Below are 121896 nucleotides of genomic sequence, written 5' to 3'. Positions count from 1 at the left end.
GGCCCTTCTCTGCAGCTCCAAGACCAAAGCTGGTCTCTCAGGACCCGCTGTCCCTCTGCCAGAAGCATGCACCCTCAGGTCTTTATCCTGCCTCTTCCAGACACTGGTGTTTCAGAGCAGGTGCCACCTCCTGGGAAAGGCCCACCTTCGTCCCCACTAAAGTCACCTTTCCATGTCTCTGGCCAGATTACTCTGTCTTGTCTGCTTCCTGTGCTGCTCACTTTTTAGCAGGATCTTGCATACTGCCTGAATTATCGCTTGTCCCCTCCCAGTAAGAAGTGAGCACTGGTAGCCATCTTGTCAACATTATAGCCCTGGCCCCCAGGACTGGGCCCAGCACCAAGGTGCCTTACAGGTGTTGAGGATTAGGTTACCGAGGTCTTTGCCAAAGCTGGACTGCTTGAACCCTCCAAAGGGAGCAGCCACGTTGGTCTTGTTGTATGTGCCTGCCTCCAGTTTGCTGCTAACATACAGGGCCTTGTTGATGTCCCTGGTGAAGATGCCAGAGGCCAGACCAAATTCTGCCACATTGGCCCCAGACAGCACGGTGTCCATATCACTGCAGGGAAAACCCATGAAGAACTCTGTGAGGAGGGTCATGGGGCCACCTGACACATGGAATGCAGGGAGACCTTCCCTCTCCTCTGAGGGGAGGCCAGGCCCACTCCAAGCTTCCCACATGCAGAACCCTCTGAGGAAATGTGCTGGGCCTACAGCAAGTAGGGCACCTGAGAGAAGAGGAAAGAATGACAGGGAGGAGGCAGAACAGGGTCAGACCATTCTGGTCATCTTGGGTGAGCCCCTCACTTTATAGACAGGGGGATGGGAGTCCAGAGAGGGGGGCAGGCTAGAGTCACACTACACATGGAAAAGTGCATCTGTCAGGCCTTCTCAAGGGGCTACCCTGGGGGCCTTCCCACAAAGACTTCATAGGCTTGAAGACTCACCACAATATTTGCTTGGTAGACAGTAGAAAAGTGTCTCATTCTAACACAGCATGTGAAGATAATTTTGATAATTTTTTGACAGTTGGAAGTACAGTGTATTGAGGATGAGGTGCCATTCTAGAATTTGCTCAGAGGTTCACTCTGAAAAATAATAGTCAGGAAAAGAGTCTGTGGTAGAGCAATTATGGCCGGTTCCTATTCCTCTCCTGGCCTCGATGACTTGCTGGACCAATAGGAGAGGGGAAAGTGAGGTTCCAGTGTTTCTGAGGCTGACTGATGGTTCTTGAGGAGGGTTACATCTTTCACTGGCCCTCTTTGGGTGAGTGAGGTGCCAAGCAGCAACTGCCATGCCACAGAAAGCCTAAGGAGAGGCCCTGACATGGAGGCAGAGATGGCCAGTCCCATCAAATGCTGACCAAATTGAAGATTCACAAGTGAAATAAGTAACTTGTTATTTCAAGCCACTGGAGTTTGGGATGGTTTCTTACACAGCAGTGGATAATGGGAACAGGACCAGCAGGCTGTGAGAGGCATCAGAGAGATGAAGTGGATGCTCTCAGTTGGAACCAGCCCTCCTGGACCTCCGGGGACTCTGCTAACTTCAGTGGTTGACAAGGACTGGGAAGTCTAGGTTAGGCTTCATCCTTAGCCCCCACCCCACCTGAATTCTCCTTCTGGCCACACCTGCCATCCACAAAGCTCAAGGGAAGAACCCAGTAAAGCAAGGAAGAGGATCCAGTTCTCAAGAGACATAAGCAGGGCTCCCTATCCATTAGCAAACTGAGAGATGATCATGATGGGCCCAAGGACTCCTCCTTGGCTATGAACATGTGGTTCTCCACATCCATGAAAATGGTTGGCTCGAAGAAGAAACCTAAGGGGCAGACAGGATTCCATGGTGTGTAGGTGGGTGGTGCTCTCCCAGGCCAGGCCTGGGTCCCACCGGCCACCATGCACACATTTCTACTCTGGCACTGCAATTTGTGACACCTTTGTGGTGGAGGCCACACACTGTGGGTGCCTTTCCTTCCCCAGGTGTATGAGTCCATGGGATCCTCACAACCCTTTCAACTAAACACTGATGAGGAAAACGAGGCTAATGCTCCGTGTTGGTCTGTGATAGAACAGCAATTCGGTATCTAGTATAGCCCCTCAGGTGGCTCTCCATCAGTCCCTGTGGAGTAGGTTGAGTAGGGGGAGGTTGGACACGAGTTCTGATGGACAGGATCTCCCAGGACTGCTTCTCATCTCCTTCTAGGCACCTCAGTGTGGGTGCTCATGTCCCAAGCACCGGGGTGAGTGCCTCCTGCTCTCCTGTCAACATACGCCCACCACCTACTCCCATCCGGACTGCTGCCCCTACAGGCCCTGGTTCTAGATGGAACCACCTCTGACAGAATAAATGCTTCTTCTATTTCTCCTCTAGGCACAGAGCACAGGGGCCCTGAGACCCTACTGGACTGAGATTTCATTTAGCCTAAGGGAAAATTGAGAGACATGAAATTTTCTCTTTCTGATTTTTAGAAAAACAAAAAGAAATTAACTTTAAAAGTAACTTAAATAAAATATTCCATACTTTTCATACATTTGTAAATTATATTTTAACATTAATTACAAATTTTAAAACCAAAGTTAGGTATGAGGGGTGCCTGGGTGGCTCCGTCGGTTAAACGTCTGACTGGCTCAGGTCATGATCTCACGGTTTGTGAGTTCGAGGCCCGAGTCAGGCTCTGTGCTGACAGCTCAGAGCCTGGAGCCTACTTCAGATTCTGTCTCCCTCTCTGTCTCTGCCCCTCCCCCACTTGCACTGTCTCTCTCCCTCCCTCTCTCTCTCTTTCAAAAATAAATAAACATTAAAAAAAAGTTAGGTATGAACACATTTTGGCTCATGTGGTGTGGCCTGTATTCACTCCATCTGCAAACGAACTGTTGCCCATCAGGTGCTGGAGGCTCTGGGCTGGCCAGGCTCTGTCCCTTTCCTGTTCCTTCATACTCTTCTCTGCCCTTCTGGGCCCCATGAGGGGGACTGTATGCCCATGCTCCCTCATCTTCTGGCTTCCAGTACAGTTTTTACCTCATAGTTCTGCCCCTCACCAGATTCCAGAAATTCTATGCCCTCCTCTTGGCCCTCAGGCCAGGGGATGGTGATGATGGCTCCCCATTGTTCCTGATTTCGAGGTAATGCGCTCCGTCCCCTCACTGCTCTGCAAACCATGCCTTCAGTTCACTCTTTCCCATCAGCCTCTGAACTCTGGCATCATGGAGCCCCTAGTCCACAGGGGGGCAGGGAAGGGAGTGAGTAAGCAGAGTGGCAGTCAGTGTCTATAAAATTGCCACTGTAGGAGATTCCAGGGAGCAGCTGTGACACAGGAGCACATATGGTCTGGGTCTGGTTGTTATTTGAGCTGGTTGATGAATTCACCAGTTGGGGAAACAGGAGCTGGTTGCTCCTCAGAGGAGCAGAAAATGCACAGGGAGCAAGAAGAGGTGAGATGTATTCAGAGAGAATAAAAAATGGCTAGAGCATGTGTCATGGGCGAGCAAGTTAGAAATAGATCATGGAAGACCCTGGGTGGAAGTGAGGAATTTGAGCTCATCACCACAGGGGGATGGTGTAGAAATTGCCCCAATGTTGGGGAAGATATAAGCAGACTTCCGACAGCTACATGAGTAAAGGGTTAGCATGGTATAAGAGGTCCCTCAGGAAGCAGATGTGATGGTCCAGTTAGGAAAAGCTGTGGAGAGTCAGCAGGATGGTAGCAGGGATGCAGGGCAGGCAAGAAAGATTTTTAATTTAAGAGAATCAGGCAGTTAATTTAGAGTAGTGGGTCAAGAAAAGAGAGGAGTCTGAAATTCATTGTTTCCTTCCCTCCTTCATTCCATCAAATTAACTCAGGTTTCATGTGAGTCCCAGCGCTGGCATGAAGGACCTAATGGTGTACATAGAAACAGACACAGTGTCTTTCCCCATGTAGTGGGCAATCTAACAAGGAAGCAGTTCAAATAGTCCATGCCACAGCTCCTGCTCCTCTGGCTCCAGTGACTTGATCGAATGGAAGATTCTAGACAGGCAGGTGTATCCCTGGGTCAGGTTGGGGCTGGGGGAACTCAGATGATGTGATGGATTCGGTACCCATTCAGTGTAAAGGGGCTGTGGACATGCAGGTGAAGGTGTCCAGGTGGGAAGGATTTCTGGATGAGGAGGAGACAGGCAGGTGGAGGTATCCAGGTAGGCAGGATTTCTGAATGAGGAGCAGCCTAGAGACAGATATTTGGGGAGGTGCAAGCCACTTCAGGGGGTGAGATCCTCCAGGGTAAGTGTCTGCCATAAGCAACACTCCAAGCTCAGGAGAGACTTGAGCATACCTCCATTTAAGGGACAGGTGGTGAGGGAGGTTCAGTGAAGAGTGGCCACTGAGAAGTAATGCCAAAGATAGAAAGCCATGAAAGCCAGTGCCATGGAATCCATAGGAAGAGAGAATTTCAAGGATGCACAGAGGTTTATGGCACATTAAAGTCCACTATGATACACATTAAACCAGCACTGACTGGATTTCAGCTTTGCTGTCTTCACCTTGCCAGCACCACACCTGGTCTGGCAGGTGTCCAGATAGCCAAGGTCATGGCATCCAGTGCCACAGATGGGCCCTGAGGCCTGGGAGCCTAACCATGGCCTTCACATGCCTCCAATTAGAAGTAGACAGGAAACCAGAGGCCACGCTACTGGCCTTTCAGTTCACCCAAGTGGAGTGCTCTGACTGACCTGGCCGAGGGACTTGACTCCCACCACAGACCAATGTGGCCCCTTCCTCCACGCCACGCTGGCAGTACTCTATTAGCTTCCATAGGTGGGCTTGGTAGGTCTGTGGTCCATGGTTGGTGTCCCGGTCTAAAGGGTTACCGATCTTCATCCTCTTCACCTCTTCTACCTGTGGAAAGTTCTCCCAGTCAGGTCCTGCTCAGGTGCCCAAGTTCCTGGCAATGCTCCAAACCTGACTCACTGACATTTCTGCATTTGGCCACCAGCCACTGGCCCCTGAAGAAATTCCACACACCCTCAGGATGTTCCATATTCTGGTTCCAAACTTGCCTTCCAGGCTGAAACCCAAGATGTATCCTATGTGCAAGGAGACCCGAGCATAGCATCAAATGACCTGGGAAAACGGAGGTGTCCAGGGATATAGGTGAGGGCCGGACGTGGGGTTGGGGGATGGTGCCAGCAGAGTGCATCTCTACACAAGTCCTACACCCAGCTTCACAGGCTGAGAAGCTGAAAGAACATTTGTCTGGGGACTCCAGAACATGGGATGGGGATGGGGATGGGGCCAGGGAACACCAGTCCTGCTGCAATGCCCCGGTGGTAAGAGTGGAGCAGAGGCGCCTGGGCCTTGAGTCCACTCACTCCTGCTCCCACTTCTGCCTGCTGCAGGGCCCAGCTTCAAGGCCACCTCCTTCCAGGAAGTCTTCCCTGTTGCCTCAGACAACCGAAAAGTAGGTCTAGGCTTTGCCGCCTGGAGATGTGGGTCTGGATCTCCTTAAAGGATGTGCCATATAGTGTCTGATGGATTCTGGGGCTGAGTGCAGAGAGTCAGAAAAGCTCCTGAGTATGGGATGCTGTGCTACGGAAAAGAACTCAGGTGGCATAACCAGTGGGATGTAGACATCAGAACTTCTGGCCTCCAGACTAGGATCCACCTCTTCCATTTTTCTCTCTCCAGGCTCCTTCCTTGGTTTCCTAAAATCAAACAAGGTCATCTACACCCTCCCTGTGGCTGCATCAAGGTCAGGTCTGACTGGCCATCTCCTCTACCTCTGAGGCGAGGGCTGTCTCACCCCTCCATTCAGGCTCTGCACACACACTCCAGACAGGCCTAATCAGATGCAGCAGACACTCAAGTCCCCAAGGAACACCCTCTGCCCTTTCACCAAGAACCCCTTACTTTTCTGTGCTGAAAGGGATCCCCATCTCCTGCTTTGCTCCCCTTCTCTGCTGTCACTTGGCGACCCTCCAACCTATGTCCCTAGGATTCCAAGAGCAATAGTGCTGAGCGTCCTGGGTGCACTTCTCCCTTGCTGTATTTGGGAACTGAGATGATCCTGAGAGTTATCCTGGAATTCTGACCCCTGCCTCACCCTGTGGGAGTTTCATGACTCCCCTGCAGTATCCAGAAGGGTTGTGCTCCCCATAACCACATCTGCTCAGTGAGCCGCCTCCTCCATCATGATTCTCCATCCGTGTCCCAGGTTCAGCTATTCCTGTGTTGGGCATGTCACAGTGAAGGACTTGCTCAGCCAGGTTTCCCAGCTCCCAAACTACAGTGGGTTATACAAGTGGACACCACTGTATGCACTTCCCATCGAGGTGGAGCTGGTTTCCCACCCTTTCAAACTGGGGTGGCCTGTGACTTGCTTTGGCAGGTAGAATGTGGCACGAACAACCTTTGAGAGATCCAAGAGGGCTCTCAACTCCTGCTCTCACTCTTGGGAATCCTGCCGCTGGCCCTGCATGTGCCCAAGCACACACTGTGAGAGGAAGCAACACAAGGACAAAGATGAGCCTTCCCAGTGCAGCCACCAGTGCCCCTGTTGGCCACAGATACACGAGCCAACCTCAGGTGAACCTGGGCTGGTGCCCATGGTGCCAACCCGCAGGACTGTAACTGCACAAACAGCATTTACCAAAGCCACTAAGTTTGGGGACTAGCTTATGACATGGAAAAAGCTGTTACACTCCCTTCTAGAAGGTCTGCTCCTTTTCTCCCTGCGTTTCATATTTTTACCCATTATGCAAGACCCTCTCCAGGGACACCTGCGTGGCTCCATGGATTAAGCGTCTGACTTTCGATTTTGAATCATGTACTGATCTCACTGTTTGTGGGATCGAGCCCCATTCTGGGCTCTGCCCTGACAGTATACAGCCTGCTTGGGATTCTCTCTCTTTCCCTCTCTGTCTGTGCCTCCGCCACTCAACCACACGTGCTCTCTCTCCCTACTCTCTCTCTAAAAAAAAAAGACCCTCTCCAGAACTCCTTCCTAACACCTGCCGTGCCTTGTCTCAGTCCTGTTCTCTCATTTTTTTCCTGCCTTCGTAAATACAGTCCTTTAAACCTGCATGTAGTGGTTGTTGTTCCAGCATCCCCTCTCTTACCCACTGTGATCAGGATGTGGGGAAGGGCTCTTGGCTGAAGCTGAGCCAACCAGAGCCCTGTGGGTCCTGCAATCACTGAATGGGCCAGGGATGGACCTGGGACCCAACCAGCATCCTCCCCCACAGCCTTTTCTAACAGTCAGTGGGGACAGGGTGACTTCCCCTCTGGTTCTATGCTATCAGCACAATGCCACATCCTCTTTACCTATGGGCACCCATCCTGCAGCAGCCATGAGAAGCAGCTGCTGATGGTCTCAGGTCCTAGGGAGAACTCCTCTAGTCCATGGACACTCAAAGACAACAACTGTTGACAGGGGTTGAAAGCCTGTCCCCTTGACTCCAGGGGTATACTTAAGAGTTGTCCTTCTTGCTCCAGAGCTCCTATGTGTGGGTCAGGCTAGGGCTGGATGTCACTTGAGATCATGTCCTGTCTCTGTCCTTTCCTGGTTCCTCCCACCTCCCAGGCTTGATCTGAGAGCGCACCCTTAGTGAGCCACATACACCTGAATTCCTGGCTCAGGCTTCACTTCTGTGGACCTACCCTAGCACAGACCCTTTTTGGTTATGTCAGTGTGAGCTGCAGGGTTGTTATTTCTTGCTGAAATAATAAAAATCAGTAAAATGATACAGCTTTGCCTGATGGTTTCCTTGCTCAGATGAACAGTGCCTGACTCCGCCTGGCCCAAGCCTGCCTCCCTGCCCCCAACCCCCTGCAGCCCAAGTCTCCCCAATGAAGACTCTGCAGAAGAACTTACCACCTTCTGTACAATGTGGTTGTGGATTGAGTTCTCTACGAAGAACTGGCCTGCTGCAATGCTGTTCTCGCCTTTGTTGAAGAAGACACAGCTCATCCCCTTCAGAGAATGGATAAGGATGCTGGCTTACAACCTCTCCCAAGGCATCAGCCCCCCCCCACATCCCATCAGCCCCAGGTACCCCCTTCCTATAGGGTAAGGGAGGAATGTGTATATCCTGACCTTTGATGGGATGGTGGGCCAGGCCCAGCCAGCACTGGGCATACCAGCTCCACTCATTACTCATTCACCTCAAGAGGGGAGATGAGTCCCATCCCCTGGGGACACTTGTGTCTGCATTGCAGAGAGTGGAGGACAAGAGGGAGTCAGGGAGTGAGCCTGGAGACACTGTATGAAGGCGTGTTCCCTGGGGTGATACAGGAGGAGTCAGAGCTCACACTCTTGGGGCTGAGCCTGGAGGGTCTGTTAGCTTGGAGCAGGCAGCAGCCCCATGTCTCGGGAGGGACAGGGTGCCAGCTCAGGCCTGAGAGAACTCCTGGCAGGGATCTAGAATAAGTGTCTTCAGAGGGACACTTCTCAAAGGGGCCTGTATTTTTGCCCTGGGGAGCCCTATGTGGTCAGCCAGGGGAGGCGTATGAGCCTGACTGCTCTGTGTCAAGCTTGATTCTCATGGAAGCTAGGATTGCACTGACCAATGACATGACCTGGGTTGCTGGCCCTGCAGCAATGGCCTTAGCACCAGGGCCAAGACCCTTGGGCTGATGAACTGGCCTCCCTCAATTTCCCTATCTGAGGCTGTACTCCCTTTCATGTCCATGCTGGGTGTCACATTGTGCTCCAAGGCACAGTGACGGTTAGATGGAATGGGGCATATTTGGGCACTGGTGGAACATGGCCTTACTGGCTTGCTCCTGAAGGTATGGAGAGGGGGACTGAGGCATAACAATGACAGTGACAATACAAACATAAGAACAACTGACACACAGCACCTGACACATCTTCTAAGCCCTTCGGACTTAATAGCTTGTTGAATCCCTATAACAACCATAGGTGTATTCTCCCCATCATACAGGTGAGAACATGAGGCCCAGAAAGGTTAAGTAACTTGCCTGAGGCTGCCCAGTGAGTCAGTGGTGGAGCTGGACAAACAGACACAGCAAAAAGGAGAGGTTTTCATGCTGATATCAGAACAGATGGGAATATGGCTAACATTTCCTATTCTGTGAAGCTGATCTTGGTAATTCTGACAGTCACAAAACTTCTTGGGAAGTGTTTTTTTTTCTGGAAGACATATGTCATTCTTTGTCCCCTAGGCTCCTTCCTGCCAGTCTAGGCCAAATTTGTGAGTTTGACTGTGGAATCAGAGATGGGCACCCCACGTCCACCTGCAGGTGGTCCTCACTATCTGCACAGCCTTACTGAGGTCACAGTCAGCAAGGATGATGGGGGGTGACTTCCTGCCCAGCTCCAGGGAGACCTTTTTCATGTTACTCAGGGCGCAGCTGAAAGGGACAGAGGTTGGTAGGACTGGGTCCTTGGGAGATGGGGACACAGGAGCTCCAGATGGAGGGGCCAAGGGAAGCTCCAAAGCATGCTGTACTCAAAAAGCAAACAGAGGGCCAGAGGGGGTTTCTCCCCACCCCCATGCTCATCAGCTTTCCCTTCCCTTTCCACACCGCTGCCTTCTTCCTCCTCCACACCCAGGCTCACGCCCATCACAGGGCCTTTGCTTTCAGCCCCTTGGGATCGTTCCTGCTTCACATATCCTTGAAGCTCCTTCTTCACTTCCTTCTGGCCTCTGTTCCAATGTTCTCTTGCTGGGGTGCCTGCCCTGACTGCTCCCTATAAATTGCATGCTCCTGAGCTCCGCGTCTGATGTGTTTTGCTGTGCAGTGTATTTGTGTCTGACCCTGCCCATAAAGCATAAGCCCCACTGGGGTGGACAGGCATTTGTCTGGTCATGCAGCTGTGTTTATCCAATAAATAAACCAAAAACAGGACCTGTTGGGGTGGCTGCAGTGCCACAAGGCCTTTGCCCTCTTGGATTTTTAGTGACGGGTGCAAACAGAGAGAAGTTGTGGGTCCTGTGCATGTTGCATCAGTGGGCACAAAGTGGACTTATTGATAGTGTCCGCAAAGGGACACTCACAGGAGTGGGCCAGTGAAACACAGGCATGGCACGGGGTGGGAGTGGGGAGGGGTTCTCCTTGCTCAGGACTTACCTGGGAAGAAGGCTCCCATCTCAGGAGCCAGCATCAGGGGTCTTGGAAAGTCCCCAGAAGATGGCAGCCCCAGAGCCACAAGACACCCATCCAAGCCCTCCTGCCCTGGAGTCCTCAGAGCTGACATTTACTGAGCCCTCACTCACCGTAGCACATACGTGCTCACATAGAACTATCACCTACACAGCACTGGGAAGACCAGCTAGCTATTGAATAAGGACAAGTAAATCAGCTGCTGTGACTACTTGCAGTAAGCTCTGGCCCCATTCCCTCATCCATCCATCTGCACCCCACCCATCAGTCCTGCACCACCACCAGCCTCCCTTTCTTCAATGCTGAGGTTTGCTCTGTTGCACTCAAAAAGCATCAGAGTAGCTCTGCCTGGCCCCATTCACAGGCTCTGATGTCAGCCTCCACTGACTCTAAAGATACACTCTACCAGCCACACTGGCTGTGGCTCCTGGCCCAGAAAAGATACCATGTAAAGCTGCTGTGATCAGCACAAACATGGTGCCTACTCAAGGAAAGCGCCAGGGCCCAGGATGCATCCTGGCCCCCAGAGGGCCAAGAGGTGAGAACCCCATCTTTCAGGGCATAGAGAGGCCCCCTGGAGAGCAGAGTCAGGGGCTGCAGAAGTGTCTCAGGGAAAAAGAACACTGCTCTGCACTGGGGGCTACAATAAGGTGATGTTCTAACACAAAAGAACCTTTCTCCCTATGGAATTGTCATGTTGTAGCTGGACTGCTCTGGTGTAGAGAAATAGGTCCTAAAGATGCAGTGATGAGAGAATTGGAAAGCAGGGGGCTAAGACTCTCCAGGAGCCCAAGCATCAGTCCCCTGGCTCAAGCCTCCTTTATTTTTGCAAATTATCTGATAACAGCAAGCACATACAACATTGTATTTGGCATCTTGACAGGTCATGCACCTGCAGTGTATTCCATACTGGGTCATGAGTACATCTGGCACCAGACAAAACATTCTTATCCCCAGGCCTGGAGCCTGTATGATGTCCTTCTGGACAGAACGAGCGGTCCCAGCAGCCTTCCATCCTGGGAATGAAACTGATTTCAGTTTCTTGCTGCTCTGTCCCTTTCCTTCAGGACATTCTTACGGTGCCCCCGGCTTCTTGTTCTCCAACACACTGGGAGGTCTCACTCACGAGTCTTACAGCACAGGCAGTGGTGGGTGGTCTCGTGACCTCAGAGAAAGGCGTCACTATGCCCAACAGAAGCTCCAGCTCCTCTCTATTTGTACCTCTCACTCAAGTACACATGCCTGAAACCCATCCCCAGAATTCAGTTTCAGTGTGGTGGTGCTCAGGCACCCAGGGTTCGTCTTGGGACAGGCAGGGGTACAAGGTACCTTGCTGCAGTACAGCCCTGTCTGTAGCCCCAAGCTTGTTGGCTGCACAAACCAGCACCATGGAGCATGAAAACTACTTTCACTCAACTGGTGGAGAAACTGAGGCCTGGAAGGGTCAGAGCTTGGCCCCGGCCATATCATGAATTTGTAACAGAGCCAGAAATAGAACCCCAGCTGATGTGAGGCAAATACCAGGAATAAGAGACGAAATGATGCTCTAGAACAGGGCTGTCCAACAGAATAGAGCAAAAGCCTCAAATACCAGCCACAAATGTAACAGCATTTTTTTCACTACCACTAAAAAAACTAAAGTAACTTCCTTTTAGTTTTAAAAGAAAAACTAAAAAGAAACCAATGAAATTAATTCTAATGTATTTAATTTAGCACAATTCATAAAAATAAATTTAAACCTGTCATCAATATAAAGTTATTAATGAGCTATTTGTGCACTAAGTTTTCAAAATCCAGTGGGCCATTCACACTTGAAGCCCATCTCAATTCAGAGCAGCTCTGTCCCAAGCGGCCATGCATGCTCAAGGCCCCAAATTGCACGGAATCTCCAGCAGCCCCGGGTCTAAGTGCACTCCACAGAGCAGCTGCACCGGCCTCACCAGGGGCTGGTCAGAAACTCAGACACCAGACTCGGGCCTGCCTCAAGCTCACACACAGCATTGTCTACTTCTCCACACTGTGACCAGAGATACCTCCAACCACCTACCTTTTCATGATGTGTTTTCCCACCTCCGTGGAACTTGTGAACCCAATTTTCCACACATCAGGATGGTCTGAGAGTCTCTGGCCAACCAGTGGGCCTGCAGGTTGGAGTGAGTGAAGGAGTCATGGCAGCCAGCAGGTGCTGAGGGCGAGGTACAAGCTCTGCTACCCCTCACATGTGCCTCTTTAGGCCAGGCCTCTGGGCTGTGCACCCCCAGTACTTAGTGCCCTCTGTGCCCAGGGCTTACTTACTCCCTGGTATGGGCAGAATGTGTGCCCTCAAAATTCATTATGCTGAAGTCTTAACCTCTAGAACCTCAGATCTGACTGTGGTTGGAGACAGGGTCTTTAAAGAGGTGAGTATGTTAAAATAAGGTCATCTTCTCCTTTTTTCAACACATACTGTCTCCTCAAATTGACCTCACCCTGGCTCACCTTTTCAAATGCAATTTTTATCTTCTCAATCTGTCTGTGATCTGGATCCATTTATGATTCCTCTGACTGCTCACCACCTCCACTTGGATGCTTTGCAGCCTCTCAAACTCAACATATTTGAAACTGAACTCTTAATCTTTCCCAATACATGTTATTTTTCTGGGTTCTCCATTTCAGTAAACAACCTCTCCTTGCAACCAGTTGTTCAAGCCAGGACCTAGGAGTCATCTTGATACTTCCCTTCCCCACCTTATCAATTACCTAATCCTGGGCTCCTCCACCCAGTTGGCCCTTCCATTTCCATGGCTCCCCTGCCTCTGAGCTTGTAAAACTGCATGTACTAAGGTGAACCTGTGAAGATTCTGGTTCAGTAGGTTTGAATTGGGACACTTTCATCCTCTATAGATAGTTAAGATACTAATTCCATTCCACCATTCTTGTTAAAAAGAAAGTAACTATTTGGGAAAGAAAATATTTGCAAAAGACACATCTGGTAAAGGACTGCTATCCAAAATATACAGAGATCGTGGGGCACATGTGTGGCTCAGTTGGTTGAGTGTCTGACTTTGGCTCAGGTCATGATCTCACGGTTATGAGTTTTGAGCCCCACATCAGGCTTTGTGCTGACAGCTCAGAGCCTGGAGTCTGCTTCAAATTCTCTGTTTCCCTCTCTCTCTGACCCCCCCCCCCCCAAATAAATAAACGTTAAATATATATATACAAAGATCTCAAAAAAGAATCAACACTAAGACAATAAACAACCAAATTAAAAAATTGTACAGGCAGTATCTGTACATATACCTCATCAAGAAGATATACAAATGGCAGATAAGTATATGTAAAGATGCTCAACATATGTCATTAGGGATTGCAAATTAAAACAACAGTGAGACACCACTACACAATTATTTGAATGGCCAAAATCCAATACATTGACAGCACCAAATGCTGGAGAGGATGTGGAGCAAGAGGAACTCTCATTCATTGCTGGTAGGAATGCAAAGTAGGTCAATTGCTCTGGAAGACAGTTTGGTCATTTCTTACAAAAGTAAACGTAACTTTAGCATAAGATCCACCAATCACATTCCTTGGTATTTACCAAATGAGTTGAAGACTTATGTCTACAGAAAACACTACATATAGATGTTTATAGCAGCTTTATTCATAGTTGCCAAAACATGGAAGAAACTGAGATGTCCTTCAGTAGTAGGTGAATAGATAAATAATCTGTGGAACATCCAGACAGTGGAATATTATTCAGCCCTAAAAAGAAATGGGCTATCAAGCCATGAGAAGATGTGGAAGAAACTTAAATGCATATTACTAAGTGAAAGAAGCCAATCTGAAAAGACTATATACTATATGAGTTCAAATATATGATGTTCTAGAAAAGGCAGAGCTATGGAGACAGTAAAAGATTGGGGGTTGCCAGGGGTGGAGGGAGGGAGGCAAAGTAGGTGAAGCACAGGGAAGTCATAGGGCAGTGACACTATTCCATATGATACCACAATGGTGGAAGTATGTCATAACATTAGTCATAGAATGTACAACACCAAGAGTGTATCCTAATGAAAACTATGGGCTTTGGGTGATAATGATGTGTCAGTGTAAGTTTGTCAATTGTAACAAATGTACCACTCTGGTGTGTGATGTCTATAGCGAGGGAGGCTGTAGACACATGAGGATATGAGGTATATGGGAACTGTCTATACTTTTTACTCCATTTTTCTGTAAGCCTTAAACTGCTCTGAAAAATAAAGTGTATATAATAATCATCATCATCACTATTTTAGGCTGTTCAATAAGTATTTACAAGAATGTATCATATATCAGATCACAAAGAAATTCTCCATTTTAGGGGCACCTGGGTGGCTCAGTTGATTAAGCATCTGACTTCAGCCTAGGTCATGATCTCACAACTTGTTGGTTTGAGCCCCACGTTGGGCTCTGTGCTGACAGCTCAGAGATGAGAGTCTGCTTCGGATTCTGTTTCTCTGTCTCTGTCTCTCTCTCTCTGCCCCTCCCCTGCTTAATCTCCGTCTTTCACTCAAAAATAAATAAACATTTTTAAAAAGGACATCAAAAAAAAAGAAATTTTCCGTTTTAAAGATTTTGTTTTTAAGTAATATCTATACCCAATGTGAGGCTTGAACTCACAACCCTGAGATCAAGAGTCACACACTCCACTGACTGAGCTATCCAGGTGCCCCAGAAATTCTCCATTTTAGAAAGCAGAATGTTTATAGGCTTTTATGGGTTGGATTGTGTCTTCCCCCATTCATATGTTGATATCCTCAGAATGTGACTTTATTTGGGAATAGGGCTGTTGCAGATGTAATTAGTTAAAATGACATCATTAGAGTTGGCCTTAACCCAGTAATGGATTTATTAGGTCAATGGTGTCCTTTGACACAATTTGAGAGGTATCTGGGTGGCTCAGTTGGTTGAGCATCTGACTCTTGCTTACCGCTCAGGCCATTATCTCATGGTTTGTGGGTTTGAGCCCCACATTGGGCTCTGCACTGACAGTGTGGAGCCTGCTCGGGATTCTCTCTCTCCCTCTGTCTCTGCCCCTCCCCTTCTGGCCCTCTCTCTCTCTCTCTCTCTCTTATTATTCTTCTCTCCAAACAAATAAATAAACCTTAAAAAAAAGTGGGAGGGGACTTGAATACAGACACACATAGAGACAAAGCACCATGTCAAGATCAAGGCAGAAATCAGTGATGCTTCTAAAGCTAGGAAAAGGCAAGGAAGGATTGTCTCTAGAGCCATTAGAGGGAGCATTGCCTTAATGACACCTTCATCTATGATTTCTAGTCTCCTTGATCAGTATGATTCTGTTGCTTAAGCTATCTAGTTTGTGGTACTTTGTTATGGCAGCACTAGCAAACAAATACCAAGGGGCATATTCTCTGACCATGACATAATAAAACTAGAAACACAGGAACAGAATTTAAGAAGAAAACAATTGGATTTTTTTAAGTCTTACTGGGTCAGCAAAGATATCAAAACTATAATTGTATGTTATTTAAGAATAATACAAATATGAACACAATAAATTCAAAAAGCATGAGGTTGGAGTCACTGCTGAAGACTAGTATGAGGAGCCCTGTTGGCAATTCCCAGGGAAATAACCATAACTGGTGAAAATGATTTATAAAAAAAACAACCATATACAATCTCTGAAAATTTTCATAAACTCCCATTTAAGCAAATGAAGAAACATTTATTCAAGTAAATCTACCAAATCTCAGTAAGAACAATGAGAGTCTATGGTACTTGAGCCATGAACAATTCTCTCCATCCAGGTGGTAGAAACTCCACCCCAGACAGGTGTGGTCAGGAAGGCAGGGTACCTCTCCTCCTGCTCCCAGTCCAGGGATATGACATCTCATCAGGAGGGGCAGGCCATCACCATTTTTCATCTTCTCCAACTCTGTGTTTTAATTTTTTTAAGACATTTTTTAAAATTTAGTTTTGTGAGGCACAGAGAGACAGAGCATGAGCAGGGGAGGGGAAGAGAGATAGTGAGACACAGAACATGAAACAGGCTCCAGGCTCCCAGCTCTGAGCTGTCAGCACAGAGCCTGATGTGGGGCTTGAACCCACAGACCACGAGATCATGACCTGAACGGAAGTTGGATGCTTAACTGACTGAGCCACCCAGGTGCCCCCAACTCCGTGTTTCAGAGGCTAAATTCCTGATGAGTATGGCTTCCACCTAGTCCCCACTCATAAAATGAAGGCTCTAACCCAGGTGTGGCAGGCTGAGACTACTGGGACCTCATCTGCTCAGCCCCAGCTCCCTCATAGGACCCACCACCTGTGCCAGAGGTTCAGAGATTTGGGGCAGGGGAAGAAGATTTCTGTAAGAACAGAGAGCTCCCAAAAGGCACTGACTTTATTTGAAACTGCGTAGTGAAGTTCAATTTTAAGGGCATTCTCAAAAACAACAGAGATCTTGGGGATGAACATTTAAGAGAAGGCTGATAGCTCTATGACAGCATTAAGGTAAACCACAGGTCAGTTAGTTTACCAGAGAGAACCAGGGAAGAGCCCTCTGGGTAGAAACAAACCTCAAAGGCTGACCTCAAAAACTACCCTGGCAAAGGAGTCCAAATTTAATTAGGTCCTATCATAGAGCAATTGATGCCCCAGAGCATTGTTGAAAACAATAGAGCAACCAGATTGCAGTCAGCTGAGCTGAACTGCTGAGTATTACACCAAAAAGGCAAATAGCAACAGAGAGACCAGGAAAACAGAGAGTCATAGAGAGCCCTGCTAAAACTGCTATCATCCCATGCTCAGGGCTATGTCCCTGATGAGTGACATCATTGGGTACACACCACAGGGAAAATAGACTTCACTCAAATAGCCTAGCCAAGTCACTAAAGACATAAACAAGGAAAAAACAAAAATGAACGTTGCAAAGGGAAAAAAGAGGATCAGTACCCAGCACTGGTACAATATATTACCTAAATTGTTCAGCTTTTAACAAAGCTATGATGCATGCAAAGAAATAGGAAAGTATAACCCATCACAGGAAAGAAAAAATAAGCAGACAATATAAGCTGAGTGGGGCCAGATGTCATACTCAACAGACAAAGATGCCAAGCAGCCATTATATATATGTTAAAAGAACTAAAGGAAACCATGCATAAAGACCACACTTGTCTCGTCAAGTAGACAATATCAATAACAAAACTTTTTAAGAACCAGGTAGAAATTCTGGAACTAAAAAGTACAGTAACTGAAATAAAAAAAAATCAGTAGAGTGGCTCAACAGTAGGTTTGAATGGCAGAAGAGTGAACTTTAAGATAGACATTATGCAATCTAAAAACCAGAAAAATTATTTTTTTAATGAAAAGTGCCTCAGAAAGTAGTGGGTTACCATCAAACACACCAATATATGCATAATGAGAGTTCCAGAAAGAGAGGAAAACTGAAAGTAGCAGAGAAAAATGTTAGAATAAATAATGGCTGAAAACATCCCAAATTTGATGAAAAACATTAGTCTAAAAATCCACAAAGCTCAATGAATTTCATGTAAAATAACCATAAGGAGGTCCACTCTCAAACACGTCTTAGTAAAAATGGTGAAAAACAAATACAAAATAAAATTTTGGAAGCAGCAAGAGAAAAATGATTAATCATATATAAAGGAACCCCAATAAGATTAACAGAAACATTTTATTGTTCATCAGAAACAATAGAGGTCAGAAGGTAGTGGGATGATACATTCCAAACATTGAAAGAACAAAACTGTCAAACGAAGAATCTCATATTTAGCAAAGTTATCTTTCAGAAAATAAAAGCAAAACATAAAGGCGTTTCCATATAAACAAAAGCTTAGATAATTTGTTGCTAGCAGACCCACCTTATGAGCAATACTGAGGGAAGTTCTTCAAGCTGAAAGCAAGTGACTCAGACAGTAATCCATCAGAGAGCACCAGGAAAGGTAATTATATAATTATAAAAGACAGCTTAAATGCATATTTTCTTTCTTTTATTAACTGATTTAAAAAGAAAATGTATAAAAACAATGTGTATATAATTGTATTGTTGGATTTACAACATATATAAATGAAATATATTTGACAATAATAGCAGAAAGGAGGTAGGCGGGAGCAAAACTGAAATGGAGTAAAGAAGTGATACCCGAGTAACTCAACAACAGGAACAAATGAAAAGAACCAGAAATGTAAATAAGATTAATACAGCAAGCTATGTAATTATATATTTGCTCCCCTTTCTCTTTAACTTCTCTCATATAAAATTATATATGAGAGAATTAAAATTATAATTCTCTCTATATAAAATTATATAAAGTTATAGCAGTGTACTATTGGGTTTGTAACATATATCAATGTGATGTGTGCACAAAAATATGTGATATAACACCACAGAGGTGATAGAGCTATGGAGGAGTAGTATTTATATATTTCCCTGGAATTAAATTAGCATAAATATGGAGTATTTTCTGATAAATTAAGAAGCGTATGGTAAATTTTAGAGAAACCACTGGTAAAATAACGAAAAATTCTATTTTGAAAAAATCATTAAAATAATTAAAATGTTACACTAGAAAATATTAACTAATGTAAAGAAGGCCATAAAAGAGAAATAGAAACAAAAGACAGGAGACACAGAAAGCAAAAAGTAAAATGGCATACATCAATCCACTATATCAATAATCACCGTACATGTGAATGGATTAAACAATCCAGTCAGAAAGTCAGCGACTGTCATACTGGATCAAAACAAGATCCATATATATGCTGTCCAAGGAGACTTCAGATATAAATACGTTGCAAGTAAAGGGATGAAAAAAATACATCATGCAGACAAAAACCATATGAAAGCTAGAGTAGTTGTGCTAAAACAGATGAAGCAAACTTTAAGGCAAAAACTATTATGGAAGGGGCACCTGGGTGGCTCAGTAGATTGAGCATCTGACTTCAGCTTGGGTCACGATCTCATGGTTGACGAGTTCAAGCCCTGAGTTGGGCTCTGTGGTGACAGCTCAGAGCCTGGAGTCTGTTTAGGATTCTGTGTCTCCTCTCTCTCTGCCCTTCCCCCACACATGCTCTGTCTCTCTCTGTCCCAGAAATAAATAAACATTAAAAAAATTTAAAAAAACTATTATGGAAATAAATAGGGGCATTTATAATAATGAAAATATTAATAAAAAGGTATGAGGTTTCACCAAGGTTTTCTTTAAATGCTTTCCTTTAAATGACAAAAAAATATAAATGAATTAAACTTTCAACTCAAAAGGTTACCAAAAAAGCACACAGGAGAACACAGAAAGAAATAAAAATGACAAAAGCAGAAAAAATAAGAAGGAATAGCAATGGGATGGGTAAGAAATTCGAGAGCTCTTTGTTTTTTTTTTTTTTTTGAGGGGTGTACAGGAACAAACAAGAACTTTTCACAAATTTAGTCAATTTGAAAAGAGAGAGAAAAAGTGAAAAGTATAAGGGGTTATTATAAAAATCAAAGGGAGAATCAAAAAAGGAATTAATTACGAGAAATTATTAATACAACTCTATGCCAATATATATTAAATGTGTGAAAGAAGGGACATTTCCAATAAACCAGACCACTAAACACAGAAGAAATTAAATAAGCAATTCATGTAATACCTCCCTAAATGCTCTAAGCCTAGAATGTTCTACAGATAAAATCTCTTAAATATAATCATTCCCAAGTCATGTAAAGTTATTCCAGTGCATGTATACACACACACACACACACACACACACACACACAAATGGAAAACATTTGGGGAAACATTTGAAAGCTAGAACCCTTTCAGGTCTGGGTCTCTCCCACCATGGAAGAGGGCCATCTCCCCACCAGGCTGGCCACCCCCACTGGATCGCTGGGCCCCCGATCACTCTGCTCCACTAGAGCACATCATGCAGCAAGCCCTGTTCTGACCAAGTGCATCTCTGACTTCCTGGATCCCCGGAGTCTCCAGATACCTCTGTCCATATGCCTTACCAGATCCAGGGAGGATGTTGACCATGCCCTTGGGAATGCCAGCCTTCAAGGCCAGCTCTGCAAACTTCAAGGCTGTGAATGGAGTCACTCAGGGAGGCAGAGAAGAAGACTGGGTCAGGAAGGATTGGGAAGTGGGGCTCTGCCTTCCCCTCCCAGCAGCTGAGGTAGCAAGCAGGGAGAAGCAGTCATGCCAGGAGGACCCTCCAGGGTAAGCCCCATCATAGTGGGTAGTGCCAACCCACCCAGCTTCCCCATAGCTCCAGTGGAAAGCGGTGAGTAAGGCCCACTACCTCCTATATCTTTCAGTGCCTTCTCCTGGCAAGCTCCAGCCTTGTGGCCAGGCCTGGATCCTTCTTGAATTTTCATACATTCTACACTCAGGGAGTGTAGTCCTGGGTGCGCAAAGGGCCCAACAAGCCACCTGTCTTCTCCTCTACAGCCAATAGGCCCCACCTGGAACACACCCAGGCCCACCTGGGCAGGTTTGATCACCTCTGTGTTCCCAGCAGCCATGCAGGCAGCCGTCCTCCAGGAGAGCATTATCAGGGGGTAGTTCCAGGGCATGATGATACCACAGACCCTATCGTACAAAAGAAGTGGGTCTTCATCTCTCCAGTCAGTCTGGGTGCCAGACTGCACCTGCTTCCTCTCTCCCAAGCTTGACACCCATTCCACTCCAGGTGTTGTGATACGGTGCCCAAGGTCCCCCTGAGAGAGCTCACCCTTGCCTTTCCAGTCCTTGATGGAGCAGTATGTCCAGGGTGGTAGTAGTCCCTTTTCCTGGCAGGGCACAATGACAGGGAACATGGTGTCTCATCAGAGTTGTGAGACCTGTCTAAGGACAGTCCAGTAGGGCATGACACCAGGCAGTTTTGGAGTTGACAGCAGGCAGGGCCTGGGAGAAAGCCAGGGATCACCCAGGTGGGCTGAGAGAGTATGGTAGAGGGTTGGGATCAATGGGTGGGCCAGGAGGAAGTTAGCGAGGGTCCTCTTGGGTGTGAGACCAGGGGGCAGTCCCATGGAGAGAAGGAAGCAGTCATCTTGGAGAGGCTTAATAAGGCTTGTCTGCTTTGCCTTAAGAGGTAGTACCCAGTGTCAGTGTGCCCCTTGGTCCCAGAGAAATCCTCTGGCTGAGCAGTGTCTCCATCAAAGGGAAGCCCCCCATGGTCCTGCAGAGCCTAATGATGACACATGTAGTCCCAGCAGGCATGAGGCCCTGCTTTCCCCTGACTCCTGTAAAACACAGGGCACTGTCTTCGTCCATGTCAGACAATTAATGAGCCGGTCCACACAGAGCCGCTCAGACTACCTAACTTGTTTTCTTCATCATATTAATGATCATCATCACCACAGAATGTTTCTCAAAAAGAGGACTTCTTAGCTGAACCTAGGCAGGGGAAAAACATGTGTAAAGGTTGAGGGCAGGACAATCTGGGGGCCAGCACACCATCCTAGGAACAACAGAGTGCACCCAAGGGTTTGGAGAGCCACTCCCCACCCCCATGTACACCCAGAAGACCCAGCAGACCCAGCAGGATGAGAATGCAGAGGGAGCACTATGAATGTTCACAGGAAGTGGGTGAGGTCATCAGGGTTGTGGGGGCTCCAAAGGAGAAAAAACATCAGGAAGTCCCACTGTCATGGCTGAACTGTACTTCTCAAAGTCCACAGTTGAAATCCTAAATCCAGAACATCCTTATTTGGAAATTGAGCCATCCCAGATATAATTAGTTAAGATGAGGTCATACTGCAATGGGGTGGGTGCGTAACCCAATATCACAGATGTCCTTATAAAAACAGAGCCATGTGAAGAGACAGACATGCAGAGGGAAGACACCATGTGAATATGAGGTCAGAGATCGGGGAACACCCAAGATTGCCTGTGAACCACCAGAAGCTGGGGGAGACACCTGGAGCAGATTCTTAGAAGAAACCCACACTCTGACACCTGAATCTGGAACTTCCAGCTCCAGAATGCTGAGGCAACAAATATGTGCTGCTTGAGTCTCTTAGTTTCAGTACTTTGTTGTGGCAGCTCTAGCAGATGCATAAACCCACCCATATAGGGACAACTTCCCCAGTCCCCCAACTACCTGGGATGCTCCACATCAGTGTCCTCAGTCTGATGGGGACAGACTCACTGGGAAGCATCTGGAAGATCTGTGACTTTATAGATTCCTGTGACTGGCAGCCAGGTGAGCCCTGGTCCCCTTGCCCTGCCCATCTCAAGGTCTGCACCTAAAGAAGGGGCTCCAAGCACGCGGGCTATGCAGGGCTCTCACTCTAAACACTGACACCTTGGCAGGGTAGCTCTTTGTTGTGGGGGCCTGTCCTGGGGCACCGCCTCCATATTGTGTCCTCTGAGGGGAAGGTTGGGTGGGAACCCCTGCCCTGGAGTCAGTGCTATGTGCTCCCCCAAGACTCCCCCTCTCTGGGGGCTACAGGACAGGGTTTTCCTGCATCCATAGTCCACTGTCCTGACAGGGGTCACCCTCACCAGAAGGCCTGTCCTTCAGGACCTGGTGTGTTCATCTGTACTCATTTATGTTGATGCAAATGACATCTGAACACATTCTCCTTCTGACACACCCACACATTCCCAAGGAAGCTGAGTGCCCTTGACCACCATCCACAGGGATGTGTTGTCCCTGCTGGGAGATCACGGAAGCCCCACATTGTAAGGGCACAGGGTAGGTGGGAATGCCTGATGGGTGCTGACCACACTGGGGCACTGATGCACTTAAGATGATTTTAGAGGGCATTCCTCAGTGTGCTTCCCTCACACAAGTTTCTCCTGGAGCTGTTCTATGTGGTCCCCATAGCTCTGTCTCATGCCTTTGCACAGCCACACTCCATGCCCTGGTTAGGAGGCTGCAGAACTCAGCATGGGTTGTGCAGGGTTTTGCTGTCAAGGCCCCAGAACAGCTGCTGTGAGTATTCTTGGGCTTGTATCCTTATGCATCTGTGTCAGTGAGCCACCATAGTTGTGCATGTGACGAGGTACATTTGGGGACTGAACAGTCACTGCCATGTTGCCTTTCCCTAAGGTGGACCCTCGCCTCCCTCTGCCACAGGCAGTGTGGGGGGCTTCTCTCTCCCTAGGCTTTTGGACCATCTGATGGTGAGGCAAGACCACTCACTTCTGGGTTTAACATCATTTCCCCAATTCCTAGTCTTTTCTATGTTGATTGGATAGATGTCTGTCTCCTGTTGAGCACTGGTTCCTATCCTTTGTCTATTTCTCTATTATTTTTACCCTGCTCCTTGGTTCTGTGTAGTTCTTAATTTGTATGCATCTTGATTATTATACTCTTTTCAGATAAAATTTTTCAGATGTACCCTCTGTTTACCACTATGACCCTGACTGATACAGGGCAATTGTGGCAATTAAGTAAAATTGTACTTATAAGGTCACTGAAACAGTCTTTTGCCCAGAACAGTTACTTTAGACATGAAAGCTGTTTTAGTTGCTAGAATGTAAGTCCCCCAAGGACAGGCATTGCCATCAGTTTTTGATCATTGTTTTATATATAGTAACTGAAATGTATGGCATGTAATAATTGATGAATAAATAGAGTTCAATAGATACGTAAAAAGGGGATAAGCGCTCACACTACGTATTGCACGAAAAGTGCCCAGTGTGTGGTGAGTCTTTGCCTGGAGCTGTGACTCACCCAATAGGCTCCTTCCTGGTCAGGGTTAGGTTGTAGTTTGGCCTGGCCTGGTGGAGCCCTGGAAGAAGCAAGGGGAGTCACTGGTAGGGGGCTCCATTGTTTCCTTCCCCCTTCCCCCTGGGCAGCCAGATTATGCTTGGGGCTCAAAAATGAACAGGGTCTTTTCTGCATCCTGCAACCCCTATGACCGACACAGGTAGGAGACCCAAATCAACCAGATAATGTATTACAGGGGCATCTGAGGACTTCAGATACAGGCAGTGCAGGCAGCCATCAGGGACAAGGTGTGCCTCCTGCACTGAGTCTGGCGGATTCCTCAGACAAGAAACTGGTCCTGGTACATGTAAGACCTCTGGCTTTGACACTGGGGCAGAGAAGAGAGGAGGTGGGGGGCCAAGTTGTCTCTGGAGGCTGTGCTAGCCCAGGAGGCCCCAGTGGGGGCCAGCTTCAGCCAACAGTGATGCAACAACAGGAGGAGGAGCAGAAGGTAGGCCTGCCATCACACCTGCACCTCTCAGCCCCTTGGAGAAGATAGGAGGTATGGAGCCCGTTTCTGGCAGAGACCTCAATGAACCTGTTGGTGATGAGTATCTCTGTGGAAGGGTTGATCCATCCCTGTCTCTGGTGGGCAAACCTCTGAAAATGGCTCCCAAGGTCACATCCTGATCCCCAGGATCCAGGAGGTGGTGAACTACCCCTTCTGCAAAGATGCAGAATGGCACAGTTGACTGTAGGATAGGGAGAGGATGCAGATGGACCCAGCATGACTTCAGGAGTCCCCATAAAGGCAGAGTTTTCTCCAGTTTAAGAGAATCAGATGGAAGAGGGACGCCAAGCCTGAGAAAGGCAACGGGATGGGAGAGTGGTAAGGGTCAGAGTGAGGCCTGCAGTAGCCTCAGTCAGCAGCCAGCAAGGACCTGGACCTTCAATTCTGCAATAATAGGAGCTGAGTTCTGCCAACACCTGAATAGGCCTGCAGGCAAGGTCTCCCCAGGGCTCCAGATAAAGCCCAGTATGGCTACATCTTGACACTGACCTTGTGAAATCCTGGTGTGGAACCCAGTCAAGGCTGCCTGAACTTCCCATATGCAGAAATGTGAGCTGATTGGTTGTTTTAAACCAATAAACTGGGGTCATTTGTTATGCAGTGTGTAGGCTAACACACTGTCCTAGAGTTTCCTGCTGAGTCCAGCCGGCCTATATGAGCTTTCACTTGGTGGGCAAGAGCCTCAGCCCCACTTGAATTTTGTCACACCGGCCAGCAAAGTAGAGGAAGGTCTGGATGGACATGCCCATGTGGGTCTTCAGGGCCAGTGTGTAGATAGCACCTGCATCTAGAGCCTCGATGGTAGCCAGCTCTTCCTGGTGCTGTTCCATGAGGTCTGCCAACCTGGCCAAGGGGTGGGGGAGGGGAGGGAGATGGGCTCAGGTCGGGACCAGCCTTGCCTATTCTTTCAGGGCCCTTTTTCAATGAACAAGGGGCTCTTCCCTGCACAGCCAGCTCTGTCACACTCAGATGTACTGACCTCAGTTTCCTGATCTGTGAGATGGGACAGTAAAGTTTACTTTGCTGGATGGGTATGAGGATGATGCCCTTCTGTTCCTCTCCCCTCTCCTCTCTTTTCCTTTCTTCCTTCCTAAAATATGGATAGGTTAACAACTTTATAATAACACACATGATTCTGCAAAGCAGTCCCTCTGCCTCTGTAATAAGGAGGTTGCCATCCAATAAGGCCACCCTCTCTGTCTCTGGACAGCTTTGACCAGGGGAAAACATGTTAGCTTCAAGCACCAGATGTTCTAGTGGAGTGTGCCCCCAAAGATGGCATCTGTGGGGAGGGAGAGGGGGGATGATGGGATAAATTCAAAGTAAGGTTTGTCTACACAGCCCTCCTTAAGTGTGAGCTCTCTGACATCCAATTGCCCTCCTGTGATTCTGGCGGGTGTGTTTCTGTGGGCAGCCTGGGAATTAGGACTGTTCCCCCTTCTCTGATATAAAGAAGCCCAAAGAGCAGGCTGATCAGGGGATCAGGTGCCCAGAGGAAGGTGGAGGCCACAGATCCAGAGCGGCTTTCAAACCTGTACATGGGGGAGCTCTGGCCCAGAGAGAAGTCTGGGATGAAAGACTGCTGACCAGCTCCTCTCTGCATTCAGCTATGGCCTGGCCTAAACACCCCAGGTACACACTCACACTCTCTGAGAAGCCAACCCTAATTTCTGTCTACTCTACACTAATAACATATCCCTCCAGTGTCCTGATAGCATCCTCTACCTTTCTTCAAACCTTGCATGACTGTTACAGATATTCACTTCGTTGAGTATTCCAGTACTATTTGCCTCTCCCTGAGGCCTGGGACAGGATTTGGTCTCCTGCTCCCTACTGGACCTCCTGCACCCACTGGGAACACAGTCAGCATGTAGCGTAAGGCTTGTGAGTGAAACTGTGGGCCTAACAGACACAAGCAATCTAGTGGCATAGCCACATGGTTACTTCAGACAGTGACACATCCAGGTAATTTTCTAGTTAAGAACAGCAAAGGTGTAAATCAGTTTTTGAGAAGCATTATAGACCAAATAATGAAACACCATGTTGTGGCATTTCAAAGACTAGGGTTCTATCAACTAGAAAAAGAGATGTGTCACAGGTATAAATCTATATTATAAGTAATCCAAAGATGGTCTCTGTGTATTGGCCCCTAGGTTGTTCATGTCTTCACTGCAGGGTGAGACCTGTCAGCTTAAAAGCTTGCTGGATACACATTTATGTATCCAATTATTAAAGAAAAAAAATTTTTACGTTTATTTATTTCTGAGAGACAGAGAGAGACAGCATGAGCAGGGGAGGAGCAGAGAGAGAGGGAGACACAGAATCAGAAACAGGCTCCAGGCTCCGAGCTGTCAGCACAGAGCCTGATGTGGGGCTTGAACCCATGAACCATGAGATCATGACGTGAGGTGAAGTCGGACGCTTTAACCAACTGAACCACCCAGGCACCCCATATGTATCCAATTATTTTAAACATAGCCCAAACAAGCAGACTTTTAGCTATTTAGAGTCTTCTTGCTTTGCATCCCCTGGGAACCCCACTTGACAGCTATTATCATTGGAGACATGGACTATGCAGTTATAGCTGCTGCCTTCCCAGCCCTCTGACCCAAAGATCCCTGCTCTGCTGCTGAGCAACATTGTCAGGACACAGGACCCCCAACTCTGACCCCCCAACCTCCAAGAGTTCCTTTGAACCCCTCCCATTCTGAGTAGGGACCCTCACTAGAGTCTCTGGAGGGTCTCCCACTAAGAGGGTGTCACCCCCTGAAGGCTGTTGTGTTTCTACTCCTCATAGTCCTATCTTTTCCCTCTATCAGCCCCAAGTCCTTCCAATTCTGCCAGACAATGTCACCTGCATGTGATGTGGCCATGTCATAAAACTCTATCACCTGAGCACACCATTTGTGAGGCTCAGGGAGGAGAACTGAGTGGGATTGTTCATTGTCAACTTTGTTGAGGTGTACCTCTGCCTCCAGCATTCTGTCCCCAGAAAGCACCAGTGGGGAAGGCAGTGAAGCAACCACCATCATCCCAGAGGTCCTCAGACAGCCATGAGGAAGGGCAAGTGTGGGGTGCCACACAGGCTCAGCCTCAAGCCCAGCAGCCTGAGCCACCACCAGATTCTTGTCTTGTTTGTCTGAACAAAACGTGACAGCTTCCTACAGACTCTGCCACCAGCTCTTGTTGGTCCCACTCCGGCAGCTCAGGACACTGGCTCTCTAGGTTCCTTAGAGGCTCTATCTTGTCCCTCAGTCGTTCTTGGGTACTGTCTAGTGACTTTCTGTAACACTCTTTTCTAGATCTTTCTTCCCAGCTTCTCCCACAATTACATAATGTCTTAACCCTATAATGTATTCTGTATTCCATAATATGTATCCATGGTGGTCCTATTTTCCTCATTGAACCAGGGGCTGCTCCCTCCCGAGACAGCAATGGGCAAACCTCCACCATGGGGACTGGGAGGTTGCCAGAGGCAGGATAGGGTTGCTAGAAGCTCTTAGACCTGGCCTTGCGATATCTGTCCAAGCATTCTGGGTGTCTGCTTAGAGCTGTTCAGGCACCCAACCATTCACTATCAAGTTGCTAGTGGTGTTATTATGACACATACCTCTAGATGGCGGCAGAGCACCTCAAGGGAAACTCTTGAGTCAGCAAACATCTACCTCTGGAGTCCCTGCTTCAGGGCCAGAAGGCTCCTTTCAGCATCACCAGCCTGGGCTTGCATGTTTCAGTTTTGCCTAATCTGGGGTCACTAGGTTACTAGGCAATGGCTTCCTAAAATTGATAGGCTCTTCAAGGGGTCTTGAAACTAACTTGAGTTAGAGCAGGCTGGGTGCAACCTTGCCTGCTCCAACCCATACCATCTCTATTCCATTTTGAAACTAGACAGGCCCCTCTCTCTGGTTTCCTGTGCTGGAGGCTGTCCTGGTGTTTCTGGCCTCTGAATAGGAAAGAAAATGACATTCTGACTGCAAGGCCAAGATGGAGCCTCTCTCCCACCAGATGACAAGTACATTTGGACCACATCATGACCAGCCTCTATGCCTGACAGCTTCCCCAGGACCCAGAGCATAAAAGTCAGGTTCCTGAAACTGGCTTGTTCACTAGGCTTTTTGACACTGCATAGTTCATCTGCGCAGCACCCTCCCTTCTGAAAACATCACATCACTTCCTTGGGGGGCAACTGCTCCTCCCCCACGGGGACCACCTGGTTCTAGGGGAGTAGTATCTCTCCTCCAGGCCTCACTCCCACCCCATGGTCATAAGCTGGAGCAACACTAAGTATTTCCCTGATACTTCTTTTTTGTTCTTCTACAATGTTATTTTATTTTATTTTTTTTTCAATATATGAAATTTATTGTCAAATTGGTTTCCATACAACATCCAGTGCTCATCCCAAGAGGTGCCCTCCTCAATACCCATCACCCACCCTCCCCTCCCTCCCACCCCCATCAACCCTCAGTTTGTTCTCAGTTTTTAACAGTCTCTTATGCTTTGGCTCTCTCCCACTCTAACCTCTTTTTTTTTTTCCTTCCCCTCCTCCATGGGTTTCTGTTAAGTTTCTCAGGATCCACATAAGAGTGAAACCATATGGTATCTGTCTTTCTCTGTATGGCTTATTTCACTTAGCATCACATTCTCCAGTTCCATCCACGTTGCTACAAAGAGCCATATTTCGTTCTTTCTCATTGCCATGTAGTACTCCATTGTGTATATAAACCACAATGTCTTTATCCATTCATCAGTTGATGGACATTTAGGCTCTTTCCATAATTTGGCTATTGTTGAGAGTGCTGCTATAAACATTGGGGTACAAGTGCCCCTATGCATCAGTACTCCTGTATCCCTTGGGTAAATTCCTAGCAGTGCTATTGCTGGGTCATAGGGTAGGTCTATTTTTAATTTTTTGAGGAACCTCCACACTGTTTTCCAGAGTGGCTGCACCAGTTTGCATTCCCACCAACAGTGCAAGAGGGTTCCCGTTTCTCCACATCCTCGCCAGCATCTATAGTCTCCTGATTTGTTCATTTTGGCCACTCTGACTGGTGTGAGGTGATATCTGAGTGTGGTTTTGATTTGTATTTCCCTGATGAGGAGCGATGTTGAGCATCTTTTCATGTGCCTGTTGGCCATCCGGATGTCTTCTTTAGAGAAGTGTCTATTCATGTTTTCTGCCCATTTCTTCACTGGGTTATTTGTTTTTCGGGTGTGGAGTTTGGTGAGCTCTTTATAGATTTTGGATACTAGCCCTTTGTCCGATATGTCATTTGCAAATATCTTTTCCCATTCCATTGGTTGCCTTTTAGTTTTGTTGGTTGTTTCCTTTGCTGTGCAGAAATTTTTCTTTCCATAAGGTCCCAGTAATTCACTTTTGCTTTTAATTCCCTTGCCTTTGGGGATGTGTCGAGTAAGAGATTGCTACGGCTGAGGTCAGAGAGGTCTTTTCCTGCTTTCTCCTCTAGGGTTTTGATGGTTTCCTGTCTCACATTCAGGTCCTTTATCCATTTTGAGTTTATTTTTGTGAATGGTGTGAGAAAGTGGTCTAGTTTCAACCTTCTGCATGTTGCTGTCCAGTTCTCCCAGCACCATTTGTTAAAGAGACTGTCTTTTTTCCATTGGATGTTCTTTCCTGCTTTGTCAAAGATGAGTTGGCCATACGTTTGTGGGTCTAGTTCTGGGGTTTCTATTCTATTCCATTGGTCTATGTGTCTGTTTTGTGCCAATACCATGCTGTCTTGATGATTACAGCTTTGTAGTAGAGGCTAAAGTCTGGGATTGTGATGCCTCCTGCTTTGGTCTTCTTCTTCAAAATTCCTTTGGCTATTCGGGGCCTTTTGTGGTTCCATATGAATTTTAGGATTGCTTGTTCTAGTTTCGAGAAGAATGCTGGTGCAATTTTGATTGGGATTGCATTGAATGTGTAGATAGCTTTGGGTAGTATTGACATTTTGACAATATTTATTCTTCCAATCCATGAGCAGGGAATGTCCCCATTTCTTTATATCTTCTTCAATTACCTTCATAAGCTTTCTATAGTTTTCAGCATACAGATCCTTTACATCTTTGGTTAGATTTATTCCTAGGTATTTTATGCTTCTTGGTGCAATTGTGAATGGGATCAGTTTCTTTATTTGTCTTTCTGTTGCTTCATTGTTAGTGTATAAGAATGCAACTGATTTCTGTACATTGATTTTGTATCCTGCAACTTTGCTGAATTCATGTATCAGTTCTAGCAGACTTTTGGTGGAGTCTATCGGATTTTCCATGTATAATATCATGTCATCTGCAAAAAGTGAAAGCTTGACTTCATCTTTGCCAATTTTGATGCCTTTGATTTCCTTTTGTTGTCTGATTGCTGATGCTAGAACTTCCAACACTATGTTAAACAACAGCGGTGAGAGTGGGCATCCCTGTCGTGTTCCTGATCTCAGGGAAAAAGCTCTCAGTTTTTCCCCGTTGAGGATGATGTTAGCTGTGGGCTTTTCATAAATGGCTTTTATGATCTTTAAGTATGTTCCTTCTATCCCGACTTTCTCAAGGGTTTTTATTAAGAAAGGTGCTGAATTTTGTCAAAGGCCTTTTCTGCATCGATTGACAGGATCATATGGTTCTTATCTTTTCTTTGATTAATGTGATGTATCACGTTGATTGATTTGCGAATGTTGAACCAGCCCTGCATCCCAGGAATGAATCCCACTTGATCATGGTGAATAATTCTTTTTATATGCCGTTGAATTCGATTTGCTAGTATCTTATTGAGAATTTTTGCATCCATATTCATCAGGGATATTGGCCTGTAGTTCTCTTTTTTTACTGGGTCTCTGTCTGGTTTAGGAATCAAAGTAATACTGGCTTCATAGAATGAGTCTGGAAGTTTTCCTTCCCTTTCTATTTCTTGGAATAGCTTGAGAAGGATAGGTATTATCTCTGCTTTAAATGTCTGGTAGAACTCCCCTGGGAAGCCATCTGGTCCTGGACTCTTATTTGTTGGGAGATTTTTGATAACCGATTCAATTTCTTCACTGGTTATGGGTCTGTTCAAGCTTTCTATTTCCTCCTGATTGAGTTTTGGAAGAGTGTGGGTGTTTAGGAATTTGTCCATTTCTTCCAGGTTGTCCAATTTGTTGGCATATAATTTTTCATAGTATTCCCTGATAATTGTTTGTATCTCTGAGGGATTGGTTGTAATAATTCCATTTTCATTCATGATTTTATCTATTTGGGTCATCTCCCTTTTCTTTTTGAGAAGCCTGGCTAGAGGTTTGTCAATTTTGTTTATTTTTTCAAAAAACCAACTCTTGGTTTCGTTGATCTGCTCTACAGTTTTTTTAGATTCTATATTGTTTATTTCTGCTCTGATCTTTATTATTTCTCTTCTTCTGCTGGGTTTAGGCTGTCTTTGCTGTTCTGCTTCTATTTCCTTTAGGTGTGCTGTTAGATTTTGTATTTGGGATTTTTCTTGTTTCTTGAGATAGGCCTGGATTGCAATGTATTTTCCTCTCAGGACTGCCTTCGTTGCATCCCAAAGCATTTGGATTGTTGTATTTTCATTTTCATTTGTTTCCATATATTTTTTAATTTCTTCTCTAATTGCCTGGTTGACCCACTCATTCGTTAGTAGGGTGTTCTTTAACCTCCATGCTTTTGGAGGTTTTCCAGACTTTTTCCTGTGGTTGATTTCAAGCTTCATAGCATTGTGGTCTGAAAGTATGCATGGTATAATTTCAATTCTTGTAAACTTATGAAGGGCTGTTTTGTGACCCAGTATATGATCTATCTTGGAGAATGTTCCATGTGCACTCGAGAAGAAAGTATATTCTGTTGCTTTGGGATGCAGAGTTCTAAATATATCTGTCAAGTCCATCTGATCCAATGTATCATTCAGGGCCCTTGTTTCTTTATTGACCGTGTGTCTAGATGATCTATCCATTTCTGTAAGTGGGGTGTTAAAGTCCCCTGCAATTACCACATTCTTATCAATAAGGTTGCTTATGTTTATGAGTAATTGTTTTATATATTTGGGGGCTCCGGTATTCGGTGCATAGACATTTATAATTGTTAGCTCTTCCTGATGGATAGACCCTGTAATTATTATATAATTCCCTTCTTCATCTCTTGTTACAGCCTTTAATTTAAAGTCTAGTTTGTCTGATATAAGTATGGCTACTCCAGCTTTCTTTTGGCTTCCAGTAGCATGATAAATAGTTCTCCATCCCCTCACTCTCAATCTAAAGGTGTCCTCAGGTCTAAAATGAGTCTCTTGTAGACAGCAAATAGATGGGTCTTGTTTTTTTATCCATTCTGATACCCTATGTCTTTTGGTTGGCGCATTTAGTCCATTTACATTCAGTGTTATTATAGAAAGATACGTGTTTAGAGTCATTGTGATGTCTGTAGGTTTTATGCTTGTAGCGATGTCTCTGGTACTTTGTCTCACAGGATCCCCCTTAGGATCTCTTGTAGGGCTGGTTTAGTGGTGACAAATTCCTTCAGTTTTTGTTTGTTTGGGAAGACCTTTATCTCTCCTTCTATTCTAAATGACAGACTTGCTGGATGAAGGATTTTCAGCTGCATATTTTTTCTGTTCATCACATTGAAGATCTCGTGCCAATCCTTTCTGGCCTGCCAAGTTTCAAAAGAGAGATCAGTCACGAGTCTTATAGGTCTCCCTTTATATGTGAGGGCACGTTTATCCCTTGCTGCTTTCAGAATTTTCTCTTTATCCTTGTATTTTGCCAGTTTCACTATGATATGTCGTGCAGAAGATCGATTCAAGTTACATCTGAAGGGAGTTCTCTGTGCCTCTTGGATTTCAATGCCTTTTTCCTTCCCCAGTTCAGGGAAGTTCTCAGCTATAATTTCTTCAAGTACCCCTTCAGCACCTTTCCCTCTCTCTTCCTCCTCTGGGATACCAATTATGCGTATATTATTTCTTTTTAGTGTATCACTTAGTTCTCTAATTTTCCCCTCATACTCCTGGATTTTTTTAATCTTTTTCTCAGCTTCCTCTTTTTCCATAATTTTATCTTCTAGTTCACCTATTCTCTCCTCTGCCTCTTCAATCTGAGCCGTGGTCATTTCCATTTTATTTTGCATCTCGTTTAAAGTGTTTTTCAGCTCCTTGTGACTGCTCCTTAGTCCCTTGATCTCTGTAGCAAGAGATTCTCTGCTGTCCTCTATACTGTTTTCAAGCCCAGCAATTAATTTTATGACTATTATTCTAAATTCACTTTCTGTTATATTATTTAAATCCTTTTTGATCAGTTCATTAGCTGTTGTTATTTCCTGGAGATTCTTTTGAGGGGAATTCTTCCGTTTGGTCATTTTGGATAGTCCCTGGAGTGGTGCTGACCTGCAGGGCACTTCCCCTGTGCTGTGGTGTATAACTGGAGTTGGTGGGCGGGGCCGCAGTCCGACCTGATGTCTGCCCCCAGCCCACCGCTGGGGCCACAGTCAGACTGGTGTGTGCCTTCTCTTCCCCTCTCCTAGGGGCGGGATTCACTGTGGGGTGGCGTGGCCTGTCTGGGCTACTTGCACACTGCCAGGCTTGTGGTGCTGGGGATCTGGCGTATTAGCTGGGGTGGGTAGGCAAGGTGCACGGAGGCAGGAGGGGCAGGCTCAGCTCACTTCTCCTTAGGTGATCCACTTCAGGAGGGGCCCTGTGGCAGCGGGAGGGAGTCAGACCTGCTGCCGGCAGGGTGGCTCTGCAGAAGCACAGCGTTGGGTGTTTGCGCGGAGCGAGCAAGTTCCCTGGCAGGAACTGGTTCCCTTTGGGATTTTGGCTGGGGGATGGGCAAGGGAGATGGCGCTGGTGAGCGCCTTTGTTTCCCACCAAACTGAGCTCTATCATCCCAGGGCTCAGCAACTCTCCCCCCTTTTGTCCTCCAGCCTTCCCATTTTCTGAGCTGTTAACTTATGACCTCCCAGATGCTAAATCCCACTTGCTGTCAGAACACACTCGGTCTGGCCCCTCTGCTTTTGCAAGCCAGATTCAGGGGCTCTGTTTGCCCGGTGGGCCACCCCTCTGCCCCGTCTCCCTCCCGCCAGTCCGTGGAGTGTGCACCGCCTCGCCACCCTTCCTACCCTCTTCTGTGGGCCTCTCGTCTGCACTTGGCTCCGGAGACTCCATTCTGCTAATCCTCTGGCAGTTTTCCGGGTTATTTAGGCAGGTATAGGTGGAATCTAAGTGATCAGCAGGACGTGCGGTGAGCCCAGCGTCCTCCTACGCAGCCATCTTCCTGAGTGCTGCCCTTTTAAAAACCAAGTCACTGTTCTCTCGCTTACTGGTGGTACCAGACCTTTGTCATTGGTTTCAATACCATTGTCTGGTTCAACTTATTCCAGTTATCAGAGCAGAGATGCTAAATACCTTTATAGTCCCTTCGTGTTACTCTATTGAAAACACTTAACACAGTGAAAAGTGTGAGGCAAAATCTTAAATGGGAATCTGCTCTTCTATCTGATAGGCTTTGAACAAGTTATTTATTCCCTTTGATGATCAGTTTTCAAGGCTTAAAGTAAGTCAGGACACATTTAATAAGTCTTCAAGTAGGGTTTCAAATTCCTGTTCTATCTGACCCCAAAGTTCATGATTTTTGCTGGAATTTCTCCCTGAGTCCTGAACTGGCTTAAAGGTAAATGTCATTTTCTCTGTCTATTTAAATTACATTGAGTTATGTGCTTGCAGTGAAGGTGTTGTTTTAACTTTCTGGGATACAGCAGTGCATGAAGAGATGGGGGCCTTGCTGAAATGGGGAATATAAATGCTGGGAAGGGAGGAAGACCAGAGAATAAGAAAATCAATATGTGGCATTTCTAGGAGTAGGAAGTGCTATGAAAAAAATAAAGGACAGTAATGGGTTAAACATTGATGGTGGGAAAGTGCTCTGTAGTCCAAAGACTCTTTAGTGAGGTACCTTTTTAACACAGATAAGAATAAAATGAGGGATGACAGCAACCATCCAGCAGAGAAGGTTTCCAGGCAGAGCATGTGCAAAGGCCCTACAGCTGAACTATGGCTATCAGGTTTGAGGAACTGAAATGAGGCCAGCAGAGTTGAAGCAGATTGTCAAAAGTGGAGAGTGATAAGTGGTGAGGTCAGAATTACTCTTGCCAGAGATTATTCAGACTGTGTAGGTCTGAATGTTAAGGATTTTGGATTTAGTTCAAATGAGCTGGGAAGTCATTGGAGAATCTGATGAGAGGAGTTACATGATCTGGCTTAATTTTCATGGTTTGACTGCGGCTGATGAGAAGAAAACAGATTGTGAAGGGGACAAGAACAACAACTTAGAAGACTAGTACATTAGTGTGGTACTTCAGGTGAGCTTATTTTCTTCCACTCATTTCCAGATCACCATTCTTTCACTTTGTAATTCAACCAAATCTCACACTGCTCATTTCCTCTGATGCCTCCAACCCCTAAATATTGGGTAGTTTATCAAATATAAAGACGTATTATAAAGTCTGAAAATTAATGGAGTGTATCACTGATGTAAACTTTTACATCTGGACCAATGCCATGTTAATTTCTCTAGCCACACTGGTCTCCTGGCTGATCCACAGGCAGATCCACATGTATACAAAAATAACAAATGACAAAGGTAGCATCACATGTTAGTGGAGAGAAGATTGACATATCGATAAATAATCCAAGACCATTACTTGGATTATTGGGGGGGAAATGATCCCTACCTTACATCATTCATAAAAATAAATACCAAGTAATTTAAAGAACATAAAAGAATAATTTCCAACAAAACTGGAAAATTCTTATAAAAATATTGAAGCATATCTTTAAGATTTCAGGGTAGGAAAAGATCTGCTTAAATAAGATGCCCAAAGTTATAAACCATGAAGGAAAAAATAAATAAATTTTGCTCCTCCTCCTTCTACCACACTTCATTCTTTCAAACCTGATCTCCCAAATTAGTAAAGAGAGGTACTTGTCCTCATTCTGGAACATGGCAGATTTATCCATTGTACACAGAAACTGTACCAGTGACATGTCTAGTCCTGGGACCTTATGCTCATTGTCAATACATATAACAATTCAGACTGCCTTTTATTAAGGAAAAGGAAATGTTTCCCAATGGTCTGGCAAATCACTGAAGCATAGAACTAAATGCAGGCTGTACACCTGACACTTAAAACACTTTCAATTTTATCTATAAAATGTAGATGATAATCTACTTTCCACCAACTTTATAAAAATTAGAATCAAATTAGATTATGTAAGGTTAAATACTTTTAAATCTTTCAAGCATAATAAAAATACCAATTTTATTAACATTAAGTCAGATATAGTCTAACAAAGTAAAGACTGAGGGCAAACACTAGGAAAATGGCAATTTTTTTTTCAATGTTTATTTATTTTTGGGACAGAGAGAGACAGAGCATGAACGGGGGAGGGGCAGAGAGAGAGAGGGAGACACAGAATCAGAAACAGGCTCCAGGCTCTGAGCCATCAGCCCAGAGCCTGACGCGGGGCTCGAACCCACGGACCGCGAGATCGTGACCTGGCTGAAGTCGGACGCTCAACCGACTGCGCCACCCAGGCGCCCCGAAAATGGCAATTTTTAAAACTCACTTCTACATAGATGTTCTGGTTAGTTTAGAGAAAAATGGGAAATCTTGATTGATCAAATGAATTGTTTTTCTGCTGCATTTCATTCAACTACAGTAGACTTGGGGATTTAGTATCTTGACAGATATGTAATCTCTCTGTAAAATGTAACCACAATGATTATTCACATTAAGCCTTAGATTTTACAGAAAAATGGAAAACATAGGAGAGGTTTGTTAAAACCTTAGACTCCTAGGAATGAGAATTTTTCTGAACTGTATTTTCTTTTTTTTCCCCTACGGTATTCAAACTGTTTTGGAGGGGATATTGTTCTGTGCATTTGAGTGAGATAAATCATTCATGTAAGCAGATGATCCCAGAATGCAGTTAGATGAATGACCACAAAGTATCAGGGGAGAAAATATATTGATAAAAGAAAAAAATGTATACATATAATTAAGGAAAATATGTAACTGCCTATACACACACACACACACACACATACCACATGTGTATATGTATCTGGTCTCTATGTCTGGACAAACCAGCCAACACTATAAAGAGCTGAGACATTTACTAAGATGTACATTTAGTAAGATTACCAAAACATACTCCACTTTTGTTGATCTCACTGATATATTTTAGATAGAATTGTCATGTGTGCTTGAATGATAATGTAGACATGAGAAAGTCAGAAAAGGAAGAAACCAGGACATGCAGAAAAGGGCCACTGAACTACTTGTGGGTTGCAACAAACCTGGGTTGTAATATACTCAGGGCATATTAAACTCAAGTTTCTGAGTCACTTCCATTGCCATCTAGGTAGATCCATTCTTGTGTGATGGTACCAGCAATAGTATGGGGTCACTGATGGTATTGTCCTGTGACCATGAGTACCAACTGGTACAAATTTCTCTAAGTAGTAAGATGTATCAAGGATAATAATTTTTGATTCCAGAGAGAAAAGTTTGGTGTGGTTGTTGTCAGATACTGCTTTACCCTTCATCTTTATTAGTAGTTCCCTAGCCTTGTTCAGAGAGAAAATGTGCAGAAAAAGACTTACCTGCCACAAAACCCTTGTATTCTGATCAATGAGATGGAAATCACCTGAAGAATAAGCTATGTATTTTTTCATGTTAGAAAGGAAGACTTGGCAGGCTGCTCTTTGCCTTTCACCTTTTACTTGTCTCTCTCTGTGGAAGCTTAGGTGGAGGAGCAGAGAGCTAGAAGGAAGCTGGGTCATGGACCACTTTCTCACGCACCTGCCCCATCCCTACACTCTATCTCCAGATTTCAACTGATGTGAGAACAAATAAAAACACCTATTTGATTAAGCTACAAGAGTTGAATTATGGCTACATGCAACTGAACACAATCCTATGTGAGGCAGCAGCCAGTGGGTCAGTATAAGCAAGTGTTTCTCATTATCTTATAGTGTGGCACTCTTACCAGTGGAGATAATTTTGGCTGATATTAAGTTACATGTTAGACAAGTATTTTCTAGTTATCATTTAGTCTTGATTACTCCAAGGAGGAAAGTCTCAGTTCACTGTGTGTCTTAAACAGCTCTCTAAAACTTGTTTTCTCCCTTGTAACAAACTAAGGTGTACTTCAGGCCTAAGAGCCTTTGTTAAGCATCATTATCCAGCTAAAATTTAATAACATTGTTCTGTTTCCATTAAGTTTGGCTTATAGTCACCTTCTATTATGGCACAGGGTTATCATGAATTTCCATTCATGAAAATGACATAAAGTTCCCTTGCAAAACAAATTCAAATAAAAATATGAATTGATTTCAAAATATTAAGTAAATACAAACAGAAGTGATACAGAAGGGGAAATTTTTGGAAAAAAAAAAAAAGGAAGAGCAATAGTATATAAATGGTTATAGTTTGGTAAATTGAGTCCTCGATATATTCAAATCTGGTACTAGGCCCACAGGAATAATTGCAGGCTCACTAACAAATTGGGGCCATATTTTCTTTGCCAGTTTAAGCTAGCCTTGACAGAATTTGGCCCGTTGGTCAAATATCCTCAGGACTGAAAGCTAATCAAGTTAGGAAAAACTGTATGCAAAATGTCTTCACATCCTGCTTCACTTGTAAATATAAACAGGATGCTTGGGCCTATGATGCATTCATCTACACTCAGTTACCAAAATCTCAATCCAAATTTCATCCTTTTCACCCTAAAAAATATTCCAGAATATTTTCTGTACAGATGATCAATGAATATTTATATAATTTCAGTTATTGCAGAAAAGCGTAGCTATTTGGAAATACTCTGTTGAGCTAAACTTGCAGCTTCATCACCTCAGATCATTTCCTCAATAACCTGAAATTTATTAAAACTTGATAATGAATGCTGAATGTCAACATTCTTGATGCCTCTCTATTCATTTGTGCGCAGCAGAAAGTTTGGCTGCTCATAAGTCTTATTTGCTGTTGCAAGTTCCCTTGTTTGAGAAATTGCAGGTTTCAGTGTTTGGGCATAATCTTCTGGAAGACAAATCAGAGAAAAGGTCAAATTGTGTAGGAAAATTCAAATCCAAAGCTCTGCTATTGTGGAAAGGGAAAGCTCGGAATTATGAATAACAGATTCTTTGATTTTAGAGTTTTTCCAGATGTCCTCTCTATTCATTGCAATGTCCAAATAATGATGACAGTGAATTTCATCATAGAGGCCTTGAAAATCCTGGAAATTTGTCAGTGATTACAATATATACTTTTGTTAATTTTATTACAAAGGTGATTTGTTCTTATATAAACTATGTGCTTCTTCCTCTTGGTAATCCTAGCCAGTCCACCTTAAAAATAAGTATATAGACATGCACAGTCAAGTTACAGGCATGGAGTGATCATGGATTGTTATATAAGGAAAAAGTATAAGAAAATAATTCAGAAATCATGGGAACAATGTTAAAAATGTGGCTTGGATCTGAGGTATCCAGGTCGCCCACAAGATGGGGCCAGCACAGAGGATAGCTGGCAAATTAATGGGGCTAATGCAGGAGCTGAGGCCACAGGCAGGGCTGGGGAACATTTCCATAACTTCAGAGCTGTTGTGCAAAAGCACAAAACTAGATACATTCTCCATGGGGCTGGTTTATAGATTGTATCCCCATTATAAACATATTGGCTTTGAAATATCCAGTTTGGTAAGGAGTGTGCAATAAGCAAGGGAATATGGGTTGAGTGGAGGATGAGATACTATGACCTGCCCACCCTGGGGTGCCCAGCCCCAAGGATAGTACAGTAAGTGTTAGGTCTCATGACTATCAGCAGGAAAGAACTCTCAAAGTGAACTCCACCATTTCAGACTGGGCCAAGGTATTCCAGGCTAGAGAGTATTCTTGGGCTATTCTGGATTAGTCCAACAAGCCAAAGCATAATCTCACCTTTGCTCCATTTATCTTCAGGCATTATGTGGCAGGATATATACAGAAATGGGGATTTGGGCACAGGTATCTGAGAGATAAGTAGCTGGTACAGTGGTAAACAATAATCACTGTCTTGGGAAAAAAAAACACAGCTTAGCACAAAGCATCACTAAAAACCAGTAAGGAAGTGATATGGCTGAACGTGTGCCACAGGGAGATCACAAATAGCAATAATAATGCCAAGTAGGTTTCTGCAATTCAAGACAGCTTTTCATGTTTCAGGTAAGCTTGCAGTGGCTCTTAATCTAGGGTGCCTTAAAAAAAAACCGAAACAGGTCAGAGCACTTCCTCCCGTACATAATGCTCAAAATGCCCTAATACACCTAAAACTATTATAAAGTAACAATATAATTCACACTCAGCCTGCCCCCAACTCCTCTCCCTGGTAACCAACTATTGGTTTCCTGTAACAAGTCTGTTTTTGTTTTGTTTGTTCATTTGTTTTGTTTTTTTGGATTGCACATATAAGTGAAATCATATGGTATGTATCTTTCTCTGACTTATTTCACTTAACATAATACCCTCGAGGTAGCAATGTTGTTGCAAACGTAAGATTTCTTCTTTTTTTAAAAAATTTTTTTTAACGTTTATTTATTTTTGAGACAGAGAGAGACAGAGCATGAACGGGGGAGGGTCAGAGAGAGAGGGAGACACAGAATCTGAAACAGGCTCCAGGCTCTGAGCAGTCAGCACAGAGCCCGATACGGGGCTCGAACTCATGGACCACTGGATCATGACCTGAGCCGAAGTCGGACGCTCAACCGACTGAGCCACCCAGGCGCCCCTATTTCTTCTTTTTTTTTTTTATGGCTATTATTTTGTATTGTGTTTCTGTGTGTGTGTGTGTGTGTGTGTGTGTGTGTGACATCTTTATCCATTCACCTATGAATGGACACTTACATTGCTTCCATATCTTGGCTGTTATAAATAATGCTGCATTGAACACAGGGGTGCATATATCTCTTTCGATTGGTGTTTTCATTTCCTTTGGATAAATACCCAGAAATGGAATTGCTGGCTCATATGGTAGTTCTTTTTTTAATTTTTTGAGGAACTTTCATACTGTTTTCCACAGTGGTGGCACCAATTTACGTCCTCACCTACAATGCACTAGGGTTCCCTTTCTCTACATCCTTGCCAACACTTGCTATTTTTTGCTTTTTTGATAATAGCCAATCTGACAGGTGTGAGGTGATAGCTCATTGTGGCTTTGTATCTTCCTGATGCTTAGTGATGTTGTGCATCTTTTCATGTGTCTGTTGGCCATTTGTATACCTTCTTTGGAAAATGTCTATTCAGCTGCTCTGCCCATTTTTAATTGGGTAATTTGGCCTTTTGATATTAAATTGTGTAAGTTCTTTGTATCCTTTGGATATGAATGTAAGTTCTGAAAGACATCTAATACGTATGAATAGATGAGAACGGCAGTTTCTTTTTAAACCTTCACATTGCATAAAAGTGTCATTGCTGAGTAAATGTGCTGCTGCTGACTGTTGGAATGCAGAGCCAGTTTTAAATACTGAAGCAATAATTGACACTGTCTTCAAAGCAATGATTGGCTCCCATGTTGAGACCACATATTGCTATGTTTACTTAGAGGCTAAGTAAACAGGCTGAGTAAGTAAATAGGCTTTATGTTACATGCAGGAAAGAAATGCGAGTATCTGAAAGATGTTTCATACTAATATTATTGTCAACACTCAGATGCTGGTTTCTGATGTGAACTTTACAGGTTTTGAGCTCTTTGTGAGGAAGTAGAGTTGTAAGTTTTAATCAAACAGATGATTAGCATTATTCAAATATATTTGGGAACGGATTCATCAAATGGAAATTTGTTCAGATAAATGTTATAGGGAATGAGGAAGTGAAAAAAAAATTTGTTTGAAAGGAGAATGTTCTGACACTCAGTAGGTTCTTCTACCATTCTTAAACATCTATAAAATGATCAGATTTTTACAATTTAAGTTTTAGGTAGTAAAAAAACATGACTAGATCAGTTCTAAGTGTTTTATTTCAGCCCGGAAGCATGGTCCAAGAAGTTGGGCAAACATAGCTATATAGAGGAACCTAGGAAAGTTTTCACTGAGTGAAGCAGCTAAGTGTTTCCCACATTTTAGGAGAAAAGACTGGACATTCTTATTTATCTTTTGGATAGCTTTCCAACTGCAACTCAGCCTATTCACTATATTTTGGTTTTATATCCACTGTGTAGTAGATTGGGTGTTATTATATACCAAATTCTTAAATTCACGAATGTTAGCATTAAAATTTGGGCAATCTAAGATGATTCCCCAAATGCATAGTAACTAATCAGTAAGTGAAAAATTAGCAATATAAATGGAAAATTCTAAAGAAAGTCAGGGGAAAAGAGTAAGCCATAGACCCTCCGATGTAAAAAGGTGACCCCAGAGGCTAACTGCTTTCTCCATTTCATAGGCATGAATTATCAAAAAATAGTGGAGCAAAACTTCAGTTCCAACTTCAGATGTATCTATGACAAGAATATGAGTATGAAAATGTGTGCTTGGAATGTTCTTAGGGAGCTCATGGACCCTTGCTCTTCTTCTGAAGATGTAATTTATTGGGTGTTGTGAATTTAATCCATCTAAAGCTCCTGAGTATATCACCTATCTTTCTGTAACTCAATTTGGTCAGCTCACTCTCTCTGCTGAGACCATGAAGATCCTTTTAAATCTCTTTATTCTCAGAACATGAAGGCATTTTCTATCTTCTTTAAAATGGCCATATCTCTTTTAGGTGCAGCTCTATCTTGATATGTAGAGCTTCCTGTAGGAAAATAGAAATTAGGTGGGATTCTTTGGAACTGATTCCTTTTTGAAAGTTTTTATATCCATGACATTAACATGAAAATATAATCTCTATCTCAAACGCCCTACTATTGATCCTCAAATAAGATAAGAAAACATAGCTTTATATTTATTCCAAAGCTGTCAAATATCAAACTAGTGACAAAGAGCAGAATAGGGCTACTACACAAATTTTGATAATCTAATAAAAAAGTATCTTGACCGAGAGCTACCCAACCAGAACAATTTTAATAACTGCCCATAAGTTATAATATTAAGCAAAGAGCTCCAGGAGGCAAGTTTTTGGCTCAGACTAGTTACCTCTCTCCCTTCCATTCCTTTCTCTCACGTTCCATGTTGAGTCATCCTCACCACGTAGTTCTCCCATTTTGCTACTAAATTGGGAATGGTATTCTCTCCAAACACTGCTCGATCCTTGCACTTCTGTTTCTATCACACATGCATTCCTACCTCCTCTCTCCTGATTCCCATCAGTCTCCTGCTATCTTCAAATTTCAAGTTGCCTTAACATGACAGCATAGTGTAGGGAAAGCCTTCCCCTAAATTTCCCCAAGAAGTTAGCAAATAAAATGGTCTAATAGGGACCAATTTGCTGCATGTGAAAGCTTATTTTGCTACTTCTATAGAATGTGCATGCCTGTAGGATTGCCTTCTATCTATTATCCTATAGGTACAGAAGCACCTCACAAGGACTGCAGCATGTATACAACAAGCCCAAGTTTCTTTTTTTTTTTTTAATTTTTTTTCCAACGTTTTTTATTTTTATTTTTGGGACAGAGAGAGAGCATGAACGGGGGAGGGGCAGAGAGAGAGAGGGAGACACAGAATTGGAAACAGGCTCCAGGCTCCGAGCCACCAGCCCAGAGCCTGATGCGGGGCTCGAACTCACCCACCGCGAGATTGTGACCTGGCTGAAGTCGGACGCTTAACTGACTGCGCCACCCAGGCGCCCCAAGCCCAAGTTTCTTGATCTGAGAAAGCATTGTAGTTTCCCCTCAAATTTTCTCCTCTGGTTCCAAGGAATCAGTACCTGTGAATCACTTCTTCCAAACATTAATAATTCAATTTATTGCCACTCTTTCCTTTGTTTAATTTATCCCCCAGTAGGAGTTGTGGAGAAGAAGGATCTCCTGCTTCATTGGCTTCCAGAAGAAAATAAATGGAACAAGAATTTGCTTATTGTAGGGAGTCATTTAAAAACAACTCTAAATCAGTAATTTCCAAGTGAAGGCTTCACTCAACTAACCATTTTCCAGTGTAGCATTTCCTGGCCACCCTGGACTATAGACCCAATAATGCCTTTCCACAGCAGCGCAGCCCTACTGGTCTGTACCTAGGAAGGTGCTCATTAAAGCCCTCAACCGTGAGGGGCACCTGAGTGGCTCAGTCGGTTGAGCGTCCAAAGTCAGCTCAGGTCATGCTCTCACAGCTTGTGAGTTCGAGCCCCACGTCGGGCTCTGTGCTGACAGCTCAGAGCCTGGAGCATGCTTCAGATTCTGTATCTCCCTCTCTTTCTGCCCCTTACTCACATTCTGTCTCTGTCTCTCTCAAAAATAAATAATTAAAAAAATTAAAAACAAAAACAAAAAAAAAAAACCCCTCAACCCTGGTAAGCATGTGAAGCCTGAAATTAGCAGTGTTCCAGAGATCTGACATCTGGGCTGTCTGGATTAAACTGTGCATCTATAGGCTGGCTGAGCTGCTTTAGGCATGAATACCCCTCCTAGACTGATCTTGACTATCTTAGACTGTCACCTTGAGAAAGTCCCTTAACCTCTCTATCTCCTTGGACTTTATCACTAATAACAACATAACATCTCCTAGGTCCTAAGACCTGATTATTTCTTATTTACATATTAACATTTATGAAATGGAAATTCATCATATAACCAAATACATTTTAAGTAGCATCTCTCCATTATCTCAGTGCGCACAACTGTCATTAAGCCAATAGTGGATTCTATCCTCAGCAGAACTTTTGATGTGAGAAAATACCATAATAATAATTTGAAAGTATTTGAAAGACAAATACAGGTATTCAGGGTAGGGTAATAATTTAGCAAACCTTCAAACAAGCAACATTTAAATATTGTTTATTTAAGCATTTAATTTGTGACATTAAGGGAATAAATGAGTTTCTTAAGGTTTTTGGCATGGATAGGCTTCAGGGACTTTTGCAACTTTCATATGCCCATGGTCAGAATACCCACCCAAGTTTTGTCAGTGCTGGAAAAGACTTTTGTTTCTTTCTTTTCCTCTTTAATTTACTGTTCCCTTTGTTGGAAGAGTATGGTAGCCAGGATCTTTTGAGGGCCCCCATGATTTCCTGGTGTACATGCCCTGTATAATACTCATGAATATGAGTGGCCTACTATCATGTTAAGGTATTGTTCCCATGATTACATGCTGTTAGATGGCAAAGGGAGATTATGCTAGGTGAGCCTAACCCCACCAGGTGAGTCCTTGAAAGGAAGAGTGTTTTCAGTGGCTGGCCATAGAAGAGGAAGTCAGAGACATGTTCAGGGTCCCATGGAAGAAAGCAAATACCCATGCTGTGAACTGTCTAACTGGGGACAGATGGCAAGGAACTGCAGCTAGTGTCTAGGAGCTGAGAGTGGTCCCAGCTGACAGCTAGCAAGAACATGGGAACTTCAATCTAAACTGCAAGGAATTACATTCTGACAATACCAGTGATTTTGGAAGAGAACACTGGGCTCTAGACAAGATGACAGCCCCAGCTTATGCTGTGATTTCAGCCCCGTGAGACTCTGAGCAGAAAATCTAGTCATACCACGTCTAGACTTGTCACTTACAGACACTAAAGATAACACATTTGTATTGTTTTAAGCTGTTAGGTCTGTGATCATTTGCTACAGAGCAGTAGAACATAAACACAGGGGGACAGGAGTTTACATTTTTTTCCAGTTATGCAAATAGTCAGGTGTAAGAAGTTGAGTTGGGACCTAGTGATGTTTTAGCAGCCCTAACGGATCTATGTCTTGGAAAAGATCTTATCTGGCCTGTCTCACCTTGACTCAAAAATTTCACTAGTATCTCAAAGAAGACAAAGTCCAATAAGAGTTGGGCTGGGTGATTCCTACAGTTCTTTGTATATGGGGGTTGTACTAAATAACGCCTATGGCCCCTTTGTCATGGGATGATATTGTCAACCCAAATGTCATAGGATGATATTGTCATATTTATGAGGTTTGTGTGGTTGACTGCCACATGACTTAACCACAACACCAAATAAAGTATAGAGCTGGAATATGAGCAGAGAGTAAGAGAGCTAATATTTCTTTGGTGTGTAATGCGTGCCAGATAGCATGTTTTCAGTATGCATTAATTCTTTTAACCCACATGATGCTTGGAGGAATAGATGCTATTGTCTATTTATAGATGGAGAAACAAATACTTGAATGATTTATATAAACTGCTCAGCATCTCCCAGCCATTCAAAGGTAGAACCAGAATTCAAACCCAGGACTGTCTGATTTCAAAGTAGAGATATTTTCAATACATCTATGAAAACTTATAAAATGTCCAGAAGAGATGTAAAATGAAGTATTTTGAAAAAGTTGTTTCCTTTTTCTCAGGAGACATTGTCCCAATCCCACTTTAATATGTCATGGTTTGTAAATGTTTGCAGTGAATGAGATAAAAGAAGATGCCAACTCCAGAAAGAATTTTAAATGATTTTTTTTCATAGTTCATTTCACTCCTAAATATTTTTTACCCTTTTCTTTCCTGGTTGCTACAAGTATGCACATTAGTAAAATCTCTGGTACATGTAAAACTGTTTAATATAATTAATATATTTTAAAATATTCTAATGTTTGAAATACTATCTTTTAGGAAAAAGTAAACATTTCCTCTTATTGTTTTCATGGAGTTAGTAAAATATTCGCATTTTTAATCAACAAGTTCATCTTCTGTGTTTTTTTTTATTTCCCTGTAAGATCAAGCTTTTCTTTTTTTGAGAGAGAGAAAGCATGCACGTGCACAAGCAGGAGAGGGGCAGAGGGAGAAGGAGAGAGAATCTTAAGTAGGCTCCACACTGGGTGTGAGATCCTATGAACGGTGAGATCATGACCTGAACCAAAATCAAGAGTCAGACACTTAACCGACTGAGCCACCCAGGCACCCTTTTTTCCTGCAAGATCAAGAAACAGCACCTAGAGAATACTTGACAACACTGAATACAGTACTTAAAAAAATAAGGAAGTCAAAAGTTCTGAATGCAGACACTGATAAAAGGTGAGAAGTAATAACTGAAATAAATGTCTATTTTTTTTCTGGACTTGAAATTGATACAGTACAATGATAATTTGAGGCACACTATAATTTAGGGTTTAAAGGAAGCAATAGTTTTACAGATGTACATTTATCTTCTGAACTTATAAACATTTATTTTATTTTTACATTTATTTACTTTTGAGAGACAGAGTGAGACAAAGTGAGAGTGGGGGAGGGGCAGAGAGAGAGGGAGGCACAGGATCAGAAGCAGGCTCCAGGCTCTGAGCTGTCAGCACAGAGCCTGACGCGGGGCTTGAACCCACAGCCTGTGAGATCATGACCTGAGCCGAAGTCAGACGCTGAACCGACTGATCCACACAGGCGCCCTGAACTTATAAACATTTAAACAATATGCACTGCAGTAATAGAAAACAGGTGTTCTGGCACAAAAATGCAGCTGTAATGTGGCATATTGTCCAGTATTAAATTCATTTGCAGACCCTTGAAATTTCTTTTGGTATAAGTTAAGTAAACGTTAAAGTTAAAAAATGTCATTTGTCAAAAATGGAAATGTAAGTTATTCTGGGTGTATTTTTTTTTTTAAGGATCCACATCAGCATCACTATCTAAAAAGTATGGTGTTTATGCTTAAATTGAATATTTATTCCATTCCTTTGAGGCATTATTGGCTGGCAGCCTCTGCTTTGGAGAATGGATAAATTGGTTTTAGCTCTGCTCTGGTGGTTAGATGTGAAACCTAGGCCAGATACTTATACTGATGTCTTTCATTATGTGGTCTTCAAAATTCTGTTTATGTCCTCAGAGGAATTAATGTAATTATCATGTTAAGTTGGTTTCTTTCTTTTTCTTTTCTTTTCTTTCTTTTCTTTTCTTTCTTTTCTTTTCTTTTCTTTTCTTTTCTTTTCTTTTCTTCTTTCTTTCTTTGTTTCCTTCTTTCTTTCTTTTTTGTTTGTTGTTGCTAGGGACACTTAAATCTATGCAAGGAAAGGCATTCTGAGTGCTTAGCTTGGCTTTTGTTTGAAAATGTGTCCTTGAACCTTTTAGCCCCCCAGACCAAGTTTGGTAGCGGCCATGTGGGTCATGGCAGAACCAGCTTTGGGTATGGGAGCCAAGTAGAGTGTGGATCAGTTTCTTTCACCTGTAGGCTGGGAGATGGGGGACAAACATCTGGGCCAGTTGTGCTCAGTTTTCTCATTTGCCAACTGGACTTAAGTAATACCTTCCTGACAGGGTTGAAATAAAGTTTAAGTGATCCCTATGTGACAGTTCCTCTTATGTAGGAAATGGCTAATGAACCTCATTTTCTTTCTGTGTTGGGGGCAGAAGGGACAAAAGGCATTCTTTTGCATTTCATTTTCTACTGGATGTCTGTGAATATATATTTGTATGCCCACCTCATTATTACTGTTCAACACTATAAAGATTAGCGCATCATTTATTTCTTGCATGAACCGACTACAAGTATGAACTTCTGTTTTATGAATATGCTTTATGTCTGAACCCCTCTGAGAGCTGTGATGTAGTTAGTTTGGAGTTGATGGGAAAGGGGGAGGACTTTGCCCTCACTGCTGCTATCATAGGAGAGGTGTTTCTGCTTTTTTAAAGTTCTGTCCTAGAATATTAAAAAGCCAGACTCTCATGAACTGGCCTACCAAATTAAGAACAATTTACAATGTTATTTCCATGGAAAAGTGTTCTAAGTTTCCATTTATTAATATAGGACAAACTTTTGTACATACTGGGTATATATATTTTTCAAACACTATATATCCAGCAGTGCATTGATGCTATAAAAAAAAACTGACAGGAAAGGCCTGGGAATTATGAAAGGGAAATTAAAGCTACATACTTAACAAAATACAAGATTACTTTCTCAGGAAAAAAAAAAAGGTAAGTTCTTTTGTTGCCAATGCCATGTTTTTTGGTTTGTTTCCTTAAATACATGCCACATTTCATAGGTAAATGTTTCTATAGATTAGAAGCCTTTTGTCACTTAAGTAAAACATAGACCCTGCTCTTAACATTATGGAAATTATTTACAGTAGTATGTTTACAAAGACAGATGTTTTTCAAGCCACTTTTTTACATTTCTTCTTTGTTTTTCAAATGTATCTCCAACACTTGAGTTAACTCAAAGTCTCTATAAAAGTTGAAGTAGTGCCTGAAAGCCTCTTTACTGCATGTTAATTAAATAAGGCAATGAGTAGGAGTGGCACAAGGAGAGAATGGAGAAATCGAGTGACCTCACAGAGTTCTACTTGAAAACTATAATGCCATATTCAGGCAGGCAGAATGTCAGAGTGGGAAGCAGCCTGTACCGGAAGGCAGGCAGCGAGCAGCCTGGGCATCTGTGCAGCCGTTCCTCAGTGTCACCATTTATGCCCAGAGAGATGAATTAGGCAACCCTGGCAGTTCTTCACCTCTATAAACTATATGAGCAGGCAAACCATTTAAAATCATATAAAATTGAGACCTTTGGTGTCTCTTCAGCCATTTTGGAATGAGTTCCCAGTGCCGTGATGACGAAGAGACATGTCACAGTGAACAAGTGGGCATATGGTATCATTTGTGATTACTTAGAATAAGCATTTGCTATTGAGCTTAGGTCTTTGGGAAACAAAGTGGTTTAATTGTTTGTAGTCTCTGTAAGAGAGAGAAATGTGTAAATGCGTTAGGTTGATTTTTTTTTTTTTACTAAAATAGAAATTAGGCTTAGCTCTAAAAATAAAAAAGCTCTCTCCATTTTTAGGTATATATTTTGCTAAAAGATGATTAGAGGACTTCACACTTAAGAATTTTAAAGTGACAAAGGCAAGCTTAGTGGATTGCATCATTAGCTGATTAAAGAAAATGTTAAGGAAAACATCACCATCAAGCATATGGACTGATCTAATTAGTTGATTACTAATTCATATTTAGTGCTGAGTACCTTTACTTTGAACATCAATTTCAGCTTAATAGGCAGCTCTTCCTGCTTCTCTGTCATCACAGAAAACAAGGCTTGGCAATTGGGCAATTAAAGAAATCAACGAACGAATATTAGATTAAAGCCTTTCCTGACATCCATTTCAGAGTGCCAAAAAATGTTGTTCACAGCAAATTCATTACAGAATAGGAAGTCATTTCTCCTTTCCAAACAAATGGCATCTTTCAATCCTATCAAAATCTCCCAGCATCTAAATCCATATTGTAATTTTTAAAAAAATTTTGGACCCTAGTAAGTGCCTGACCCTGTGTTCTACTCTGTGGATCTAGAGACAAATAAGATACATCTGTCTTTAGGTATCACAGTGTAATGGATAAGAAAGTCTTATTAACAGTCTCCTGTGATTAATGATGGAAGGAGAGTAGACACTGGAGATTACATGGAGAACAGAGGAAACATGTATAACCTAGTCTGAGTTGAGTGGTACAGAATTAGTGAAGACAGGTTTGTATTAGAACAAGAGGAAACGGAGCAACTTCTTGCTGTCTTTCTTACTTACTCCCTTTATCTGGGTTTTTTAAGACTGATGTCATTACTTGGCTCCATTTCCAATCTCTCTCTCATTTCATAAAGGTTCCTTTCTCTCCCTCCTCAACCCTCCCATTCCTTTTCCTCTAGAGGCCAATAATCTTATCCTAGCAGTGACAATGTCCTGGAGGTCTACTGACTAATAATCTCATTAATTCTCATGATATTAAAAAATATATATATATAAATGGCAAGTATTACTTCAATTTTACATATGTAAAACTTGAACCAGAAAGAATGAAACAGATTTGCCCAGGGTTACACAGAAAATGGAGGAGCCAAGGTGGGAATGAATGAAACACTTCCTATCATACACAGTCACCTTGGGCTTCATTAATAGGCTTATTATTATAATAGTAAATGTCAAATTTCATCTAGAAATATCATAGCCATATACATGCTCCAGAATAATGTAGTATAAATTTAAAAATCAGCATTCTAAAGATTTGTACATATCATATTTTATGCATTTAGTTTTTGCTACATCCATTATCATTCAGTAAAGTTATAATATTGTAAAACAAAAATGCAGTTCTTGGGTTGAGCCTGTGAGTGTGTGTGTGTGTGTGTGTGTGCACATGCATGCACATGCACATGTAATGTTTAATCTGATTATAATGGCACTTTGAATGCTTGACTGGTCTATAGAGATTGGTAGTAATTAGCATGACAGACAAAAGGAGCAAATGTAGTCTATTTATGCCTTGAGCTCAACTAATTTTAGTCTTAAGCATAAATCTAATATCCATAAATAGGGAATAGTTATTAGCAAATATTGAAGTCAGAATCACATTTGTAGTTTTGCAACAAAAGTAAGAATTACCTAGCTTCAACAAGACCATGGGTTTTGCTGTTAAAGAGAATGCTATAAATGTATTGACTGGTTAAAACCCTGCTAGGAAAGTGAGTGTCTAACAATCCATAGACAAAGTTTTAGTTAGTTTATCCTTTCTAATAAGTGCCTATATATATGTAAAAGCATGCACTGAATCAAGAAACAATATAAGCTTTACAGCACAGTGGAAAACAGGATCTTTATAAAATATACATATATGTTAGTAAACTATCTCTTTCTCTCCAAGCAGTAAATCAATTTGTTTCTGGCTTTAAATAAACAGACCGTGCCTCAGTCCAAAGGACATTGAAGCAATTCAATGGCATCAGGTGAATTGGAGATTTGGGAATTTGATACTAGTGACTTTTTATGATCTCTCTGTTATTGTCGTGTTATCACACTATTGGAAGAGAAATTTTGTCATGTCACTTCTAGATTAGCAGAGAAGTATAGGCAAAATTGTCTCTATCCCAACATATCCCAGTCCAAAATACAGCATTAAAAATAATATTAATAATGGAGATGTGCTAGTAAAAACGAATTCAAACTAAAGAAAAACTCTAGCAACATTGCAGGATGCAGGATTATACCCAAATCAACTGCATTGCAATGTACCAGCAATGAAAAGTGCAAAAATGAAATCAAGAAAAAAAACATTTTAATAACATAAAAAGAATAAAATATTTCAGAATATATTTAATTAAAAAGTGCATGACTCTTACATCAAAAACCACAAAACATTAATGAAGTAAATTAAGGAGGATCTAAAAAATTAAAAGGTGTTCTATGGTCATAGATTGGAGGGATTAATATGGTTAAGATGGCAATATTCCCCTAGTTGATCTTCAGATTCAGAGTAATCTATATCAGAATCTAAGCTTTGTTTTTCTTTTTTTTTTTTTTTTTAATTTTTTTTTCAACGTTTATTTATTTTTTTTGGGACAGAGAGAGACAGAGCATGAACGGGGGAGGGGCAGAGAGAGAGGGAGACAGAATCGGAAACAGGCTCCAGGCTCCGAGCCATCAGCCCAGAGCCTGACGTGGGGCTCGAACTCACGGACCGCGAGATCGTGACCTGGCTGAAGTCGGACGCTTAACCGACTGCGCCACCCAGGCGCCCCTGTTTTTCTTTAAAAAAAAATTGACACCCTGATCTTAAAAATCATAGGGGATATTTCAGAATAACATTTCTTAAGGAACTGTTCAGAATAACCAGAACAGTCTTTAAAAAGAAAAAAAAAGTTCAAGGACTCACATTTCCCAATTTCAGTACTTATTACAAAGCTACAGTAATCAAAACAATGTGGCACTAGCATAGGGAAAGAAACTGAGATTAACAGATTTGGGACCTCAAAAATAAACTTCTACATTCATGCCTAATTAATTTTTGCCAATAGTGTCAAGGCAAATTTTCAATAGAGGAAAAAAAAGTCTTTTCTATAAATGGTGCTGGACAATTTGATATTTACATATAAAAGAATAAAGTTGAACCTCAAACTATATACAAAATTCAAATCAAAATGAATCAAAAACCTAAATATAAAATCCAAAATGACAAAAAAATCTTAGTAGAAAACCTAGGCATACATTTTCATTAACCTGGATAAGCAATGGTTGCTTATACACGAAAAGCACATGCCCAAAGACAAGACAAAAGATAAAATTAATTGAACTTCATCAAAATTAAAACCTTTTGTGCCTTAAAGGTTACCATCCAGAAAGTGAAAAGACAGACAACCTACAGACAGGGAAAAAATATTTGCAAATCATATATCTAGTAGAATCTAGTAAGCTGAATACATAAGGAACTATTAGACCGTAAACATAAAAAGACAACTCAGTTTAAAGATGGTCATAGGATTTCAATCAATAATTCTACAAATAAAATATGTAAATGATCTATAAGCACATGAAAAACTACTCAACATCATTAGGTTCATGCAACTAAAGCCATAATGAGATATCACTTCACACTCATTATTGTGGCTAAAATTTAAAAAAATTAAAAGGATAATAAGACATATTGATAAAATTGGATAAACTGTAACCATCACAATCTTTGGAAAACAGTCAGGCAGTTCTTTACAAGTTAAACACAGAATTACTATATTATCCAGCAATTTCACTTGTGTGTATATACCCCTTAAAATTAAAAACGATGTTCACAAAACAACTGTACATAAATGTCCATTGCAGCATTATCCATAATAGCTAAAAGTTGGGAAAAACACAAATAACAAACCCACTACTGAATGGTGAAACAAATGTGATACACCTTCACAAAGGAATATTATTCAGTCATAAAAAAAGAATAAAGTACAGACACATGCTACAACACAGATAAATCTTGGAAACGTTATGCTTGCTAAGTGAAAGGAGCCAGACACAATAGGACATGTAGTGTTATGATTGTATTTATGTGAAATGTCCAGAATAGGTAAACTCATTGAGACAGAAAGTAGGTTAGTAATTGTTAAGGGATAATGGGAGGGGGGAAAAGAGAGAGAATGCTAATGGGTTTAGTTTATTTTTAAGGTGATTGAATGTTCCAGAATTAGATAGTGGTGATGGTTTTAAAACTTTGTGACTACACTAAAAATCATTGAAGTTTACACCTTAAAATGATGAATTCTATGGTGTGTGAATTATATAACAAGAACACAATAATAATTCATAGGCACCCGAGTAACACATTCACAACAAGAAAGATCCCAATAACTTTCTATCATATCTGACATTCTCACTATTAACTGGAGTTGAAACAAATGTTAACATTAAACATCATTTGGAAGGGGTAATTTTTTAAATTAAATATTTAGTTTTCTGAGATGGATAAACAATTTTGTGATTGGAAAAGACTAAAGATATAGGGCTTGAACCAATGTCCATTACTGGGGCACAAAGGTGAAAGCTATGGGTCACCTATTATGGATAGCCTGAAAAAGTTGTCACCTTTGACAGAGGAAGAGAGATTAATTAAAGAATATAGCATTCAGGAAAAAAATTATTTGATTTTTTAATTTGTTTTAAAGTTTATCCATTTATTTTAAGAGAGAGAGAGAGAGAGAGGGAGGTCAGGGGCAGAGTAGAGAGAGAGAGTGAATCCCAAGCAGGCTCTGCAGTGTCAGACCCTCAAGGGGCTCAAACTCACAAACCATAAGATCGTGACCTGAGTCAAAATCAAGCATCAGAGGTTTAACTGACTGAACCACCCACAGACCCTCTGAAAAAAATATTTTAAAATGAATGGAAGAGAATACACTAGAAAGTAGTCTTCACCTTCACCAAAATATTGCCCAGACCTAGCACTGCTCAGGAACATTATCCTCACAACATCATTCCTTATGTTTTAAGAAGCAATGATTTTTAGGGTTACCTGTGTGGCTCAGTTGGTTAAGCATCCAACTTTGCCTCAGGTCATGATCTTATGGTTCATGAGTTTGAGCCCCACATCAAGGCTCTGTGCTAACAGTTTGGAGCCTGGATCCTGCTTCACATTCTGTGTGTGTGTCTCTCTCTGCCCCTTCTGCACTCACACTCTGATCTCTCTGCTCTCTCAAAAATAAATAAACATTAAAGAAAGGTTTTTTTTTTGTTTTTGTTTTTGTTTTTGTTTTTTTTTTTTGGTGGGGAGGTGGCTGGGTGGCTCAGTTAAACATATGACTTTGGCTCAGGTCATGATTTCACAGCTATGGGTTTGAGTTCCGAGTCGGGCTCTGTGCTGATAGCTCAGAGCCTGGAGCCTATTTCAGATTCTGTGTCTCCTCCTCTCTCTGCCCCTCCCATGCTCATGTTCTGTCTCTCTCTGTCTCTCAATAATAAGTAAATGCTAAAAAACTTTTTTTAATAAAAAATTTAAAATTTTTTTAAAGAAGCAATGATTTTAAAATATCTTCCTTATTATATTCTCTTTTGCATATTACAAACATCACACATCACATTTTGTTTGAGTCTCTGTAAGTTTATGTCCTCTAACCTTGTCTCAAATTCTGCAAACAGAACCTTAACCTTGGGTGTATTAAGACTGTGGAATAAATACACAGGTATAAAAGCTGAAGTAAAGGAAATTTATCATAATGCCAAGTTCATAAAAAATTGTTTGCTTTATACCTATGAGGCTCAGACTATGCTTATCAGGGAAGCTTGAAGGAAAAGTTTCCCTGGGCTGTTCATTCATCATGGATTACACAAAATCATATCATACTCTGTGACTAATATGCAGTAGTGATATTATATTAGAGTTATACTCTTACAGAGAAATGTCCACTTAGAGAAATAAACGTTTAAGTCATGTCTATATGAACATAAGGAGTGTGAAAAATTGTATCATATCTGTGGGCTATCTTAATTAACATTCTCCAAGTAGTAATACCAAGTCACTGTCCTTGGAATAGCCACAAAGTTGTAACACAGCAAGGAGAAAGCACAATTTTTGTTTGTTTGTTTGTTTTCCCCAATAAGATGATAGTTATAGTTATAATTATAGTTATACAGTCACAGCCTAACAGACCAATTCAGTAGAACATTAAGTTATCCCAAAGGAGGATGCTGATTATTAGAGAAGGGAGTATTTTACTTGGATTCAAACAAACAGTGCCAGTGTTTGTCATTAAAATTTAATATGGCACTATATGTGAGAAAGGAGTTAACACATAGAAAGTTTCCTCCTTCTTTCCTCCCTTCCTCCCCCCCCAAAAAAAAAACAGAAATAAATGACAGCCAGGAATTTAATCAACACAGACACAAGCAAGATGTCTGAGCCAGATTTTAGAATCATGATAATAAGAATACTAGCTGGGGTCAAGAATAGAATAGAATCCTTCTCTGTGGAGATAAAAGTAGTAAAATCTAGTCAGGATAAAATAAAACATGTTATAACTGAGCTGCAATCTTAAATGGATGCCACAGCAGCACGTATGGATGAGGCAGAGCAGTAAAGCAATGATACAGAGGACAAACTTATGATGAATAATGAGGCAGAAAAAAGAGGGAGACTAAGGCAAAAGAACACGATTTAAGAATTAGAGAAATCAGTGACTCATTAAAATGAGCAACATCAGAGGTGAAGAGGTGAAGAGGATCATAGGTGAAGGGAAAGATGAAGAGAGAAGAGAGAGAAAAAGGGATAGAAGGGTTATGTCAGCAAATCATAGCAGAAAACTTTCATAACCTGGGGAAAACAGACATCAAATCCAGGAAGCACAGAGGACTCCCATTAGATTCAACAAAAACCGACCATCAACAAGGCATAACATAGTCAAATTCATAAAATACTCAGGCAAGGAAAGAATCATGAAAGCAGCAAGGGAAAAACAATCCTTAACCTACAAGGGAAGACAGATCAGGTTTGCAGCAAACGTATCCACAGAAACTTGGCAGACCAAAAAAGGAATGGCAGGACATATTCAATGTGTTGAATCAGAAAAATATGCAGTCAAGAATTTTGTATCCAGCAAGGCTGTCATTCAAAATAGAAGAAGAGATTAAAAGTTTCCCAAACAAAAATTAAAGGAGTTTGTGACCAAGAAATCTTAAGGGGGACTCTCTGAAGGGAGAAAAGATGAAAAAAAAATACCAAAAGCAACAAAGACTAGAAAGGACCAGAGAACACCAGAAACTCCAACTCTACAAGCACCATAATGGCAATAAATTCATATCTTTCAGTTCTCACTCTAAATGTCAATGGACTAAATGCTCTAATCAAAAGACATGGGGTAACAGAATGAATAAGAAAACAAGATCCATCTATATTCTGTTTATATGAGACCCGCTTTAGACCTAAAGACACCTTTAGATTGAAGGTAAGTGGATGAAGAACCATCTATCATGCTAATGGTCGACAAAAGAAAGCTTGAGTAGCCATACATATATAGACAATCTAGACTTTAAAATAAAGACTGTAACAAGAGATGAAGAATAAGGGGTCTATCCACCAAGAAGACCTAATAACTGTAAACATTTATGCTCCAAATGTGAAAGCACAGAAATATAGAAATCAATTAATAACAAACATAAGGAAACTCATTGATAATAATATCATAATAGTAGGGGACTTCAATACCCCACCTACAGCAATACACAGATCATCTAAACAGAAGACCAGTAAGGAAACAATGGCTTTGAATGGCACATTGGACCAGATGGACTTAACAGATATATTCAGAATATTTCATCCTAAATCAGAAGAATAAACATTCTTATCCAGTGCACATGGAACGTTGTCCAGAATAGATCACTTACTGGGACACAAATCAGCCCTCAACAAGTACAAAAAGATCGAGATCATACTGTGCATATTTTCAGATCACAATGCTGTGAAATTCAAAGTCAACCACAACAAAAAATTTGGAAAGATAACAAATACTTGGAGACAAAAGAACATCCTACTAAAGAATGAATTGGATAACCAAGAAGTTAAAGAGGAAATTGAAAAGTACATGCAAACCAATGAAAATGACACCACCACAGCCCAAAACCTCTGGGATGAAGCAAAGGCAGTCATAAGAGGGAAGTATAAAGCAATCCAGGCCTTCCTAAAGAAGGAAGAAAGGTCTCAAACACACAACCTAACATTACACCTTAAAGAGCTGGAAAAAGAACAGCAAATAAAACCCCAAACCAGGGCGCCTGGGTGGCTCAGTCAGTTGAGCCTCTGACTTTGGCTCAGGTCATGATCTCACGGTTTGTGAGTTCGAGCCCCACTCCAGGCTCTGTGCTGACAGCTCAGAGCCTGGAGCCTGCTTCAGATTCTGTGTCTCCCTCTCTCTCTCTGCCCCTACCCCTCTCATGCTCTTTCTCTGTCTCTCTCTCTCTTTCAAAGATAAATAAACGTTAAAAAAAATAAGAATAAAAACCCAAACCAGCAGAAGACAGGAGATAATAAAGATTAGAGCAGAAATCAATGCTATCAAAACCAACAAAAAACCAGTAGAACATATCAATGAAAACAGAAGCTGGTTCTTTGAAAGAATTAACAAAGTTGATAAACCACTAGCCAGTTTGATCAAAAAGAAAAAGGAAAGGACCCAAATAAATAAAATCAAGAATGAAAGAAGAGACATCACAACCAACGCAGCAGAAATAAAAACAATAGTAAGTGAATATTATGGGCAATTATATGCCAACAAAATGGGCAATCTGGAAGAAATGGACAAATTCCTAGAAACCCATAAACTACCAAAACTGAAACAGAAAGAAAAAGAAAATTTGAAAGACCCATAACCAGTAAAGATATCAAATTAGTAATCAAAAATCTCCGAGAAAACAAGACTCCAGGACCAGATGGCTTTCCAGGGGAATTCTACCAAACACTTAAGGAAGAATTAACACCTATTCTCTTGAAGTTGTTCTAAAAAAATAGAAATGGAAGGAAAACTTCCAAACTCTTTCTATGAAGCCAGCATTACCTTGATTCCAAAACCAGATAAAGACCCCACTAAAAAGGAGAACTATAGACCAATTTCTTTGATCAACATGGACACAAAAATCCTCACCAAGATATTAGCCAACCAGATCCAACAATACATTACAAAAATTATTTACCATGACAAGTGGGATTTATACTTGGGATGCAGGACTGGTTCAATATCTACAAAACAATCATTGTGATTCATCATATTGATAAAAAAAAGCACAAGAACCACATGATCCTCTCAATAGACACAGAGAAAGCATTTGACAAAATACAGCATCCTTTCTTGATAAAAACCCTCAAGAAAGCAGGGATAGAAGGATCATACCTCAAGATCATAAAAGCCATATATGAAAGACCCAATGCTAATATCATCCTCAGTGGGGAAAAACTGAGAGTTTTCCCCCTAAGGTCAGGAACAAGACAGCAATGTCCACTCTCACTACTGTTATTCAACATAGTATTGGAAGTCTTAGCTTCAGCAATCAGACAACATGAAGAAATAAAAGGTATACAAATAGGCCAGGAGGAGATCAAACTTTCACTCTTTACAGATGACATGATACTCTATATGGAAAACCCAAAAGATTCCACTAAAAAAACTGCTAGAACTGATCCATGAATTCAGCAAAGTCACAGGATATAAAATCAATGCACAGAAATCAGTTGCATTCCTATACACCAATAATGAAGCAACAGAAAGAGAAATATCAAGGAATCGATCCCATTTAAAATTGCACCAAAAACCGTAAAATACCTAAGAATAAATCTAACCAAAGAGGTGAAAAATCTATACACTGAAAACTATAGGAAGCTTATGAAAGAAATTGAAGAAGACACAAAAAATGGAAAAAGATTCCATACTCCTGGATAGGAAGAAAAAATATTGTTAAAATGTCAATACTACCCAAAGCAATCTACATATTCAATGCAATCCTTATCAAAATAACACCAGCATTCCTCACAGAGCTGGAACAAACAATCCTAAAATTTGTATGGAACCAGAAAAGATCCCGAATAACCAAAGCAATCTTGAAAAAGAAAACAAAAGCAAGAGGCAACACAATCCGGACTTCAAGCTGTATTACAAAGCTGTAATCATCAAGACAGTATGGTACTGGCACAAGAACACTCAGATCAATGAAATAGAATGGAGAACCAAGAAATGGACCCAGAAACATATGGCCAACTGATCTTTGACAGAGCAGGAAAGAATAGCCAATGGAATAAAGACAGTGTCTTCAGCAAGTGGTGCTGGGAAAACTGGACAGCGACATGCAGAAAAATGGACCTGGACCACTTGCTTACACCATACACAAAAATAAACTCAAAATGGATGAAATACCTAAATGTAAGACAGGAAGCCATCAAAATCCTTGAGGAGAAAGCAGGCAAAAATCTTTTTGATCTTGCCTGAAGCACTTTCTTAACACATCTCCGGAGGCAAGGGGAACAAAAGCAAAAATGAACTACTGGGACCTCATCAAAATAAAAAGCTTCTGCACAGAGAAGGAAACAATCAGCAAAACTAAAATGCACCCAACAGAATGGGAGAAGATATTTGCAAATGACATAAAGGGTTAGTATCCAAAATCTATAAACCACTTATCAAACTCAACACCCAAAAAACAAATAATCCAGTGAAGAAATGGGCAAAAGACATGAAGAGACACTTCTCCAAAGAAGACATCCAGATGGCTAACAGACACATGAAAAGGTGCTCAGCATCACTCATCATCAGGGAAATACAAATCAAAACCACAATGAGATACCATCTTACACCTGTCAGAATGGCTAACATTAACAACTCGGGCAACAACAGATGTTGGCGAGGATGTGGAGAAAGAGGATCTCTTTTGCACTGCTGGTGGGAATGAACACTGGTGCAGCCACTCTGGAAAACAGTATGGAGGTTCCTCAAAAAATTAAAAATAGAACTACCCTACAACCCAGCAATTGCACTGCTAGGTATTTACCCAAGGGATACAGGTATGCTTTTTCAAAGGGACACACATACCTCAATGTTTATAGCAGCACTCTCAACAATAGCCAATGTATGGAAGGAGCCCAAATGTCCATCGATGGATGAATGGATAAAGAAGATGTGGCATATATATACAATGGAGTATTACTTGGCAATCAAAAAAAATGAAATCTTTCCATTTGCAACTATGTGGATGGAACTAGATGGTATTTTGCTAAGCAAAATTAGTCAAAGAAAGGTAAACATCATATGACTTCACTCATATGAGGACTTTAAGATACCAAACAGATGAACATAAGGGAAGGAAAGCAAAAATAATATAAAAGCAGGGAGGGGGACCAAACATAACAGACTCTTTAAATATGGAGAACAAACAGAGGGTTACTAGAGGGGTTGTGGGAGGGGGGATGGGCTAAATGGGTAAGAGGCATTAATGAATCTACTCCTGAAATCACTGTTGAAGTATATGCTAACTAACTTGGATGTAAATTAAAAATACATTAAATAAAAGAATATTTAAATATGTGAATATATATCTATGAATATATATATATTTTATATACATTATAAATAAGTACATATGACATGTGATATATACTTACTATATTCAGCACATATAAACATATATTTAATATTCATTATCATTCTTGGGACATCTAGATGTAATATGAAAAGAACAGAGGTGTAATTATTTAGAATATAAAAGAAGGGGAGCCTGGGTGGCTCAGTCAGTTGAGCATTGGACTCTTGATTTTGGCTCAGGTCATGATCCTGCGGTGTGGGATTGAGCCCTGAGTTGGGTTCTGTGCTGAGAGTGGAGCCTGCTTAAGATTCTCTCTCTCTCTCTCTCTCTCTCTCTCTCTCCCTCCCTATCACCTTCTCCCACCCTCACACCCTCTTTCTCTCATGTGCTAAAAAAAAAAAAAAAAAGAAAAAAAGTGAACCCATGCAGGAGATAGAAGATGTAAATTATTAAGGACAAAATAAACTGCAAAAATTCTGTCTAGACTATTTTTTTAAGTTTATTTATTTTGAGAGAGAGAGAATGTGAACAGGGCAGGGGCAGAGAGAGAGAAAGATAGAGAATCCCAAGAAGGCTCTGTGCTGACAGCACACAGAGCTGGACACTGGGCTGAAGCTGAGGCACCATAAGATCATGAACTGTGCCCAGACCGACAGTCCTATGTTTAACCGACTGAGCCACCCAGGCACCCCTTGACTTTTGATTCTCTTTTGGCTTTGTAGTTTATTTTATTTTATTTTTTTTTAAATTTTTTTTTTCAACGTTTATTTTATTTTTGGGACAGAGAGAGACAGAGCATGGACGGGGGAGGGGCAGAGAGAGAGGGAGACACAGAATCGGAAACAGGCTCCAGGCTCTGAGCCATCAGTCCAGAGCCCGACGCGGGGCTCGAACTCACGGACCGCGAGATCATGACCTGGCTGAAGTCGGACGCTTAACCGACTGCGCCACCCAGGCGCCCCATGGCTTTGTAGTTTAAAAATCTCCAATTTCAGGGATGTTCAGATTATATGAGCTGCAGGTGGTTTTCATATTCTTGGTCCGTTGAAGCTGCAAGTTGAACCAAGTCGTTGGGGATAACCTCAGGAAGTTTGCCATGAAACACGACAGAATAGAGGACTAATCCCAAATTCAGGGGGACCCAGCAGGGCAGGCCTAGATTGGGCAGGTTTTCTCGCTTCAGTTTGGCCAAACCTAAATCCTTTGGAGCCTAACTTGAAATGAAAATGCTCAGAATAACTCTAAGAAACTTGCAGATACAAAGATTAAGAAAGTACAGGCTTACCTTTTTTGGTAAGGTGTGCTGCAAAACAAAGGTGAGAACAAATTTAGAGAGATTCTCTAGCACCAGTGAAGAACTACAGGTGAACATCAAATCTCCACAGCAGGCTAAAGATTTTAATTATAAAGCTCCCTAAATCCTTAGACCATATCAGCCATGGACTTAGATAGATTTCAGCTCAGCTCTGAACCTCTCTCCCTCCCTGCTTGCCTTTAATCAAACTACTATGTTTCAAAATGGAACATATCATTTTATTAGCGACTGTTTTCTATCTTTTTGTAATATTCCTCCAAACATATGAAGCTACATTGAGAAAATTTTATCTCAATCCTTGCAATTAATATGAATTTTTCTTCAAAATCTACATAGCACTCCAAATAGCTACTGGTTTAATAAGCAGAATTTGGCACCCCAGAGCACTGTGAAGGCATGACCAAGCTTATCTCCCCCAAAAGCATTGTTTCAACATATTCAGAAAATATAAACCTACTGGCTGTTAACATATCCTCTGGAACTTAAAAAAAATAAATACTGTAAATTATTTTACTCAATGTGCAATCATTATAACTGAGATTTTATCAATCTAAAAGCTTTAGAAAAAGAGAAAATAAAGAGACATTTTCTGACAACTTTCTTGCCATGCCAAAGGCTTTAAATATGTTGCATATTTAATCCTCTCAACAAACTGTTAGGTAGATATTATAAGCCCATTTCATGAATGAAAAAAAAAAGGCTCAAAAACAGTTTTAAAATGTGCTCTAACTCAAGCAGCTGGTTAATGCCTGAGTTAGAAGAAGAATGCAAGTAAAGCTCTAGAAATTTATAGCAATTTCAACCAGAAGAGAGCAAATTCAATTGCTGGTAAATTTGTTTTTGGACAAGTATGTCCAGCGCTATCTGATTGGGTTAGTTTCCACACTGTACTTTTTAAGGGTGAATATATTATTATTTATTGCTATGTAACAAATAACTATCGAAATAGAGTAGTTTAGGGGTGCCTGGGTGGCTCAGTCGGTTAAGCCTCTGACTCTCAGTTTCAGCTCAGGTCATGATCTCGCAGTTTTTGTGAGTTTGAGCCCCACATTTGGCTCTGCATGGACAGTGAGGTGCCTGCTTGGAATTCTCTATTTCTTTCTCTCTGCCCCTCCCCTGCTCACGCTGTCTCTGTCTCTCTCAAAATAAATTAACTTAAGAAATATAGTGGCTTAAAAAATAAGAACCATTGGGTGCCTGGGTGGCGCAGTCGGTTAAGCGTCCGACTTCAGCCAGGTCATGATCTTGCGGTCCGTGAGTTCGAGCCCCGCATCGGGCTCTGGGCTGATGGCTCAGAGCCTGGAGCCTGTTTCCAATTCTGTGTCTCCCTCTCTCTCTGCCCCTCCCCCGTTCATGCTCTGTCTCTCTCTGTCCCAAAAATAAATAAACGTTGAAAAAAAAATTAAAAAAAAAAAAAGAACCATTTATAATCTCTCACAGTTCTATGGATGAGGATTCTGCACAGTTGGGGGCTATGTCTCTAGGTCTAGTATGAGGCTCTGGTTAGATATTGAGTGTGGCTGTAGTTATCAGAGCACTTGACTGGAGCTAGAGTATCCATTTCCAATCGGGCTTTTTCAAATGTGGCTTGGAAAATTGGTGCTGGCCATTAGATTGGAACTATAGTTCCTGTCTACATGCACCTTTCTACAGGGCTACTTGAATATTCTCATGGCATGCTAGCTGACTTCTCTTGGAGCATGTGATGCAAGAGACCAAGGCAGAAGTTGTAATGTCATTTAGCTTCAAAAATCACATGTCATGACTTCCACTTTATTCTATTGGTTTACCCAGAACAAACCCTGATTCAACAAGGGAGAACAAGAATTCCAGGAGAAGTGGACCATTAGGCACCATATTGGAGGTTAGTTACTGCAGTTCTTTTATATGAACCTTTTAATGGCAATCTTTCTAAAATGTGTTATTCATGTTCCTGCAATAGAAAATGGTATACTTCCAAAAATTCACCTTTTTTTTTTTTTTACAAGGTTAGGACATCGTGAACATCAGTGTAGTACTGTGTTGTAGATCAATGGAAATTTCAGACATAATTAAGGTATGAAGGGGCAAGTGGTCCTTCATGGAGCAATCAAAAGAGGTAGCTAATGGGGCGCCCGGGTGGCTCAGTCAGTTAAGCGACCGACTTCAGCTCAGGTCATGATCTCACGGTCTGTGGGTTCAAGCCCCTCTTCGGGCTCTGTGCTGACAGCCCAGAGCCTGGAGCCTGCTTCGGATTCTGTGTCTCCTTCTCTCTCAGCCCCTCCCCTGCTCATACTCTGTCTCTCTCTGTCTCAAAAGAAAGAAAGAAAGAAAGAAAGAGCTACTGAATTGACATTCCTTTGTTATATGACCTTAATAACAGAAGGGTGTTTAAGTGTGCCTTTTCACTACATGTCCCCAAACTACATTTCTGTTTTTATTAATACATTTTCTCCTTTTTTCCCCAATGGCAATTTATGTACTTCAGTGTCACGTTATATGGCTATCAGTGGTTCCATATCTTGCGCTTCAGTTGTTTCTATTTCTGTTTGCACTGTCAGCAATTACTTCTCTGTAGCCTTTATGTTCACTTCTTTCTCTTTTCCTGCCAATTAAACAATTTATTAGCTTTGGAAAATGCAGGAATTAAAATATCAAACTCTAATTCAGAGTTACATTTTCTTAACTGTTCCATCACATGATAGCCTTTATCAATCTTCCAGTTGTCTGTTTTTTTATGTGCATAAAACAATGAGAGTTGGGAATATACTATTAAACCATTATGTTGAAGAAGCATAACCTTCAAAGTTCAATAAGGAAACAGCTTAATTCTCCCACCTCCTTCCTCACTGACAGTACCTATTCAAATCTACTTTGTGGATTCAATTTGTTACCATCCTTACATGAGTCCTGGGCATGACTTGTCTAATCACTCACAGATCATCATCGTTGTCGTCATCATCATCATCATCATCAATATCATCCTCTGGTAATTCTGACTCACCAACTATAATGTTCATTTCACAATAATGATGGACTTTGAATTTTTTCAAAGCAAAAGCCTCCCTTTTCCCTCAACTCAACATGGCTCTAGGTGGGAATTTTAAAATAAGACAATAGGAGAAAATGATTCATTCTTCTCTGGTTCCCTAGCCTGTATTTCTCTCTTCCTTTCTACCTTGCCATCAGAAATTTCTTATCCTTGCGGTCATGGAAAGAGAAATCAGGGCAGGAAGAGGCAGAAAATGTCTTCTTTGATTTTTACTTTTTTGAGCTGTTACCAATATTCTCTTAGCCTGGCACTGTTTAAAGTTGATTCTTCCTCTAGTGGTACTTGGTGGGTTCTTGAGCTACCTTCCTCCACTAGTAAGGCACACAGAAAAATAGCACCCCTCCCCCCAAGATATCCATGTCCTAATCCCCAAAACCTGTGAATATGTTGTTCTACATGGTAAAAGGGACTTTGAAGATGTGATTAAATTAATGATCTTCAGATAGGGAGATAATCCTGGATCATTCACGTTGAGTCCCATGTCATCATAAGGGTCCTTATAAGAGGAGGAGACAGTAGGGTCCAACCCAGAAGGCAATATGCTAATGGAAGAAACAGGACAGAGAGAGAGATTTGACCTTGGAAGTGAAGGAAAGAGCCACAACTCCACTCAGGTGGCCTCTAGGAGCTAAAAAAGGCAAAGAAACAGATTATACTCTGGAAGTCTCCAGAAGGAATAGTTTGATCACACCTTGACTTTAGACTTCGGACCTGTATAACTGTAAGAGAATAACTTGGTCTTGTTTTAAGATGTTAATCTGTGGTAATTTGTTACAGTGACAATAAAAAACAAATACAGTTGAGGATCCCTGAACTGCCACTGCTCTGATGCAGATGAATGAATCTTCTCCAGAAGATTGTTTTAAGACTCCTGCCTCAGCCTTGGAGCAGTTAGTAATATGGCTATTAATCAGGCTATTTCTGCTGAGGCTTACTTACCTCTCTAGGTAGGTTTCTTGGCCGAGACACAGGACAATCCCAAAGTGCCTCTCTAGCATTATATCCCTCTGAAATACACCTTTATCCCATAGATGGAAGTACAGTCACTTCTTAGCTGTAATTTTCCACTTTCTTTGTATATCCTGATTGAGCCAACTTCGTGTCTTTCACCGTTTTCCAGTGTGACTCTGCAATACTCTATGGGCCTGGTATCAGAACACCTCTACCAGATCTAAAACAGGAATAAAGAAATTCTTTCCCTTCTTCACTGACAAATTCCATTGAAGAAAATTCTCTCTTCAAGTTATAACTTCTCCCTCAGTCTCTTCAGCTTAAAAAAAAATTACAAAACCTGTTTTTAACATGTATAACCTAGCCCCTTACTACGGAATATCAAATTCCTTGCCACCTATGTTGTTGTTTATATAACTGAGACTGAGATGTAAAGAGCCTTATCTTAACGTCCTGTTATGATGATTAAATTGTCAATCTGGATCAGCCAATAAGAAAAGCAACACACAGATAGAACTCCCTCAAATTAAAAGGTAGTCCTTGATCTCTAACTTTATTCAGAGATAATTATTCTTTCACAATTCTAAAACAAGCCAATGATTTAATTTCCCCAAAACATATTATATCGAAGATAGCAAGCTATAGTGTATCTCTGGCCATCCCAGGATAAACCTGGGAAGTAACAGCTGACAGTTAAACTGGAGAGAGGAAGCCATTTTTATTTTTTATTTTTCCAATTTTAATGAGATATAATTGACAATAACATTGTATAAGCATAAGGTATACATACAATGACTTGATATATGTACATAATGCAAAATGGTTACCACCACAAAGTTATGTAAACACATCCATCACCTCACATAGTTACCTTGTGTGTGTGTGTGTGTGTGTTGAGAACTTTTAAGATGTACTCTCGAGGCACCTGGGTGGCTCAGTCAGTTAAGCTTCTGACTTTGGCTCAGGTTATGATCTCACGGTTCGTGAGTTCAAGCCCATGTTGGACTCTGTGCTGACAGCTCAGCCTGGAGCCTGCTTCAGATTCTATCTCCTCTCTCTCTGCCCCTCTCCCACTGTGCTCTCTCTCTCTCTCTCTCTCTCTCTCAAAAATGAACAAATATTTAAAAAATTAAAATGTACTCTCTCAGCAACTTTCAAATAAACAATATAATATTGTTAACTAGTGTCACCATGCTGTACATTATACCCCCCAAACTTATTCACGTTATAACTGGAAGTTTGTACCCTTTGACTACTTTCATCCATTTCCCCCACCTAACCTCTTGCCCCTGGCAACCACCAGTCTGTTCTTTTATAAGTTTGTTTTTTTTGTTTTTTGTTTTTTGGGTTTTTTTAGGTTCTACATATAAATGAGATCATACAGTATTTGTTTATCTATATCCAACTTATTTCACTTAACATAATGCCCTCAAGTTTCATCTATATTGTTGCAAATAGCAGGATTTCCTTCTTTTTTAAGGGTGAATAATATTCTATCATATATATTGAATACAATGTATCCAATGCATTGCATGCATATTTTCTTTATCTCATCCATCAGTGGACACTTAGGATCATATAAGACTACTAGGAACAACACATTAGACAACCTAGAAGTGGATAAATTCCTAGAAACATATAAACTATCAAAAATGAATCACTGGGGCACATGGGTGGCTCAGTTGGTTAAATGTCTGACTTTGACTCAGGTCATGATCTCATGGTTCATGAGTTTGAGCCCCACATGGGGCTTTCTGCTGTCAGTGCAGAGCCTGCTTCAGATCTTCTGTCTCCCTCTCTCTCTGCCCCTCCCCTGCTCTTGTGTGCGCGCGCTCTCTCTCTCTCTCTCAAAAATAAATAAACATTAAAAAAATCATGAAGAAATATAAAATCTAAAAGACAAATTACAAGAAAGAACTGTGAATCAGCAATCAACAACCTCCCAAAACACAAGTCTAGGAGAAATGGCTTTACTGATGAATTCTACCAAACATTTAAAGATCTTTCTCAAACTTCAAAAAAATTGAAGAGGACAGTACACTTCTAAACTCATTTTATGAAGCCAACATTACCTTGGTACCAAAGCCAGATGAGGACACCACAAGAAAAGAAAACTACAGGCCAATATCTCTAATGAATATAGACACAAAAATTCTGAACAAAATACTAGCAAACTGAATTCAACAGCACATTAAAAGGATCACATGCCATAATCAAATGGGATTCATCTCTGAGATGAAGATATGCAAATAAATAAGTATGATACATCACATTAATAGAACAAAACATAAACATTATGTGATCATCTCAATAGATGCATAAAAAACATTTGGCAGAATTCAACATCCATTCAAGCTAAAAACTTCCCTAAAACTCGGTATAGAAGGAATGTAACTCAACATAAAGGCCATATACGGCAAGCCTACAGCTAATATCATACTCAATGGTGAAAGGTTGAAAGCTTTTCCCCTACAATGAGGAATGAGATAAGGATGCCCACTCTCTCCATATCTGTTCAACATAGTACTAGAAGTCCGAGCCAGAGCAACAAGGCAAGAAAAGGAAATAAAAGACATCCAAGTCAGAAAAGAAGAAGTAAAATAGTCTCTGCTTGCTGATGACACGATATTGTATATAGAAAGTCCTAAAGATTCAACCAAACAGCTCTTAGAAGTGATATATTCAGTAAAGTTGTAGGATACATAATCAACATACAAATATTGGTTACATTTCTATACCCTAACAATGAATTATCTGAAAATGAGAGGGAAAAAATCCCATTTACAATAGCATCAAAAACAATAAAATTCTCAGGAATAAATTTACTCAAGGAGGTAAAAGATCTGTATGCTGAAAACTATATACATTGATTAAAAAAATTGAAGAAGACACAAACAAATGGAAAGATATCTTGTGTGCATGAATTGAAAGAATTATTAGTTAAAATTTCCATCCTACTCAAAATAATCTACAGATTCAATGCAATTCTATCAAGACTCCAATGGCCTTTTTAAACAAAAATAGAAAAAAACACCTTAAAATTCATGTGGAATCACAAAAGACCCCAAATAGCCAACTCAATCCTGATAAAGAACAGCAAAGCTGTAGGTATCATCCTTCCTGATTTCAAACTATATTACAAAGCTAATGTAATAAAAATAGTATGAAACTGGCATAAAAACATATACATAGACCAGTGGAACAGAATAAAGAGCCCAGTAATATACCCACACATATATGGTCAACTTATATTTAACAAGGGAGCTAAAAATACTCAGTGTAGAAAAGATCGTCTTTTTAGCAAATAGTGTTGGGAAAGCTGGATGTTCAAATGCAAAAGAATGAAAATAGACACTTACCTTATACCACACACACACACACACACACACACTGAACTCAAAATGGACCAAAGACTTAAATGTAAGACCTGAAACCATAAAACTCAAGGAGGAAATATAAGGAAAAAGCTCCTTGACATTGGTTTTGGCAATGATTTTATGGATATGACACCCAAAGCACAAACAACAAAAGCAAAAATAAATTGCATCAAGCCAAAAAGCTTCTCAACAAAATGAAAAGACAGCTTACAGAAGGGGAGAAAATATTTGCAAACCACATATCTGATAAGGGGTTAATATCCAAAATACATAAGGAACTCATAAATCTCAAAAAAAAAAAAAAAAAAAACAAACAACAACCCCTAAGCAGTCCAGTTTAAAAATGGGCAAAGGTCCTGAACGAACGGACATTTTCCCAAAGAAGATATTTAAGTGACCAACAGGTACATGAAGAGGTACTCAATATTACTAATCATTAGAGAAATTCAAATCAAAACCACAATGAAATATCACCTCATACATGTGAGATTGGCTATTACCAAAAAAGACAAGAGATAACAAGTGTTGATGAGGATGTGTAGAAAAGGGAACCCTTGTACACTGTTGACAGGAATGCAAATTGGTGCAGCCACTATAGAAAACAGTATAAAGGTTTCCCCAAAATTTGAAAATAGAATTACCATATGATCCAGAAATTCCATTTCTGGGTATTTATTGAAAGGAAATGAAATCACTATTTTGAAAAGATATCTGCCCCCTCTGTTCATTGAAGTATTATTTCCAATAGCCAAGCATGAGAAACCATTTTTAGAAAGTAAGCTGACTCAAAAATAATCAGTATGAGTTAACATCCTGTGGCAATATGTGCTCATAATAACATGGAATCACTTTCAAGGGAAAAATGGCTAAGTTTACAAACACAGGCTCATGTATAAGTGATTTTAGAGCAAAACCTACCAAAATGTCTAAAATATGATTGTATGGAATCTTATAATGTACATCATATTTTCGTGTGTGTGAACCCATTTACTACTTGGAGTGAGGCAGTAGGAACAATAATAGTTAATTATTGAATGACTTCTTTATGTGTCAGGGATATCTATAAATACTATATATAATCATATGTATATAAATACTATATACTAATCATACATATATATATATATGCATAAACATTTGGTCCTAAATACAACTCCGTTGAAGAAACTAGGGCTTAGGAAAATTGCATAATTTGTCAAATCTCACAGTTAAAAGATAGAGGCTATATTCAAAACTAGCTAGACTGATTTTGAATTCCTGTAGCCACAATATAGTACCACCTCCCAGGTCATACGCATGATTCGTAATTATTATACACATTTGTTAAGGAGAAGATTCTAGAGTTTATAGACATTGAATATTTTGCCCCAGAACTTGTGACCAGTATGCTAGAATAAAAATCAAAACCTCTTCATTTCTCATTCATTTTTAATCTCACTATACATGTTTTTTTTGGTCTTTATAAGAATTGCCCAAATCCTTAACACATTGATACATGAAGGGCGACTGGGTGGCTCAGTCTGTTGAGCGTCCAACTTCGGCTCGGGGCATGATCTCACAGTTTGTGGGTTTTAGCTCCTTACCAGGCTCTGTGCTGACAGCTCAGAGCCTGGAGCCTGCTTCGGATTTGGTGTCTCCCTCTCTCTCTCTGCCCCTTCCCCACTTGCACTCTGTCTCCGTATCTCTCTCAAAACTAAATAAACATTAAAAAATAAATAAAAATAAAAACACATGGATACATGAAATTCTTCACTACAACTGTAGTATAATAACATTTATTGATTAACCAGTGTTATTTTCCCCTTTACTTTCTACTACACCGCCACACTCCCCTTTTTAAATTTTTTTCAATGTTTATTTATTTTTGAGAGAGGGAGAGAGTAAGCAGGGGAGGGGGAGAGAGAGAGGGAGACACAGAATCTGGAGCAGGCTCCAGGCTTTGAGTTGTCAGCACAGAGCCTGATGCAGGGCTCGAACTCTGGACTGTGAGATCATGACCTGAGCTGAAGTCGGATGCTTAACCAGCTGAGCCATCCAGGCATCCCCACACTCCCCTTTTTAAGGTTAGGAGACATATCATTGTTTCAGAAGAGGATTTATTTACAAAAGAAGCAGAGAATAAAAGAGTCTGGTTCTTGGCTTTTGTTTTCAAGAGCAATAGTACAGTTATGAAACAATAATAATGAAAAATATTTAATTTTTTAATCACCAAGAGTTAGTTTTCCTCGACCCATGGAAACTAGATAAATGTATCAGGGTCTGAATAATATTGGAGAATATTGGAGAAGCATGAGCAGGTAGAGGGGTAGGAGTCCTGGAACTATGGAACCCCACCTGGATGAACCAACTGCACAGGAATAAGACCTGCTCAAGCAATTGCCTGGCCCCAAACAGAAAGCTTTCTCTGTCAATACCACCAGGGAGCCAGACCAGTACTTTGAGGTGCAGTCTCCATTTAAGTGGGCCCAGTAGAATGCCGGTACCAAAGAACTTTAACAGTTGTCCTTCTCATTGTGGTCCGGAAGACACCCACCTTAAGAATAGCCAACACACCTCTGGTTGATCAAAATGAGTGATGCCTACGTCATGGGACTGTGCCCAGGTGACATGCAGATACCCCTCATGCCCAACCCCACCTAAAATGAACTATGATACTAAATGCCCTTTCCCCAGTGCAAATCCTCACCCAACGCAAAGAATATGCTGTGGACCCAAGAGACGGAGTGGCCGTGTGGAACAGATATCCAGTTCCACTCCCAACCAACCCCACATCCACACACACTAATGCACTAGACCACGTGAGAATGCAGTCAATTTGAGCTTTTCTTCCAAAGCCCACAACTTTTTGTGTGTGAAACATACAAAAGAATACATTCACTGAGCTAGTTTCTTTGGAATGTTTTATGTGTACTCCTTGTTAGACTATTACATATTTAAAGGTAAGGACCACACTTTTGCGTTTTTCATTTTTCTCCCAATATTTATAATATGATCTCAGGGGCAATTAGCTCACTGAATGTCTGATTGGCAGCTTGATTGGAGGACCCCAGAACCCATATAATGTAGCTGATTATAAAGCAGATCTCCCTATTTCTCTCCAACCACAGCACTAAAAGAAATGGGAAATCTAGAACAGTGTAACAAAAATTTCTAAGAAAGGCATTTTGGCTGAGTTGCTTAAACTCAGGAGTGAGGTTTACCCTCTGTGCCCTTAATTACTAAAGAACAAAGCACTCCACTAGAGGAAATGATCAATTATTTCCAAAAGGTAGTATTTACCAACTGTCATCTTCAGCAGAATATGAGTATCTCTATTGTCTATTTCTCCTCTCTTGATCTTACTTCCAGTTATTCTTAGTTCACCAATTCCCAACCCTTTTTTTTTATAAATAGAAAATTAAAGATGCTTGTAAAATTATTGTTCTCAAGGCTCCTATCTCAGGGTTTTGTTTTGATTTGTAATCGGGTTATTTAACTTTTACAAAGCAATTGGGATTATGTTTTGTAACAAGACTTGTCAAGAATGAAGAGTGTTACTTTAACAGCAGGAAGCTGGAGGATATCACCTGACCTGCAAGAGGCTGGAGACATTTAATGTAAACAGCCATACCAGCTAATCTTGTGCAGCTTATAAATTCCAGTTTTATTCACTTTCTAAACACCCTCTCCACAAAATTCTAAGTCAGGCTCTATTCTTTGTATGTGAGTTCTGACTCCAAAGTGCTTTGTTAGTTTCCAGACCTAAAGAGAAAGCAATCACGGGGCTTTCATGCTCTCAGAAGGCTGTTCTCACAAAGGACCTCAAATTCTCAAGTTTTAAAGACTCCTTGAAACTTTCAAAATGGATTAAATAATTGGTGAACAGGAAAACCAATTCAGATAGAAGTTAAAATTCTAAATGGGATGCAAATAGTACAGCCATCTTACTAGTTCTGTCCTCCAGTTGTTTTTCAGCTCTCCTACAAGAGTTAAAATATGTTAAAATCTCTGGTAACATTTTCTTCTGTGCATATATTGATGCTTAGGGTAGATGAAATTTGATAAAATGACTGAGCCAATCCAATACTTTTGACAAAGCAGTTTGAAGCATGTGTGTTCATCCTGCTTCTTACAGGTCTATCTATACTTAGAAACATAACAATGGATAATGCAATTATAAGATACTGACTGAAGTAATTGTGGATGCCTTATCCCTTTGTGCTTCCCAAACTGATTTACAGTAAAATATTTGAGACAGGTTTTCAAGAGAAGTTGCTGTTTGTATGACAGTGTTCAAGTTAGCTGTCTAAAGTTTCTTTTTATGCTTAAAATATGAGGGCAGACGATACTGGTGTAAAGAAATGCAGTAAACTTTCACCAAAAAAACCCGAGAAGAACTAACTCTATATCAAAACAGGCTGGCCATTGGTTGAGTGTGTATCTTAAGTTCCTATTCCGAGTAGTTGCTAGATTCTATCAGCTATTTTTCTTTCTTCAGATTTGTTTCCTCATCACCATTGTTTTCCTGATGGTTTGGTTCAGGCACCAGGCATCTTCCATATTCTGTTTGGAGGGAGCTCTGGAGAGCTCTGGAGCCAATTACATCATCATACTCCCAGCAGTGTTTCAACATAAACTCCAATTTATAAATGAGGCCAGAGTCACCAAGAGGTCAAATGACATATTCAGTCATCATGAAGTGTCTCCACCACTTTAACATTTACCTTAGAAGTCCACATTATCACACTTGAGATTTACTCAAGCCCAGAACTCTGAAACTAAACAAAAATAATCCATAGTTTACAAAAGATTTCATGGACTTCTCTAGTGTTATTAATGGAAAACTTCCCCTCAAAGACTTCAGAAATTTGTTTTGCTAAGCAAATACTGCAAATTCATATGGACATGGGGAGTTTATTAGCATAACTAATTTTTTTCATCATTACCTCAGAATGAGGTATGACAGAAAGGTGACTTTTAAGCTCCAATACTTTATTTTTATTTCAATTTTTCTGATAATACCTTTTTATCTAATGAAAATCTTCACTTCTTAACCAGATGATATTAAAATAATTGAATTTTATCTTCATAACTCAAGGTCATTATTATGAGAATCCTCATTGATTCTGTAAGGGGAAATAAGACTGGACTAAATTTTTTTTGTTAAGATTAGCCAGTGTTTGTTGTGAAATTATTTTGGTTAATATTGTAGACAAATGTGGATTCTAGTATATTACTGAAAAGTTAAAGAAAACTATCATTAGAATTCAAAAATAGATTATGTCTTCTAAATCACTAGGGGATAATTTATTTTTTTTTCCTTAATTTTTTTTTTTATTTTTGACAGAGAGAGAGAGAGACAGAGCATGAGCAGGGCGAGGAGGTGGGGGGGGGGGGGCGGGTGACAGAGAGAGGAAGACACAGAATTGGAAGCAGGCTCCAGGCTCTGACCTGTCAGCACAGAGCCCAGCGCGGGGGTTGAACTCACAGACCGCAAGATCATGACCTGAGCCGAAGTCGGACGCTCAACCGACTGAGCCACCCAGGCACCCCTAGGGGATAATTTATATAGAACTTTAAAACGGAAACACACCAGGAAAGCATAAAAATTCAATTAAAAACAAGATTTTTCTATCAGTTGTTTACCTTGTCACCATTTTCCAACTCTGTTCTTTTAAAGTCCCTGATGATTCAGCTCCAAACTGTTGTTGACCCTGGAACAACATGGGGACTTGGGACGCCAGCTCCCCATGCAGTTGAACATTTGCATGTAACTTTTGACTACCCAGAACTTAACTACTAATAGCCTACTGTTGACTGAAGTCTTACTGATAATGTGTGGATTAACAGGTATTATATTTTGTATATTGTATGTATTATATACTGTATCATTACAATAAAGTAGGCTAGAGGAAAGAAAATGTTACTAAGAAATTCATAAAGAAGAGAAAATCCATTTATAATACTGTACTCTATGTATTGAAAAAAGTCTATGTACAAGCAGACCTGTTCAGTTCAAACCCATGTTGTATTAGCAACTGTCCATATATCAGAACAATTTCTAAGTATCTATCATTCGAGCCAAAGTACAAAGTCAAATGTACTGTTTAAAGTTCTATCCATTTGGGGAATTTCCCATCACCACCATTCTTCAGGGCTAAAACCAAGAGAGGCCAAAATTCTGCAGCCATCCACTTCAAGTGAGTGCCAGAAAATCATGCAAAACCACCTGTGAATCAGGTTCAAGGTTTTTGTTCATCAGTTAGGAGGTCATAAGGAACCACCATGAAAATATAGGTGAAGATTAGGAGAGAAGAGACAATGCAAAGTTGTCAAAGAAATCTTGATTGTCTGCTGATGCAACTTACTTGTACTTCTTGGACTTCCTGGAGCCCAATTTCCTATACACCATTTCAACTTCATGATAAATTGTTTGAGTAGCCAACCTTATTGCTTAGAGGTTCAGATAACATTGTTCCTGATGAGCAGCTCAAATTTCAGTCACTTGATGTTTTCTGATTAGCCATTCTTTCGCTATGATGTTCTCCTAGCAAACCAGGAGCTTTTCTCAAAAAGAGATAGATACCCCCAGAAGGGGACATAGATTTACTCTAAAGTCCTAAATGTCTGTCCTATGATTCTCCTACTGGGGCTTGTGAGAGACTTAATATAGCATATGTGTTTCTTACAGGCCTTTCCTGTATTGGTGGATCTACTGGATCATGGAGTCTTATAAGTACATACACTGATTTCCAAATTCCCAATATTCACTCTTATCTACTACCCTGAACTCAAATTCACATGTCCAACTGCGCCTTGACAACTGTGGTTGGATGGGAGAAATCTCAAATCCTACATATTTGAAACCAATTCTTAATTCTCACCTCCAGCCCCAACTAAATTAAGAGATGTTCCTCACCCAGTTTTTCTCAAATTTTAAAACTATCCAGTTTTTCAAGACCACCGTAAAGAATACAGATAGACTTCCTCATATAGCTCTTTATTAGACAAGTGTTTCCATTCTGCCATCCCTCCTCCTTTCTCCACTATATTTTATTTAAGGTTTATTTATTTTTGAGAGAGAGAGGAAGAGAGACAAAGCACAAGGTGGGGGGGAGGGCAGAGAGAGAGGGAGACACAGAATCTGAAGTAGGGTCCAGGCTCAGAGCTGTCAGCATAGAGCCCAGTGCAGGGCTTGAACCCACAAAGTGTGCGATCATGACCTGAGCCCAAGTCAGGTGCCCAACCAACTGAGCCACCCAGGCAACCCTCCACTATATTTTATTTAAAGAGTTAAAGTGAGTTTTTAAGACATAAGTCAGGTTATGTCTAAGAGTTCAACATTTCTTAATGGAATTCCCTCAATATTGCGTATTTAAAACTATTCTCAGAAATTAGGACAATTTGATACATAGGAAACCCTGGTACACAGAATAACGCCCTTCCCAAAGATGTCCATATCACAAACCCAAGAACCTCTTTACATAGTAAAGGAGACTTTGAAGATGTGGCTACGTTAATAATCTTGATGGGGAGATTATCCTGGATTATCTCTATAGGTCCAGTATGATGACAAGGGTCTTATAAGAGGGAGATAAGAGGTTTAAAATCAAGAAAGATGTGACAAAAGAAACAGGAGTCCTAGTCAGAAAGAGATCTGAAGACACTATGTTGTTGGCTTGAAGATGGAGAAGAAGCCATAAACCAAGGAACGCAAGTGGTCTCTAGAAGCTGGAAAAGTCTAGGAAACAGTCTCCATTAGATTTTCCAGAAGGAATGCAAATGTGCTGACACCTTGATTGACCTTAGCCCAATGAGACTCATATTAGACATTTGATCTCCAGAACTGTAAAGAGAATAAATATGTGTTGTTTTAGGCCATGAGGTTTGTGGCAATTTATTGTATCAGCAATCAGAAACAAACCCAGAGCTTCCTAAAAAATACTGCAAAATGATGAAACTAAATAAATTCTAGTAGAACAATAGCACTGGACTTGAAGTCATAAAATCTGGATTCTATTCCCAGGTCTGCCATATTAACTGCAGAGTCAGGAAAAACCATGATATTCTTATAAAGTGGAGATGATGCCTCACCTTCTCGAATCTCAGAATCATTAATAGGTGTATTAGTTTCCTATTGCTGCTGTTATAAATTACTACAATCTTAGTGTATTAAAACAACACAATTTTCCTACATTTCTAAAGGTCAGATATCCAAAATCAGTCTCACTAACTAAAATCAAGGTGCTGGCAGGACTGTGTGTTTTTTGGAGGCTCTGAGGGAGAATCCGTTTCCTTGCCTTTTCCAACTTTAAAAGGCCACTTGAATTCCTGGGCTCATTGTCCCTTCCTCCATCTTCAAAGGCAGCAGAGCATTTTTAAATCTCTCTCTTCTTCCTTTGACATATTGCCTTCCTGACTCTGATTTTTCTTGCCTCTGTCAGATAAGGACTGCTGTGATTGCATTGGGCTCATTCAAATCATCCCTGGTAGTTTTCCCAGCTCAAGCTCCTTAACTTCATCATACATGGAAAGTCCATTGTGCCACATAAGGTTATATATTCACCAGTTTAGGGGGAGTTGGATGTGGATGTCTTGGGTGAAGAACATTATTCCGTCTACCCTACAAGGTCTAATAACATAATCTCTGGACAAATGCCCTGGGGCCTTCAAGCATGAAGCAAATATAGGATAAACTCCAAGTAAAGAAAACTTCAGTTTGGTTTAAAGAGGAGACCTTGAAAAGTCAAGTTTTAGAACTATACTCTTACTTTTCCACTTATCTTTAGAGTATATATATTTTTTAATTATCAGGTGCCTTCTTCATTTCACTGAGTGAGCCTTTCTTAATCATTCATTCACCTTTACCACATAATGCAAAGGGAGATTATGTGCTTCTCTGAACAAAATAATTACCTAATTAAAAATGAAAATCTAAAACCCACATCATACTCTCTAGGAAGCCAATATCACTTACTATTATTGCTGATGGACACTGAACCCATCTTATTCTCTGACAATCACTTCAATTTTCAGGGAAAAATATGAACTAAATCCATAATATCCATGTTTAAGGTATTTTTAAAATATTTTCCAGGGACATCTCATCTCAGTACTATGCTTTATTCTGTACTATTTTCCAACAGGTATGTGGCAAAAGATTAATGAGATCAAACTTCTTGGGCTGTACCTATGTATTATAGTTTGGGTAAGTAGATTGCCAAAATTCATTCATCTGTGAAAAAAGTAGGTGATTCTGTGTAGGTTTTTATCAAACTTCACTGGTCAAAAACAGAGCACCTTTTCATATATAATTATATGTTCTCCACACCGGAAAGATACCACAGTCCAATGCTTGCTGAATTTCTGAGTCTCCTTTCTCTTCACCAAAACTCACAAACAGCTTTAGGTCAGGTAGGAGAATGATAATTACACATTTCTGTAGCATCATTACCCAAGCATGTGGAAATTTTCTGGGTTCAGTGAGTGGAAGAATACCTTTATTGATTCAAAAGCACCAAGCCAGATGAAATTACATATTTTGAATGTTTTCCAGCGGATAATTATTTTTGGTGCTGGTTGGAATAATTACTGAGCAAAGAGTTGCCCTCTTATTTCAGTAGGGGAAATCAAGAAGTTTCTGACTCACCAATAAAACTTCACAAAAGACTTTAAAATCATTATCAAGGATTATTTTCAAAATTTATACTTAGTCATCAACAACTTCTGCTTTTATCTAAACATGGTTTTGTTTATGCACAGGAAATTTACCCTGCCCAGAAGAAGAATCTCTAGAGAAGAAACACTGAAAAATTGGCCAGAAGCTACACCCTGTACTCTAAATCCCCAATTCCTGCAAAACACTTCATAAAAATGAGAAGAAGAAAAAATACTAGTATGGTACACAATTCATATTTGTAAATTACTGTACCCTTGAAGAAGGTTAAAAATTATTTTGATGTGATTTTCTTCCATGTCTAGGGGTGTCTGCATTAGAATAAATAAAATTAAAGTATTATTTAACCCCACAAGGTGTCTTTATGTTTGACAAGTCTTATTTGGAATGAATCCATATAAGGAAAATCTTTACACAGGCATACAAAAAGGCAGATAGACTGAACTTCTTTTCTAAAGACTGAGATAGATGAGACTAGCATTTTAATTTGCACAGGAAGAGAGGGATTGGGGGAAAGAAAGTCAAATATGAAAATGTTCTCTAGATGCTTCAACTGGATTCTTGCCCCTATCCTTAACAAAGAGAAAAAAATCACGTGTTTAGAACAGATACCCTCTCGGAAATGATAATTATGTTGCGATATTGGTGGCATCAGGATGGCATGCTGGTTTCCAATGAGTCCTGCTCTTATTATGTAGGTATCAGAACCCACTTCTGACACAGCTCTCTCTGGGAAATAAAAGGAGAAGGCATCTGTTAAAAGTGATTTTATAGCAGAGAGCGCTCAGAACTCACATTTTGAGGGAAAAGTTTGAAGAGTTGTACATTAAGTAAGAACTTAGTAGAAAAGATCTCAAAGGCTTGAAAACAAATTGTTTGGTCCTGAACTCACTCTTTCTTTCCCTTTATTTGTTCGTTTTTTCCTTCCCTCCCTTCAGAGAAATAAACTATTAGAAAACACATTGTCAAACATATAAAAAACTTCATCTTTTTGAGGAAATGAAATTCATCTTTACAATGTAAGAGATGCAAATAAATTTAAGCTATTCTTGAAAATAAAGCATTTTCTGTTGATTATGTATTAGAGGGTTCTTCATGAAGATTTAATTTGAATGGGTACTGACTCACTTGTAACAGCAATCTTGAAACTACTTCGCAAAACAAATGTAAGTGACTGGCGTTATTCTGCCATCTACATGCTAGAGAAATAGAAACATCAAGTTCAGCAATTTTTACACTGTATGATACTGGGAACTCTGGAATTTCCACAAAGATATTTCTGGACACAGAAATGAGAGAGCCCTGAATTTCCCAAGTGACATTAAGCAAGTAGCTGGATTTTGTTTTTTTACATACATCAGGGTTCCTCATAAAATTTTATAGGACGACATGACTGTCTATCTTTGGAAGAACACTAAGTGAATCTGTGTTTTAGAATAGAAAATCAGAAAATTATAACATTATTTTCCACCAATTTTGGTGTTTTTTTTCCCTTGTTGCAGAAACACTTAGATATTTTTAGGAGTTTTCAAATTTACAAGCTGCATCTCGTGTTCTTAATGATGCCAATACAACCACATTTTTCTTCACAAATATTTTCACCTCTACCAACCATGTCATCACTTATAAATGATTGCCATGTGAAGATAAACCATCAAATATCTTTGATGGAAATGCCTTATAAAGGCCAGACATGGCTGTTGTGAAATAAACTCAATCAGTAGTTCTCGTCATTATTTTTCTTCCTCTGATATTAAAAGGATAGATTAAGGTTAAAGGATCAAAGAGTAGTTCAGCATCATGGCCAAGTACCATAGACAGAGCAGAGGGGACTAGTCTTGGAAAAGGGTGTGAATTCTTTGAAAATCATTGGGTTTGGCTTTTAAATTGTGACAATTGCACTTGCACACTGAAAATTAACAACACAGACAGCAACCATGCACATATTTCAAATAATTTAGGGCAATTATGCTAGTAATTTAAGCAAATAACTCACTAGCTGAATTACTTGGATACTGCAAATATCTTTTTTTAAATGTGAAATGCTTATATAATATATACAATATATAATATATATATTATATAATATATATTGTTCCTTTTTCATTCTGGGCAAGGATGGACATGAAATTAAACCCCTTTAGGTAATGAAATCGCTAACCTATCAGAGTTCTTCAGTGATTCCTAACCCATTTGCAAGAATTTCCCCAACATCAAAGACTCTTCCATGTCCATACTTAGGAGGATTTTGCACCTTATGGGAGCTTTCCCTGGTGGAGATGTTCTAGTTTGAACCCAAAATGTTGTCTTCCCTGAAAGAGGCCATTTGTTAACAAGTCTTGAGGGTGCTGTTGATTATCTCAAGCTTTTGTCTGGAAAAGTTGTTTTTGATGTTCTTTTCAGACAAAACCTAAAGCCCAGCTGGAAAGGCATAATTCAGAAATATATTGTTCTTTTTTTTTTTTTTTGAGCATCTTTTCTTTTCCCTTACCCATAGAGATAAACACACACACACACACACACACACACACACACACGTGTATTTGCAGAAATATTTTGTTCAAGATATTTTTCTCTGAATGCTTGAACTTTTGTGTGTACACACACAAACACACACACCCTGTCATTTAGATACTGCTGTTATTTCAGATACTGCTGTTTCAGAAAGAGCTGGTACTGGAGTTGATCTTATCTTACATATTTTTACTTTTCCTCTTTCCATTTTAGATTACAGCATATGTAACATATATTTATAGGCATATCAAGACTTAACTAATTTTCCCATTAAATTATAGAAGTGGTATGAGAGAAAGACAGAGCAGGGAGGGGCAGAGAGTGAGAGAATCAGAATCCGAAGAGAGAATCCAGAGAGACACAGAATCCGAAGCAGGCTCCAGGCTCTGAGCTGTCAGAACAGAGCCAGATGCAGGGCTTGAACTCACGGACCTTGAGATCATGACCTGAGCTGAAGTTGGACAGTTAACCGACTGAACCGACCAGATGCCTTGATATTTATTAATGTTGTTACAACCTTAGCAAGAATGCAACATTATACTCTGTCTTTGTTTTCTGTTTTGTGATTATTTGAATTTTCCACATCTCCTATAATTATGGCCTTGATTTCTACATAATATTTTTATGAATGGGTTTACTATAATTTGCTTATTTATTTCTTTATTAGCCACTTAGAAAGAGAGGGAAAGCTATCCTCTTCTTCATTTAAATTTTAATTTACCATAAATTCTCAACTACGAAGTTTCCTAAGCCAAATAGCATAACATTTCTATTCTTACTACTGTTAAATTGAAATACAAAATAATTACATAAATTCAACTTACACCAACAAATTGAGAGTGATCTGATTTCACCATAACATTTCTTGTATTTTTATTATAATTTAAATATATATAATATATATATATACATAATACTTCATAGATATATAATGAGATATTCTTATTTACTATGTTTTACAATTTTTAAAAAAGATGTGTCTTCTTTTTTAAATGATTGATGAAATTGAAATAAAGGGAATAATTACCTTCTTTCTTTAAGCTTTTCTTAAATTAGGCTTAAATGACAAATAATTTTTATCTACTATTTTAATGTTATTCTGCAACAAGTAAACTGAAAACAATGCCAATTTCATTTTTATCTACTATTTGAATGATAATCTGTAAAAATCAACAAGAAATTTTGGTTTCCACTATCTATGAAATGGGAAAAAGCCAGAATACGGAGATTTTGGCAATGTTTTCTGGTTGTGAGAAACGGACAAGTTCAAGTTGCCTGTTGACAATTTGACAATCGTAATTAAAGTTGACTACAAGTATATAAAGACTAAGAAGTCTCAACTGTAACCCCACAATTAATTTTCATAGAATGGTAACATCCTATATGACTGTGCAATAAGGAAAAACAGCTCTAATGCCCAAGCAGCCACTCCCCTATTGATGCCTCTGAAATGCTCATCTTGACAAATCAGCATCCAAATGACTTCGCTTCAGTTTGTTTTACATTTTATTTCCTCATACTGCTGATGGTAACTATATCTTTTGCTGCACATTGTTTCTCTACCTGTGTTTATTCAAGGGTTCCACTGGTTAATTGCTTGTATTTGTGTGTTTTTAAAAACATCTTTATTGGGATAAAAATTCTCCCATTTAAAACCTAAAATTCAGTGGGTTCAGTATATTCATGGGGTGGGTACAAAAAGAAACTTTGTATCCATTAGCATTTCCTTCATATATATACCCAGAAGTGGCATCATTGGATCACATGGTAGTTATATTTTTAATTTTTTGAGGAAATTCCATACTGATTTCTATAATGGCTTTATCAACTTACATTACCACCAACAGTACACAAGAACTCCCTTTTCCCCACATCTTTGCCAACCCTTGTTATCTCTTGTCTTTTTGATAATACCTACTCTAATAGGTATGAAGTGATATATCACTGTGGTTTTGATTTTCAGTCCTCTGATGATTAGTGATGTTGACTAGTTTTCATACACTTGTTTGTCATCTGTTGAAAGATGTCTATTCAGGTCTTTTGCCCATTTTTAAAATAGGATTATTTGTTTTCTTGCTATGGTGTTGAGGTCCTTATACATTTTGGGTATTAACCTTTTATCAGATGTATGGTTTGCAAATAATTTCTCCCATTCATTAACTTGTCACTTCACTCTGTTGATTGTTTCCTTTGCTGTACAAAAGACCTGCAACTGTAAAACTACCAGAAGAAAACATAGGGGAAAAACTTCCTGACATTTGTCTGGGCAGTAATTTTTAAAATATGACTTCCAAAGCACAGGCTACAAAAGCAAAAATAGACAAATGAGATTGCATCAAAGTAAAAAGTTTCTTACTGACTCTTCTCTTAGATTCAATCTCCTGGTAATCCCATACATTTAACATTTCATCTCAGACACTATATTTTTTTCAGCTTTAGTTTTTCTATTTGGTCTTTTCCATAGTTTTTATCTTTCTGATGAGATTTCCTGTCTCTTCCATTATTATCTGCATATTTTCCTTTATGTCCATGAGCACAATTAAGCTATTTTAAATAAATCTTGGTCAGCTTATTGCCGCATGTGCAGTATTGCATACTTTCTTTAGTACTGGTGACATTTTGTATTAATTTTTGACATGGTCAATAATATACTGTCAATAATATAATGTAGATTCTGGATTCTGTTATGCTCCTGTGAAGAGATTTCTATTTTTTTTAGAATGTTATTAACTTGGTTTCAAACAGAAAACTTTTTTTTAAGTTTATTTACTTTCAGAGAGAGACTGTGAGCAGGAGAGGGACAGACAGATGGGGGGAGAGAGAGAATCCCAAGGAGGCTCCATGCTCTCAGTTCAAAGCTTGACATATGGCTTGAACTCATGAATTGTGAGATCATGACCTGAGCCCAAAACCAAGAGTCAGACACTTAACTGACTAACCCACCCAGGTACCCCTCAAACAGAAAACTTTTATGTCCCCTGCATTAGACAGCTGCTGAAATCTCAATTTAATGTTTCTTTTTTACTTATCTGAGCCACTTGGACTCTACCATGCATAGTTCAGACATCAAACTTTTTGGCAAGAGTTTATGCACATAATTCCAGGCTCCCCTTCCCTGGATGCCTCTTTTTTAAGACCCTCTCCCCTCATTTTTCAGCTGTTGTGTTTGCCTTGAACTCTGTTCTATGCTTTTTCAAGCCAGTAAAACCACTTTAGCCACTATCCAAGTTCTAGCAATCTCATAGGATAGGGTAAAGCTGTGAAATAATAAACTTTCTCAGGGACAGTTCCTTCTTTCAATTGTGAATTCCCTTCTCTGCTCTCTTTAGTCAATATCCAGTGTTTTCTTATTATATTGTATTTATTTTATCTAGAATTTATAGTTCTTATCTGTGGGATGACTATGCTAATAGGAGATACTTAGTCATTACTGGAAGCCAGCTTCCTCCATCATCACACATTAAAGCTTCTAAAAGCTTCCTACATGATTCTAATGTGCAGTCAAATTTGAGAACCACTGACTTTAACCCTAATTTTTTCTTTTCTGAACTGCAACTAAATATATTCTCTTTAAGTTCTAGTTTAGCTCTAGCCTGTGTTCTCATTATTATACATTATCTTGTTTGTCCTGCCCACTATTAGTAAAAGGTACTGAAACAGGTATGAAGTGTATCCTTATTTAGTACATGCCTTCGTGTTTTTAGCATACTTTAGGCTCCTAGATGATAATTGATGAGTACTGCAAAAATTGATTGAAATCTAACATCTTCCTTCTTTAACTCAGACAAAATAGTAATAGTACAAAATACGAGTTTCACGAAGAAACAATGCATCCTTTCAAGTAAAAAGTGTAAGTTTTTCCATACAAAAAGCAGTTAAAGACAACATGTCACTAAATAAATCACTAATTATATAATTATTTAAATAATCTGGATTATCCAACATGGAAAGAGCATAGGGCAAAAAGAAGCAAATGATTTCTATTCTAGAGATCAGCTAATTTATAGTATTTCAGCACTTGGAATCTATATTTTACATAAAATTTTAAGACCTGGTATAATAATTCCTGATCAAAAATAATGATTTCTTAATGGAAAATTGCTGATCTTCCAGGATTTAAATGGTTTCATTTGTTTTGTTTTTCTAGAATGGATTCTGAAATTGAGTGTTATAAAAGGAGTAACAGTGATAAGAAAGGAAAGAATAAAGACTACAATCTTTTGAAGAACATTTTTGTATCCTTTGGGAAAATTATAGAGGCATGTCAGATATACAATTTTATGAGTATTTTTTAAAATTAGATTTTAAAATTGTATTGTCCTTCCTTACTTGCACATAGGGTAACTTTCCACTGGTCAATTGCTCCCCAGTTAGCTGGAAACTCTGATGTTTTATTCAGTGCTGTGGGAAACAATTTTAAATATAATTTCTTTATTGAAGAGTAATGTATAAAAAGTGGGAATATCATAAAAGTAGGACTCAATGATTTTTTACAAACAATCCAGCCATGTAACCAGCAACTAGATAAAAAAAAAAAGCAGACATTAATTACCAGAACTTCAAGACCCTTCATTTTGTTCTTTTCCAGTCAACACCTAGCACAAAACACACATAAATAATCATTATGTCTAGTATCATAAAGCACTGTATCTTCTTCACTTTGTATTTTATACAAATAGAATCATACAGCATGTACTTTTGGAGAGGTTACATTCAGATTATTCAACATTCTGTTTGAAATTCATTCATATGTTACATGTAATTATATTTTACATGTAATTATATCATTCATTCTTATTGTTTTCTATATTTTAGTCTGTGAATATACCCCAGTTCTACTTTTGATTGGTACTTGAGTAGTTGTCTGTTTGGGATTATTACAAATAAGACTGTGATGAACATTCAGGAATATATCTGTTGGTAAACAAATGTATGCATTTCTGTGGGATAACAGCTAGGGGTGGAATCAGGAATGAGTATATTCAGCTTTACAGATATTGCCAAGTAGTTTTCCAAAGTTGTTGGCCAATGGTAGGTACACTGCTGTCAGCAACATGTATAAGAATTCTGGTGTTCCATAACTTCATTTGCAATATCATTTCATCAATTCTCATGGGTGTGTAGTGTTATTATATTTTGGCTTTTATGTGCTTTTCCTGGATGACTAATGAAGTTAGGCATCAGTTCATATATTTATATGTTTATCATCATTTAGGAACAACCTGTTTATGTATTTTGTCTAGTGTTCTACTGATGTGTCAGGTTTTATATAGCTATCTGTAAAGTACCTTTAAATATACTGACAGCTTTATCAGATATATTCATTGTATCTACTCCTACCTTGTATATCGCCTTTATATTTTCTGAATCATGTTTCTTGATGAACAGTACTTAATTTTAATATATTCCCACTCATTCATTTATCTTTCATGGTTAATGTTTTTGCGCAATATTAAAAAAAAATTTTCTGACAAGGTAATGATTTTTTTCTATATTTCTCTTTAAGAGCTATAATGTTTATCTTTTACAAATCTGACCTGAAACCCATCTGGAATTAATTTTTGTGTATGGTGTGCAGTAGGATTCAAGATGTATATTTCTTCTAAATGAATATTCAACTGAAGGACCCCATTTATTCAAAACACCATTCTTTCTTCCAGTGCATTATAGTTTCAGGAAGATAACAGTCATTTAATAAGTGGAATCCTGGTGGCCAAAATATGCTTGAAGGATTGTTTATATTAAAGGAAATCAAATATTGTAGTAATAGAAATGATCTAGAGTAACAAGATTATCGAATGACAGAAACATCTTTATATTTTGAGCCAAAATTTGTTGAGCTCTTAAATAAGCTAGACTTCCATGCATCATTTTTAAAAAAATTTTTTTAATGTTTATTTTATTATTTTTGAGACAGAGAGAGACAGAGCATGAACGGGGGAGGGGCAGAGAGAGAGGGAGACACAGAATTGGAAGCAGGCTCCAGGCTCTGAGCCATCAGCCCAGAGCCCGACGCGGGGCTCGAACTCATGGACCGTGAGATCGTGACCTGAGCCGAAGTCGGACGCTTAACCGACTGAGCCACTCAGGCGCCCCCCATGCATCATTTTTAAAGTAAACATTTTATATTAAAATACCTTTAAAAGGGCATCTGGGTGGCTCCGTCGGTTAAGTGTCTGAATTTGGCTCAGGTCATGATCCCATGGTTCGTGGGTTTGAGCCCCTCATTGGGCTCTGTACTGATAGCTCAGAGCCTGGAGCCTGCTTCCAATTCTGTGTCTCCCTCTCTCTGCCCCTGAAGGCTGGGAAGTCTAAGATCAAGGCACTGGCGGATTCAGTGTCTGGTGAGAACCTGTTTCCTGGTTCATAGATGTGGGGCTCTCTGGGGCCTCTTTTAAAAAGAGCATTAATCCCATCTGTAAAAGTTCCACCATCATGACCCCATTCACTTCCCAAAGCCCCCACTTCTAAATACCATCTTATTGTACACTGTTTCAACATATGAATTTGGAAGCGGGGGGACACAAACATTGATTTTATAGCAAATGGATAAACATAATATGGTATATATGGTCAACTATTATTCAGCTTCAGAGAGGAAGGAGATTCTGACACATGATACAATATGGGTAAATCTTAAGATAGTATGCTTAGTGGGAGGCCTGGGTGGGCTCAGTTGGTTAAGAGACCAACTCTTGATTTTGGCTTCAGTCATGACCTCATGGTTTGTGGGTTCGGGCTCCTGATGAGGCTCTGCCCTGACAGTGCAGAGCCTGCTTGGGATTCTCTCTCTCTCTCTGCCCCTCCTGTCTCTCTGTCTCTTTGGCAAAATAAATGAATAAAGTGAAAAAAAAGAAGATTCAGACTACATTAAAAAAAGGATATTATGCTTAGTAAAATAAGCTAATGACAAAAGGACAAATATCATATGATTCCACTTATTTAAAGTACCAACTGTGGTCAAATTAATAGGGACAGAAAGTAGAATGTGGTTGGCAGGGGTTAGGGGGATGGAAGTATGGGGAATTAATGTTGAATAGGTACAGTTTCAGTTTTGGAAAATGAGAAATATTCTGGAGGTGGATGGTGGTGCATACTACCGTGCACACAAGTGTGAATGTACTTAATGCCACTGAACTGTACACTGAAAAATGGTGAAAGTGGTAAACTAAATGTGTAATTTACCCCAGTTTTAAAACTTAAAAAATAAAGCTGGAAAAAAACCAATCATGTGGTGTCTCTGTATAATTATTCATAAATTTTTAAATTTTTTAAACATTTATTTATTTTTGAGAGAGAGAGAGAGAGAACCAGAGCATGAGCAGAGGTGGGACAGAGAGAGAGAAAGACACAGAATCCGAAGCAGGCTCCAGGCTCTGTGCTAAGGGGCTCGAAGTCAAGAAATGTGACATTGTGACCTGAACCAAAGTCGGATGCTTAACTGACTGAGCCACCCAAGTGCCCCATGTTTTAATATTAATTTTGAAAAATTCATCTCAGAGATGGGAAGTAGTTTGTCCAAGACCCTCAGCTAATACTTGCCTAAGCAGGTTTTAGCTAACTCCAAGGTAACATTTTTAACTATAGATAGATAGATGGTAGGTAGATGATGATGATGAAAGATAGATTTATAGATAGATAGACAGGACTTGCTACTTCATATCATAAAAAATTTTTTTATTGTTTTATTTTTTCTGTTTATCAGTAAAAATATGATCTTAGTCTTAAAAGTTTTATAAATAATTGATAATTTTATATTTAAATCACCTTCCATGCATGTGCTCAAACCAAAATTCTGGGAATTATTCTTGATTTCTCTCTTAATTTTACCCACAGGTAAACTGTTAGCAAGTATCTTTAGCTCTGGTTCCTTAACATCTCCTACATCTTTCCATCTCCCCACTTCCATCATTTCTAGCCTGGTCTAAAACACAATCACATTTCACCTAGACTATATTAATAGCCTCCTAACTTCTTTTTATATCCCCTACAGTTTTTCTCTACAGATTTCATGGCCCAAAATAAACAAAAGCTATGACTCCTCAAGGATGGGTATACGTTTTTGTGAAGGATCAGATAGTAAATATTTTAGGCCATGTGGATCATACAGTCTTCACTGCAAATACCTAACTTGGCCATGTAGCATGAAAATAGCCACAGATAGGGACACCTGGGTGGCTCAGTTGGTTAAGCCACTGACGTCGGCTCAGGTCAAGATCTTACAGTTTGTGAGTTTGAGTCCCGCGTCGGGCTCTGTGCTGACAGCTGAGAGACTGCAGCCTGCTTTAGATTCTGTGTCTCCCGCTCCCTCTGTCCCTCCCCTGCTCACAGTTTGTCCCTCTTTGTCTGTGAATAATAAATAAACATTAATTTTTTTAATGAAAAAATAGCCACAGATAATACACGAAGGTAAACAAAAGTATGTGGTGGCATTTCAATAAAACTTGTTTACAAAAATTAAGATGCTGCTGAATTTGACCCACCCCTTCCCTAACTGAGGACTAACCAAACACTTCCCCTTGCCTTAGAATAAAGTACAAGTTCTTTGACCCATGAAACTTTACATGATCTCGCCACTGTCTTATCTTCCCAAACTCTTCCACCATTTGTCCTACTCTGTATTCTGTATACTCCTTCTTTCCCTCACAATTGTTTGAACCTGAAAGTTTATTGTCAGCATATAACTTACACATCAACTCTTTATTCTGCCTGCAGTGCTCTTCTCCCAGACTTTTTGCACAGCTGGTGACTGATAATTTGCAACTCTTCTTCAACCCAGCACCTTGTAAGGAAAGGCCTTCCCATGCCACACAATCCAAGTGCTCCGGCTCTATGATGGGCAGTATAAATGACCCTGCTTTATTTCCTTTAAGACATTTGCATTTATCTGAAATGATTCTGTTGGCTTGTTATCCAGAGTGCATATTCACCTCTACCCTACCTCCCCAAAATACATTGTAAGCCTCAAGAGTAAGGGCCTATACCTTTCCTATTGTCTGTTCTGTTCCATCCTCCACCCCTACAATGGTTCCAGGCATATAGCAGGTGCTTGCTAAATTGTTTGTAACAGAAAACATGAAAGAAGTGTTTATGAGAGATTTTTATATGTATCTACTGGGTCTTCAGTTGAATGTAGAATAACTCATTAATGCCATAATTCAACACTTCAACAAAATTCCCAAAGATCATCTCCACTGACAATAACCCCAATAAGCATATTTAATTATAAACACAAAACTAGTCTGTTTTATACCCCCCAAAAAGTACATAAGTATGAAATTAAAGTTTAGTGATGTCATCACTCATCTTATAAAATCTTTCAATAGTTCCTAAAATATAGGATTTTTTAGCTTAAAAATATTGTGCTCTTGTGATGTTATAAACAAGCAAATGATGAGAAATTACATTAAATACACAAATATATTTGTATGATAAAACACTATTCCTGTTTTATTTCCTAAAGGTCGATGCATATGTTAACTGTTTATTTTTACAGTTTAATGTATTCGTTTACACATCACACAATTATCCTTTCTTTATATTTACATTTAAGCTAATTTCAAAGTAGGGACTTTTCCATTGAAGTGGCGCTTGCATAATATAAACACATGATTTCCATTCACAGATTTTAATGTATAATTATTAAAATAACCACTAAATATTATTTGCCTGCTGATAAATTCTAACTTCAGAATAAACAAATGCTCTTGAATCCGTTTTACTTCTGTGTTTTTACCAATAGGTGGCAATGAACATTCCTCCCTACATTTGCTTTACCATAATTGGAGACAACGTAAATCCTGTGTCCTAACAGTACAGGATTTTACTAAAGAGTAGTTACAGGAAAGAAATGTAATCTAAAAGGCAACCCATTCTTATTATCCACCACCTCCAATTTTTAAACTTTTCTTTAGATGTTAAGCTAAAATCATCAAGCAACATTTCTGTAGTAATCCCCGGTCTGTCTGGTGAGACCATGCAATGTAATTCTCTAACCATTCTATATGGCAGTTCTGAAGCTATTAGAGAAGTTATCTTTTCTGATGTAGCATTACAAATTTTATCAACCTTTTTTCCTGAGACACGGTATGGCTTCAGATGCTCCATGCTGCTTAACCTTTTTTTTTGCTTATTTATTTATTTAGAAAGAGAGAGCAAGTGGGGGTGGTGGGTAGGCAGAGAGAGAGAGGATGGAGAGAGAATCCCAAGCAGGCTTTGCACTGTCAGTGTAGAGCCCAGTGCGGGACTCGAACTCACAAATTGTGAGATCATGACCTTGTGGAACCCAAGGAATTTAACAAAAATCCCCTACCCCTGGACAAGCAGAGCAAGACTAACTCCATTTTGTGCTACACCCACCATCTCATGTATAACCCCCACCCAAGTCAAGCCACTGAGCACACCCTTACTGGAAACTGGCTCATATAGGAATGCGGAACCCCTGACCGCCAAAGAATGTAAACCTTGCCTTTCACCCTCCAAACTTGCGCCCCAATTCTGATCAGAGTGGTAGGCTAGTTCAAACAGTTACTATAGGGTAAATTGTAATTCAATTGGCCACCTGCGTGTGGACTGATATGACTATGCAACTTTCTGTGTGTGTTACAATCTCATTGGCCACTGGCCCCTATAAAACTGCTATGCCACTTAACCTAGTGGTCCAAGTCCCTGCTCCACTGTGTCGGGTATACTTGGGCCCAAGCTTGAGCTTGCAAATAAACCCTCGTGTGTTTGCATCGGTATCGGCTCCTTGGTGGTCTCTCGGATTTGAAATCGGGGGCATTACAACCTGAGCCAAAATCAAGAGTCAGATGCTGAACTTACCGAGCCACCCAGGCACCCCAACGGCTTAAATTTCTTTGACATCTTCCAACTAGTTTGTGTCCATTTTAAAATACAACATCCAAGTGGAATCGTAGTGTACAACATAGGCAATGCAAAATTCAGTGGGACTATTATTCACCTTCCTTACGGATACTATATTTCTATTAATCCACCTCAAAACTTCACTGTCTTCCATCCGGTATGTCACACTAAGATTTTTTTACTAGGATCATATATTTTTAAAAAGATCCTTAGATCTTATTCACATCTTGCATTTTGAAATAAGTTCAAGCTTGTTTTATCTTTGGTGTCTTAATTTTTTATCTCAGCCAGTTGATATCACTTTGAATATTGATTTGGTCTTCTGTTGTGTTTGGTCATCTCTCCCAGATTTAATATCCACAATATAACAAATTTCTCTTTTTCTTTTTACCCAAATTATTGTTTTAATTTCTCAAGAATTCTTAACTGAGTTAAAAACTTCTGAAGTTCCAGAGTCTCCACCAGACATTTTATTGCTTGATGTTTTTACACTGGAAATTGTGATCCACAACAGAAGACACCCACCTATATACTTAACTATGTGAATGGCATAAATCAAAATTTTGGTAATCAGGGATGTCAGTTCTGACTGAGGCATTTCTGAAATAGAGTGCACCTGAGTTGTATTTTAGACTTTCATCGTAGACTTGATGTATTACATGTAATTCTCACTATATACCACAAATATCATCAAAAGCTACTTTACCATCAGCATAATCCTTAGATCATAATTTTGACCAGTCATACTCATTCATATCTATATCAACTTCATTGCTCAAAATCACATGAGGAACTAAAACTTTGTGAAAAGTCTTTCAATGTAACTTTTCAACCATCGCTTCAATGGCCCACAAAGTCAATATCTGTTGCCATCTTTATTTACTTATTTTACCTCTACCTCTATTATAGTTCTTCTTCTTTTTATTTATAGCTTAAATCATGAAGGAGATACCTCACAGCAAAACAAACTCCTGTCAGATTTTGTGCCACATGTTTACAAAGGCATCATTGCCTAATTACAGCTGTGTTGGTCCACAAGCCACAGCTCAGAATTATTCAGTATGAAGCAGCAAGGGAGGCTTTGATGTAGAGCCCTTAACGCAATACAATGCAAATGACATTTTCTAGCAATTTTTCCCCCATTAATGAATAGTACTTCAGGGAGTGTAAAGGCAAGAGGCATGCAATTTCTGAACTATTTAAATTGCTAATTACATCTGTACAGGAGGTGTATTCCTAATGCAGACAATTACAATGGCTCCTAAGTGTTTGTTAATTACTGCAGTTGCTAATTACTGCAGAAGCCAATTAGTTACCACCACACCCCCCGCAGTCCCCGGGCAGTGGCCCTGCTGCTTTGTATACCACAGCCACAGGCAGCAGGAAATCTATACAGCAGCCACTAGCTGCTGGCAGGAAGTCCCAGACTCTGGAGGCTAAGGGGCGGGGCTTTGGGGCCTCGCCCTTTGCCCTTTGCTGTGGTCACTTGCCATGCTGTACATGCACGACCCTGTTTGTGCCATGTTGCAGGGAGGCGTCACAAGGGCCCGGCTCAGTCACTCAGGCTCAGTGCCTGATTAACTATGAAAGGAGTCAGAAGCTCAGGAGGCGCTCTCCAGCTTTTTTACTCCCATCTCCCAATCATTTGACGCACAACCAGCCCAATATGGGCAACCTGCTTTGTAAGTTTCGTTTCCCACCCCGTCGCCCTCCGATGTCTGGCTGTGGTCGGCCCTTTCCCCCACCTTCTCCAGTGATGCTGTTCCACAACCTTGCGGGGACCACCCCGTTGCTCCTTCACTTGCCCTGGGCTCTGGGCACAGGCTATTCCACCTGGATTGTAGGCCTTACCAGCTAGTTTATACATCCAGCCAAAGAGGCCGTGCCCCATCCTGCAGGCCGCATGTACCCCTCTGGGGATCCTTCCCTTGGCGAACTGGAGTAGCTCTCCGAAAAAACCTGTGCTGTCTGCTCATAATTCCATGATGTTTGGACACTCCAGAGCCAAAAGGATCCCTCCTCTGGGTTGCAAATTCACTCTCCCACATTCACTATCTGAGAAGGTAGAGGAAGCTGTGGAGCCAGTACCATCCAGGCACCTCCCACTTTCTTGCCCATATGGGGTGGAGGAGAAGGTCCAAGAAGATCCCAGAAAAAACATGGAGGATCTTGTAAAGACCAAAGGGCAGAATGGTGGGAACAGGGTCCCCCATAACGTTGGGGACATACCATTAAAATCTAGTTCCCTGGAGACCAGTGGGCTTCTCAGTTCCTCACAGCGCAGCCCCACACCTTTGGACCTCCATCCTAATCCTCCAGGAGACAGTTTGAGGGAGAACACCCAGAAGTCTCTGATGAACTGCTGCCCTGAAGGCCACGTAGTCACCTCCTCTCATGGCCCAGCCGGAAATGTCATGCCTGACACAGATGCTGCAGTGCTCAGCGACCCAACCCCATGCTGCCCCTTATTGCAGGAGACATCAACAAAGGAAGTGTCGGGTGAAAACCATCAGCCTATAGGGGACACATCATACCTATCTAGGAAGGAGATACAGGTTAATGAGCCTTCAGGCATCTCATCAAGGAGCTCTTTTCCCCTGTATCTGCCAGCAGTAGGCCCTGCAAACGGAAAACATCCACATCACATTCTCGGCCACTGCCACCGCCCCAGTTGTGAGGCCACGGCGAGTTGCCCCCACTTCCTAAGTTTCCTTGCATAGCTATTGACAAAAACCTGGACACCTTGAAGAATACCAAATGTCAGAGGAAAAAGATCTTGGAAGACAAAAGAGAGATCAAAGGAAACTGCTCAGACGCTCAGCCTGCCACTTCTTTATCCCTACTTGCCCCAGAGACTGCTAACTCTCTGCTTTTGGCGAGTCACACTTTGCAAGTCCCTATTCCTACTGATGACTTGGCTGACCAATCTGCCAAGTCCCCGATTCCCTCTGTCCCTCCATCTTTAACACCAAACATTGGTCAGGAGACAGCACAGATAGTTTCTAAATCTTCTCCAGCTGTTCCTGCTGGTTTTGTTCCTCATCTTAGTTCCAATCTCATTTGTGGAATTCCTGTGAAGAAAGAAGGCCCTCTTCAGCCAGTCACTACTGTAACATATCTTATTTCTGACATCACCACACTTCCTAACACCTCAACCCCCTCCTTACAGCCACCCTCCTGCAACACAGAATCCCCAGTGCCTATGTGTGTAGATTCCCCCCCTCCTATCCTACCCGCCCCTCTTCCAAATCCTTCCACACATAGCCCTGTTTCAATTGTCCAGCCCATCAGTTCTAAGACAGTTGCTTCTCCCATCGTAGCCAATGCATCTACATCTACCTCCAAGCTTACTTCAGGTCCTGGTGTATTCCACATGGACACCACTCCCCTTTCAAAGGCTGTTATTTTCAGATCTCCCCAAGAATCCGGAATGGGAGCTCCTTCATTTCCCCAGGGCCATTGCAGTTTGAAGCAGAGGTGCCCTGCAAAATCTCCAGTTTTCACCAGCCCACCTGGAGATCAGAAGACAGCCCTTATCGCCAGTGTTGTTGTTTCCACTAGCTTGTCCCTTATGGATTCTGGAGTCACCTCCACTCCAGTAGGCAAGCCCTCTACAAACTGCAACTCGGCCTGTAACTGTGAAGCCATGGACACTACATCACCATCTCAGGCTTCCATCTTCTGTTCGTCCCCTGAGTCCAGGGACAACCATTTCCCACTTAACATGGTGCTTTCTGGTTCTGATAACACACCACCCATGGCAGCACTGTGGTGGCCCATGATTCTATCCATTTACCTAAAAAGTCATCCATTGGACAGACCTCAATTTGCAACCACTCTGACCCAGGAATCACCTCTCAGCCCACAATTGGGCATCATAATGGGCAGCAGCCTGACAATTCTCACCTGATAGGAACACCAGTAGCCTCAACACAAGCTATGGGCCCAACTACTCTTGTAGCCTAGCCCCCCAGAGACAACACAGTGAAGGCAGGTTTGGCAGGTTCTGCATCTATTACTACTCTCAGGATCCAGCTGGCCTCGAGTGACAAGCCAGGCATTCTGCCCATTGGTGTATCTACCACAACAGGCTTTGGAGTTGCCACGGGGATGCCCAGCACCAGGGATGGTGGCTCACCGTTAGCTGACAGTACTTCAGGCCAACATGTGTTTTCGGGACCTGCAGCGCCTATGGGCAGTGGTGTGTACATCCCAGGCCCCACTCATTCACAGGCATCTGGAGCATTCAACCTTGGGGCAGGACTGAACGGGGTACCAAGAACCATTTCTGCTCCAACTTTAGGTCAGACAACCTGGAATCGCTGTGGTGATGGCATGGCTGCTGCTGTAGGAGGAACAAATACCGTCACAGTATTTGGACAAAATGCTAGTTCCACCTTGAATCCAGGCACTTGGGGCCCACCCATCCAAAACCCAGGTAGTGGAGCAGTGGGGCAGGGCTGCACTGTTCCCACAGGTGGAGACTCTACAGTCCCCACTACTCATAAGTGCCCCGGGGGCTCATCCCGACGGAGAAAACTTTCCTCAGGTAGAGGAGATGCCACCATGGAGAAGAGGACTAAGAGACCAGGCAGCTTCCCCCTTAAATCTGAGCAGCAGGGGGCCAACGGTCAAAAACCCAGGTGATGGAGTAGTGGGAGAGGGCCATAGAGTTCCCGCAGGTGGAAGCCGTCTTGTTATTGTTAGCCAGAAGTGCACCTGGAAGCCATGTACACAAGAACTAATTGCTTTGCGTGGAAGAGCCACTACCAAGCAGAAGACACGTGTGTAAAGAGGCGTGTGTGTTTACCCCCTACAGAGCCCCTCGGACTTGCCTAGCCACACTGCCTCTGCTGCAGTTGCAAGTGGCAGCACCAGCTCTATGCTTGGACCCACTTGTAGTTCTACCGTCCTTCCACGCAAATGCAGTCCTCCCACCCAGCATACAGATGGTATGCATGGAGGGGACAACGTGATTCCCATGAATCCCATTCTGTGTGAATGTAGAACCTAGTAGTTCTTCACATCAGAATAATTGTGGCCGACCCAATACAAACGCAGCAAGTGCCATAGCGGATGCAGACAGTATCACATCTGTGATGGCAGGCCTCTATGTTGGCACCCCCCATAATAACACTGGGAGCTCACTTACCCCTAACACAGGTGGTGCTCTGGGGAACAGCTCCATGCCTGCTATGACTGGATACACTTATGGTCCCTCAGCCACACAGAGCACATGTACCCCCCATAAGCACAGCGCTGGTGGTGCAATGGGGGGTAGCACCAGGAAATTTTAAACAGAACTTGGACTTGCCCTAGTCAGGTACTCCTCTGACTTTGGAAGATCAAACACTGTATGTGTCCTGGTCAACTGGGCCTGTGCTCTGGGCATGACTGGAGCACCTTCACAACCTGACTAGGACTTCACCTACAAATTCCTTTCTTTTGTCATGAAGGACCTAATATTCCTCTGCAAATTGGATATAACCAGAAATTGACTTCTTTGCACCAGAAAGGGGCCCAACCCCTTTAAGTGAAACTTACCCTGATCTCTTCACACAGAAAGTGTGTACATTGTGTGCATACATGTATTTATGTGTATTTCTCTGCATGTGCGTGTATTGGAGGGCAAGGGGCACATGAGCCCCGTTTAGAACTACATCAGAAAGACACCAGATTCAAGAAGTTCTAGTGGAGAATGGAAGAAAGCTACATAAATCATCAACCGTGCCATCCCTGGCGTGACTGTGAACTTGGCTGACCCAAGCTCTGGGCCAGTTTTCTCTGGTCTTGGAATGGGCAGGATACCACTGCTGCCTGTAGGGGCTCCCTTTACCCCTACCTATTTGCCTCGATGGGCTTTATCCTTCCCACATTGTGTACTTAACGTACATAAAACTTTGTTATTAATCTGTCTTCGCTCCTGTGTCTTTTTGACTCAGCAGTAGAGAAAGAATTAACCTGTGTGAGTGGTGATGAGTTGAGCCAGACTTCACTATGCTGAATTTTCCACCTTGCAGTGACTGGGATTTAGAAGTGGCCACATGCTCTACCTGCACATACTGACTCCTGCAATCTGCACTTTGAATGTAAGGGATGACAATCCAAGAGGAAGTAAGGTCCAAAGGAGGGAGAGATGAGGTGACTCACCCTTGCCTCTTCCCTCTGTTTTGCTCTTCTTTCACCCCACTCTGACCTTACTAGGGCTAGATAACCTCTGATGTGTCAAAGGAAACCACTCAATGATTTTTTTTTTAGAAATGTTTAAATGTTTTTTTTTGTGTCTTCTTATGTAATTTAGACTTAGGCCAGTCATTCTTACACATTCCCATATCACCCAGAGAGGATAGATTTGAGCCTGGAGGAACAAAGGGAGAAAGGGCACATACCCGCTTTGAATTGTCAGAAATTTCAGTTTCTTTGAACGTATTGTGCTGCTTAAATGCAGTAGAAGAGATGCTCTTCAGCTCTTCTGTTCTAAATCACTAAAATATCAAATCACACAAGTTACAACTGTGCCCAGTTCTGGCTGACACTAGACTTTTTTGCTGGATCTCCACTAGACTTAAAAAGCAAAATTTGTGACTGTGTGGAGCCTACATTCTAGGTGGATGGGAGTAAAAATACAAACATGCAAATTATCTGATAGATTAGCCGGTAACTAATGTTATGGAGTATAAAGTAGCATAGGGAGCATTGAGATTTAGGCAGAATCACAGCTTTCAATTTAAACAGTGGACAAGATAAGCCTCACAAGGAAGGTGGGGTAAGAGTGGAGGACTAGGGAGGTAAGAGAGGAGGACAGAGAAGATGTGGGTTGAATTCCCTGCACCATTTATTGGTTGCACAATGACAAACGGTAGAGCCATCCTTCAAGTGTCTCAGTGAACTCAATGCTTTTACATGGCCTATTTACCTTGCAAGATTTTTGGAAGGCTAAACTAAAATAAGGTAAGGAAGTAATTTAAATTATTATTGTTGTTTTGTTCTATAAATAAGGATAGATGAATGATATATAGATAGATACATACATACATACATACATACATATATAATACATGGATGGAAATGGGAGATATATCTACACTTAATGAGTTCCTTAGGCAATAATGCTTGCCTTCACCAGGCAATTCGAATAGGAGATCCCATTTTAACAGGAGTGTAAAAGTGCCTACTTTTATGAAGTAAACACGTGGAAAAATACGATAACTGAGCCTAAAAATGCACAGCATTGAGCCTAGTGCAACATTTATGAGATTAGCCCTGTACGAAGAAAGAACGCCAGCACATAGAGGCTGCCGGATCCCTCCAGGCACTCTCTGCCTTTTTCATTTACTCTGAGTTGTTTATTACAGTTCCAGAGGATCAAAGTTCCTTCTTTGTGCTCTGTGACTGGAGAGAATCATCTGCCCTTTGTAGTCAGAACTGACTCTCAGAAGCAGTATTGAAATCCAGTTTGCTTCTAATAGTTTTGCACCCTCTTCAGGCATGCCTGGTAATATTTCCAGGGACAACTTTTAAACATTTATACTTCCCGATTTTTTTAAAGCCTTCAAGCTAAAAGTAATATCCTGATAAGACAAACAGCTAACAAATATGTGATAGATGTAAAGATTTTGAATTTTATTTATTTATTTATTTATTTATTTAATATTTTGGAGAGAGAGCACAAGTTGGGAGGGGCAAAGAGCCAGGGACACAGAGGATCTGAAGCGGGCTCTGAGCTGACAGCCGAGAGCCTGATGCAGATCTTGAACTCAAACCATGAGATCATGACCTGAGCTGTAGTTGGATGCTCACCCAACTGAACCACCCAGCTGACACTTGAATTTCATGTTTTGATGCACTTACACAGTAGAAGCAATTTCTTTTTTTAAATCTGTTTTAATGTCTATTTCTGAGAGAGAGAGATAGAGAGAGAAGCAGAGAGAGGGGGACACAGAACCTGAAGCAGGCTCTAGGCTCTGAGCCATCAACATAGAGCCTGACATGGGTCTCGAACCCACGAACCACAAGATCATGACCTTAGTTGAAGTTGGACGCTTAACCGACTTAGCCACCCAGGCGCCCCATAGAAGCAATTTCTAAATAAACAGAAATATTTTGCTTTTATGAAAATAATACATAAGCATAATAGCAACTTGAATCATATTGAAATGTACCCCTTTTCTCCTGAGTTCCCCTCTCCAGAGACAGGTTTTTGCTACTTTGATGTCATCCCCTTAATTCTAAACATTATGCTTATCTTGCTGTATCATGACATACTCACTTTAGACAATATTTTTACCACTCTAACATTATGGAGGAAGATAAAACTCCACTACCACTGTTTTCCCTCCCTCTTCCTTTCCAATATGTCATATTCAATTAATTTTGCTGCTTCTCTCTGGTAACTTCATGTAATTTTGCTGGCTTTCTTGGTGAGGAAAGTAGTAGCAGAAGGCTAAAAGCACTGGTTCTGGAGATGGACTCCTGGAGTTAGAATCCTTGTTCTTCAGTTTTTATTAGCTCTGTATCCCTGTGAAATTTACACATCCTACCTGTACCCATTGTTTTCTCATCCATAAACCAGAGAAAAGGATACCTCTCTACCTTATGGGATTGTTTGTGATAATGCAAATAATAATGCATTTGTATCCTAGCGTGTCTAGCACACAGAAGAACTCAAGAAACTTTAGCTATTATTCTTTATATCTTGTGTTATTAATTTTCACCCTAATCTCATGATTTTCTTTATGCATGAGGCTGTGCCCTGTAGCCCCTCTACCTTTCCTTTCCCCTTGTACGAATCACCATCTGTGAATACGTGCTTGCTTTTGTTTGTCTGTATTGTTAGCATTGACATTTTGCCATACAGTTGTAGCAAAGTGTTCTGTGTTTTATCCACAGGTTGGCTCTAAGGGTTGAAAACCAACAAACTGTATTGACGAAGTATTGCTTAGTTCTGGGGAAAATAGTGTGAGAGGATTGTATTTTCTGCTCTGTCAGTATAGTGCTCTGTCTTGTCTTTAACATCAGTTGTTCAAAATCATGCTACATTTTAGTTTGGTTTATACTTCTCATGTATTTTAAATTATTTTTCCTAAAATTTGAACTATTTCTCTCTTTTAATCCTTGCACTATTTGCACATTTAAAAAATATTTTTTTTTCAAACTTGATATTATTTTCTTTACTTGGCTGGGTCTCTTCCTTCCTTTTCTTCCTTTTCTTTCTTCCTTTTCTATGCACCTCCCTTACACAGTTTGGAAGCTATAACACCAAAGGATATGATCCCAGAAGAAAGGGGGCCAAAGGGACTACTCAGACTGCCTTTAGGCTAGGCCAGAAATGCTCACTAATCACTAATTATGAGAAATGCATCATTCTGGCCCCATCATCCTAATTTTGTAGCTTTGTAGGAGAAACAGCACTATGGGTTTCAGCTAGCACTCCAGGTAGTCCACATTTCATATTGTATCACACTAGGCCTTCAGTGAGAGCTCACCAAAGATCCCATATGTTTTATAAGATTAGAAATTTTGTATAGCATTTTGGGCTAAAACTCTTAGTGATAAGCAGGACTTTTTCCCTGCATCTGTTTCTCAAGAACTAAAAGGTAGCTTGTGAAAATTTTCAGTAGTTCAGACTCCTGGATACATGTCTTTCTTGCCCTAAATGCATTCATTTTAGAGACCTTGAAACTACCTGTGATGAGCCTGTTCAGGCCCTTCCTGAGCCAATCACTGCTAGGATCCTGGGGTGATGTGATATAACCAGGCTTCCTGGCAACAGTTCATACCTGAACTGGAAATGTTCAACAGTCCCAAAGACAGAGCATTGCCCTCAGATACCCCTTCCAGGTAGGAGAACTGAGCTTGCATAATCAAACAGGGGCTAAGAATTAGAGCCACGACGTGGATCTTTGGATTTTTGTCCGAGGCTGCCGGTGGGAGGAGGGCAACCAAACAAAGCAAGACAAAACAACTCCTGAAAGCTAGTCTCTTTCATGCAAACAGTGCCTTTGTTTTAATTTTTTTTTTTTTGGTAATCTTTATTTATTTTTGAGAGAGAGAGAGAGAGAGAGAGTGAGCAGGGGAGGAACAGAGAGAGAAGGAGGAACAGAGTGAGCAGGCTCCAGGCTCTGAGCTGTCAGCGTGGAGCCTGATGCGGGGCTCCAACCCACGAACTGCGAGATCATGACCTGAGCCGAGGTCGGATGCTTAACCGACTGAGCCACCCAGGTGCCCCAACAGTGCCTTTGTTTTAAATCCATGCTAAGCTGGACATCAGAGACTTTCTTAGAAGTAGATTTTCATAGCATGGAGGACAAATGAAAGTTGATGGGCAAAGAGATGAGGGTGGGAGGCCTTAAGGTAAAGGGTTTAAAACAGAAGCTCAAGTTTCTAATTTTTCACTGGACTAAACCCAGGCTGTCATATAGAAATTTGGAAACACTGGTGAAACACCCAAACTAGCCACATGGACAATCATTCACAACGATTTTTCTGGATAGAAATATCTCGTGTGTCCCTTGAAAAGGCTTATATTGATTTCACCAAATACATATCTCAAAGTTATGACTGAAAGTTGAGAAAAGTGTATGATCAGACTTTGCATTTATCTTTGCTCGCAAACATATTTGTGGTGCTTACACTGTGACTATAGTGCTATGGTAAGAACTTGGCAAATATTAACTCACTTATCTTCATAATAGCAGTAGGTATTACTCATAATAGCCATTTCTGGGGGGAAAGCAGAGAGGTTAAATAGCTTGTCCAGCATCACACAGTAAGTAGGTGACAAAACCCAAGATTTGAAACAAGGCCATTTAGACTTTTACCACTTTTCTGTGTTACCTTATTAAAAACTGTGTTTAGGGAAAGGACTAAGTTGTCAAGAATGAACTAAAAGCAGAGGGGAGAAATGAGAAAATGAATGACAGCAGAAACTGAGGAGGAGCTAAGTTCAGAAATTTCTGGTGATGAGGCCTAGAAATAATAAGATGCTTGTTGGTTAATTAAGATAGCACCTGAATCCACTGATAAATGACTTTGTTTAAAGTTCGGAAAGACTGGTTGAATGAAGAGTAACAATAATAAAAAAAAAGTAGAAAGGAAAATAATAATATGACTTAAGTGAGGAGAAGGAATCTTTCCCCTCTACTAGGAGAAGTGGGGGATTGTGGGGGAGTATAGAGATCTTTCTAGCAGGTGTCTAGCATTTACCAGGATGAACATGGACAAAAATGCTGACCATTGGGGCTCCTGGGTGGCTCAATCGGTCACGTGTCCAACTTCAGCTCAGGTCATGGTCTCACAGTTTGTGGGTTTGAGCCCTGCCATGGGCAATGTGCTGACAGCTCGGAGCCTGGAGCCTGCTTCTGATTCTGTGTCTGCCTCACTTCCCTCCCCTGCTCGCACTCTGTGTCTCTCTGTCTCACAAAAATAAATAAAATGTTAACAAATACATATTAAAACAATGGTGACCATTGTACTGGTTTCAATGATCCCTCAAACCAAGCTTCAGTTTCCAAGAAAGACATACATTTACAGCATCCCTACTGTGTGTTAGACACATTACTAAGTGTATTTCCAGTTACACATTTTTTAAAGCTTATTTATTTTGAGAGTGGGGTGGGGCAAACAGGGAGAGAGAGAATCCCAAGCAGACCCTGTGCTGTCAGCACAGAGCCCAATGTGGGGCTTGAACCCACGAATCACCAGTCACACATTTTATCTGGAGTAACAATTCCTGTGAGGTATGGGTTCCCTATGGCTGCCATAACAATTCACCACAAACTTGGTGGCTTAAAACACATTTCTTCTCTTACTGTTTTCAAAGTGGGAGGTCCCAAACCTTTTTCGCAGGCTGAAATCAGGAGTTGGCAAGGCTGTGCTCCCTCTAGAAGCTCCATGCCCTTACCTTTTCCAGCTTCTGGTGGCTGCTACCATTCCTTGTCTTTTGACCACATTAATCTAATCCCTGTTTCATCAACACATTCTCTTTAATTGTAGTAAAATCTCCTTCTGCCTTTCTCTTAGAACAGTTGGGGTTATTTTAGGGCCCATCAGATAATCTGAAATAATATCTCCATCTTAAGATCCTTAACAATCCCATCTACAAGATCCCTTTTGCCCTTTAAGGTGACATTCTCAGGTTCTGCGGATTCGGACATGGACTTTGTGGCAAGGGTATTATTTTTCTGAGATGCAGGAAAAAAGTTTAGAGAAGTAATTTGTCCCAAGGTCTTATGATGTTTCAGAGTGGCAATTTAAATTCTGTCATGCTTGGGCACCTGGGTGGTTCAGTCAGTTAAGCCACTGACTTTGGCTCAGGTCATGATCTTGCACTTGGAGGATTCGAACCCCATGTTGGGCTCTTTGCTGACAGCTCAGAGCCTGGAGCCTGCTTTGGATTTGTGTCTCCCTTGTCTCCCTCTCTCTCTGCTCCTCCCCCACTCATGCTCTCTCTCTGTCTCTCTCTTGCTCTCAAAAATAAATATTAAAATAAATAAATAAATAAATAAATAAACAAACAAATAATTCTGGCATGCTGACTATAGGACACTCCAAGCCAATATTACCCTGTTTTTAGCCACTGTGTATCCTTGGTTCAGAGTCACACTGCATTAGATAAAAGGCTAGGTACAGTCTCCTTTTCTCACTTTGTTCTCCTGGTGTATTTATGAACATTTCCCAGAATAAAAGAGCTCAGAAATCTGCTATTCAGGCTTCCTAAGAGAGAGCATTTACTGTTTGGTTTGCACTTGGTAATGGAGGGTTTTTTATTTATTTTTAATGTTTATTTATTTTTGAGACAGAGAGAGATGGAGCATGAACAGGAGAGGGCCAGAGAGAGAGGGAGACACAGAATCCGAGGCAGGCTCCAGGCTCTGAGCTGTCAGCACAGAGTCTGATGCGGGGCTTGAACTCACGGATGGTGAGATCATGACCTGAGGTGAAGTCGGACACACAACCAACTGAGCCACCCAGGCACCCCATGACAATGGAGTTTTTTAAATTGAATATGCCACCAAGTAGTGTTATCACTACTTAATATATTTAAATAACAAAACAACAATAACAAATACTATAGATGCAAAACAAAAAGTGTGAGGGATTTGTCTGAAGCCATCCTAGAGGACAAAGAGCTAGTACCAGATGCCAGATGCCCAACCTGAATGCATCCTATCCAGTCCTGATTAAGCACCTGTTCAAAGGGATTGTGACTGATCACCTAGCACTTGAGACCTTATACCCCAACTTCAAGATGGAAATTAGCTGAGGGATCACAGATGCTTGTACTCATCACTAACCCATAATTGGCTATCCCCGTCCTTTGTGGGAGAGAACTTGGCACTTAGAAAACCCTTCTCTGCTTGAGAAAGAGCAGAGCAGCCTTTGCTCCTCCGGCCGTGACCTACTGTGCTTTGCAAAGGTGATTTGGCAAGTGCAGCTGCAAACCGGTCTCCAATATCACACACCTATGGAAAATTCCAGTCAGGTTTTAGACCCAGTCACAGTACATTTTTCTGAGGATCAGTAATGATTTGCTGAGGATCAGTAATGCTCTCCGTATGCTGGCTGACAAGGGCATGATCTCTGTGCTTACTATACTCCATTTGTCAGCTGCACTCTGACACAGTTGTCCGCGGGATTCCTTAGGAATATTTGAGGTATTCAGGCACAATTTCAGGAGCTGCTCCTGCCTGTAGCCTCTCATTTCTTAATCAACATTTCCCCATTGAGACTATGAATAAATCAACCTCCATAGGTTATCAGAGGCTTTCTTTCCTCTCTGCTGCATTTGAATCTCTATGCCCTATAAGGTCCCCATACCTGGGCATCTATTTCTCATCATCCTTATTTTCAGGAGTCAGGGCTATAAGGGTAATTGGCAAGTTCATTAGCTTTTTCATTTCTTCCCCTCTTGATTGTTTTAGAGTGATTTGCTAGAGACTGTGGGTTTCGATGTTTTGCAAGGCTCAGTGGTGCAGAGACAATAGTGGAATTCTGCCCCGGGGAGAAACAGCCATTCTGTTAATTGTTCTTTTCTTATAGAACAGAAAATAAATTCATCTAACACACAGTTACTCGATGTTTCTCTAAGTGCATTGCACAGGACCTCAATTAGACTGGAAATACTCTGCCTTTTCTGTTGGAAAGTTCTTTGCATTCCATAAAATGAAGTCTGCACCATGAGAAATTGAGTTTAACCTCTCAGCTATTGATTGATCCATGAAGTTTGACTCCTTGAGATTTCCCCATCTTTATACTGTTGTGGAGGAAGGAATGGCTGGCCAAATTCTTGGTCAGATGCTCATATTATATTTCCTAATTAGTCACTTGTCTTTTAACTCTGTTTAGATTATCTTTGGCCATGTAGAATTTTTTTTAACTTTTACAAAGTCAAATCTGCGGTCTTTTTCTTTATGATCTCTCACTTTTGTGTTCTGCTTAGGGAAAGACTTCATCGTAACAAGAATAGTACTCCTCATCCTACCTTACATTCTTGTACGTATTTTCTTACAATAAACTACCATCAAATGCATGCTATACAGGCAGTCCTTGCTCTGCACAGGACACCTATGCATGAATTTCAGCTACCATGATTTAGTTAAAGAATCCCAGTCCTGGAACAACACCATATATTAACAGTTAGAAAATCTGCAAAAGTACAAACTTCACAGCCAGTCCTTCAGAACTCAAATCACTATGCAGATCACAGATGTGTGTCATGATCAGTGGTCACTTCTGTCTCGATCTGTCAGTGCTGGGTCACCGTGCATGGCATTCAGTTCACACAGAGACAGCAAAACGTATTGTTGGCTGCTTTCTTGTCGTCCTAGTGAATGTCCATATCACAGTTCACAAAACTGGATAATCGCAAGCAGGGGTGAGGGGCAACAAGGAGAGTAAATGACATCAGCCAAAAGGTTCACATTCAAGGAACTCTCAGATATATTTCCCCACAATGAAGGCACAAAGGATAAAATGTCAGAAGCTGGTAACAAACTCAAAATGGAGTGGGAGAATTTGCAAAAGCATGGAAGGGATTCCTGCTCTTTATGGTAAGCTATGCAACAAGAGGAGGGCAATCACTGTGCAGACTAGTCTGAGGAAGTCTTTTCTCCTTTAAAATAGACTTGATTTTTTAGAGCAGTTTTAGGTTCACAGCAAAATTGGGCAGAAAGTAGGGAGTTCATGTATACCTTCCATCCCTGAATAGACACAGCCTCCCTATGATCAACTTCCCACAATGGAGTGGCATATTTGTTACAATCAATGAACCTACATTGAAACATTATGACTCAAAGATGACAGACAGTCACCTTAGGGTTCGTTCTTAGCGTCCAGTATTCTATGGGTTTGGACAAATATATAATGACATATATCTACCTCTGTAGTATCATATAGAGTAGTTTCACTGCCCTAAAAATTCCCTTTGCTCTGCATATTCGTCCTTCCTTGACCCTAATCCCTGGAATGCTCCGTATTTTTGCCTATTCCAGTGTGTCATAGAGTTGGAATCATACATGGCGTCTTTCAGATGGGCCTCTTTCACCTAGCAATATGCATTTAAGTTTCTTTCGTGTTTTTTCATGGCTTGATAGCTCATTTTATTTTAACACTGAACAGTATTCCGGTGTCTGAATGTACCACAGATATTCATCCATTCACCCACTGTGCTGGCAATTAAAGCTGCTATATACATCCTCAGACAGGTTTTTATGTGGACTTCACTTTTCAACTCCTTTGGGTAAAGACCAAGGAGAGCAAATTGCTAGGTCGTATGGCAAGAGTGTGTTGAGTTTTTTGTTTTCTTTTTAATTTTCTTGTTTGAGTATAGTTGACACACAATGTTACGTTGGTTTCAAGTATACAACATAGTGGTTCAACAGCTCTACAGGTTATGCTGTGTTCACCATAAGTGTGGCTACCATTTGTCACCATGCAACAGTATTACAATATCATTGACTATATTCCCTATTCTGTGCCTTTCATTTCCTTAACTTGATGCATCTCATAGCTAGAAGCCTGTATGTCCTATTCACCATCACCCGTTTTGTCCATCTACCCACCATCTTTTCCTCTGGCAACCACCAGTTGTTCTCTGTATTTATGGATCTGATTCTGTTTTCTGTTTGTTTATTCATTTTATTATTCATGTTATTATTTTAATGTTCATTTTTGAGACAGCAACAGGGAGAGACAGAGCATGAACAGGGGAGGGGCAGAGAAAGAGGGAGACACAGAATCCAAAGCAGGCTCCAGGCTATGGGCTGACAGCTCAGAGCCTCATGCAGGGCTTGAACTCACGAACTGTGAGATCATGACCTGAACTGAAGTCGGATACTTAACCGACTGAGCCACCTCGGTGCCCCATGTTTAGTTTTTATGTAAAACTACCAAACTATTTTCCAAAGTGGCTGTACCATTTTGCACTCACTCACAAACTCACACTCAGAGTTTGTGTTGCTCCACATACTTGTTGGTAGCCATCATTTGGTGTTGTCTGTGTTCTGGAGTCTGGCCTTTCTCACAGGTGTGGAAGGTGTGGAAGGAGCAACCTTGCTATAATCATATATTGGTTTCAGCAGTTTTCCGATATTTTTCTCATTTTTTTTTACGTGGATGGTCATGCCATGTGCAAAAACAAAGAATTTTATTTTCTCCTTTTCAATCTAGATACATTTTATTTCCTTTTCTTATCTCATTGCATTAGCTAGAATTTCCAGTATAATGTCAAAAGGGAGTGTTGAGAGGAAACCTCCTTGCCTTGTTCCTAATCTTAGCAGAAAAGATTTTAGTTTCTCACCATTCAATATGATGTTAAGGTAATGCTGGCCTCATAGAATGAGTTAGGAAGTATTCCCTCTGCTTTTATTCTCTGTTAGATATTGTGGAGAATTGGTATAATTTCTCCCTTAAATGGTAGAGTTAATCAGTGAACACATCTGGGCCTCATGTTCTTTTTTTTTTTTTTTGAAAGTTATTGATTCAATTTTAAAAATAAATATAGGTTTATTTAGATTGTCTATTTCTCATTGTGTGAGTTTTCAGATTGTGTTATTCAAGGAATTAGTCTGTTTCATCCAGGTTCTCAATTGTGCGGGCACAGAGTTGCTCATAGTGTTCCTTTATTATCCTTTTAAGGTTCATGGGATATGTATTGATATCTTTTCCTCCATTTTTAAATTTTTTTTAATGTTCCTTTATTTTTCAGAGAGAGACAGAGCACGAGCAGGGGAGGAGCACAGAGAGAGGGAGACACAGAAGCTAAAGTAGGTTCCAGGCTCTAAGCGGTCAGCACAGAGCTGGACACGGAGCTTGAACTCACAAACTGTGAGATCATGACCAGATCTGAAGTCAGACACTTAACCAGCTGAGCCACCCAGGTGCCCTTCCTTTCCTCCATTTCTGATACTAATGATGTGTCTTCTCTCTCATTAACCTGGAGCTTTTTTATTTTATTTATCTTTTCAAAGAATCAGATTTTGGTTTTATCAATTTGTCAATATCCTCTTTTCAGTTTCTTTTCTTTTTGCTCTAATCTTTACTGGTTCTTTTCTTCTTACTTTGAAATTGTATTTGATCTTCTTTTCCTAGTTTCCTAGGGTAGAAGCTTAGGTGATTGATTTTGAGATCTTTCTTATTTTCTAATCATGCATTCAATGCTATAAATTTCCCCCTATACACTGTTTTTGCTGCATCCCGCAAGTTTTGATGTGTTCTCATTTTCATGTTGTTCAAAATATTTAAAACTTTCCCTTGAGATTTTTTTTTTGGCCCATGTATTATTTAGAAGTTTGTTGTTTAATCTCTAAGTATTTGGGGATTTTCTAGCTATCTGTTGGTCTTGATTCCTAGTTTAGTTTCAGTGTGGTCTAGGAACAGATATTATTCTGATAGGATCTCCTTCCTAAGGAATGTGGAAGAAAAAAAAAAAAAAGAACACCTCAAGATAAAGGAAGGCAACCTGGCTATATGTATACATGACATCCCTCATGACTCTGTAACATGAGACCACCTAATCAGACCTCATGTTTGTGAGACAAAGAAATAGAAAAAATGTATAAAAAAAACTATGCCACGTGGCCTTCAGGACTCAGTTCTTTGGGTATGAACCCAATTGAGCCAGTGCCAGCATGAATAAAGTTGCTTCCTGAAAAGAAAAACCTCGGTGTCACTCTCTGTGTGAGAATCCTGCTACACTACAATTTCTGTTGTTTTAAATTTGTCATGGTGTGTTTTAGGGCCCAGAATGTGGCCTGTCTTGGTGTATTTTCCACATGAGCTTGAGACATGTGTATTCTGCTATTGTTAAATGAAGTAATCTGTAGATGTTACATCCATTTGGTTGATGGTGTTGTTGAATTCAGCTATGTTCTTACTGATTTTCTGCCTGCTGGACCTGTCCATTTATGATGAATGGATGTAGAAATCTCCAGTTATAATAGTAGATTCATCTCTTTCGCCCAAAGAAAGAGATGTTTGTTTTGATTAGTCTTAGCATGGTATATTTTGTTCGTTTTGATTAGTTTTAGCATGGTATATTTTTCTCCATCCATTTACATTTAATCTATATGTGTCTTTATATGTAAAGTAGACTTCTTATGGCTGGATCTTGTTTTTTGATCCCCTCTGACAATCTCCCTCTTTTAATTGGTATATTTAGACCATGGGCATTTAAAGTGATTATTGATGGGGCACCTGGGTGGCTCAGGTGGTTAAAGGACCAACTTGGGCTCAGGTCATGATCTCATGCTTTGTGGCTTTGAGCCCCGTGTTGGGCTCTGTGCTGCAGCTCAGAGTCTGGAGCCTGCTTTGGATTCTGTTTCCCTCTCTCTCTGCCCCTCCCCTACTCACGCTCTGTCTCTCTCTCAAAAATAAATAAACATTAAAATTTTTTTTTAATAATTTAAGGTGCTTATTAATATAGCTGGATTAATATCTACCATATTTGTTACTGTTTTGTATTTGTTGCCCTTGTTCTCTATACCTATTTTTGTCTGCCACTCTTTTTCTGCCATTAGTGGTGTTAATTAAGCATTTTATATGATTCCATTTTCTGTCCTTTAAAAATCCAGACCTAATGCACTGGATGAAATTAACTGCAGAAAATAAGCCTTTAGTGATGTGATGTTATAGTGTGGGAGAGAAGAAGATTTCTAGAGTCCTACAATTAGATTTCAGTCTTGTAGTGAGCCTGTGCCCCTCAGCTATGAGATTCACAAGTGTCTCTCTGTTTTACCCCCACCTGTTGGCATGGACAGAATGGCTAAATAGGGCTGGAGTTAGGTACTTCCCTTTCTCCAGGTCAGGTAGACTTTGACAAAACCCCAAGAAGTTAGGCCTCTGGCAAAACAGCTTGTCTTGAGGAGAGGCCTTAAGAATGATGGAATGCTCTGGTGTATTTCAAAATTGTGCCTTTTCCCCTCCCCCTGCCAGAACCCCTAAGGGGATTTTTCTCTGATCTTCAAAATGACAATCTGGTAGAGCTCCAAGACAGAAACTCACAAAAGTATGGGAGCTTCCCTGGAGTTTTTAACTCATTGTAAACAAATTACAGTGAGCCTCTAGCAATTCACCAATTACAGTTCAGTGTTTCCTACCTCTGTACTGGTTTCTATATAGATTTCTGGTCTTGGAGTTTCTACTCCAGTAAGTTGTCATTCTCCATATCTGCCTATTTGCTTCTCCAATTTTGTGGACAGTGATTGGCCCTGTGATCTCACTCTTGTAATGAATCTAAGAAGAATTGTTGATTTTTTAGTTTGTTCAGCTTTTTACCTATTAGGATGGAGTTGTGACTTCTAAGCTCCTTACATGCTGGACTGGAAACTGGAAGTATCATGAGGTTTTTACAATGAAATAAACTATGTTAATTCCAAGTATGTATAATGTTTTAATTACAGTATATTCACTAAATATAAGGTTTACTATTTTTTAAATTTATCTGTACCTTTATAACCAACAGGAAGAGAGTTTCTGGTTTTTTTGAAAAAATTTTTTAATGTTTATTTATTTTTGAGAGAGAGAGAGAGAGAGAGAGAGAGAGAGAGAGAGAATGAGTAGTGGAGGAGCAGAGAGAAAGGGAAACACAGAATCTGAAGGAGACTCCAGGCTCAGAGCTATAAGCACAGAGCCTGATGCCAGGCTTGAACCCAGGAACTGAGAGATCATGACCTGAGCCAAAGTCAGACACTTAACCAACTGGGCCACCCAGGCACCCCAGGAAGAGAATTTCTCATGTTTTGTCAGAAAATGTTTAAGGTAATGGAACAATCATATTTTTCTCATTGATCATTAAGATCACTTCAAACAGATGCACTTACCTGATCATTTCAGCGGTTCCACAAATGAGGACAGCCTATAATTTATTTCTCCTATATTTTATTTCCCATGTATACATGAGTTCCTCTTCTGATTCAATGCTATATTGATGTATTGTTGCAGCTTATTAGATTTTTAAAACTACTGAAATGTGGAGTATATTTTGATATTGGATATGGACATTCCTTTCTTCATTCCAACTATTACTTTACTTTTACAAATCTGCTTTATGGTGAAAATCATACTTGGTCATAATGACATATTTTTTCAATATGTTGCTGGAATCCATTTGCTAATAGTAATTGTTTTTTTAAGGTCTATTTATTTCTTTTGAGACAGAGAGAGAGTACACACGAGCAGGGGAAGGGCAGAGAAAGAGGGAGAGAGAGAATCCCATGCAGGCTCCATACTCCCTGAGCAGAGCCTGAAGTGGGGCTCAATCTCACAAACCATGAGATTGCAATCTGAGCTGAGATCAAGAGTCAGATGCTCGACCAGCTGAGCCACCCATGCACCCTAATATTAATTAGAACCTAAGAGCTTAAAAGAAATGTACTCTAGCAACCTCTGTTTGCATTTTTTTGATATATTTTCCATGTCTGATGTCTGTATTAGGGGTCTCTAGCTTTTTAAAAGAATTGGAAAGCAACCAATGTTTCTCTAAGTTGTAGATCTTTAATTATGATTTTTAATTTCATAAAACTATTTGTATTTTCTGCTCAACATGTAAGTCAATATTGACTACATATAATTTATTCAATACTCATCCACCTTGTCTAGATTTTCGAATGTGTTGGTATAGAGTTAACGTGGTATTCTTTGTAATTAAAAAAAATCTTTCTGCTTTATGGCTAAGCACATCTGTCATACTTTTCAAATACTGCTTACTTTAATGGTCTTTTTAAAGAACAAGATTTTGCTTTTATTTGTCAAGGTTACAGATTTTCTTCCTTATTTTGGCTTTTCTGTTTATTAATTTTGTTCTTTTACTCTTTGAATTTACCTTTTTGTTGTTCTATGTCCACTGTCCAATTCCTTCGAGAGCCATTTTCAACAACATAACCAACTCTGCCAGCTGTGTCATAGCCACTTCATGATATGCCATTAAAACTTAATCTCATACACTGGGTGAAGCCTCGGCAGCCTTATTTTGCTTTCAAAATTGTTCTATGGCCTTAGACCCTTTTCCTGAATTAGCACTATCATCAGGGAAAATTCTAGTGGGCCTTCATGCTGCTTATAAGGCTTCCTTTTCCTCTAGTTTCATAATAAGAGAAAAAATATTTCTTTTTTTGGTGTTGATCAAAAACTTAGCAAGACTCCTTTGCAGTCTATTCAAATCCAGAAAAATAAGCAAGTCTTCATACACAGGCTTACTGAAATGTCATAATTTAAACTATATATAACCTTGAACAATGGTCCTTTCAAACACTCCATAGTCCTTCTTTCTAGGTGTCCAGAGTTTTTCATTCCTACAACATCTTTTATGCATGGTCCATTTGTGTCATAAAGTCTTCCTCCCACTTCTGGCTATACAGTCGACCCTTGAAAACCACAGGTTTGAACTGTGCAGGTCTACTTATATGTGGATATTTTATAGTACAGCATTATAAGTGTATTTTCTCTTTCTTACTATTTTCTTAACATTTTCTTTTCTCTAGCCTACTTTATTGTAAGAATACTGTATATAATACATATAACCTAAAAAGTATGTGTTAATTGACTGTTTATGTTATCAGTAAGGCTTCCAGTCAACAGTAGGCTAGTAACAGTTAAGTTTTGGTGGAGTTGAAAGTTATATGCAGATTTTTGACTGCACAAGGCATTGGTGTCCCCTAACTGCTATATTGTTCAAGGGTCACCTGCATATTCAAAGGAAACATAATCATTATTTGAAGAGTTATCTGCACTCCCACGTTCATTGCAACATTATTCACAATAGCCAAAGTGTGAAAACAACCTGGGTGTCCATGGATAGATGAAAAGATAAAGAAAATGCAATATATAGATATATAATGGAATATTATTCAACCTGAGAAGAGCAGGAAATCCTATCATTTTCAACAACATGGATGCAACTGGAGGGCGTTATGTTAAGCGAAATAAGCCAGATAAAGAAAGACAAATGCTACGTGGTATCACTTATATATGGACTCCAAAACATTAAATAAAGTCTTTCTTGCCCAGACATTTTTCTTTAACAATGTCAAGTACCCTATATCATGTGTCACATCATTTTCTTATTGTTTGCACAAGGTTACAATCCCAGGGAGCCTAATGTATTTACTAGTATATCTAGATTACGGTTTACCATTGTTTTTTTTTTTCTTTGTAATTTATTCCTTCCACTTCTGGCACCAGAACCTCATTTTTCCTTTGGTGAAGTCCCTGTGATTCAAGTAGGTTGCATGTCCTTTTCCTACCCCTATAACTTGGGAGTGATAAGTCAAAGTACTTTATACATACTCCATATGTCTTATATGCTTAGTTCTCTATTTTATATAATTTTTCCTCCAAATTTTAGTCTGGTTATCTTTTTAATTGAGTGTATTAATCCTTTCTTATGTTTGACTAATGTAATATTAAATCAATCAACTGAGTACTTAATTTCAGCTATTCCTTTTTTAATTCTAGAATTTTCCTTTGGTTGCTTTTCAAAGATAATTTTGCTAAAATTGTATATGTTGTCCATGGATTTTCTTGAATACAGGAATCATAGTTTTTAAATAATACCTTCATGGGATGCCTGAAGCTGACTGAGCCAGTTGACCATCCAACTTCAGCTCAGGTTATGATCTCACAGTTCATGAGCTTGAGCCCCACATCGGGCTCTGTGCTGACAGCTCAGAGCCTGGAGCCTGCTTTGGATTCTGTATCTCCCTCTCTCTCTTTCCCTCCTCTGCTCACACTTGTCTCTTTCTCTCAAAAAATAAATAAATATTAAAAAGTTTTTTGAAAATAATAACTTCATTGAGATACAATTTACTTTCCATACAATTTAAAATGTACAATTTAAATTGTGTTGTGCATCTATTGCCACAGTCAATTTTACCACATTTTTATTCCCTTCCTCCTCCAAAAGAAAATGAAACCTATTAGTAGTCACTCACTCCCCATTTTCCCCAATTCTAGACAACCACTAATATACTGTCTGTCTCTACAGATTTACCTCTTCTGTACATTCCATACAGATGGAATCATACAATATGTAGATTTTTGTAACTAGCTTCTTTTATAGCATGTTTTCAAGGTTCATCCACATTGTAGCATATATCAGCACTTCATTTCTTTTTATGGCTGAATAATATTCCATAGTATGGATATATCATATCTTATTTATCCATTCATCAATTAATGGACGTTTGCATTATTTCCACTTTTTGGCTATTAGAAATACTCCTGCTATGGCTATATTTGGGTGCAAAGTTTTGTGTGCAAGTCTAGCAAAATTTTTAAATTAATAAGCTTTTTTAAATTGATTTTTGGTTTACAGAAAAAATTAAGCAGAAGTACAGAGGCCTTCACAAAACCCCTCATCCCTCTGCCTAGTTTAACCTATTATTAACATCTTACATTAGTATAAAACATTTGTTACAGTTAATGAATCAGTATTAATACATTATTATTAACTAAAGTCCATAGTTTACTTTAGAGTTCACTTGTTTTGTACATTACACAGTTTCAGACAAATGTGTAATGACACATATCCACCCTTACAGTAGATTTACTGCTCTAGAGGGACCCCCTGTGCTCCACTTATTAATCTCTCCCTCCCCCAACCTCTGGCAACCACTGATCTTTTTACTATCTCTATAGTTTTACCTTTTCTTGAACTTCATATTGTTGGAATCATGCAAGATGTAGCCTTTGAAGATGGCAATTTTCACTTAGCAATATGCATTGAAGCTTCTTCCATCTCTTTTCATGGCTTGATAGCTTTTCTTTTTATTGCTGAATACTATTCCTTTGTATGGATATACCACTGTTTATCCATTCACCTACTAAAAAAAACATCTTGGTTGATTCCAAGCTTTGGTAATTATGAAAAAAAGCTGCTGTAAAACGTGGATATGCAGATTTTTATATGGACATTACTTTTCAACTTCTTTGGGTAAATTCCAAGAAAGCACGATTACTAGATCATATGGTGAGATCATTTAGTTTGGTAAAAACAAAAAACAAAACAAAACAAACAAAAAACAAAACAAAAAACAAAACTGCTTAAAGTCTTGCAAAGCAGCAGTAACATTTTGCATTCCCACCAGCCATGAACGTGAATACCTGTTGTTCTGCACCTTCACCAAGTCCTGCCACCACAAGTTCTGCCAATACTGCTTTTCTCAGGCAAGTGTGCCTAAGGACCAGCACAGGCAGGTCCCTTCCCCAGAAGACCAGCATAAACCCACATACATAACCACAACTCCAGGCCAGAGAGTTCTGCAAGGCTTCAGTTCTAGTGGAAGTAGCATCTGGTCTCATGTAACAAGCAGACAAGAGCACACCTAGTAAAACCTCACCACACTGGCCAAGGACCAAACACTGTCCACTGCAGGCAAGAGCTTCTAAAGACAACTGGCCCAAAGGATAGAGCAGCCAAAACATAGCAGTAGAGCTCATGCGGCACACATGAGAGACACTCCCTGAAGCACTAGGCCCTGGACACTATATGACCTCTTCTTCATAAAACCATTACTCTCAGGAGCAGGAAATAAAACAGCCTTTTCTAAAACACAGAAGAAGACAGCAACTTGGACAAAATGCCAGGACAAAGGAATTCATCCCAAAAGAAAGAACAAGATAAGGTCATGGCCAGAGATCTAACCAAAACAGGTATAAGTAATATGCCTGATGGAGAATTTAAAGCAACAATCATAAGGATACTTGCTGGGCTTGAGAAAAGCAGGGAAGACTTCAGGGAGGCCCTTAGTGCAGAAATAAAAGAGTTAAAAAACAATCAGAAATGAAAAATGCAATAACTGAGATTCAAAACTAACTGAATGTAATGCCCACAAGGATGGGAGAAGCAAAGGAATGAATAAGAAATATAGAAAATAAAATAATGGAAAATAATGAAGCTGAAAAAAAGAGAGAGAGAAGAATTATGGATCACAAGAATAGACTTAGAGATCTCCATCACATTTGACTCCATCTAATGTAATAATATTTGTATCATAGAAGTCCCAGAAGAAGAAGAGAGAAAAGGGAGCAGAAAATTTATTAGAGGAAATCATAGCTGAAAACTTCTGTGAGCCAGGAGGCACAGAGCAATTCCATCAAAATCAACAAAAGCAGGCAACACCAAGACATATTATAATTAAATTTGCAAAATATAACAATAAAGAAAAAATTCTAAAAGTAGCAAGACAAAAGAAGTCCTTAACTTACAAAGGGAGGCTCACCAGGAGGCTAGCTGCAGATCTCTCAACAGAAACTTGGCAAGCCACAAGGGAGTGGCATAATATATTCAATATGCTAAGGGAGAAATATGCAGCTAAGAATACTCTATCCAGAAAGGCTATCATTCAGAATAGAAGGAGAGATAAAGAATTTCCCAGGCAAAGAAAAACTAAAGGAGTTTGTGACCACTAAAGCAACTCTGCAAGAAATATTAAAGGGGACTCTCTGAGTGGACAGGAAAGACCAAAAGTGACAAAACTAGAAAGGAACAGAGAAAATCTCCAGAAACAATGAGAAAGCAAATAATAAAATGGCACTGAATACATATCTATCAATAATTACTCTGAATGTAAATGGACTGAATGCTCCAATCAAAAGACATAGGGTGTCAGAAGGAATAAATAAATAAGACCCATCTATATGATGCTGATAACCAACTCATTTTAGACATGACACCTGCAAATTCAAAGTGAGAGGATAGAGAACAATCTATCATGCTAATGAATATCAAAAGAAAGCCAGGGTAGCAAAACTTATATCAGACAAACTAGATTTGAAACCAAAGGGTGTGGTAAGAGATTAAAGAGCACTGTATCATAATAAAGGGGTCTATACAACAAGAATATCTAACAATTGTAAGTAAACATTTATGTCCCAACATGGGAGCACTCAAATATATAAAACAAATAATAACAAACATAAAGGAATTCATTGTTAATAATAAAATAATAAAAGGGAACTATAACTCCCCACTTGCATCAATGGACAGATCATCTAAGCAGAAAATCAACAAGGAAACAATGGCTTTGAATGACACACTGAACCAGATGGACTTAACAGATACATTAGAAATATTTCATTCTAAAGCAGCAGAATACACACTCTTTTCAGGGGCACATGAGTCATTCTCCAGAATAGATGACATACTACATCACAAATCAGGCCTCAACAAGTACACAAAGATTGAGATTATACCATGCATATTTTCTGATCACAATGCTATGAAACTTGAAGTCAACTAAAGAAAATTTGGAAACACCACAAATACATGGAGGTTAAACAACATACTACTAAACAATGAATGGGCCAACCAGAAAATCAAAGAAGAAATTCAAAAATACATGGAAACAAATGAAAATGAAAACATGACATTCCAAAACCTTTGGGATGCAGCAAAAGTAGTCATAAGAGGGGAGTATATAGCAATAGAGGCCTACCTCAAGAAGGAAGAAAAATCTCAAATAAACAACCTAACCACCTAAACTTACACTTGAAGGAACTAGAAAGAGAACAACAAATGAAGCCTAATGCCAACAGAATAAAGGAAATAATAAAGATTACAGCAGAAATAAATGATACGGAAACTAAAATAATAATCACAATAATCATAATAATAGAACAGATCAATGAAACTGGGAGCTGCTTCTTAGAAAAAATTAATAAAATTTATAGACTCATCACCAGACTTATCAAAAAGAAAAGAGAAAGGACCCAAATAAATAAAATCACAAATGGGAGAGGGGAAATAACAATTAACACCACAGAAATACAAACAATTATTAGATAATATCATGAAAAGTATATGCCAGCAAAATGGACAGACTGGAAAAAATGGCTAAATTTCTAGAAACATACAAACTACCAAAACTGAAACAGGAAGAAATAGAATACTTGAACATACTGATACCCAGCAAAGAAATTGAATCAGTAATCCAAAATCTCCTAAGAAACAAAAGTTCAGGGCCATATGGCTTCATGGGGGAATTCTACCAAACATTTAAAGAAGAGTTAATATATATTCTTTTTGAACTATTCCAAAAAATAAAAGAAAGAAAACTTCCAAATTCATTCTACAAGGCCAGTATCTCTCTGTTAACAAAACCAGACAAAGCACTAAAAAAGAGAACTACAGGGCAATATACTTGATGAACACGGATAAAAAAATTCTCAATAAAATACTAGCAAACTGAATCCAACAATCCATTGAAAGAGTCATTCACCATGATCAAGTGGGATATATTCTTGGACTGCAAGAGCAGTTCAATATTTGCAAGTCAATCAATGTGATCTATCACATTAATAAAAGAAAGGATAAGAACTATATTATCCTTTCAATAGATGCAGAAAAAGCACTTGACAAAGTACAACACCTATCCATGATATTAAAACAAAACAAAACAAAACAAAAATTAACAAAATAAGGAATAAGGCTAGAGGGAAAAAAAAAACTTAATAAAGTCCATAAGTGAAAAACCCACAGATAACAATATTAATGGAGAAAAAACTGAGAGATTTTCCCTAAAGTTCAGGAATGTGACAAGAGGTCCACTCTTACCACTGTTATTTAACATAGTACTGGAAGTCCTAGCCACAGCAATCAGACAACAAAAAGAAATAAAAGTCATCCAAATTGGCAAAGAAAAAGTTAAACTTTCACTATTTTCAGATGACACAATACTCTATATGGCAAGCCCAAAAGAATCCACCAAATATTGCTAGGACAGATACACGAATTCAGTAAAGTTGTAGAATACAAAATCAATGTACAGAATCTGTTGCATTTCTATAGACCAATAATGAATCAGCAGAAAGAGAAATCAAGGAAATAGTACCATTGACAATTACACCAAAACCCATAACATATTTAGGAATATTATCTAACCGAAGAAGTAAAAGATCTATACACTGAAAACTATATGACACTGATAGAAGAAATTGAAGATGACACAAAGAAATGGAAAAATATTTCATGCCCGTGGTTTAGAAGAACACACATTGTTAAAATGTCTATATTACCCAAAGCT

At 40.4% G+C, this 121896-nt stretch overlaps 1 pseudogene; it reads right to left on the bottom strand.

Moving 5' to 3' along the window:
* Positions 1-205: 205 nt before the first annotated feature.
* LOC122478373 lies at positions 206-65984 on the bottom strand (annotated as a pseudogene).
* Between the last annotated feature and the right edge of the window lie 55912 nt (positions 65985-121896).

The sequence above is a fragment of the Prionailurus bengalensis genome, unplaced genomic scaffold (assembly GCF_016509475.1).
Source record: "Prionailurus bengalensis isolate Pbe53 unplaced genomic scaffold, Fcat_Pben_1.1_paternal_pri Un_scaffold_56, whole genome shotgun sequence".
Classification (NCBI taxonomy): Eukaryota; Metazoa; Chordata; class Mammalia; order Carnivora; family Felidae; genus Prionailurus; species Prionailurus bengalensis.
The sequence above is the reverse complement of the archived record's forward strand: the minus strand, read 5'-3'. Positions and strand labels throughout refer to the sequence as shown.